At 42.6% G+C, this 131,017-nt stretch overlaps 2 protein-coding genes across 2 annotated transcripts; both read right to left on the bottom strand.

Annotated features, from left to right (window-relative positions):
* Positions 1 to 6,711: 6,711 nt before the first annotated feature.
* On the bottom strand, positions 6,712 to 18,766 carry LOC120573829 (cysteine protease ATG4D-like). The gene is made up of 11 exons (XM_039823688.1): positions 18,614 to 18,766; positions 14,656 to 14,895; positions 13,458 to 13,541; positions 12,587 to 12,760; positions 11,359 to 11,689; positions 11,201 to 11,265; positions 10,152 to 10,279; positions 9,988 to 10,066; positions 9,800 to 9,876; positions 8,124 to 8,243; positions 6,712 to 7,034 (listed from the first exon to the last, which is right to left on the bottom strand). Exons 2-11 carry the CDS (start codon positions 14,846 to 14,848, stop codon positions 6,849 to 6,851), a joined length of 1,437 nt encoding a protein of 478 aa, XP_039679622.1. The 5' UTR covers positions 14,849 to 14,895; positions 18,614 to 18,766; the 3' UTR covers positions 6,712 to 6,848.
* Positions 18,767 to 26,978: 8,212 nt separating this feature from the next.
* On the bottom strand, positions 26,979 to 118,645 carry LOC120574496 (microtubule-associated serine/threonine-protein kinase 1-like). The gene is given in 28 exon segments (XM_039824835.1): positions 26,979 to 28,417; positions 28,419 to 29,869; positions 31,457 to 31,647; positions 31,740 to 31,873; positions 34,250 to 34,372; positions 35,710 to 35,939; positions 36,886 to 37,095; positions 37,615 to 37,874; positions 38,690 to 38,850; positions 39,454 to 39,563; positions 41,527 to 41,649; positions 43,172 to 43,273; positions 43,398 to 43,563; positions 45,781 to 45,913; positions 46,063 to 46,201; positions 49,746 to 49,954; positions 51,535 to 51,611; positions 52,673 to 52,740; positions 52,834 to 52,966; positions 55,522 to 55,623; positions 57,060 to 57,269; positions 61,373 to 61,448; positions 63,330 to 63,490; positions 71,641 to 71,713; positions 74,457 to 74,532; positions 76,590 to 76,678; positions 105,077 to 105,105; positions 117,650 to 118,645. Coding segments are annotated over 28 exon segments (5,025 nt in total). The 5' UTR covers positions 117,689 to 118,645; the 3' UTR covers positions 26,979 to 28,267.
* Positions 118,646 to 131,017: the final 12,372 nt, after the last annotated feature.

The following is a 131,017-nucleotide window of genomic DNA, read 5'->3' as shown; positions in this document are numbered from 1 at the left end:
CCACATCATCACATACCCTTCACAATACCCCCACATCATCACATACCCTTCACCATACCCCCCACATCATCACATACCCTTCACCATACCCCCCCACATCATCACATACCCTTCACCATACCCCCACATCATCACATACCCTTCACCATACCCCCACATCATCACATACCCTTCACCATACCCCCACATCATCACATACCCTTCACCATACCCCCACATCATCACATACCCTTCACCATACCCCCACATCATCACATACCCTTCACCATACCTACAGATTGGTATGAGGTACTTTCCATAAAATCATCTCTCAATGCAAATCATACCTGCTATTAGGCTAACTGAAATAAAACCAACATAGGGGTGTACTTACTTATGCCCCCTGTATTTTAAAGGTGCCCTGCCACACGCATTTCATGACTTTGTGATAATGTCTGAAGGTCTACCATGGACTCTGTAACCTTGGTTACCTTGTTTCAAGCCATTCTAGCGTGGTATAGAAAGCCTGCAGGAAGACTCAGCTCAATTTCTGCCAGTTCTCTTTAATATTCAACAAGCTAAGCTGTTTGAATCTGATTGGCTAACAGCTAGCCAATGAGAGCCTGGCTGTCAGAATTCTTTACCCAGCCCAACTGGACGCACTCATGAATAGTAATGAGCTCAGGCAACATGATGTCAGACTGACCAGCTTTTGTGATTGGTCTGATTTCTCTGCTTATTTCTTTTCAATGTCTAGAGCTGACAGAGGAGGTAGCAGTTCATTTTCACATTCACCACATAACACAAACACATATGGACCTAACATATTTTAAAAAATGCAAGTAAAAACGGTTTTGTATGGCAGGGCACCTTTAAGGAAGAACATTTATTTATTTGCGATACATTATTCATTCACAAAGAAAATTGGTGTCCTTAAAGGTTGGATTTTTCCATTTTGTTTTTAATTAAGGCATTAAGATCAATTTCCAAAAAAATATTTTTTATTCCTCTTTTTAGTCAACTTTAGCATGGGTGTATTCACTTATGTATGAGGCTGCATTTTAAAGCTAAATACTTGTTTCTGAGAATGAGTTTGTTTAGCATATGTAATTAAATCACAACCCACAACATCAAACATGGTTCAAAATGGTTCATGGTCTATAATAATTCATATTCCAAAAACGATAACTATGACATGCGTTATGCCACCGCTGTAAAACACCAGACACACCTTCTACATGCTGTCAACAACATCTAAAGTTTTTGATATCTAGGCATAAAGGGCATCACTTTCTGTTGCTCTTCATGTACACACACAGAGATAAACATACGGCTAAAAACAAGGACAACAAAGCTGAACGAGGTAAACATAAACCTGTTGTTACTATATACAGCATAACTTTGTACATAAAATAGTGCATATATACATATATGCATACGTTCGTATACACACACACACACACACACACACACACACACACACACACACACACACACGTAAACACTCAGCTCTGTGAGGATTGTAAACAGTAGATTCATCTGATGAACACTAGTTTGATCTAAAATATGGCTTACATTTATTGTAAAATGCCCTTCATGTTCCCAAAAGCCAAGCTGACTTCTTCAAAATGCTTTTGTCCATAACAGTTCCATTCAGTTTACATTTCCTTTACAGTTTTTTGCAACATAAGAAAGCTTTTTTTGCACACCTCTTTTGTCAGGCAGGTGCGTAGGATGTGATCAAAAGTAGCAGATCAGAATTTTAGAAGAAGTCCCGCACACTGACCATTACGCAAGCAATAATTTATTTAGAAAAATACAACGTTTCGGTCTTAGACCTTCATCAGGTAAATTACAGTTTTTTTACAATCACTTTGCTACTAATTTCAGAACCTTGATGTCACTTGTAACACAGGCTGTCCAATGTTCAAAACATGGCATTGTGCATTCATATCTTTAAAGAAATCTTGCACAATCATTGGTTCAAAAAACTAATTTATGGTGAAATCCCATTGAAACGTTACTTTAGATAACCCACACACAAGCTACCCATAGTTTCACTGTGGCATCATTCGTACAATCATTAAATATTGCAGTACAAAATAGGTGATACATGTTTCATTATGGTACTGTAAATACATCCCTGTAAAAGTATTGCAGTAGTAGAGAGAATAGTACAGACACAGTGGAATCATTGTACAAAATCTGAAATTTATTGATGAAAAACAATACAGTACAATCACAACATAGGTTTATTTGAATCAAAGCTAAAATAATTAGCTATGAAATAGAAAAGAAACAGTAAATATGCATAGTGCAACAGTACTGTAAACAGGGGTGTAGCACAAAATCCTGGGCCCTGTAGAAAGGCATTCTCTATGGGCCCCTCCCCGCATCCACAGCTATTCATTCTAGCATCTTTTTAGGCCCTCCTCACATGAGGGCCCTGGGTACTCAGTCCCCTTTCCACCCCCAGTCCGACGCCCCTGACTGTAAAACATCAAATGCAGTGTTCCTCAACTTGCTTGTACTGTAAAAAGCTAAACAAAGGAGTGATTACTGCACTTCTACATCTTCATCATCATCTACGTCTTGTGGATTTGGCCACAGGTTCTCATCTACGTCACAATGGATGTTTTCATTAGCCAAACATCTTGGAAAAAACCTTCGGGCATGGTGAATCCAGGCCTGACACTGGTCTGATGTGATGTCATTGCATGCGTCATCCATGGCCTGGAGAAGGGTGACTTGTTCATGAGGGCGCCTATCATAAACTTTCCATCTCAATGTGGAGAAAAATTCCTCAATCGGGTTGAGGAAAGGAGAGTATGGAGGTAAATACAGGGTGGTGACCTGGATCACCTGCCGGCTCCATGTTACGTATCGCTATGTCGTTGTATGTGGATCCCAATCAATTCTTTATATACTCGTACCACAATGTGAACTCAATCATCAGTAACGAGTTGGTAGAACTGGACAAGCAATTCCAAGGGCCTGCATGCATACAGTGCAGTGCTGTCAACACTGTAAATAGTCTAAAAAGGTAGTACATAGGACCATAGAAACAGTGTCTGATAAACAGTAGTACATTCCAGTAAAGAACATTATTTGAATGATTAGGCTAATTGATTATCAAAATTGTAGTGAATTCACTTTCTGTCAATCAGTTCATTAAATGATTAACTTATTGTTTAAACAATATTCAATACTTTAGATTATCCCCAACAAAGAGGCCACTTTCATGTTGCTTTTGATGGAACGTTGAGTGTTATACTAACATTAGGGGCTCAGCCCAAACGAATGGGGGCGGGGGGCTCAGCTCCTTTCTCCATGTACAGCATTCTTTGATAAAAGAATGCCTAAAAATCACGTAGCCTACATTTGAGAGAAACACGATAGTTGTCAAGGAAAAGAATCATCCTGTAGAGCCCACATCCTTGTTTTATATCGAACTGTTCTCCAACTGTCAAAATAATATTAAGGATGACCAGATCCTGTCTACGGAGAGCCTGTTCACTCCCTATTCAGCCCCATTGTACCAAATTTGGTTGCAGTTCCACCAGAGTTCCACTGGGGGGCGATCGCAGGCGAGTGCAAAATGAATGGGACTCTATGGAGCTAGACGGCTAAATGTGTCTCTTTCGCCTGATTGTCGTTGAGAAATCTCAGATTTGATTGGAGTTTTTGTAAGTTCAACATGGGTTATAGGTCGAAAGTTGAATGAACGAGTACCTATGGCCTTTTGATTTCTTACAGGGTGAGTCGTTGTTGCCCATTACACGCTAGCATTCTGCTAATGGATGCTGATTGGTCAGTGAAGGAGTGATTACGACCAGATATCCTGCTTGACGGCATCCGAAGCAGAGCCTGAATATCAGAGTGAATATTTCGGCGAGGTCTTTAAAACATCAGCAAACCTCTTTCTAGCACGTGTATAGACAGGGAGAGACTAACCTGTTAGCTGTGTTGTATTGACAGGGAGAGCCATAGACAGATAGACAGACAGACAGACAGATAGACTTTTATTGATCCCAAAAAAATGGGAAATTGCAGCAGCAAAAATATCAGACACACATCACACATACAGAATATACATGAAGTAAAAGAATACAATATACATTAAATAATAATAGGATAGAATATAAGAACAAATAGTTTAAAGTATCTATAAGTTGGGAATGAAAACTGTACAATTGTTTAAATAGTATTCATAAAGCTGTGGGGGGGGCAGTGCCGCCCAACTACGCGCTGCGCTACCCCTGGCATCCCGCACCGCTCGGACTTACCGCCTAGCGCTGCCCTCAAAGTTGAAATAATTTCAACTTTAACTCAGATGCCGCTGACCTTTCGAAAGGGAAATAGCTTCCTCGCCACCCGTGAAGACGAATACCTGCGCTGCGCTCTGCGCTGCGCTCTGCGCTGCGCTCTGCGCTGCGCTCTGCGCTGCGCTTGCGCTGCGCTCTGCGCTGCGCCCTGCTTAGCGGTGAGCAGAGAGAAAATCGCGTATTATGTGTAGGCGGCTTCAGTTTCACTCCTGCCACCTAAAAAGAGACAAGAATTGTCTAAGGTTTCTACTTTTTTAGTTACATAACGTAGGTAGGGTAGGGATTTGGTGTAACTACTCTTGAATTGCACTATTCATATTTATTTATTACTCTGTCCCCTCCAACTGTGCAATATGTCATTTCTATTCATCCGCACCTTACTCATCTGTATATCTGTGTTCATGTACGGTCTGTTTATATAAAAAGGTGTTTGTGTAAATACAGTTGTTTTATTACTACCATAACCAATTGTTTTTTTCTATTTCTTATACTTTATGTATAGTTTTCTCCTATGTCTGCTTAATGTGTATTTGTGTTATTCTGATGTGTGTGAATTCTTTCTCTTTTGAGCTGCTGTAGCACAGGAATTTCCCCAGCATGGGATTAATAAAGTCTATCTTATCTGAAATCTATTTTTAGTACGGTTCACAAGATAAACTGCGAGATTTCCCCAGTAACCACACCGGTCCAGTCAGAGAGACTGAGGGGAAACCTAAAACATTCGGGGCACTGGAGCCCCAGAAGATGCCCACCTGCTCCGCTCCTGCCTACATTTACCTACAAACCATCACCTTAAAGCTGTAGTAGGCACTTTATTTTTGGCATCATTGAGCCAATAATCCCATAATACTTCAGTCTTTCAGCATATTGTACACTTTACCGCATTAAATATATTTTCACGACGGTGTACAGAAAAACAAATGACTGTCTCTTCTTCATAAAGTGTTTATTCAGATAAAAAAAAACAGCAATAATCCAGCTCATGAGAACATTTTCAGTAAGTTAGGCTCCCTTTTTCCTGAAAGGAGCGCACAATGACAACATCAGACCTCTCGAGTGACGCCGTACTCGGTTTCTCATGTGTGAGTCACATGTTCGCAGGAAGCCAATTTTCCAGCACATTTAAAAAGGCAGCCCATCCTGTCACATGACATCAAACAGCGGGAGATTGAGCATCTCCTAGTAACGTTTCTTGTTACTATTCTTTTTAGATTATCTTGAATAGATAAAGTAAAAAAATTAAAATGAGCATGACCTCGTATATTTGGGCTGAGATGGCAAAATAGAAAAAAAGTCTTTAAGACCTTCAATTGACCGATAAACGTTCTTCTCTTAAAAACAATAAATACAAATACAGATGAGAACAAAATAGCAATTAAAAAATATCGTAGTGTCATGAACAATAACTGGCCGCTTCAGTTTCCCCTTGAGGTCTTTCTTCCTCGTGGACGCGGTTTGTTTTTGCACTCAGTAGTTAAAGCAACACCAAAGATTATTGTGTACCTTAAAATAACGTTTCCAAAATCATTTCAGCAACTCATCAACTCCCAACAGGGTGAACGGCACTGCTGCATTCGCTTCGCGGCCCTCTATCGGCAAGTTTGCCAGGTCGGGTAGCGGATCTGTAGTTCCAGTGAGACATAAGAAACTACAATGGACAATTCCGCTTCCAACCTGTAGGGGGGGCCGAAGAGGAAAAGTTCTCTAGTGTTTCTTTAAAGGACAATTCAGGCGCAAAATGAACCCAGGGGTTAATAACACCCAGTGTGTACCCAGTCGACTGTTCTCTGGCATCTGTTTTCATGCTAACGGAATGGGTTTGTAGCTTAAAACAAGCTGGTGCGGACCACTGATTAGCTTACAACGCTAGTATTCAGGGCACAGGGAAAGTAAAAAGTCCGCCTGTATAAGTGAACGCTACGGTCTTTATAAACTATGTTTTTAATAAACTGTGTAGGGTGTAGGGCTGTGCTCGAGTGAAGAAATTCTTAGTGGACTAACACTCATTCGATTGTATCGACTAATCGATTAGTTGATTTAACTGACAGATCTGTAAATCTGAGTTTCTCCCCAAAGAGTCATGCAAAAGCACCACTTTAATTCTTGTGTTTACCAAAGATGTGCATGAAAAAAAAATAAAAAATAAAAAAATAAATAAAAAAAGCATAAAACGTGACTAATCTACTAAAGAAATCTAAGTTGACTAAGACCAAAACGACTAAGAGGGAGCAGCCCTACTTCAGTTTACATGTAGGGACCCTCATTATGCTACCGTGAAAGTGTGGTGATATTTTGAGCCTTGTTAGTGGTGTAGAAATAGAGATTTATTTTTACTTTCCCTGTGCCCTGAATACTAGCGTTGTAAGCTAATCAGCGGTCTGCGCTAGCTTGTTTCAAGCTACAAACACATTCGATTAGCATGAAAACATGTCCCAGAGAACGGTCGACTGGGTACACATCTGTTATTAACCCCTAGGTTCGTTGTGCACCAGAATTGTCCTTTAAGATGAATCCCTGCAGACTGCAGATCAGATGGTCTTCTGTTCATAACAGAACAAACTCATCCATGCTGCTGCAAGTGTCGACTCTTCTCCGCTGCGTCTTCCTCTGGATGTAGGCCATGTTGTTGGCGGCTGCGTTGGTTCGCTCCTCCTCCTCCTCTTCCTCCTCCTGACTTTTTCCTTTGGCGAATATAAACATGGGGTACATCTCCGCCGATGTGGACAGAGCCTGTCGGAGAAAGAGACAGAACAATCACTCGACCAGTTCTACAGATAACATTTGATTCATAATTTGGTAAATGGACATCAGCTTTGAACCCTCTCTAAAAAAAAAAAAAAAAAAAACACACAACTAAAAAACAATATATTTATTTATTTATTTATTTATTTATTTATTTATTTATTATGGTTGGGCTAGCCTGACAAACCAGACCCACATCCAGATGTTGGGTCTGGGAGTTCACCATTGGCTGGGCTCAATCCGAGGGGCGGGATCAACGGTTGTCTTTCAAATTCTCTCTGCACGTAATAGGATAGCGCTACAACCAACCAGAGCAACGAAGAAGGTAGCGGAGCTAGAGTTTGGTTTTTCCAGCTCGCAAGCCAACGGAGAGTTGCTAGACTGACCTTGGCTGCAGATTACATTTGCTGCCGCTAGGGCGGTCTAGATTTCTAGGCTAGGGTTGGGCATCGTTTTGATAGCGAGAATTCAGATTCTTCCTTTTGATTCTGGTTCTTATCGATTCTCGATTCCGATTCGTTGAGGGGTAGAGATGAAACTGGTCACACGTTTATTTCACAGATAAGAGGGACATTTTATTTTGAATCAATGGGGACTAACAGTTTTACTGGAAAAGGAGAACCAGGAAATGATACGGGGGCAAATGCAACGCTACCAAGCCGCGGCCGAGTGACGTGCGTCGCCGAAATGCGCAGTTACATTTTTCGAGAGGTGCACGTCAGGCTACGGCGTAGGGTCGGTATCTCCACGTGCCTCCGTACGCAGCCACGGCGTCGATTTTACTCCGAAGCACAAATCACGCTTTAGAAGTACACATTAATTCAGTAGTCGGCTACAGGGTTGAATATTAAGTTCTTTGAGGGCCTTCTGTAACTCATTTTGGGGTACAATGGTTCTGGAGAAAGCTACAAGCAGCAATACAGGAGACCCGAGGAATCGGGCACGTTGTGAACGGGCACTGTGCAAGTACAAAATAAATTCAGACAGATCTTTGGAAACAAACCAAAGCTACACAGCAGCATGTTTAACAAGGCAAGTGTTCCATGAACGGAGACCCAAAATAACCCAATCACATACCTCCTCAACAACTGTGCACAGTGACTCAAAGTCCTTCTGGCCTTTAGCATAGAATCCTATAGTACAGCTGGGGTCCATGCGAGAGAAAGCCATTTTCCTGGGATACTTACAGTGAAACGACTGCAAGCAGAAGAAAAAAAAAAGAAGGTCTCCTTAGATTCAGGGAAAATATATTCCTACAAGGTCTGATGTGGATGTTATGGATCAACATTTATACTGGAGTTTATATCAGTGTCTGTGAGGTTTTTAGTCACCAGCCAGGTCATAGTTATCCAGGGAAGGGTCAAACCTAAAGGCAACGAGACTTGGTTAAAAGGTTAACCCTTGTGTTGTCTTCCTGTTGACCGAGCAACTTTTAGTTTTTTTGGGTCAATATTTTTTTTTTCCACAATTGTCACTTTTTTGTCCAAGTTTTTTTGTCACCTTTGCGGTTGGTTTCTGTGCTTTTTTTGGAAGTTTTTTCTTACGCCAGGTTTTTGAAGCTTTTTCCCAAAAATGTAGCATTTTTTTCCAATGTTCTTTTATCAGTTTTTTTTCTTCAAATGCTATAAAATTGAATAAAACACCCAAATTCAAGGTAATTAGTGAACTGATCATTTATTTTACTTGTGAAGAGCGTTGTAGTGTTTTTGGACAATTAGGTTGAAAGAAACCCACCTTTTTTTTGTTTTGTTTTTTGATTTCTTGAGATGTGGGATGACACGCAGCAAAGGGCAGCAGGTCGGAATCGAACCCTGCGCCGCTGCAGGACTCAGCCAACATGGGGCGAACGCTCTCACTGGGTGAGCTAGAGGTCGCCCCCACATGTGGTTATATAGCCAAAAGATGTAATATAGAAACCTTTTGAAAATGGGTCAAATTTTACCCAAGGACAACAGGAGGGTTAAGATCTGAGAGACGTCTTCAGTTCTGAACTGAATCTGTCTCCAGAGTCCAGTAGCCCTTCAACTGAACCCTTCCCTGGATTTATATATCAGGGATTCCCAGAAGGTACTTCTGCAGTAGGTGGGGAAAACATGGAAAGATTGTATAGTAGCTCAATTAATACAAATAAAAAAAATCTGAGTTACAATTGAATTTTCTTTAGGTCTTGTGTTGTCCACAACTCAAAAGATATTCATTTTTAACCCTTGTGTTGTCTTCCTGTCCACTGTGCAACTTTGTGTTTTTCTGGGTCGAAATTTCAACATTATGTCGTTCTTTTTCTACACTTTGACGTTAGTGTCGATTATATTCAAAATTTCTTGGCCATTTTTTAAAATATGTTTTTGTCAATTTTTTAACAAGTTTTGTGTCGCTTTATTCAATGTTTTTGTCACCTTTGGCGATGTTTTTAATGTTTTTTTTGGTCACTTTTTCCAGCATTTTTGTAGCTTTTCCCAACATTTGTTACTTTTTTCAATGTTGTTTTGTCATAGAGGACAACAGAGGGGGTTAAGAAGCTGGAATTAGATCATTTTTACATTTCTATCTTAATGAATTACTCAAACGGATTATCAAAATAGTTGGCAATTACTTAATAGTTGACAACTAATCGATTCATCTTTGCAGCTCTAGTTCTTTGTGTGAAACCAGTCATGTAAAGCTCTAGACACCACCGGTTTATGTGACTGAGCACAGCTGTCCCAGGACCAAACAAATCCAGAAAGCAGAAGAGAAAAAGTCCATCCTCATACCTCCAAGGGAAAGTTCTCCTTTGTTGTATCCACTGCTGGCCGACAGTAGTGAGGGTCCAAGTACAGCAGATGGTCATCTTTTAGAGCACAGCAGGGCCAGAGGGAGAAAAAAAAAAAAAGACAAAGTGAAAGGGCTGGCATCAAACAGCTGCGCACAATGATTGTGACGTACACGGTCCTGCACGTACCCTGGAAGCCGACGAAGAACAGGGAGTGCTTCGGTTTGCCCCCAATGATTCCAATGCAGCATTGTAATGTCAAGAGTTTCTATGGGAGAGAAGGAGGGATGGGTTGTCACGCTCTGTTCTTACAACATGTACACACTGGAGTGACTGCATTACATGTGGTTTACTTTGACACAAGTGACGTAGGAGGGATTGAGATCTCGTCCTCCGAGTCGCACGGGAACCAGGATGATGACAGACTTCCAGGACTGAGGGTGGGGCCCCTCACACAGCCCCTTCACATCTTCCAAGTAGACTGGACACATAGGAAGGAAGAGAAGAGACACACAAAGACATGTCCACATGGGTCAAATATTCTTTTAAATACTTCTGTGTCCCATCACAATTAATTTTTTAATTAAAGTTCATTTAAATGTAAGTTCAAAAGAACACCAACAACAATAGAGAGTAGAAACACAAAACAGGGGGTGTGGGAGTCCTCTGCCAAAAACAGGTTTTCTATTTGAATCCCATTTCCTGCATTTTCAACATAAGTTTAGGGACTATGATGATAAAAAAAAAAAAATTCAGAAAATAATTAAGTTGATGGTAATGATACATTCTTCCAGAAAGAATAGTACTAAACTACGTATAAGAAAAAGATGTGTTACTTGCTTTATTGAATAATTGTGTTGACTTTGGGTCAAATTGACCAGTTTTTAATTTTTGTTTTATATCACAAAATATGGGATGTAGAAATAAGCGCTGAAAATGTGTAGAAGAAAAATTTAACAATTTAAAACATTGGAAAAAGCAAAAAAAAGAAAAAGTGAAAAAGTCAGAGAAGAGAGAAAAGATTCAAAAAACATCAAAAAAAAAAAAAGGTTTTTTTTCCAAGGTTTTTCATATTTTGAAAAGTGTGTGTGTGTGTGTGTGTGTGTGTGTGTGTGTGTGTGTGTGTGTGTGTGTGTGTGTGTGTGTGTGTCTACGCCCTAGCGTGCACCTACTGACCTTGGTTCACAAATTGCTCTCTACTTTCAAGCTCTCTAAATAAAAGACGATATAACAGGTGCTGTAAAAGGCCAGCTTTCCTCAGGAATACTGAAGAATGTCTAAATAAGCATAAAGCACTCGGACGTTGTTTGAACAGCTGTGGGGAAAGCGGTGCGTTTCTGAGCCCAGCTGCATTTGCTTCGCACTTCAGAGGATAGAAAACTGACCAATGAAAATGACTCACTGGTGCAATCCTGTGCAACATACACGACTAGATTGGGAAGGTCTGCCGATGCTGCCACAGCTTTCCTGAAACAAAACATAAATGGAGCGTAGGATGTGACATCTTGATGAACGTTGGTTGGGATGATTGCGTTGGCACGTCACGACTGTGGGACTCACCGGAGGATGTGCGCCGCCATGGAAGGTCCGTACCAGTCCCCGGCTTTCTTCCCCGAGCTTTTGCCCAACTCCACCAGCTGGTGTATCCCAAAAGGGGCTGTGGGGTGGTCTGCAAACCATGACACCACCCTCCTGTGTGTAGCCTCCATGGGTCTGTCCATGAGGGAACCCAGGCTCAGTTTTCGACTCAGGCTCAGTTTTCGACCGCTTTTTTTGGGCCCTTCCTTTACATCCGCTCCACGCTCTGCGCTGTCTGAGGGGCGAGTCAGCGGCAGGTCCATGTCGTCTTTGAACGCGTGGTGGTCATGGTGGCTCGCAGACCAAGTCCAACCTAAAAATGGATGTAAAGATAAAGCAATATGAGTATTATACAATACTGATACATTCTCGTTTCTGCTGCTTTCAATCAAACTACTGAATAATAAGAGATAAGGTAGGTGTAGGTGTGTGTAATTTATTTATTTGAACAAGGACAGTGCACAAAAAACAATAGATGTCTTGTGCCAGGTTGTAGCAAATTGCTAATTTCCACCTGTCGCCCCTGGACAGGTAGATGACCCAATAAAATACAAAGTATTTACAGTACAACATATACAATACAGATACATAAAGTCAGAAAAATCTACAGACATTATTGTCACCCTATCCCACCTCAAAAACACACAGTAATGTAGCAAATCAATTTACTGGTGGGAGCAAGTCTGCTTAGTTAACTACCAATGCTTTGCCAAGCGTGAAAATGAGTGCAAGTTAGTGCATGAAATTAGCTCTGTAGGAAGAGTATTCCATTGATTTATAGCCAGAAATGAGAATGATGTCCTCCCAAATGCAGTTTTGCGTCTGTGTGTCTGTGTGTGTGTCTGTGTGTGTGTCTGTGTGTGTGTGTGTGTGTGTCTGTGTGTGTGTGTGCTGCTTGAATGTGCTAAGTTTAAGCATAGGTAATATTTGTGGTAGTCACCGTTATGGTTGTAGGATGTGCAATATCTGGTAGGGCACTGGTGCACTATTTTTATTTTGTTATGGTATTGTGCAATTGTGCAATACATAATTTATTGACCACAGCAGGATTTAACGGGAAATGTGCAATCTGGGAAGAATTAACGCTACAGTGCGTAGTTTCTGTCGCCCTCTCGAGGACTTCTAAGTAATGACAACAACACTGTCGGTGCGTCCACATGATACAAGCCTTCGGCGATCAGACAGCAGTGTGCCGGTGTTGTGTGTTCACCTGGTGGCATCAGGTGCAGGAGCAGGCCTCGGGCCAGCAGCGTCTGCCCCGTGCGTAGAACACAACCCCAGCCGCTGTCGCTGGTCAGAGAGCAGCCGGCCAGCTGAGGGAAACCCCGTCTGTACGTCAACCACAGCAGAGACGCAAAGGAGCGCCGGAAATGCTCTCTCTCCTCTGAAACAACGGCAGAGCGTGAATTAAAATCTGGTCTGGTTGAAATAAACCCTTAATTCACCCATTTACATGTGGAGATATGCTGGCTCTATACACGCTAAAAGTCCTGATTATTTACATGGAGTCTGGTGGAGATATGCTGGCTCTATACACGCTAAAAGTCCTGATTATTTACATGGAGTCTGGTGGAGATATGCTGGCTCTATACACGCTAAAAGTCCTGATTATTTACATGGAGTCTGGTGGAGATATGCTGGCTCTATACATGCTAAAAGTCCTGATTATTTACATGGAGTCTGGTGGAGATATGCTGGCTCTATACACGCTAAAAGTCCTGATTATTTACATGGAGTCTGGTGGAGATATGCTGGCTCTATACACGTAAAAGTCCTGATTATTTACATGGAGTCTGGTGGAGATATGCTGGCTCTATACACGCTAAAAGTCCTGATTATTTACATGGAGTCTGGTGGAGTTTGGTGATGGGGATTTCGGGGCTGTTTCATGTTAAACTAAAAGGATCTTACTCTTTAACAAAAAGGTCTCTCTGTAGGGATCCATCCCATAATGTTGTCAGACACTTAGAATAATAATCTGAGTCTGTCAGCGGCAGAAACATTGGTCACTTAGACACCAGTGCATGGGAAAATAGGGTCCAGGTTGAAAAATGCAGAAGAGTACCCTTTTAAGGCCTCACCATGATCCTTGAGCTCGTAGGATTGTCCAAACATGATCACAGGAGAGCTCTTGCTGAACTTGGATTTCTGCTTTAAGGACAAGCCTGAAACAAAGGGGAAAGAGAAACCGTTTCAACTCACACACCAAAACAGAAGAAGCTGGTCTGTTCTCATTACACAGTAACAATATAGTCTGGATCACTTCCAGGATAAAGCCTGAACACAGGGAGGTTTTGGGACTGATTGGTGGGATTGCTGTGGACCAAGTACACATGGAGATACACTGGTAAGAGCCAATGAGGTTTAACCATGTATCAGCTCATTTAAATAGCTCACGTTACTGTATTGTGTCAACAGTTAACTTCATTTAATATGGATGTGGCGTTTTTGTTTGCGGGGAGCAAATGTTCCACCAGAACAAGTTCCTTCCTGAGACTATTTAGCAGAGCCACCGTCCCTGCTTAGCGCCGCCCAAGACGATTGTGATTGGTTTAAAGAAATGCAAACAAGCAAGAATGTTTTTTTTTAATCTCCTATCCCAGAATGCATCTGGGGTGTAGCCAGACCTTCCTCCACAGCGCTGAGGAGACAAATCTGACAATGCGAGACTAGCGAGAAATTACAATATAAAAACTATGTCAGAAATAAACCCATCAGTGTCTCGGTGTCCCAACCGGCAGCAGGAGATGGCCGTCCGCCAATAGCCAGGGTCTGTGCGAGGTTTTTTTCTCGCCACGGTCGCACCAAATGCATGCTCGTGGGAAATTAGAGTAGATTAAATTCAGCTTTATTGTAATTGTGCAGAGTACAAGTACAACGAAATGCAGTTTGCGTCCAACCAGAAGTGCAAAAAGAGTAGAAAATGCAAAGCGGGTTAGACAGGTGGTGCATAGACAGGACAAGAAATGCAGTGCAGTGTGGACAGTAGTATACTGTTGGTTTACAGATGGTGGATTAGAGTAATATAAATTAAACATAAATGTGTGCTGTATTAGCAGTTACCTTATAAGAGCAGAATAAATATGGCTATGTAAGATGAACATTGTATGGACAACATGTACAGATATGTGTAATCTGTATGTTCAATTCAATTGTTCAAAAATTGTTTGGTCTTTGTAAATTATAGAGCGTGGTCTTGACCTACTCTGTAAAGTGTCCTGAGATAACTCCTGTTGCGATTAGACACTGAATAAAATCAAACTGAACTGTGAAACCGACCATATTTGACACTGTTCCATGCTGAGAGGAACTTGGATTTGAGCTGGCCTCTCTCCTCCGTCTCCAGGTCCTGCCTGCTCACTCCCGGGCCCTGAGGCTCGGCCGAATCAGACGAGAGGAAGAGCCAGTCGTCCATCAGGTCATCTGTTGGGGACTGGCCCTCGCTGCGAGCTGAGGACGCGTTGGGATTCATGACAACAACTGAAGGCGACCGAGACCAGAGGAACTGCTCCTTATCTCCTACGGAGACATAGAAGGAACATTAAACAACATTTCCCCTGGAACTGATGCTTTATTGTTAAACCACAGTAAAGTCAAGAATTCTCCATGACGGTAAGTAGAAAGGGAAACCATGTGACTGCATCCTGTGACTAAAGGAATTTCAGAAATGTCAACTTAGTTGCAGCAAGGGCGGAGAGCTGGGAGCCTTTTATCACCCACGTTTGGCCGCTCTAAAATGTCACAATGGTAGATCCAGCAGTCACACATTCACAGCAGAGCCCGACCGATAAAGAGTTTTTAAGGCCGATATCGATACACATATTTGGGGATTAAAAAATCTGATAAAAATCGGGCGATATACAGTACTGTGTGAAAGTCTTAGGTAGGTGTGGAAAAATGCTGTAAACTAAGAATGCTTTCAAAAATATAAATAATGATTGTTTATTTTTTATCAATTTACAAAATGCAAAGTGAGCAACCAAAAAAAAACATCTAAATCACATCAATATTGAGTGTTACTACCCTTTGCCTTCAAACCAGCATCAGTTCTTATAGGTACACTTGCAACAAGTCAGGGAACATTGGGGTGGTCGGCCAAGAAACTTAGTGCAGCAGGTGAAAAACACATCAGGGCATATTTCCCTTCAAAAGTGGAAGATGTCCAGCAGTGCCATCAGCTCAGAACTGGCAGAAGCCAGTGGGACCCAGGTACACCCATCTACTGTCTGGAGAAGATGTCCAGCAGTGGTCTTCATGGAAGAGTTGCAGCCAAGAAGCCATACTGCCGACATAGAAACAAGGCCAAGCGGCCTAGGAGAATTGATGCTGTCTTGAAGGCAAAGGGTGGTCACACCAAATATTGATTTGATTTAGATTCCTCTTCTGTTCCTTCACTGCATTTTGTTAATTGATGAAAATAAACTATTAAACACTTCCATTTTTGAAAGCATTCTTAGTTCAAGATCCAGAAACGCATAACAAAATATAAACATATTTCCCTAAGATTAGTTATTTTTCCTCACTAAAATAATAATAATAATAATAATAATAATAATAATAATAATATGATAATGCAGTTTAAAAATAAACTTGTTTGTTTTATTTGTCTCAACAGAACAACAAAATATATTAAAGTTCTGATGAATAAAATGTTTAAAAATACAAACTTAAGATATGAAACTTAAAGGAGTGTTGCCAACAGGGACGTTGTAGAGCTGTGTGTGTGTGTGTGTGTGTGTGTGTGTGTGTGTGTGTGTGTGTGTGTGTGTGTGTGGTAGAGCGCCCTCTGGTGGACAAACTATGCAACACCAACACTCAGAACATGGTTGAAGGGGGTTTCGTTGGTTTTTATTTTATTTTTTAAATATTTATTTATCAGCCGTTATAAAGGCAGATACCAATAGTTTGAAAAATGCCTATTATCGGCCGGCCGATAATATCGTTCAGGCTCTAATTCACAGACAATACGAGCAGTTATAGTGTAATCAGTGGTTGAAAAAGCAGGGTTAAAGGACAATTCCGGTGCAAAATGAACCTAGGGGTTAATAACACATGTTCTCTGGGACATGTGTTCATGCTAATCAAATGTGTCTCTAGCTTGAAACAAGCTAGTGCGGACCACTGGTTAGCCGCTAACGCTAGCTTTCGGGGCAGAGGGTAAATCTCTATTTCTACACCACTAACAAGGCTCAAAATATCACCACACTTCCACAGTAGCATAATGAGGGTCCCTACATGTTAACCCAAGCATTGAGAACTTTGTAAGTGTGCAGACAGTTTATTAAAAAGATAATTCACAAAGACAGTACTGTTCATGTATACAAGCAGGCGCCATCTTGGGAAAACAGTCATGACCAGTCGTTCGACTGACCATGGCTCTTTTCCAAGATGGCGCCCGCATCTACGAAAGTTGCAAGGGTGGTTTTTCCGCTCACAGGCGCTAGGGAGGAGCGACGACCACCATTCAACTCGAAAAAAGTCATATAACCATTCCAATGACTCCGAAACTGTTCAGTTAAGGTAAATTAAGCTAAAAAACTGTATAATTCCCCTTTAAACAGCCTAAGTCCAAACTGCCTGCGAGCTTCTCCTGTACTATACGATAATTCCTCTATGTGACCCAATCGTTAGCTTTATAAAAGCGTGAGGTACAAGGTAATGGAGCCTTTTATACATTGTTGTGTTTCTTTAGAAATAAACAATGGACAAATAGAGTCTTTAAACGCTTCAGATGTAAAGTTATTCGCTGTCAAAGTGACGTCAAAATGAATGGGAGTCAATGGGATGCTAACGGGAGGAGATAGCTTTGTAGCATCAAAATGTCTCCATCGGCGGTACGCTTTCCGGAGGCTGGCTATTAAAAGGTGCCCTGCCACACGCATTTCATGACTTTGTGGTGATGTCTGAAGGTCTACCATGGACTCTGTAACCTTGGTTACCTTGTTTCAAGCCATTCTAGCGTGGTATAGAAAGCCTGCAGAAAGACTCAGCTCGATTTCCGCCAGTTCTCATTAATATTAAAACAAGCTAAGCCGTTTGAATCTGATTGGCTAACAGCTAGCCAATGAGAGCCTGGCTGTCAGCATCCTTTACCCAGCCCAACTGGACGAGCTAATGAATAGTAATGAGCTCAGGCAGCATGATGTCAGACTGACCAGCTTTTGTGATTGGTCCGATTTCTCTGCTTATTTCTGTTCAGTGTGTAGAGCTGAAAGAGGAGGTAGCAGTTCATTTTCACATTCACAACATAACACAAACATATGGACCTAACATATTTCAAAAAATACAAGTAAAAACAGTTTTGTATGGCAGGGCACCTTTAAGAGCTCCTGAGGCTTTTCTTTCCAACTCTCTCCTTCTCCCCCCTCCCGTTAGTGTACGACAGTGACAGCGTGTAAAAAACATAAATAGGTTACCTTTTAAAAAACACAAATATGGGATATAACGAATTAAATATAACTCTGTTTTACAAACGTTTTGGACCAAACTGTCATCCAACTGCAGGTTATGCTGCATTCACGTAGTGTAGGAAAAGAAATGGAAAAACGACTTGCCGACTGGGACAATTCAAGATTGAATGCCCAACAACTCGAAACGAAAGTTGTTTTCTACACACGACTTTGGCCCAGTTGGCGTCATGTTACGCAGCAACATTGAGGACGAAAGTATAGCTTAATGGTAACACTTTGTAAGACTATCAATTCACGTATTGCTTGAAAAACAAAAACAAACATTTGCTCACGTCATTTGTAACGTGGGTTTACAGGTTGTAAAAGTTACTTGCCGTTAACCTACAGTAAGCTAGATTAATTAGACAAGTTTTTAGCAGTTTTTAGCAGTAACCTGATGACAAGTCAGGTAACGTTAAAGCAATATTTTAAGTGGTTTTAGGGAATGTAACTGGTGCAGCAACAAGCCCGGGGGTTTAAAAATCACTAATAAAGCTTCAAATTGGAGCTAAATACAGGAAGCATGTTGTTTAAACTATGCAGTCAAATACAACACGTCTTGTTCGAAGCATCCATGTTTGTTTTTTTCCCTACATTACGACTTGAAGCTCATGAACACGCAGAAATCGGAAGAAGAAAGACTTTTCCAACTCGGGAAAAGATGCAGGACCATCCGAGGAGCACGTGAATGCAGCATTATCAGGTATCCAACTTCATACTCTGTCTACTCGTAACACAACTCCGAGAAGATATTATGACATTATCAATGAATGACATTCGTATTTTACCTTCATTCGGGCATCCTCAAAGTGGTTCCTTTAAGGAGAGCAAGCCATTTGATGAATTTAACTCTTCGGTTTTCGTTTTGTTTGGATCAAAACAACCTCCGCTCGCTCTCCGAGAACAAGAATCCGAACGAAACAAATGAGCTGCACTCACTTCCTATTTAGGCCTGTCACTCGTTGGTAGTGCTGTGATTGGTTAACAGCGGACCAATGATAAAGCGCCCCTCATCAATAGGGGCTTGGCGGGGCTTGGCGGCTTCAAAATATGAGCGTCTATCCCTGAAATGTGCATGGATGTATTAAGAGAACGGGAATGTGTGTGTTTCATTGTTGGGCAAGTTACTTCAAAAATGTAATCCATTTTGGATTACTAGTTACTGTCATCTGAGAGTAATTAGTTATATTACAATATTACTGTCTCTGTATTGTAATGTGTTACACTACTTTTGCGTTACTTGGACCAAAATATCCACGGAAGTATGACTTGGCATTCTAAAATGTTAAAATTGAGTTTACTGCTCGTCATTATATATCCAGTCGAGGACACTATGGTACAGCATAATGACTGTGTAGGCCTCTAAGGCTAATAACAACTTAATATAATAGACAGTGAAGGCTCATGACACAATACAAAAAGTAACAATCACTGTCAGAATTACAAAAGCAGGCAAAGAATCGAAATCATTCTGTTATTTAAAGCCTAGGCCTATGCATATCAATCACAATAAAGCTAGAGCCCCCTATTATGTAACCTATGGTCTAATGATGATAAGATGCACAATCTCTTATTCTTTTCGTTTTTTATTTTCTTTTAATTCAAGTTCACAGCACAAAGCTGGCACGCATTGGATGACATATAGCTTATGCTTTATAAAGAATCAAAAAGTGATCTTTGAGAATTAGGCCTCCTGGAAATACGACTCAGTAATTTCAGTCCAATTTCACAAAAAATAACATGTAGGCTAAACAAAGCCTATCATTGATTTAAAGTGCTCATATTATGCTTTTTGGCTTTTTCCCTTTCCTTAATTGTGTTATATATCTTTTTTGTGCATGTTATAGGTTTACAAAGGGAAAAAGCCCAAAGTTCCCCCCAAAGGGACTTACCATCTCCAACAGAAAACACTGTTCACCAACTGCTCCAAACAGCTCTATTGTAGTCCAGACTTTACTTCCGTGATGAATGTGTGTCACTTTGTAACACGTGATTTTTACGATTCCGATTCCTAAACCGATTCTTGAAAAACTGAAAAATGACATCAAAGAAAGGCTCTTTTATAGATGTGGTAGCCGTAATATGCTTTTACGTCCGTTTTGGTGAGCCCGGAGGGAAAATATGGCATTTTAAAAGTAGCCTACATTTACGGTAGCTCGACACATTAAGTGGAACCGAAATGAGGAACCGAAATTTGCATTTGATTCCTACCGGTTGCATAGGAACCGGGTTTCGGTACCCAACCCTACCTTATATTACTGCTTTACAGCAAAAAGGAATACATTACTGTAATTGTGTTACTTTTGTAACGCGTTACTCCCAACACTGGTGTGTTTGTGTGTGTACAGGGTGAAAGCGCTTTGACTGTCCATATGTGTGTGTGTGTATATATATATATATATATATATATATATATATATATATATATATATATATAAAAAAAAATATATATATATACATACATACATATATATATATATATACATACATATACATACATACATACATACATACATACATACACACACACACACACAGTACAGGCCAAAAGTTTGGACACACCTTCTCATTCAATGTGTTTCTTTATTTTCATGACTATTTACATTGTAGATTCTCACTGAAGGCATCAAAACTATGAATAAACACATATGGAATTATGTACTTAACAAAATAACTGAAAACATGTCTTATATTTTAGATTCTTCAAAGTAGCCACCCTTTGCTTTTTTGGTAACTCTGCAAACCCTTGGTGTTCTCTCAATGAGCTTCATGAGGTAGTCACCTGAAATGGTTTTACCTTCACAGGTGTGCTTTGTCAGGGTTCATTAGTGGAAGTTTTTTCCCTTATTAATAAAAAAGCAAAGGGTGGCTACTTTGAAGAATCTAAAATATAAGACATATTTTCAGTTATTTCACACTTTTGTTAAGTACATGATTCCATATGTGTTCATTCATAGTTTTGATGCCTTCAGTGAGAATCTACGATGTAAATAGTCATGAAAATAAAAAGGAAACGCATTGAATGAGAAGGTGTGTCCAAACTTTTGGCCTGTACTATACATACATACATACATACATACATACATACATACACACACACACACACACACACACACACACGTATAAAAACGAAGACAAAACGATCGGGTTCTCTGCATTTTATTACATTTCTGCACTATGGGCTTTTTTTTTGCATTGTTTTTCTTTTACAACAGTGGCTAGTAAATATGTAGCAATGTATGTAAAGGACAACAGTCAGAAAGTTGTTGCTGTAAAATAAGAAATCAAACACTTGGACAAAGATGGACATGACAGCAACATCACAACTTCAGACGTTAGGAATGAGCGTCAAAACGGCACACAACAGAGCAGCTACGCCGATTTTGGTCGATTTCTCAGTCTAAAATGTAAAATTTATAAATAACTAATTTCAGTAGTAAAACATAAATTCACTAACTGATGACGTGTAAAAAAAACACTTGAATAAATAAAAAAAAGTGTAATAAATAGAATAGAAAAGCAATCAAATAAATATACATGAGCAATAAGTAAAAAAAAATTAAAATATTTGACACAAAATAAAGTGCAATTTTCTCACATCACACAGAACCCCCCCCCCCCCAAAAAAACACAGATCCAACATTGGGATATTAGTCTAAAGAGCTCAGACTGGACAACTCGTGTGAAATTGATCTGAATGGGTTCGTCAACACAAGAATTATGCATCCGAATAATAATGTATGAAATGGAAAGATCCCCAGGCAAAATGTACACCCTCCTTTCTTTGCGCATCAGTACAGTTGGTGTAATGAGACATGTCGTCCACAAGGTGGCAGCCTAAGACAGATTAGTGCCCTATAGGGGTACTAGGTCTGATCCTGCATAGTGTCCAAAAACTATCGAGATCTTTTTTTCTATACTACACAAGAAACAAACACGACCTCACGCACTAAAATATTGTCTCAACACACTCTACTACTGTATCACTGACACTAAGAGTCCCCTGTTTTATAAAACTGGGCACTATTGGATTGCATATTATACATTTAAGTGTAAAGAAAAAGAAAAAGAAATCACATCATTCTTAAATAAAGACTGGCACTTTTCCTTCACACGTAACATTACACAATATACTGTACATCTGCATAAATAGAAAAGAGTTAAGGCTACATCTACGCTGCTACGTTTTCATTTTTAAGCGGCATTTTTGAGACAAAAAAAACGATCTCCGTCCACACAAGAGTTTCAGCTCCAGTAGCAGAACTAATCTCTGTCCGTATTAACACGTCTGACATCACATATCACATGACCAGGGCTTTAAATTGATTTGTCGGGTAACATTGTAAAGTCACTAGCCGATTTGGCCGGTGATGAATGAAGCAAATAACTCTGTATCTGTTTGAATCGGCCGGCTGCAGAAATGTCGCCAGATTGGTCGGTTTTCCGCCAAAAGATTTTGGGCGTTTTTGTGTGCGTTTGGCTTGGAAACATAATCTTTATCCGACAACGCTGCTTGTAGTACTGATCCGGGGTCAGCCCAATGGTCCCACAGCCCTATGTTCCCACGTTTCTAAGATTTTTCTTAAAATAAGGCCCTATGTTAGGGTTACAGTCCATCTGTAGTCCATTGCTACTGGATAATATGTTGGGTGTAATTGGTTACCAAATTGGGAGAAAGGGGGCTCAAATCTGATAAATGTGCGAACATAGGGCCTAATTTTGGAAAAAAAAAATCTTAGAAATGTGGTAACTGTGGGAACATAGAGCCTAATTTTCAGTGAAAAAAAAAAAAATCTTAGAAATGTAGGAACATAGGGCCTAATTTAGAAAAAAAATAGGCACGCATAGGCACGCTCCCCCTGATCGTACATTTTCCATGAGCAGTATGTCGTGACGTGTCGTACAACCGTTGGCTACGTTCAGAGCGTGAGGTATCGATTACGAGCTACACTGAAACAGAGAAGACGAACGGAAGGAAACAAACAAGAGGAGCTGAGATTAAAGTAAAGTTAGTTAGGGAAAAAACTAAAACAAACGTGAGGCTAGGGAAAAGTCTAATTGGCTGGTAACTTTAAAAATCTACTAGCCATGTTGGCTGGTGATCAAAGAAGTCCATTTAAAGCCCTGCACATGACCATTCACACACACTGGGCATGTGTGTGTCGGTGTAAACAGGAAGCAGATTGTCTGACGTTACTCTGTGGTTGATAATCATGGATGTAGAATTTGAAAACACAGAAAATACTTTGGAGACAGAACGGTGAGAAGTAATAGCAATTGATTCATTATCTTGGAGCGACGACGAGGTCCGTAAGCTGCCTAACCGATAAGACCGACTTACTAGCCTAGAAATCTAGACGCTAATTGGTTGTAGCGCTATCCTATAGCGTGAAGATGGAATTTAAAAGACAACCGTTTATCCCGCCCCTCGGATTGAGCCCTGCCAATGGCGAGTTCCCAGACCCAACATCTGGATGTGGGTCTGGCTTGTCAGGCTAAACACGAGGCGTAAACTTAGCAAAAAATATTCGTTTTTAAACCAAAACGTAGTAGTGTAGATGTAGCCTGAGTGAAAGAGCATTTCTAGCCTACACCCTCCTATTTCAGAATGGTTCTTTATGCACTTTGTCTCCTGACCAAACACACTAGTGTATTCACTTTACAGCCTAAAATATATAATTGCACATTTCACTACGATCAATGGAGACAACGTTTGGCTTATTGCAACCCTTGTTCCTTTGTCTTCTCTTCTTGTCTGGAGCACAGTGTAAACTTAGTAATTGGGGACACCAAAAATAAAAATGTGGCATTAATATTAGCACATTGCATAGTGTCCCTGTGCAAGTTCATCTTAAATCTAACTCTTAATTCCACTCAAATTCAGCCCTTAAACAGATCCCAAGCACACCGGCTGATTCACCAAACATGTTGGTGTCTTGGTCCAGTTTCCAGTATGAGTTTGATGTGTTCTCCACTACACAACACAAGCTGGAACTCTTTTACAATTTCCACTGAACTAAAGGATGGCCCTGGAGCGGATAATGTGAGTAATGCCCATTCATAACAGAATCCTGCTCGTAGGGATGTAACGATGCATCGTGAATCCGTCAGCCTGGCCGTGAAATGATCACGAACTGTTAACAGCGCATTACGTGGTGGTGGCACACAATGTGGGAAAATTTCCTAAGCCCACCCACGACCTTTTCATTAACTTAAAGGGGCCGTGTTTATTTAATGGAATTCTTCCGTGGGCCCATCACGGGAATGTTTTGCGATTCCATGAAACTGTTGTCACTGCCCGATGTGAGTCGAGCGCAAATTTGAGTCGCACATGCGTCACTTTTCGACGAGTGCAGATGTGAGTTGTGCATGCGTCACTTTGCGACAAGTAGCCTCCAAGATGCTAACTGCTTTTTGAGCTAACGCACAGTCGATGAGCTAACGTTAGCAATCAAACAATCATAGAGAGCTAAAACGTTTTTGAAATGACTGCTGCTGCTGGCTACAAGTTAGCAATCATACACAACAAAGGCCATCACTTGAATGGTGTTTTGAGCTAACGTTAGCAATCAAACAATCATAGATAGCTACAACGTTTTTGAAATGATTTCCATCTTCTGTTATTGTATGTAAAGAGAAACGTTTATTATTTTATGGATTTCACAAATTTCCGTATGACATGTTATGCAGTAAACCGTTGAAATCTGAGCATGCGCGACTCACATCTGCACTCGACTCACATCGGGCAGTGACAACTACCACAGATTTTCATGTTAATTTCACGAATTCTGTGAGATCAGGTTGGAATCCGTTAAAAATTGATATAAATGTGGGAAGATTACAACCGGCAGAAATAAAACAAAATGAATCCTGATGCGATTTTTAAAACGTCCTCCTAGGGCCTAATCTACTTTAGATTTCACTTGTTAGACTTCAGATGTCACTATGTGTTCTTACTTTATTTATTTGAAGAGATTTATTTCTATTTATCGAGTTATTTTTGATGTGGGATTTGTTTTAGAAAATCTAATAACAAAAAAATGAAATACAATTCCAGTGTCACTTTTGATAAGAGGCCACATCTGTTGTTTTGCGCAGTTTATAGAAATAAAAGGAATATTTTTCACTCGTTTGTCTGCAGCTCATTCGGTATGAGAAATCCTGAGAAAATCTTACAAACCGTGAATCAAATCATGCGTGAGGTGTATCGTTACATCCCTACCTGCTGGTTTTAAACATACATTACAGTTTGCCTGTTGAAAAGTTGTTCACAGTGTTCACCACCTTAAGGTCTGCTTTGTTTGTTTTTTCAGTTTTTCTTTCATTTTCCATGTACAGTGTCAGACATGCATTTTGTTTTTCATATATTCAACACACTGAACATACACGGGCCTACATTACAATACCATTTGTGCACATTTTCCAACATGGCTGATGCATCTTTGTTTCTTAATGAGTACGTTTACATGCACACTAATATTCCACTATTATTCCGAATATGACAATATTCTGGATTTGATACAGGTCATGCAAACTGCATATTCCGTTTGGCTATTCAGAATAAGGCCTTTTTTTTCTCAAAATTTAGCATTTTCTGATTAACCCTCATGTTGTCCTCCCGGGTCAAAACTGAAAATCAACACTTTTTCAAGTTTTTCGACACATTCTTCCGTGTGTTTTTCAAGATTTTTCACGTTTTTGACGCCGTTTCAAACATTGTTATCACCTTGTTTGACGCTTTTTTCTGCTTTCAACTAGAGAATGGATACCCGGCCCGGTTCGGACAGATATTTAGAAATGATGTCGGGGTTCGGGTCGGGCTCGGTCACATCAGCGCGATAAGGCATTGAACATTTTAAATTTAAAACTGCTTATTATGTAAGGTGTGCGCCTGTGTTAACATGCGCTTGTTGCCCCGTGTGCGCTGATGCCTCATCTGTTGACATCACCGGGGGCTCTACACATGAACTCCAGCATGAACTCTGGGTACACAAACAATGTTGTCAATGCTTTCGTTAAGGTGTAGAGCTCCTGGTGATACTTGGAGCAAAGTCTCATGTTGTGTCGAGCCTTCTTAGGGTTTTAAAAATAGCTATTTTGAGGCTAGCATAAAGGTGCCCCTAGCACTCCCATTCAAAAGGCCATTTGACCGAAAAACGAAAATACGGTAAATCTTAAAAGTGGCGCTTCTGTCCTAATTATGCTTTTAAACCAAAGTTTGACTTGGGTACATTCACAAAAAGACCCTAGGCTGTATTTTTTATTTTTTTTTATTTTAACTGTCGGGTTCGGTCGGGCTCGGTTACTGCTCTGTCGGACGCGGGTCGTGCTCAGACAGAAAAATGCGGCCCGATATGCACTCTACTTTCAATGGCTTTTGACAGTTTTGACGCTTTTTAAACATTTGAATTGTACTTGCGAAGAGCGTTCCATGGAACCATCCATGTTATTTTGGGGCAATTTTGTTGAAAGAAACCTAAATTTCTCATATAGAAAACTTTGAAAAGGGGTCAGACTTGACCCGAGGACAGCAGGAGGGTTAAGACATGTGGGGTATGTCGGTATTATTCGGGTTTTAGAAGAATTCTTTCGACATGTATACAGCGCATTCAGAATCTGCGTCGCAATTAGTGTTTTTACTGCAGTTTGGGACAGTTTACGGCTTCTTGCCTGTTTACGGCTTACGGTCAGCTCTGTGCGTTGCTATGGTTACTGTACACAAACCAACCAGCCAACCTTTTGCAGGGCTGTAGGTAGAGATGCACGCCCAAAAGAGAAGATCACATTTCTGGTCGGAAGGAGAAAAACAGCTACTTTTAAATCACCCTTTGTTATGTCTTCGGGTCAAATTTGACCCATTTTCAAAGTTTTTTATATCAGAAACATGAGTTTCTTTGAACCAAAATGGCCAAAAATAACTTGGATGCATGGCTGATCTTTGCACGTCAAATTAATGATTACTTTTATTACATTTTGGGTGTTTTATTAAATTTAATTAATAATCATGTTTAAATGGTTTTAAAACAGTATCCTGACTAAACTTTGACATAAGCCAGTCTGATTCACTCAACATCCTCTGATCTCAACTATTAGTCAAAATAATTCATATTTTTTTTTTTTTTTAACTCAAAAATTAGGTATAATGTCATATAAATTAGGTTTATTGACCATGAATTTAAAACAAAACGTTGAAAAAAGTGACAAAAACATTTTAAAAAGTGGTAAAAGCATAAAAAAGCAAAATTCCCTTTTGGCCTGGATGGACCAGTTCATGGCCGACGGGAAGACGACACAAGGGTTAAGCCTCTAAAGGCATTTTTACACATCTTTTTAAATTCTATTTTTAAAAAGGTAAATATAACCTGATCCCTGTGTGTTTCATATAAAAATGTTCAAAACAAACTCCGCTTTCTGTAAAGTGAGGCCCAAATTTGTTCCAGAGCAATGTGTAAAGAGATAATTAGGCCCTGAAGCTGAAAAGTTTGAAATTTCTCAAGTCTCTTGTGAAAACAATCCTAAAACCTACACTCAGTTTTGTTGCTTGAAATGAATTTACAAAAGTCTTCGGTTCACAAAAGTAGCGTAATGTATGAATAAAATAGTAAATAATTGTCTAAAATTAAATGTTTTAATACCGCTTTTTTGAATACGACTGCGTCTTTTGTCCTCAGAGGGTTAACCATTATGAAAGACTTGGATATGCACAAACATTGCTACGTGAAGTGGTTGAAGGAATGAAAGAGGGACAAGTCCACTACCACTGGAAAACTTTGAAAAAAATATTTTTTTTCATGGCTGCATTTAAATGATAGCCTATCGCCTGGAAATCCAGACCCAAAGCCGAAAGATTAAGGGTCTGGCTATGAGTAATGAAAATGGCCCAACTCGAGGGGCGGCACCAAGCATGCATTTGAAAATATCACTGCACGCATTTGGATTACACTACGACCAATGTCTACTGACTGATTCAGGACTTCGACGTCGCAGCGCTGTCGTCATCTGTTTAGCTCGCCTCTGGTCCGCCTATATCAGATACAGCGATGTGATTGGTGCAGCTCGGCTACCAGGGCATAGTTAATGAGTATCATTGCTGAATGCCAGAGTGACTCGTTAAGCAAATTCAAATTGTACTCTCGCGAGAACTCTGGATTTCCCGGGTATTTAAACGGGAGTATTAGTGGAATATTCACTTTCATTAGATCATGTAAAACAGCTTAGTCTGAATATTGTCTTTTTCGCAATAATGGCAAAAACTGGAATACTATGTGCATGTAAACGTAGTCACTGTTGCTACATGTCACACGTCATCTATTTGGTGTCATGTGGTCAGGCGTTTATGTCTCCTCTCCATTCTAAGTCCTGTTGATTGGCGATATGTCAGTGTGATGCTACAGTAAAAGGCATTACATGGGAGAGTCCGACTCTTTCCTGAAGCGCTCTTATCACGAGTGATGCTTGGAGCTCCGAACGTTTCCTTTATCGGACAGGACGGCGGCAGCGCTGGCTGCTGAGGGTGCTGTCGGAGCCCCCCGGCGGCCGCCCCCAGATGAAGCCTCGGGCTTTCCTGCTGCGTTCCCTCGCTTCTCCTCACTTCGACTTGGACGCGTCTTTTGCCTTGGGCCCCTCTTGTAGCCCCCCTTTCATAGGCCCGAGCACTGTTTTGGCTACGCTCGTGAGCTGGGTGACAAAGCTGGCTTTATCGCCCGGAGACATTGGGCGAGACTTGCTGGCGCACGGCGAGGCTGCGTTAGACGAGGGCGACTTGGGATTCTCTTCCAGGACTTCTAGTTGTGCTCTCTCCTCCTTGGCCCCGCGGTAACTGCTTGACACCTTCTCCATTTTGGATCTGGCAGCAGCGGGTCCGTGAGCGTAGGGTTGAACCTCTGTGGGAATCGGCGGAGCAGGTCCTTTGACTTTGGGAGTCTCTGTCGCTTTATCGCTGCATCCTCTCTCTCCGGTCTCGGTGCCTTTACGCGGCTTGGGCTGCTCTGCAGGTGATGCTCTCTGCACGTTTCCTTTCTCTGTAGCGCCTTTCACTTTCTCCTCAGTCTTCTCCTGAGCTTTAGTTGCAGGTCCACCCTCTGTCTGTACACTCTGCTGCTTACCGTCTTCTTGTCGCGGGCCCTTTAATGTAGAGGTTTTCTCACTATTCTTGGAGACGGTTGTTAGCTCCGAACTTGAATCGCTTACTTTTTGAGGCTTGTCCCCTGGGCTGGGCTTGGCCTCTGTAGCGGATGAAACCAGCGCCGGACTCGACTTCACTTCAGCGGTGGGTTTAGTTTTGCTCGCGTCAACAGCGTTGCTCTTGGACTCAGCTTTAGCAGCCGTGCTGGCAGTTTGCGCTCCGGTGAGCTCGGACGCTGCCGTCTGGGTGTCTCTCTCTCTTGGCGGGAGCAGAGTGTCCCGGCTGAGCGGCGACTCCTGCCTTCCCATCCTCCTGGCAGGCTTCAGGCTTCCGATCTCCCCTCCCATGGGAGGAGAGGGGGAGGAAGAGGACGAAGGAGAGGGAGGAGCGGGTCCGTTCTCTCCTTCCATCTCTAGCAGACTCTGCAGACTGTGCTCGCAGTGGAAGGAATCTCTCCGGTAGTCGCCGTGCGCCACCTCCAGGCTGTGCTTCCGCAGCGACACCCCGCCCGTCAGAGGAGAGGGCGACGACGAAGACGAAGAGGAGGAAGGCAGAACCGGCGTGCCGAGCTTCTCCGCAGACTGCACCCGCTGCAGCAGGGGAGACCGGGGCGGCTCGGCACTTTTGGGGCGTGGGCGCGCGACCGGAGGCGAGGAGTGCAGCTTGGCGGGGAACGTCTGCGTGGTGTTGGAGCTCCCCACCGTGTGGCCGCTGAGAGGCGGGGGAGAGGAGGTGGTCGGGGACGGGGTGTGGGCTAGGGGGGATAGAGGGATGTTGCCGGCAGACTTGCAGCGCGCAGAGCGGTACTGGCGGTGGAGTTTGGGAGAGAGGCCGTGCAGGGAGCTGGGCCTCATGTGGTGAGAGGCTGCCGGGGAGTTCGGGGTGCTGGATGCTGGGGAGCTAGTCTGGGAGGAGGCGCCTGAGGAGAGAAGAGGAGATAACGTTTGCTCACAAAAAGTCAACATTGAATTTCCAACCCAGTCTCACCGCAGTTCGTGAAATGGTCACATTATTTAATCCATTGATTCGTGAGCAGGACACGATTATGTCGTTTTTTTTCCATGTGGTGAATAGAGGCGTGAATCTTCACTGATCTCCCGATTCGATTACGATTATCATGTCAGCGATTCAATTCGATATCACGATGCATCAAATACATCTTTCTATTAAAGCCATGTAGGATATTTAATTCATAGCTTTTCAAGCTTCAAAAACCTGCACATTCTGCAGTGCTCTAATACTAAATAAATTGGATCCATAAAACTATACAGCACTGAGCACATGGCACCTCCTGAATGTGCAAAACATACCAGAAGAGAAAATAATGTTCGATCACAATAACCCCACAGTCACATTAGCTACAAAAGAGAGCGACATGCACTCGCTTGTGGGCGCTCCTGGTGCGTGCCTATAGCCTACTCCTGGTTGCTTGGCAACAGTAAACAGAAATTCTCCGGTGCTACCTTCAAGCCCGTCTTAAAAGTTACTTCAGAGGTATTGTTAAGTCACGAGAACGATGTTTTTGGATTTAAAAGTATTTATTTCTCGATAAAAGTAACAAAATATGAGATAAAATGCCATAACATATCCGATATATACATAAATATGATGTCCTGAAGCGTTTTCTGCCATCTTGAATTATTTTCTTCGACTCGAGCCACTGACCTACGTCACGCTGCCTTCACTCCGATTGGCTGTCGCTTTGTCGCATCGCTCAGCATTTGCATAAAATAGACTTCTTGTCTATTTTGGCCCCGCCTTGCTCGTGGCAGCAGCGAGCTCGTCGCTGGCAAACGGCCCCTCCCATTGAAAATGAATGGCAGCCTGTCGCTTTGTCTCTGTCTCTTGTAGCTAATGGGACTGTGGGGTAAGTACACATTGAATTTCCAACCTAGTCTCACCGCAGTTTGTGAAATGGTCACGTTATTGAATCTATTGATTCGTGAACAGGACACGATTATGTCGTTTTTTTTCGTGTGGTGAACACAAATTTTAATGTAATGTATTTCAATGGTAAGCATATGTCGTGATCACAGCATGACTACGGTAGCGAGTAGTATAAAAATCCGCGTAGGGAGGTTGGTCGGGGGGTTGGATGGGTCAAACACAGGACTTTCACCCCAGAGACCGGGGATGGCGTCCCGCGTGTGGCTTTTTATTTCCACGTTGTTGACGGCTCCTTTCCCAGTAAATAACAAATTAATAAAAAATTAAAATATACCACCCAGATACCCCTACTCATAAATATAATAAAACCTTGTACTACTAAAGTGCTCACTAAAGCAGATCAAGGGCACAAAGTGCAAGGTGCATTGAGCAGTTTGTCATGTTTTGACTCGGTACACATATGTTATTAACCCCTAGGTTCATTTTGCGCCGGATTTCTCCTTTAATACACCCCTTTTTAAAAATAGATCATCCGTACTGTAAGTGATTGTTTTCAGGCCTGTAGGAAAGTCAAATCAGATATGAACAGAGACTTGTATTCTCGCCGTTCCACACTAACCCAGGTAAGGTGATTCAGCGAGAGTGGAGCGGTACGTCTGGGTGGGCGAGCGGGCGGACAGGCTGTGGGTGGGCGAGCCTGGGAGACTGTCTCCAGATGAAAGAGAGCGATTTAAAGAGGAGAGGCTCCGGCTGGTGTGGAGCAGGTTGGACTGCTTGGTGATTTTCCTGAACAGGGAGCTGCGCTTCTTCCTGAAAAGACAAACAAATAATAATATGGCGAGGAGCATAAAAAGGCAAAAAAATAAAATTAAAAAAGATTCATCTATTTTGAAGTAACGTACTCTTGTCCCTCCTTGGCTCCTGTCCTCTTGCTGCGTCGCGCCATCTTGGATTTATAGCTGGACTTGCGGGCAGGACCCACTTTTATAGACGTGTTCTCAAATGGAGTAGTTGTAACTGTCACCTTGTTTCCACTCTGTAGAGTATACACATATATATATACACACACACAATATATTCATATCTATATGAATCACATTTAAGATGCAAAATTAATCTGAATCATCTCAATCAGAAATATTTAAGAGTAATTATGGTATTTGTAAACCTGGACCCTATTTTCCCATGCATTGGTGTCTAAGTTACTAATGGGAACAAAAATCTTTGACATTGGTCCAGTATTGAGAGAGAACGCTGTAACCGGCAGCCGTGAACCGAGCTGCAATGTAACCCTACAGGACAAATGTTCAGCATCAGTTAGAGTACACTAAAAGTTCTGTTGTTGCCGCTGACAGACTCAGATTATTATTCTAAGTGTCTGACAACATTATGGAAAGGATCCCTACAGAGATAGAGCTTTTAGTTAAAGAGTAAGATCCTTTTAGTTTAACATGAAACAGCCCCGAAATCACCATCACCAAACTCCACCAGACTCCATGTAAATAATCAGGACTTTTAGCGTGTATAGAGCCAGCATATCTCCACCAGACTCCATGTAAATAATCAGGACTTTTAGCGTGTATAGAGCCAGCATATCTCCACCAGACTCCATGTAAATAATCAGGACTTTTAGCGTGTATAGAGCCAGCATATCTCCACCAGACTCCATGTAAATAATCAGGACTTTTAGCGTGTATAGAGCCAGCATATCTCCACCAGACTCCATGTAAATAATCAGGACTTTTAGCGTGTATAGACCAGCATATCTCCACCAGACTCCATGTAAATAATCAGGACTTTTAGCGTGTATAGAGCCAGCATATCTCCACCAGACTCCATGTAAATAATCAGGACTTTTAGCGTGTATAGAGCCAGCATATCTCCACATGTAAATGGGTGAATTAAGGGTTTATTTCAGACAAACCAGAGTGGTGATTGTTGGAACAGTGGAAAGATGAACCAAGACGGCTTTGGATAGGATCTACATCCTCCCTCTTGGTCAGATACTCCGCCACTTCAACCTGGACTTCCATTGCTATGCCGATGACACCCAGCTCTACCTCAGCACCAAATCCCCCCACAATCCTCCCCTCTCCCACATCAACTCCTGTCTGTCAGCTATTAAAACCTGGATCCAACACAACTTCCTCAAACTCAACAGCGACAACACAGAATTCCTTCTCATCGGCTCCAAATCCACACTCAGCAAAACCAATAACCCCACTCTCACCATCGACGGCACCATTGTCTCCCCATCTCCCCAGGACCGCAACCTTGGCGTTCTCTTTGATTCCATCCTCTCCCTTCAGCCTCACAACCGTCACGTCATTAAAACCTCCTTCTCTCACCTCCGCAAAATCGCCAAAATCAGACCCTCTCTCACACCCCCCGCTGCTGAAAGACTCATTCACGCCTTCATCTCCTCCCGACTGGACTACTGCAACTCACTTCTCCTTAGCATCAGCTCTACCAACATCAACCGACTCCAACTGGTCCAGAACTGAGCCGCCCGCCTCATCACCCGCTCCAAATCCTGGCACCACATCACTCCAGTCCTAAAACAACTCCACTGGCTTCCCATCTCCCACCGGATCACCTACAAAATCCTGGTCCTCACCTACAAAGCCCTCCACCATCTGGCCCCCTCATACCTCACTGACCTCCTCTCCCCATACCAACCCTCACGGTCCCTCAGATCCACCTCAGCTGGTCTCCTCTCCATCCAAAAGTTCAAGCTCCGCAGTTTTGGGGACAGAGCCTTCTCCAGAGCAGCTCCCAGGCTCTGGAACTTCCTCCCCCAAGAGATCCGCACCTCTGAGTCCCTCACCATCTTCCAGTCTCGCCTCAAGACCCATCTCTTCACCTCTGCCTATCCCTAGCCCCCCTCCCTTTTCCTCTGTGCCTGAATCTTGTTTGTTTTGTTCGTTTTGTTTTTATAATCTACCCTGCCCTGTAAAGCGACTTTGAGTCTATGAAAAGCGCTATATAAATTCAATTTAATATTATTATTATTATTTTATTTAGTTTCTGTCGACTTTGAAAGATGTGTTGTTTATTTAAATGGAGTCTGGTGGAGTTTGGTGATGGTGATTTCGGGGCTGTTTCTGGTTAAACAAAAAGATCTTACTCTTTAACTAAAAGGTCTATCTCTGTAGGGATCCATCCCATAATGTTGTCACACACTTAAAGAATAATAATCTGAGTCTGTCAGCGGCAAAAACAGAAGGTGCGCAATTGCAGTAACGTTACATTGCAGCTTGTTGCAGCGTTCTTGCTCAACACTGGACCAATTTCACACAAAAAATTCTCATCAGACACAAAAAAACATGGTAAAATAGGGTCCAGGTTAAAAATAAAAAAGTAATATTTTAAAATGTTTATACAGTAAGTTTTGTAGGAAGGTAGTTGTCACCTTTAGGATCAGTTCCACCACCTCTGTATGGACCAGACCATGGACTGACTCCCCGTTTACATGAGTGATGAGGTCACCAGCACTAAGTCCAGCCTCCTGGGCGGGGCCTCCATCCTCCACATGCTGCAATAACAACAAAAGACATTTATTTGTACCTAAACTTGGCCTTGTATGTAGACATGCTTTTAGTATATTACTTACTATTCTAACCCGTTTTTGTTGGATTTTAAAGGTCCCATGGCATGAAAATTTCACTTTGAGGTTTTTTAACATTAATATGCGTTCCCCCAGCCTGCCTATGGTCCCCCAGTGGCTAGAAATGGTGATAGGTGTAAACCGAGCCCTGGGTATCCTGCTCTGCCTTTGAGAAAATGAAAGCTCAGATGGACCAATCAGGAATCTTCTCCTTATGAGGTCATAAGGGGAAAGGTTACCTCCCCTTTCTCTGCTTTGCCCGCCCAGAGAATTTGCCCCCCATGAGAGAGAGACATCATGACTTTCAAACGAGCAAAGTGGCAGTTGGTCAAGGCCCCCCCCCCCCTCCTCCTCAATAGCTACAGACACAGAAATGGCACATCCTAAGGAAAGCTCATTGTGGGACTGGCTCTAGTGGCTGGAATTCTGCACCAAGGCAGAATTTCGGGAAAGACTTCAGATACAGTATTAGGGGACCACTAAGGCCTATATAAAAGAGACTTCAGATACAGTATTAGGGGACCACTAAGGCCTACATAAAAGAGACTTCAGATACAGTATTAGGGGACCACTAAGGCCTACATAAAAGAGACTTCAGATACAGTATTAGGGGACCACTAAGGCCTACATAAAAGAGACTTCAGATACAGTATTAGGGGACCACTAAGACCTATATAAAAGAGACTTCAGATACAGTATTAGGGGACCACTAAGGCCTATATAAAAGAGACTTCAGACACAGTATTAGGGGACCACTAAGATCTATATAAAAGAGAATTCAGATACAGTATTAGGGGACCACTAAGGCCTATATAAAAGAGACTTCAGATACAGTATTAGGGGACCCTTTAAGGTCTATATAAAAGAGACTTCAGATACAGTATTAGGGGACCCTTTAAGGTCTATATAAAAGAGACTTCAGATACAGTATTAGGGGACCCTTTAAGGTCTATATAAAAGAGACTTCAGATACAGTATTAGGGGACCCTTTAAGGTCTATATAAAAGAGACTTCAGATACAGTATTAGGGGACCCTTTAAGGTCTATATAAAAGAGACTTCAGATACAGTATTAGGGGACCACTAAGACACACACACACACACACCAACATTTCATAAGGCCTTTTCATGTTGGCACCTTTTCGTTTGTTTATTACTCTCCATGTTTCAAATGTATTATACCATTTGATGTAAAGCACTTTGACTTTGGATTGTATGTATAATCTGCTATGGAAAGAAAGTGTATTATTCGCTCCGCTCTCTCACCCAGATAATGTGATGTACGCTGTAAACATCACTGTCTCCCATGTAGACTCTGATGGCTCGGAGAGTGAAGCCGTACTTCTTCCCCGAGCGGTGGATGGTGATTGGAGAATGCAGGACGTTGACCATGGGCGAGTAGTCTCTGCTGGGAGAAGAGTCCCGGGAGGAAGGGTTGGACGAGATGGAGCGAGGAGACATGGGGCTGGCTAGCGGGGAAGCAACATGTTGCTCCACTAAGGAGAGAGGGATGGAGTTCAGGTTACATTACAGGATTTATTAATAAGGCAGCCTTCACATTGGCAGAGTAGATATGGCTGCAAAACGACCGGAAGTCATTCATTTCCTATGGGGATTCTGAATTCTTAACTTTTAATAAAATAAATAATGCTTTCATAACGATATGTTGTCATGTAATCGATTCATTTTTGAGTATGAGAAAAGTTCTTCCGTTCACTTTAACAGAGAATAACTTTACATCTGAAGCGTTTAAAGACTATTTGCCCATTGTTTATTTCTAAAGAAACACGACAATGTATAAAAGGCTCCATTACCTTGTAGCTCACGTTATGGCTCCGTAGCAGACGCTTTTATAACAATAGGCTAACGATTGGGTCATAACCACGAGACTTACTGTCACACAGTAGAGGAATTACCGTATAGTACAGGAGAAGCTCACAGACAGTTTGGACTTCCATTATCTGTTTAGGTTTAATGACTAATGTTAACTAGCATGTTAGTGATCAGTAATTAGCCTGTGCCTATGTTATCTCCTTACATATACCTACGCTCTCCGTCTCTGTAAGATTGGGAATGATTGAGATTTCTCTCGGCACAGCTACCAGAAGACTTCACACTTTCAGACAGGTTGCTCACGTCACATCTACGTCTTCAAGCTCAGTTGGAGGCTGCTCAGTAACGCTCAGCCAGCACCGGGAAAGTGACTTCTAACATCCTTCACTGACCTCTGTCCAGAGACACGGGATCTGTTTGTCCAGTTTATATACTGTCTATGGTTAATACAGACAGATTAGTTCTGCTACTGCAGCTAAAACTCTTGTGTGGATGGAGATCGTTTTTGTCTCAAAACGCTGCTTCAAAATGAAAACGTAGTAGTGTAAATGTAGCTTAAATACGTTTAAGACAGTTTGTTTGCTTATGTCATATAACCAGTGCATTTACCTGCAGGAATGATGACAGACAAAGCTGTAGCAGATGCAGATTTGATAACTTTGGTTCCTGGCCGTGAGTTACGTTTCTCTCCTTCAGCTGAGAGCTGCTGGTGGCGAACCCTCCGCAGCACCAGGTCAGTGGTGGCCCCGCGGGGCCCCTGTGGACCAGCAGCACTGCCTGGTAGAGGCAGCGGCCCATCAGCAGGTCTCAAAAACTTGTCTGTGACATGAAACACAAACGGGACATGAATGCTCTCGTTATGAATTGTGATCAAAATACAGGTTTAGGGTCACAAAATGTTGATTCTTTTTAAAAAAGGAAAATTAAAAACCTACCTTTTTACACATACTAACCTCCCCCACCCCACACCCCTGCCCAGACATCACCAGAATGATCATTACAAAATGTATGAATAGTAATTAAGAACAAAAGATAGAAAACTAAAAATCAGATAACCAAAAAACAATTACACCAGAAAGCAATCAGGTTTTATGGAAAGCATTTACAACAATTGCTTGTTTGCAAATAAATGAACAAAGATGTCTTGAAGTAAGATGTGTGGGATTTCCCCTTTCTGGTCTATATATCCCTGCCTCTGCTCAACTATTTGTATCCAGGATGGGGACAAAATGTATCCCCCCCCCCCCAAAGTGATCAATAGGGTAATTCATAATAATGTCTGGTTGTTTGATTGATTGAATGTGTTCAGAGACGTCGTGCTGCCTCGTCCCTTCTCACCTCCAGCTGCGTGCCCGTTGCTATCTTTAAGGAGAGCTCTCAGGTCGCCTTGAGAGGTGATTGCCCCCATGGCTCCTTCCAGGGAAGTCCCTCTGGCCTTCACTGGAGGCTGCCTGCTGGGGACCGGCAGCTCCGAGTCCACTTCCAGCGGGGAGGCCAGACGGTGTGTATCCATGAGGGCGGAGAAGCGTCTTCGAGCCCCGGATGGCGGGCTGTAGTCGCTCTCGGTGAAGGAGGACTCCGAGCAGGAAAAGCGCTTCCTGAGAAAAGAAAAGCCGTTGTACTTTGGTATAAAGTTATTCTCGATGAAACTCTGTATCTCATATCGAACGCACGAAAACGATCTAACTAGATAGACAAGAGATCTATTTGGACAAGGGAAAAAAAGCATGTGTTTTATTTGGGTTGTTGGGTTTAAGGGTAACTTCGGCATTTTTCAACCTGGACCCTGTTTTCCCTATTTATATGTGTCCAAGTGACTGATGGGATCAACGATCTTTGAAATTGGTCCAGTATTAAAAAAAGACGGCTGCAGTTTTAGTTGTAACGTTAATGGGCACCTTCAATTTTGTCCACTAAAATGTCTGTTTTAGTAAGTAATATACTAAAAGCATGTCTACATACAAGGCCAAGTTTAGGTACAAATAAACGTCATGTGTCTGATGGGAATTTTTTGTATGAAATTGGTCCAGTGTTAAGCAAGAACGCTGCAACAAGCTGCAATGTAACGTTGCGGCAATTGCGCACCTTTTGTTTTTGCCACTGACAGACTCAGATTATTATTATAATGTCTGACAACATTATGGAAAGGATCCCTACAGAGATAGACCTTTTAGTTAAAGAGTGGCTTACAGCCTGCATCACGGCTGTCAGCTGCAGTGGTCTTGCTTAATACTGGACCAATTTATAACAATGTTGTTCCCATTAGTCACTTAGACACAGAAACATGGGAAAATAGGGTCCAGAATGACGAAAAATACCGAAGTTTACATTTAGCCATCTCTTAAACAAACCAGACCTATTGCAACTTTATCTGACAGTTAATTCTTCGCTGTAGTTTGCGGGCTGCACTCACATCTCGGGCGATCCAGTTCTCCAGCTCTTGTCCCTGAGGGTGACGCTACCCAGGCTTTCTCTCTTGGCCACTCGATCCTCCCTGGGGCCCTTGTGCTCCCGTAGAGTCACGCCAGGGGTTTTATGCTCCAGCTGGGACAGATGCTCCATACTGCTGTACACCTGCAGGGCCACACAACAAACAGTCAACATCGGCTGTGTTGGAAACCGTTCCCTATCTTGGAAATAATGCACTATGCAGTATAGCGCGGTCGCCATTTTGTAGTGGTGTTCAAATTCACTGCTGTTAATTTCATTCACTATATAGTCCACTATAAAATACCCACAATGCACAGCTAATGTGAGCGTACATACGATCAAAGATCCTAAACCGTCTGATATGATATAGCTACCCTACATTTTACTCCCGTATACCACAATGCAACGCAGATGTGTTTTCCCGGAGGAGGAGAAGCTGCACCCACAAAAACTGAAAAGGAAAAATGGAGCGGGCTTTCGTTTCTAAACAGTTGAAATGAAATAACGTGCAACATGCTGTATATACAACCTTTAACATCCTCCTGAGTGCTCGGTTTGTTTCAGGGACGTATTAGAAGTATTTTAGTTAATATAAAGGGAATAGTAAGTGAGTGAAAGAGGTTTCAAACACAGCTTCAGTATTGTTGTGTTATGTTGACTGATTGCCATTTTAAACGCTTCAAACTTTCTCTACGTAGACCGAAAGAGAAGCAGGAGGCGAGTTTGAATGCGAGCGTCCGGTCTGACCTTGCTGAAGCGAGGGGAGCAGGATGAGAAGCGATGTATCTCCACAGGCTCGTCGTCGTTGGTGTCCTCCTCATCGTACGACTGCACGTGATGGTAGCGCTCCGATCGGGCTGTTGAGGAAAGGTAACACGGTATCATAGCTTTACAACGGGCAAATATTCAGTGAATCTGTGCTGCCATCTACTGATCTCACTTATCGTAGTTAAACCAATCTTTGGCTTCTGACATCGGCTCATATGAGACAAAAGCAACCACTGTATACTGACAGGTTTACCTATATGAACAGCTGTGAACTCTTCTACATTTATCAGTAGTTATCGTGGTAACATGGAAGACTTAATGAGGGTCATTTCGTGTTTTTTCGTTCCCCATGTATTGGTGTCTAAGTGAAATTGGTCCAGTAACGAGCGAGAACGCTGTAACTGTCAGCCAAGAACCGAGCTGCAATGTAACCCTACAGGACGTCTGTTCACCGTCAATTTCTGTTTAACCAGAAACAGCTCAGAAATCACCATTGCCAAACTAACTATTTCCACATGTAAATGGGTGAATTAAGGTTTTATTTCAACCACACCAGAGTGGTGATTGCTGGAACAGTAGAAATACAAACCAAGACGGCTTCTGATTTGATGTTTTCGGGGCTGTTTGACCTATTTCACAAAAAGTTTCTATATCAGAAATTTGGGTTTCTTTCGAAAAAATTGTAAAAAAAATAAAAATAAAATAACGTGGATGGTTCCCTACAACCATTACTCTTCACAAGTAAAATAAATGATCGGTTCAGTACTTTCATTGATTATTTGTATTCAATTTTATAGCATTTGAATAAATTTTTTTTATAAAAGAACGTTGAAAAAAGGGGAAAGAATGTCGAAAAAACCCAACAAAAACGTCAAATGCGCAGAAAGAAATCGACAAAAAAAATAATCGGAAAAAGTGACAAAATCATCAACCTAAACATTGACATTTTTTTATTTTATTTAAAATTTGGACCCAGAAAAACTAAAAGTTGCAGGTCGACAGAAAGATAACACGAATGTTAACCAGAAACCGCTCAGAAATCACCATTGCCAAACTAACTATTTCCACATGTAAATGGGTGAATTAAGGTTTTATTTCAACCACACCATAGTGGTGAAACCGTTACTGGAACAGTACAAATATGAACCAAGACGGCTTCTGATAGTCTGGTGAGTTTGGCGGTGGTGATTTTGGGGCTGTTTCTGGTTAAACAAAAATGATCTTACTCTTTAACAAAAAGGTCCATCTCTGTAGGGATTTTATAATGTTGTCAGATACTAATTATGGCAATAATCTTAGCCTGTCAAGTCAGCCAGTGGTAAAAACAGCACTTTTAGTGGACAGAAATTGAAGGTGTGCAACGCTTGATGGGGTTTTAAGCCCCCACCGTCGACTTTAAGGCAGAACTGCACACTAATGCTTTCCATGTGCATGTTTTCATAACTCTATACATATTTTATTTTATTTATTTTGTAAGGTCTCCAGGAGAGAGGCCAGGGCAGGTGTAGAGGTGACCTTTTATTTAAAGTTTTATTCTCCCGCTGTCCGTCCTGTCCAGTGGTTCTTTCAACCTGCCTTTAATATCTGGCCTTCTTTTAAACAGATTTTTTTATATAACAAACTTGGCTTTTTAAGGAGGTTTTAAAGTGTTCTAATCACACCAGTGGCTCCCTTGTGCCCTTGCCCCTCACAGCACCCATCCCGGCTTTGCGTTTTAACCCTAACCTAACCCTTGCCTAACCCTAGTGCCTTCCATGCAGCACTGCCTGGAAGATGACATTGGGGGCTTAAAACACCGTGCGCAACTGCCCATTCACGTTACATTGCAGCTTATTTTTCGTGGTCTTGCTGATTTTTGTTCCCATCAGTCAGTTAGACACAAAAAGATGGGAAAACAGGGTTCAAGCTATAAAAAATAATAATAACGAAGTTACCCTGTGTTGAGGGGGTTGTGGCAGAGACGGTGATGATTCAGAAAACCCTGCGGTTGGTTTAATGAATAAGATATTTCCCGAAGCTCAAAGGGATCTGCGGTCCGTGCAGTAGACTTACTGTCAAAATAACTGGTGTCTTCCTCGGACTCTAGGTGAGGAATGAACTCGGCCTTCTGTCTGAGCAGGCTGTTCCAGTTCACCTCTGTGAAGAATGAGTGCTGCCTCACTTCAAAAGCCCCACCTGGAGGGCAGAGGATGAAGGATGGGATGAGAGGGGGAGAGACCGGGAGGCAAAGATCAGACTAAAGCAACTGCAGCCCTAAAGCGAGCAGAGGCGCTTTGACCCAGACAGAAGTTGATGTATTTGGGTAAATCTGTGAGCCTACAGGCAGGACGACAGTTGGTGTTCTAGGTCAGTGATTCCCAACCAGAGGTTCACGTAGAGTGAGCTAAAACTAGTTAGCAAGCGAGCAGAGAGGTCTAAACAGTTGGCTAAAATTTAAAGACAAATGGTTAACATAGTTAGCTAAACTTCAAAGACAAATTTTCATTGATTCAAACCTTTATTTAACCAGGATAAAAAAAAAACTCCTTAAGATTACAAATCTCTTTTACAAGAGTGTCCTGGCAAGTGGCAGCAGCGTGGTTTCAAATAAATACAAAGACAATAACAAGTAAAAACATAGACACACTTTCACTCATCATATTCAAACAACAATGTCATCATAAAAAAATCTGGGTCCTAAATCAATTTAAAAACAATGACAGACAGACTGCCTTTCTGCAAGGTCCTTTAAAAGAATAAAGTGAGACCAACTCCTTCAACTGTAGCTCATTCTGAAGCCGATTCCATGCAGATGGTGCTGCAAAATTAAAAGCCTTTTTGCCAAAGTCAGTGCGGGCTTTAGGGACCGACAATAAATGATTGTCACAAATGGTTAACTTAGTCAGCTGGGAGCGTGCCTATGTTCCCACAGCCCTATGTTCCCACATTTCTAAAAAAACACTTTCAAAATTAGGCCCTATGTTCTCACAGTTCCCACATTTAGAACCCTAACCCTAATTTTAAGAAAAATCTTAGAAATGTGGGAACATAGGGCTGTGGGACCATTGGGCTGACCCCAGTTAGCTAAAATTCAAAGATAAATGGTTAACATAGCTTAAATTCAAAGATAAATGGTTAACATAGTTAGATTAAATTCAAAGATAAATGGTTAACTTAGCTAAGATTCAAAGATGAATGGTTAACTTAGCTAAGATTCAAAGATGAATGGTTAACTTAGCTAAGATTCAAAGATGAATGGTTAACTTAGCTAAGATTCAAAGATGAATGGGACAGCAGAGAGAAACCACGGGGAAAATACAGTGTGTGGAGCCGGCATTTTTTCACATCTTACTCTGAATTAATAATGTATTTTGACAAAAACCAAGTTGTTTTCTGTCCCGTTTGAATGAAGTGTTTTTATGATGAAGGTGTACGGTTGTGTTTTCCTTTCTTGACATTTTGTAAGTTTATTTTGCTCACTATAAAGATAGGGGTGCTTAGGGAAGTCGCCGCTCACATGCAATGCATCCTGGTACATGTAGGCACAGCTGCCGCGGCTCTGTGAACCAAAGAACTTGCTTCCTGAGTCAATATAGCACACCCTGGGGAATTTATTTCTTCAATGGATTACATATACCATCAATACTAATTGGAAAACTATAGTAAAGGTATTGGATTTTCCCCTTAAGGTTGGGAACCAGTGATGTAGTTGACTGACCTGTGCCCAGTCGAACCAGCGGATTGGTCTGCAGAAGGGAGGAGATCAGGTGCTGGGAGTCGAGAGGAAGAGCCTCGTCCCCTTCTGGCCACACTATGTCATCTACCGGAAGGAGGGAGGGAGGGAGAGAGAGACGGTATGAGGAGACATATTTTTGGTAAAGAGGTGAGGAAGATGTGTCCAATAAAACTCGTCCAACTCAGACCTTTAATTTTTGATCGCTCACCTGTAATGACCTGGCCGAACAGCTCCTCTGTCGTGTCTCCAAAGAAAGGCACACAGCCCACCAGGAACTCATACAGGATGATGCCCATAGCCCACCAGTCCACTGGCTTCCCATAACCCTGGCGAAGAATAACCTCCGGGGCGATGTACTCTGGAGTTCCACACACCTGAAGGAAAAACAGCAACACTTGATTTCTGTAAGTCCTTTGAATTACACGCAAATCCGAATCCTTTAAGAGAAGGTCTGCCAACTTTATGGCTTTTTATTTATTTAATTTTATTAGATAGTGATCGCAGATAGACAGGACAGGGGGAGAGAGAGGGGTTGACACGCAGCAAAGGACCACAGGCCGGATTTTTGACATAACTCCGGTATAAAATACACAAATGCCTTCTCAACTGCCCTTTTCTCTAGTTTCTATGTATCTTTCAACAAACATGCAAAAAACATCAGTGGCCTTAAATACTAATTTAAATTTTAAACCACTGCAAGCATGTAAATGCACATGTGCACGGGACATATTTCTCCTTGGCTAAGTAAAGCACTTTAGAGATGCCAAGACAAGATAAAAGCCCCACTGAGGGGTTTTCATGTGCAAATGAATATGCTCTGAATGCTAACAGATTTCTGGCCGCCATAAAGCATACAAAAGAAATAATGAAGCTTAGATTCAAAAGCAGTGAGCCCCGAAGGAAAGGGTTGAGAAAATAAAACCCCACCTAAGAGAGAAATGATTATAACAACTGAGGAAATACTGGCCTATTGTTCTGCCAACTGTTCTTTCATGCTTCAGATATGCCTGGCACACAATGACTCAGAATATCTTAGCATAGAGATGAAGACATCAAAGGACGTTTCATATCGCACTTTACTTGGATCATTCGGTTGTTAAAGAGTCTGCACTGCAATACAGATAAAAAGACACATTTGCAGTTACACTGCATATGTGAGTATTTCAATCATTTGAATTTAATTAGGGTGGATCAGTCAAACAAACACAGGACTTTCACCCAGTTTTGTGTCCCGAACCACAATCTTTCTTTATACTTAACTAATGCCGACCTTACACCCAATGGCTTTTCAAGCGATTCCACCGTCGCAGACAGGTTTAGAATATCTGAATGAAATCCTGAGAGTCTTGCTAGAGTTGTTGTCTCAATCGTTTGGTGTGAGCTGGTCATCAAACTCAGTCCCAGCTTTCTTAAGTCAGTCTTTCTCCCGTCTGGACATTCAGACAAAATCAAATGTCTTTAATATTATCGTAAGTTTTAAGTCTTGGTAGCGACTAACCCTAGGGACTGAGAAGTTGTCGATGGTCAAATTCTTTGGCTAAGTCCTGAATCTTCACAATCCTACCTACAGCACCTTTAAATCATGTGAACATTGTCAACAACCAATGGGTGCGCTCCCTCCAGCACAAAACAGGAAGCTGCAAGCGGCTAGAGCCGGTGGTGTTTATGGTTGCTATCGCGCCACGCTAAGCTAAACGCTAAAGAGGGAAAGTTGCATATTTTCAACCCTTCTGTAGCGAGTCATCCAATAGAGATTTACCAGCGGATAAACACGGACCTCCGGGTACTGGAGACATTCATCTGCAGTACGGCAGAACAGAACATCTGCAGACTTCCCTTTAAGTTACCAGCTAATGCTAGCGGTAGCTAGCTAGCTTGGTTACATTTTTCCACAACGAATCTAGTTGTAGTCTTGCAACGTGTGACCCTGCAAGATCCCCAGTCTTTACAGGTTATGACAGTCTTTAAAGTTAGGTGTGAGACGACTGTCTTCAGATGTTACGTGGGGTCAGACTTTAGTCTTTTTAAAGTCCTCTAGTGTATGGTAGGAATACCTAGTTTTGGTGCCTAAACATAACCAAACTGACTGTTTCACAAGGCGTTTAAAACCGCGATCGTTGCGTTCTCTGGTTGTCATATAACCAGTCAGGTTTGGAGGACTTGTTGTGTAGGAGTTATTAGGACAAATGGATTGGGATTTAATTTAATTTATACTTTTTATTGACCCTCATTCAGGAAATTACATTTTTTTTTTACTCTGTCGCTAGAACACACTACACACAGGCCTGAAATATACACACATATGCTCTGGTCCTTTACATGCACAAATGGAGAGATGTCAGAGTGAGGGGGCTGTGACTGCTGGAGAGGCGCCCCAACAGCTGGGGGTTTGGTGTCTTGCTCAAGAGCACCTTGGCAGTGCCCAGGAGGTGAACTGGCACCTCTCCAGCTACAAGTCCACACTCCGTACTTTGGTCTGAAAGGGGACTTGAACCAGTGAGCCTCCTCCCAACCCAGCTCCCTATGGACTCTAGCTACTACCACCCAAAATTTGAGTGTACAGCTACATTTGTGTGTTGCTTTTGTCATACCTGTTTATCCAAGAACTCCCGAGTATCCTTCTCTATGTGTCCTTCATACAAGTTGGTGGTCAGACTCATCAGACCCATCTTTGAGAGGCCAAAGTCTGTGAGCTTGATGTGGCCCATCGAGGTAATCAGAAGGCTGAGAATAGAAACAGCAGAGGTAAGTTCAAAGTCATACAAGCTTTATTAATACTCTTTTGAAACAGCAATGAAATAGCAAAGGTCTAGTGAAGTATAGTGAAGTTTGCATCATCTCTTTGCAAGAGTTTGATGAAAACTAACTCTTACTTGTCAGGTTTGAGGTCTCGATGTACAATGCCATAGTTGTGTAAGTACTCCAGTGCGAGGACCGTCTCTGCAAAGTACATGCGAGCCATCTCCACAGGCAGAGCCCCGATGTTCTTCAGCAGAGTCGCACAGTCTCCACCTGCAAGCAAAAGATTTTGATTAGTCTCGCTGCTGAGCAATTATTATGTACCGTATGTCTCCTGGTACCTCATGTCCGAAATCATTTTTGCTTAGTGGTTTACACATTTAATTTAATATACACAATCAATAAAAGATGTGATGGAGAGATGAAAAAACCCTAAGAGGGGCTTAATCCGGCCACTCACCAATGCATAATCCAATAAAATAGAAATAAACTGGTGCCTCCCCAATCCATTGGGCTAGAGTGCCATCAATCTGACAAATGTGATTTCCATTGGATCAGAGTCCTGTCACTTTGCTGCCTGTTCTGCCAATCGCTGCCGTTCCATTTGGTAAATTGATTTATAACACGCATTGTATGACAACTGTGTACTTTGTTGAAATGTTAAGGCCAGTTTAGAAGTAGAAACATATTCAACTCACTGTGGGGACTCGTTGCCATAGGAAATAAATTGTCTATTGCACTTTATTTCTGTTCTGTTTCCTTTTATCTGAAAACTGTGTCTTCCCAGCCCTTGTCACATGACCAATTAATGTTTCCACGAGGACTATCCAATTTTTTTGCCTTTTTTGCCACTTCCTGGAATCACTCCTGGTGACATGGAACATCATTTTACATAATAATAATAATAATAATAATAATAATAATAATAATAATAATAAATTTTATTTATCTAGCGCTCTACATGGTACTCAAAGACACTTTACAGGAAAACCAGCACATACAGCGCATTAAAAACAGATAAGCAATAAAACCAACACATGAATCAAGCATATTAAAAACAAAACCAGTAACTATCAGGTGAGAAATGTGAGACTATTGTATGTGGAAAGCTAATCTGAAGAGGTGTGTTTTGATTAGGATTTTGAATGTGTCCAGGTCATGGACAGAGCATGTGTGACGTCAGCCATTGGTTTGTGGAGATCTGCTATGAGTCGTTGAGTTTGCCGTTACAGGCGCAGCCATCCTGGTTGTGGATGGGAGGGTTTTAGACAAGAGGGAGGAGTGAGGGAGGAGCCCTTACACTCTACGTTACGTTACACACTTTCACTGGCAATCACATCATAGCCACGCCCTAAAACACCCCCTGCTTTATCGTCAATTTTAAAATCAACGAGACCATAATTTAAAAAAAAGAACATCGTTCTGTGTTGCAGAAGACTTAAAACTAGCGATTGAGACCATAAACTCACTATGAAAATGTTTACTGAGGTAATAAATCAAGTGAGAAGTGGGCCACTTTCTCATAGACTTCTACAGAAACAGACCTCCTTTTGTAACCGCACGTGTCGCCCCCTGCTGGAATTCAGATAGAATGCAGGTTTAAGGCACTTCCACATTTGCAGCACTTCACCGAACCGGATGAGTTGTCCATTAATATTAAAAGTCAATGGTCCAGGTCAGTACAGTCACGGATGTGTATGGGTAGGGAGCTCCAGAGGGAGGGGCCTGCAATGGCTGAAAGCTCCGTCACCCCAGGTCATGGATGTATTAAGAGATACAGTGTTCAGCGGGAAGCCCCGTACGTTCCAATGAGAGTGCTCAAAAGCGCATTAAGACAACATGGAGCTCGGCTATTCCGCATTCTTGGCCCATGACGTCACGGTGGACACGCGCCTGACACGCGCACTAGCAACAATTTGTTTGTGTTGTCGTAGCAACCGGTAGCAACATGCTCGTTCATGAGCTTATCTCTCGTGGCTCTTACAAGTGGCGAACTCATGAACTCGCCGTTTTCATTGTCTAAAATATTCACTAACGTTAAACATTGTGTTTTCGTTGTTCCCGATCGTTTACATGCTAAACTAAATAAACGATTGATGTATTTAGCTAGACAACCAAGGAGATTTAATCATTATGTCGTGCTACTAGCTAGCGCTAGCAGTTAGCCTGCAGTTTCGTGAACAGAGCTCATCCATGGCTTCATCTCTCATCCACGTTACAAGCTTTACAGCATACAGCCCTCGGATGTATCATAAGAGAGAACCAAGGCCATGTAATCACTATGTCTGTAGTAATGTTATGTAGGCATGATGTTAATACAGCCACACTAGCTAACCCTGATGTTAGCAACTAGCTAGCTAGCCGATAGCCCCGCCAGTTTGGGAAACGCTAATGACGTTACATCCACGTAACAGTCTTTACAACATACATACATCCCTCGGATGTATCATAACTTCATAAGATAATACCATGGACGTATTAATAGAACACATGGTGAATTACAACCATTAGCTATATCCGTTGTTATTACAGCTAGCTACATGAGCTCGGGAGAACAGTCATGAGAGCGGACGTGCGCAGTCCCGTGGGTCTGCTCGCGTCCATTATGCGCGTTCATCATTTCAAATTTAATAATTCTGTATTCGCTTCTAGTGAATGTTAAAAATGTTAAAAACGTAACGTTTTAAACAAGGACCCTTTCAGTGTTCGGGCTGGTAGGTTGATATACCCCGAAACTAATTAGCCGCTGAAATATAGACGTTTCTTTCGCCATGTAATGTCTCTGTGAAAAGTCTTTCTGGGCCATGGGGTGCAGTACCACCGTTATCCGCTAAGCCCATGTTGGCATTTAGACTTAGCGCTCCTCCTGGGGGCTTGCCCCAGGTACTGTGGTTGGTTCTGACCATAGACCGTATATAAACTGGACCACCAGACCCCGTGTCTCTGGACAGAGACCAGTGAAGGATATCAGAAGTCTCTTTCCCGGTGCTGGCTGAGCGTTACTGAGCAGCCTCCAACTGAGCTTGAAGACGTAGATGTGACGTGAGCAACCTGTCTGAAAGTGTGAAGTCTTCTGGTAGCTGTGCCGAGAGAAATCTCAATCATTCCCAATCTTACAGAGACGGAGAGCGTAGGTATATGTAAGGAGATAACATAGGCACAGGCTAATTACTGATCACTAACATGCTAGTTAACATTAGTAATTAAACTTAAAGAGCTAATGTAAGTCCAAACTGCCTGTGAGCTTCTCCTGTACTATACGGTAATTCCTCTATTGTGTGACAGTAAGTCTCGTGGTTATGACCCAATCGTTAGCCTATTGTTATAAAAGCGTCTGCTACGGAGCCATAACGTGAGGTACAAGGTAATGGAGCCTTTTATACATTGTCGTGTTTCTTTAGAAATAAACAACGGATAAATAAAGTCTTTAAATGCTTCAGATGTAAAGTTATTCTCTGTCAAAGTGACGTCAAAATGAATGGGAGTCAATGGGATGCTAACGGGAGGTGAGGGCTTGGTAGCATCAAAATGGCGGCATTGGAGGTTCAAGTTCTGAAGCGAGGCTTACCCCCCTTGGTTCTGAGTGGTGGGGAGAGGAGGTTTGCATCAGAGGAGCAGAGGTTATGGGGGGGGATTGTGGCAGTGGAGCAGGTCTGTGAGGTAGGAAGGAGCCTGGTTATGGAGGGCTTTTTTTTGGTGAGGAGGAGGACTTTAAACTGGATGCGTTGGGAAACAGGGATCCAGTGGAGAATAGTAGAATAACTAGTAGACGTGGGTAACATTCTTCCCACGAGTCAGCACACACACACACCCTCACCTTCTACGTACTCCATGACCATGCAGAGGTGCCGACGGGTTTCGAAGGAACAGAACATGGAGACGACGAAGGGATTCTCTGCGAAGGTGAGGATGTCTCTTTCCACAAAGGCCTGCTGGATCTGGTTCCTCAGGATCAGGTTCTGCTTATTGATCTTCTTCATGGCAAACCGCTGCCGTGTCTCCAGATGACGCACCAGGTACACGGCGCTAGTGCGCACACACACACACACACACACACACACACACACACACACACACACACACACACACACACACACACACACACACACACACACACACACACACACACACACACACACACACACACACACACACACGTTTTACTTTGTTTAACCATTCTGTTGTCTTCTTGTTGACCATGAACTTGTTGTCCTTCTGGTCAGACTGATCTCATGAAGTGGCGTATGTATGACACGCCAATTCGTATGCCATTATTGGCGCGTTATCAAGATGCATATTTGCTTTTTAGCGTGTTGGCCTCCATTGACTTACATTACCTAGCGATTGCGTGTGAATTTACGCCGTAGAGAGTAGTATGAAAGGCCGAAAATCCGTGTAGGGAGGTTAGTTGGGGTGGTGGATGGGTCAAACAACACAGGACTTTCATGAAAATGGGCGTGTATGTTTACGTGAAGTCATGATGCCATGTTCTTCTAGGTAAAAATTGAAAAATAACTTTTTTTAGACACTTTTTCCGATGTTTTTGTCACTTTTTTCAATGCTTTCTTTTTTCAATTTTTATTATATTCATGGTCAATAAGCTTAGTTGATATGACATTATACCTAATGTTTGAGGTCAAAAAAGGACAAATTATGAATTATTTTGACTAATAGTTCAGATCTGAGGATGTTGAGTGGATCACAGACTTTATGGGTTTATGTCAAAGTTTAGTCAGGATATAATGTTTTGAAACAATTTCAACATTGTTTTCAGATGCTATAAAATTGAAATCAATTATTTTACCTGCAAAGAACGTTGTATGGGTATGTACAACATACATTCATGTTATTTTTGGGCATTATGGTTGAAAGAAACCCATATTTATGATACAAAATGTTTTGAAAACGGGTCAAATTTGACCAGAGGACAACACAAACGTTAACTTGTGTCCATGCCTGACTTCCAGATGTAATGTGCTGATGTCATGAGTGAGTTTAGACCCATTTTTTTTTTTTTTTTTTTTTAAATCAAATTTAGTGCTTCAAGTTAGAGTTGCAAACTTGTCTGTTAGTGACAGAGGTCAACCAATTACAGGTTCAAAGGGCTTGAAACAGGTTTAATATCCTGTGTGGCTGTCGCCGATGCTATGCACCTGGAACCCCGTCAAGGAAAGGGTTAACAGAAACGTAGTGTTGGCCAATCAGAGGAGGTTGTGGGAGACTCCCGCCTTTGGCTGAGTCTATCTGATCTGTCAGAGGGAGCGCAGGAGACGGTTGGGAAGTTTAACATTGGTATTCCCCAGAGAAGAAGTTGGTAATTTTATAGCGCAGATTAGAACCCAAATTGAAACGCAAGCAACAAAAATTGCTGAATGTTAGAACATTGTGTCAAATTGGTCGGTTATTTCCGTGACTTATAAAGTGTCAGTCCGTCGTAGGGTTAATAGTGTCAAAAAACATTAGCTGATGTTGTTGTTCTGTAGTTAGCTCAGAGATTAGCTTCTTTTGCATGCACTGTATCCGTGTCCCATTCTCATTAGGGGCTGAGCCCCCCTAAAGGTCTGATCTAGAATCGGCCCTGGCTGACGTCGTAATGCTCTACTCACCCGTACGCTCCATTACTGATCAGCTTGATGGTCTGGAAGTCCGCTTCCTCTGGGGGTTTCATTGCTCTAATCTTACCCTGTGGATCAAAGATCACAATGGCGCAATTACATATAATCTAATATAAAATCGAACCAACCATCATGACAAATATTAATATGGCAACTATATTTTTCTCTCCTTACAAATGTCAAGAAAGTGTTTTCATTCTTTTGCCACTGTAACTTTCGGTATATCATCCGATATGCCGACTTAGTTACCAATCCTGCATTTAAGCCATTTCCAATATACACTTGGACAAAACTTTCATATATTGTTTGAAATTTTCTTGACACCCTGACAGCAATAAACAACTTATGCGCTCTGAAAAAGGAGTAAAAAAAGATCCGTCATCTGTAGTTTGCATTTGTACGGCATGAAGGTGCCTCCTCGTCAAAATGTTGCTTGCTTTTCCACATAACCAACCCAGGCTTTAATTTTGACAGTTCGAGGCGTTCCTATGTTAGAGGGATGGCCTAGAGATTCAAAACAGGGGGGTATTCTGTAAATCAGCTAAATTAGATGCATGTATGCCAAGTTATTAGCAGATGAAGCAGACGTTTTCAGTGAGAGCAATAAGGACTAGAGCTGAAGATCTTTGCCCAAACCTGACGGCAAAGATAAAGGACTCATTCTTGATAAAAGGCAAAAAAGCTGTGAGCGTGTGCACATTTGAATAATGTCGGGCTGTTAACGGGTTCGGGCTTTTAGAAAACTGTCAATCAAAATGTACTTGTCGGGCTCAGGCCAAATTATGTTGGGCTCGGGCCTTGTCGGCCGAACTTTTAAGGCCCGATTACAGCTCTAATAAGGACCTTGGCTTGATAAGATAAGCCTTTATTGTGTCCTATAGGAGAAATATGTCTCGGGCAGTCGAGAGAACAAAAAATGCTGACACATCGCACAAAAACACACAATACACATACAGTAAAACATGCATGAAACATAAGCATACATTATCTCATCCTATGCGTTCGATAAAAATTAGATAAACCTCACACAAGGACCCAACCTTCCCCCACTCTAAAAAAAAATAAAATAGGGTGGACGAATGTGGGGATGGACAAATGACAACATCGAGGGTTAATCTGGGGATCCCACCTCTGTCGAGTCATCTGTTTCGGGTGTCAGCGGCCCCTCGCTGTCGTAACTATCGAGGTTCACCATCTCTGAGGACAGAAATAGGTTTAAATCAGCTGTCGGTTCATTTAGTTTCTGCTACGTTAGATCTGTGTGTTGCACACAGTTTGTGTCTCTCTCACCTTCAATAGGGTCTCTGGTCAGCCCCAGCTGGCTGATGATGTAACGAGGAATGTCTGTTTTCATCAGGTGACCCTCCTTGGCGTGGTCCTCCGCTGCCTCCAGCAGATGGTAGAACTCCTCTGGATTAAACTCCTGAAGAGCATTAGAGCGTTAAAGGGTAACTTTGGCATTTTTTGAACCCTATTTCCCAATGTTTTTGTGTCTACACTGACAGATCTAAACAACAAACATTTGAATTGGTCCAGTATTAGAAAAGACTGCTGCAGTCGGCAGTTGCGAAAAAAGCTGCAATGTAACGTTAATGGGCAATTGTGCACCTTCCACTGTCCACTAAAAGTTCTGCTTTTGTTGTCAGATTATTATTCTAAGGTCTCTTGCACACTGGCTGCGTGGTGCGAGCGTGGCATTTCTGTTACGTGGCGGTTGCGTGGCGTTTTCTATGTCTTTACACACCAGAAAGGTGTCTGACGCGGCGCTGCTGCTGCTGCTGCTAGCCTCGTCTGGATGTTTCCCATATGAGGAGAGAGTTGTGGAAATTTACTGCACTCAAGCAGTAGTATAAGTCATGTTAAACATAAATATATACTGATTTGATTGCAGCAATACAACATCAGCAGTATTGACGGCAAAATAGGCTACAGAAGACAGGTGCAATATTTGAAAATCGATAATTAGTTATTTTTTTTAAATTACATTTATATCTGCATTTATAAACCACGAAAGGACATTTGTTTTGAAGAACTGTTCATTCTGAAAACACAAAATGGAGACTTACATTGTACTATGTTGTACTGTTTGAACACTGTACCTAATAAAATATGTGAAAAAAAAAAAATCTGCATTTATGTCAAAACCTCGAGACTTTCAAAACATCAAAATGTCATTTATTAAATGTATGTGTGTCAAAATGACATATAAACATCTTTTCGTATTCTATTTTGCCTGGAAACGCTTCCAACACGCTTACGTGTCGCGTGAAAATCCTCGTCGGTCCTATTTCTAGCATGCAGGTAGTGTGTAAGCTCTAACCTATTAGCCGAAATAAAAACGCTCACGCCACGCAGCCAGTGTGCAGGAGGCCTGAGTGTCTGACAACATCATGGAAAGGATCCCTACAGAGATAGACCTTTTTGTTAAAGAGTAAGATCCTTTTTGTTTAACCAGAAACATTGCCGAATAATGGACGGAACTTGACACGTTTTGCAGAGGAGAGTTTTCATTGTACCACTACTTTAACTCCTGGCTGCTGATCCAAACCTGGTTACTTACAATGTCAAAAGAACTTCAGTGCATCACACACACGCTGTAATCCAACTGCAGAGATATGCAGAAAACGAGAGTGGAATTACATCAGCCAATCAATTCTTCACGTCTTTATTTATGCCCTTTATTAAAGTGCTCATTTTATGCTTTTTGGCTTTTTCCCCATTCCTTTATTGTGTTATATATCTTTTTTTGTGCATGTTATAGGTTTACAAAGTGAAAAAGTCCAAAGTCCCCCCCAAAGGGACTTACCATCTCCAACAGAAAACACTGTTCACCAACTGCTCCAAACAGCTCTATTGTAGTCCAGCCTTTACTTCAGAGACAAACGTGGTCACTTTGGAACACACACCCTCATACTCTGCTTCTGACTGGCTAGTAGTCCTTACCTAGGTACTGTCAGGGCACGCCCTCATACTCTGCTTCTGACTGGCTAGTAATCCTTACCTAGGTACTGTCAGGGCACGCCCTCATACTCTGCTTCTGACTGGCTAGTAGTCCTTACCTAGGTACTGTCAGGACACGCCCTCATACTCTGCTTCTGACTGGCTAGTAATCCTTACCTAGGTACTGTCAGGGCACGCCCTCATACTCTGCTTCTGACTGGCTAGTAGTCCTTACCTAGCTACTGTCAGGGCACGCCCTCATACTCTGCTTCTGACTGGCTAGTAGTCCTTACCTAGGTACTGAGCATGTGCGACTCCCAACAAAGATGGAACAGAAGTGAGATGTCTCACTCTGTAGCTAAAACAGAGAGCTCAACACACAGGGTGAAAAGAGGAGCTGCAGCAATGTGCAGTACAACAAAAATATGGTGTTTCTTGAAAATTGAAAATAAACTACGTAAACCTATTCTGATATAGCCTCTAAATACAGTTATGAATTTGAAAATGAGCATAATATGAGCACTTTAAAAAAAAAAAAAAACGTGTGGAAAAACTGTGGCGTGACTCATCGAGTGGGACACAAGACGGTTATAAAAACAGAGTCACACACATTTACCTGGAAAAACATCCAGCTAAGACAGACAAACACACACAAAGACATCCTCCAACTTGAAATGACACCATGGTCGCGGTCTGTCTGAGTCAGACACGAAGGCGGCCAAGCAGCAGGGGGGCCGCCGACTGGTATTAGTCGTACTGTGGCAGGGCAAATTTTAATCTAAATGCAAATGTATTCGCCATCCAAACAGACTGCACCGGGGCTCTTTTACTTCAGTGTTTTGCTGGTTTTGATTTTCTGCCCCCGGCTGTGTAATAGATCAGGGTGCTTAAATTCTTTACAGGGGCTAATAAATGAGAATCTGTGTCCATGTTTATTTAAAGAAAATCAATTTGTCTTAAGTCATGAGAGGGTCGTGATCTGTGAAATGGGCTGGATGGAGACTCTGAACATCACAGTAGGATAGGGTGTTATCTTACCAGACACTCCAGAAGCCTGGCAGTCCGGGAGATGATGATGAGAAGCTTCTTCGCCAACTCTGTGACGAAGGCTACCTCGGAGCTCTCCGAACGCTCAAAGGCCTGACAGACAGACAGACAGACAGACAGACAGACAGACAGGATTATGTCTGACACAGTAAAATTCCTAACACAACACTAATATACAGACACGGCACTGCAGTCAGTTAAAAGAGAAAGGGACAAAGGCTTCAAAAAGCTGTGACATTTGAGAATATCTCATCCTGAAAAACACAGACGATACAATCAAACCGAACCCAGGCAACAAAGCGTAATCACAGCGATCTAATCAAGCCGTCAAAATGAGGTTGGTGATGAAATTGCTTGATAGCGGTTATCTTCTGAGCTTAATTAGCCTCCAATTACCGCAGCCATTTCAATCTCGTCTCTCACCAAAGGAACCGCAAGTTTGGATGAAATTAAAAGACCAACGCTGAATCTGCCCACTAACCTTCCACAGCATCCCAATCAGCAGAGGATATATGTGTATTTGTTTCTGTGTCTGTTTTGCTTTAATCCTCTGAGGTCTAAGGGCATTTTCAAACATCTTCTTAAATTGACCTTTTTAAGGTATTTTCATATAACTGTTTCCATGTGTTTCATATCAAAATGTTCAGAACAAACTCAGCTTTCTGTGTCGCGAGACCTAAATCTGTCCCAGAGCAATGTGTAAAGAGATAATTTGGCGCTAAAGCTGAAACGTTGATGTTTGCTTTTTTGAAATCCCTCAAATCTCTTTTGAAAACAAACCTTAACTTATTGTTGTATGAATTATTTCAGTGCTTGAAATGAGTTTACTAAAGTATTTCAATTTTATTTATAGTATCAAATCAAAATAAAGAGTTATCTCAAGACACATTACAGATAGAGTAGGTCTAGACCACACTATAATTTACAAAGACCCAACAATTCCCACAAGAGCAAGCATTTAGTGGTGAGGAAAAACTCTTTAGGGAGAAACCTGGGACAGACCCAGGCTCTTGGTAGGTGGTGTCTGACGGTGCCAGTTGGGGGTGTGATGAACAGTGGCAATAATAGTCATAATAAAAGATTAAGATAAATAAAAGAGGAAGTATGACTAGAAATAGTAGTTGTAGTAGTTAATGGTGTAGCAGGGCACTGCAGGGTGTAGCAGGGAGTAGCAGGGTGCTACAGGGTGTAGCAGGGTGTTACAGGGTGTAGCAGGGCACTGCAGGGTGTAGCAGGGTGTTACAGGGTGTAGCAGGGCACTGCAGGGCATTACAGGGTGTAGCAGGGCACTGCAGGACATAGCAGGGCATAGCAGGACGTAGCAGGGCACTGCCGCTGCAACTTTTCTCTGCGACGTTCTAAAACGGTTTTGTCTTGTCGCAAATCTTTGGTCTGAACTGGGCTTTAGTTTAAACTCAGATTAGTTCTTCTACTGGAGCTAAAAACACTTGTGAGCACAGAGATCGCTTTTGGCTCAAAACTCCACTTACAAACCAAAACGTAGCGATTTAAATGTAGCCTTAACTCACGTCCTGAAGAAGCTTCTCCAGGTTCTCCTGCAGCTCAAAGAAGTAGACGGAGGTGATGAGGCCCTCCTGGGATTTGGTCAGGCAGTCTCTGGAGAGCTCAGCTATCTGGTGGTGAATGAAGCTGAGGACCCCGTCGGCCAGCGGGAGAACGTTTTCAGGAGAGAAACACTGGATGAACTCGGCGAGCCTGCCCTCCATCTGTGCGGTGGCCTGACGGAGGATGAGAGGGGGGGGGCATGAGAGGACAGGTGAAAGATGTACATCTTCTGTTTAGTTTGTTTATTCATGTGTCATCATCATATCAGTAGACACAATGTCAGAAGGTACAATAATTGGTTCATAATGATCCCAAATTCACAAATATGTTGGATATTACTACAGACATTCCTGTAATCGTACATTGCAACATCTGTTGTCTATGTATTATTATCAGCTGGAGCGTGCAGTGCGTGCTTGATGTCGCTGTTTGCAGAATGTTATAGTTCAGCAGTGTGGATGCTCACATCATTATAGATTAAGCATTGCAGTTAGTTCATGTAGGAAAGTATAAGTCATATGACACGGAAGTCATAGGCCCACTAATTGAATTATCATTCCAGCCAGTCACAACCAATCACAGCCATGTTCACATCAGGCGGTCCATTTAAACGTCTCCCTATTCCTCTCTGCTTCCTGCTACTCCAATGCTGCCTCACAGCTCTGCTGCCGGCACAGCTTGCCTCCACCTTCCCGGTTTTGGGTGTCATCATAACTATGTCTGAAATTGTTTTGATGTCTTGGATTAGGCCTACTCTTGTGTACAGGGGGGTCTCGGCAGCGTGCATCCTGTGTCATCTTAGCATGCAGCTCGGCTGATCCAGGGAGCATCATCAGAACAGAGCCTTCATCGCCAAGTATAACTGTATTTCCATTTGTTGCAATAAATGGTTAAATCTATGACGAGAGGGTTCCTGACTGAATTATAGTTATGGTTTTAGTAGTCTCGCTTTGCCAGACTCTCCTCCAAAGCACGCTGAAGGAGAGTCTGGGAGGAAAACGTGCTCTGGTTTAATGGCATTTCTTTAAACCAATCACAATCATTATGGGCGGTGCTAAGCTCCGCACAGAGCCGCAGCAAAATGGTCGTGTGAGAGAAAACAGATGGTCTAGCTAGATGTCTGGATTTACCCTGCAGAGATCTGAGGAGCAGTTAACCATAGTCCTCACAAATCCACAAAATTTTAAGTTCCAACACAAAGAAAGCGGAAGGAAAAGCAAAATACTGTACATGCATCCGGCGGAATTTCCTGCAGCACCGGATCAGTCCCAGAAGTGGAACGTCAAGGATATAAACTATGGTTATAGTTATCATTTTTGGTGTGGACGGCCCTTTAGACTCGAGCACTTCAGCCTTCGTATCATGCAGGCATTATGAATCTTGGTGTGAGCTACATACAGTAGTCACCTTAAAGGACAAATCCGGCGAAAAATGAACCTAGGGGTTAATAAGTGTACCGTGTCGACCGTTCTCTGGGATCCGTTTTCATGCTAATCGAATGTGACCAGTTTTAGCGCAAACTGCTAATTAGCTTATAACGCTAGTCGTCGGGGCAGAGGGTAAAGTAAAAAGAAATCTCTATTTCTACACCACTAACAAGGCTCAAAGTAGCACCACACTTCCACGGTAGCATAATGAGGGGCCCTACATGTAAACCCCAGCATGGAGAACAACAATCACCGTGCTTGAGCCTTACTTACTGGTTACTGGTTGCCTGGCGTTTGTCGTTCGACTGGTCACGTTTTCCCAAGATGGCGCCCACTTGTATACGTGAACGGTACGGTCTTTCTAAACTTTTTTAATAAACTGTCTGTACACTTACAAAGTTCTCAATGCTTTTCACACACATATTTGCGTCACCATATGCATGCAGATTCCCCCCGCCAAAATGCTCGTCTAAATGCGGAATAAAAAGTGAGAACGCAACGCCACTTTTGCGTTTTGTCTTCAGATCGTTTCCATCTAAACATAGCCTCAGTCAGTTATTCGGTTCATGCAATCAGTAGCTTTTCTTCTTATCTCATCTCCTCCACTCTGCCCTCAGGATACATCCTGTGCTCTTTGCGAGGTCACTCAGCTTTCATGATTAACACATGAAAAACAGAAATAATAAAACAGCAGTTTGGATGCAAATGGTTTAACAAAGAAACTGAAGCTAAAACGTTTCTAACTTTTTCTAACAACTGCCTTTTTAAAAAGAGATTCTGAATCTCAATGGTAATAAAAGTTAAATAAAAGGGGCAGAGAGGAAGAGATGGCGAGAATGGGGAGTGGAAGTACAAGCGACGGAAATGAAGTGTAGAAAAAGGTTGAATTTCTTGAGGCGACCCAGACGTATGTGACCGTAAGCAATTAATTTGTGGCTCTGCTGCTTTGCACTGACTTCAATGCAACGCCTTTAACTTGTGTGAAACAAGCCCAAAGAGCTTTTACCTCGAATGAACTCCAAACTATAATGCCCAATTTCCTAAGGCTCGATCTTTATCTCTGTGGAAGCTGTCAGCCCATTTCCTTTTGACACCAAACTCAGCCCGCAAAGAGAGGAAGGGAGAAAAATGAGGCAAAAGAGAAAGTCTCTTTCATGTAACTCTCCATAGCTGTGGCAGTATTTCTAAGTGCAGTGACTAAACTTCATATTTTCTCTGACAGGGTGAACGTATTCCGACTTGGCAGTGGCACATAATCTTGTTTGCTATGGTTTAGCAGCCCCTAAGGCTCCTTTCCTTTTTTAATGTGTTTGTGTTTTGGTTATTAAAGTGTTTACTGTGTATTGGTTATGCACAAATCTCTGAACATGCTCAATCATAAATTACATCCCCTTTTTATTTATCTAAAATATGAGCTCTAAATAGGATTAAAACGTTACCGTAGCTTGAAAGATTGGTTTAATGCTCTGGAGGCTTCTGGATTCGCTCGCTGTTATGTGGATTTTTATGGAATAGGATGTTTATCATAAAGCAGCGTGTGTATGTATGTGTGTGTGTGTGTGTGTGTGTGTGTGTGTGTGTGTGTGTGTGTATATGTATATATATATATATATATATATATATATATATATATATATATATATATTACTGTATTTCAATAACAATGTGTCTGATTTTGTAGTTCATTTGCTATACTTCTGTTGGCTAAAGCGGACTGCAAATATACTGATAAACTGATAACCAGACAAACTCTAGGGTAGGGCTGGGTGATAGGAAGAAAATCAGATATCACGATATTCTTGACCAAATACCTCGCTATCGATATTGTGGCGATATTCTAGGGTTGACAATTGGTGCTTTCACAAAATATCTTCACACTTAGATTTTAGATAAATAATCATCAGTAATGTGGACGTAATGTCTAAATGGGGAAAAGGCAAATGATAGAACAGCTAGAACAGTCTGGTAAGTTCAGAAAAGTACATCACTTTAGAGTAATGCAGCCTTTAAAACCAGGAAAAGACAACACTTATGTCATATCACAATATTACGATTTCCAAAATCTAAGACGATATCTAGTCTCATATCACGATATCGATATAATATCGATATATTGCCCAGCGCTACTCTAGGCACCTATCCTGCACCTGGCGCAGCGCAAAGCCCGACCCAAGTGTCTTTGGTAGTTTAAGACCGACCCAGTTGTCAGTTTCCCGTCCAGCGCCCACGTTGTTTAAATAGCAAAGGCACCTGCACCCATCTGTGCGCCCATGGGCGTGCTGGTCTTACAGGGAGCTGTGTTCAGGTGCATTCTGGGAGTGCTGGTCTTACAGTGAGGTATGTTCAGGTGCATTCTGGGCGTGATAGTCTTACAGGGAGGTGTGTTCAGGTGCATTCTGGGTGTGCTGGTCTTACAGGGAGGTGTGTTCAGGTGCATTCTGGGTGTGCTGGTCTTACAGGGAGGTGTGTTCAGGTGCATTCTGGGCGTGCTGGTCTTACAGGGAGGTGTGTCCAGGTGCATTCTGGGCGTATTGCTATCTTGAGGCAGCGGGAAGTGATCGCGCCATTGAGCAACAAAACCTGTCGCTGTTATGTGGATTTTTTTTAATATGATGTTTATCATAAAGCAGCTTTGTGTGTGTGTGTGTGTGTGTGTGTGTGTGTGTGTGTGTGTATGTGTGCTGTATGTCTGTGTGTGTGTGTGTGCGTTGCGTGTGTGAGGGGGGTAATGTTAAGTTACTGTAAGTATCGCATTGACCACCTTCAAAGTCAATGCAATCATTAACCGATTTTGTTGAGTGAGCGTTTGTGTGTGTGTGTGTGTGTGTGTGTGTGTGTGTCTGTCTCACCTTTGGAAAGCGCTCTTTGTACACATGGTTCATCATGACTATCTCGTTGTCATAGCAGGACGAAGAACGTCCTGGGCTGCGTGGGATAACAGAACAACATGGATCACAGTCAAAAACATTTGGCTTTTTTAAAGTCTGTCAGTTTGTGTTCGGTGTAACAAAGAAAATGTCTGAAAAATGTTTAAGATTCACACTTAGAACGATCCAATAAAAAGAGAGTAATCACCAGTAAAAGTTAGTTTATTTTATCACAACTACTTAGGCCGGTTACACACTGGCTGCGTGGCGTGTCAGCTGCGTGGATTTTTCTACCTCTTTACACACCAGAAACATGTCTGACACGGCACTGCTGCTGCTGCTAGCCTTGTCTGGACACATGGATGTATCCCCATTAACATAAACATATACACTGATCTGATTACAGCAAAGACAACGTCGGCAGTATTGACGGCAATATAGGCTCCAGAATATTTCCTTCTGGATTGACGGGTGCAATATTAGAAAATCGATTTTCTTTTTAAATTACATTTATATATCTGCATTTATATCAAAACCTCGAGACTTTCAAACATCAACATGTCATTTATTAATATGTATTCGTGTCTAAACAACATATAAACATCTTTTCCTATTCCATTTTGCCTGGAAACACTTCCAACACGCTGGTGTGTCGCGTGAAAAATAGGTGTCTGTTCTATTTCTAGCAGGCATGCGTTTTCGGCGAGGCTCGAGCTGCGCCTGAGACGGGCGTGTGACGCAGGCAGTGTGCACGCTCTAACCTGTTACCATGGGAGCCCAAATAAAAACGGACACGCCACGCAGCTGATATTGCAATATTCTGCGATATATTGCAATGTGTTACCTTTTTTCCAACTTCAATTTCAAATGATGTCCCCAAAGGAAAATTTGTTCGAAACATCGGTTTTATCTAAAAAGATAAATTTCTCTGTCTGTTCATCTCACTTCAATTTTATTGCTGCAAAATGCAGACAAACTGACCAAAACATATATCATAAAAGAACGATACTTGGCGTCTGTGTATCGATACAGTATTGCCACGAAAAATATTGCGATACTATGCTGTATCGATTTTTTCCACCACCCCTAATATTTAGGAGCGATTCTTTCGCTCTGTAGTCACCAAAAGTAAATATTGGACGTACTTGAGCCAAGCCACGCATCTTCTGAACATTCTGACGCTAAATTGAAATTTTTCAGACGGACACATCAGGAGAAAAGGATTTGTTCCAGACCTGTTTCTGTCTCAGCAACAAACTCTCAGAGGGTTGTCGAGACACAGCTAAGCTAAGGCTCAAAAGCGCCACAGATAATTAATCTCTGTGGTGCTAAATATGGCGTATAGGTGTGTAAATATCTATATATAATATAAATAAATCACGCAAATATAACTTCATCCATCCAAACAACATTCACCACACTTTCAATCAAAGCCGTGTCCATTTAGGAGACAGGAAGTGAGAATCTTTGGCAAAAAAAATCTACAAAGTTTGCTAACATTAGCTAACATTATTAGCTACTGGTTTTAATGATAAATGCAACTTTTTTTGTAAGAGGAATGGGTTATTTCTTCTTTAAAAAGTAAAAATAAAAAAATAAATAAAAAAATCACTGTAATGTTAGGCTTGTCTTGATTTGTCAGTTACAAAACAACATCCAGCTTAAGTTTGCTAACATTAGCTAATGTTAGCCACCATAAGTTACTGTTCATACCAAACTAAGTGACATAGTCTGACTTTAATGATGACCATGTCTTGATATAAAGTGCTAACATTCAATGTATTGCTTAACTTTAGTTGCTGATCAAATGAAAAGGAAAATTCAGCAGGTTTTATAAAAGCAATAACAAGATCAAGCGTTTTTCTTTTTTAAAAGAGGATATGTGCATTTTTTGGGCAGCCCGAAGCTGCGGTTTAATCTCATGGGTGATGCTGCTGACCTGAGACTGCGGGAGCGTGGGCGCATGTGGGGGGAGCAGCGGCCCCCGTCGTCATCCGGGATGCTCTCGGTGCTGCCAAAGTGCTTGGATAAGAAGTGGAGCTCGTCCATGGTGGGCTGGAAGGGCAGCTGGTGCAGCCGTTCCTGAGAGGAGCTGGAGGACTGGAGCGAGGCGAGAGGAAGAGACAGAGGAGGGGAGGCAGGGGCAAAGGGTGGAGGAGGAAGAGGAAGGGCGGAGGGAGGGTTAGGAGGGTGAGGGGAAGCAGAGGGAGAAGTTGGCAGAGGAGGAAGGGAAACAAGAACATTAGAGCGGGAGGAGTCGGACGTATCGGAAAAAAAAAAGTGGCAGAAAATTCATGACAACAAGCCTAAAACAAAACTCCAGCGACAGCAACAGTCACCTTAATTTATCGATCTCTAACCGAAACGACTGATAGATCAATAATGGGCTGAGCCAGAATGTAAACATTCTGTGCTTAGCCCAAACTTAAAGGTCCCATGAAATGGTGCTCTTTGGATACTTTTATAGACCTTAGTGGTTCCCTAATACTGTATCTGAAGTCTCTTTTATATAGACCTTAGTGGTCCCCTAATACTGTATCTGAAGTCTCTTTTATATAGACCTTAGTGGTCCCCTAATACTGTATCTGAAGTCTCTTTTATATAGACCTTAGTGGTCCCCTAATACTGTATCTGAAGTCTCTTTTATATAGGACCTTTAAGGGGTTTTGGGCAGGCTCCTCAGGAGATTTATTTTCTCCAAATTGTGCTCATTGAATCCACAACAGTCTCAGCTTTTATTTTAATATATTTATTTTTTTATATTTTAGGCCGCCTTTATCGCCACAGGGCAGATGAAGACATGAAAGGGGAGTTAGAGGGGGAATGACATGCAAATGAAAAGGAAAATTCAGCAGGTTTTATAAAAGCAATAACAAGATCAAGCGTTTTTCTTTTTTAAAAGAGGATATGTGCATTTTTTGGGCAAAGGACCGCAGGTCGGAGTCGAACCCGCGGCTGCTGCGTCGAGGAGCAAACCTCTACATATGTGCGCCTGCTTTACCAACCGAGCTAACCCGGCCACCAGAGTCTCAGCTTTTAAGTCCGACCTAATTAATGCAATTCCAAGACTGTTTATGAGCCCCAGTATGTAGAAATGTTAGCCTAAAATACACCATTTTAGAAGAGGCAAAATAACACATTTAAAACTGCATGGGATTCTCATAAAGTGGGCATGTCTGTTAAGGGGAGACTCGTGGGTAACCATAGCACCCGTTTTCATTCAGATATCTTGAGGTCAGAGGTCAAGAGACCCCTTTGACCATGGCTATGCTAGTTTTTCACTCGCCAAAACTGAACATAGGTTTGGAGCTTTATTTAGCTCCCTTCCCAAATATTTAGCATAGATTCCAGACACCAATATATTACTCTAGCTTTAAAACAGAATCCGCTTCAGCGTCTTAAAGACCGTAATCTTGTATGAAATGATTCAGGGCTGGAGCCCCAGAAGCCAAGCCCCTCACGCCGAACCCTTAGATCAATAGACCTTTTTCACGGCAGACATGTTGACATGTCATAGTAGGAAAAGCACAGGTGTATTCAAATTCATTACTGATGGCTGCATTCCACTTAGGAGAGGTCCTGGTATTAAACCATTACTGATGGCTGCATTCCACTTAGGAGAGGTCCTGGTATTAAACCATTACTGATGGCTGCATTCCACTTAGGAGAGGTCCTGGTATTAAACCATTACTGATGGCTGCATTCCACTTAGGAGAGGTCCTGGTATTAAACCATTACTGATGGCTGCATTCCACTTAGGAGAGGTCCTGGTATTAAACCATTACTGATGGCTGCATTCCACTTAGGAGAGGTCCTGGTATTAAACCATTACTGATGGCTGCATTCCACGTAGGAGAGGTCCTGGTATTAAACCATTACTGATGGCTGCATTCCACTTAGGAGAGGTCCTGGTATTAAACCATTACTGATGGCTGCATTCCACTTAGGAGAGGTCCTGGTATTAAACCATTACTGATGGCTGCATTCCACTTAGGAGAGACCCTGGTATTAAACCATTACTGATGGCTGCATTCCACGTAGGAGAGGTCCTGGTATTAAACCATTAATGATGGCTGCATTCCACTTAGGAGAGGTCCTGGTATTGTGCATGCTGACTCACTGAAATATCTTACTGGGACACTTGATGGAATTGAGCCATCGTTAAGGTTATCAGTCTCAGCTGTGTTTTTCTTACTATGACAAGTCAACATGTCTGCTGTGACAAAGGTCCATTATGACAGTATTTGTAGACCTTGTGGACACCACCATAGGCGTCGCTAGACCCCTTTTACTGGGGCATGTCCCCCAGTGTTGATCTGCTGTGCCCCAGTAAAGTCTCGTTGTGTAAAGCCGGCATATTTTTCACATCCAACGCTGTGAATGATTTATTTCGACCAAAAACCAGAGGTGAGCTAGTAAACTTTATCTGCTGTGAGGCAGCACAGTGGTGCTTGTCTAGCTAGCTAATTAATGGTACTAACAGCTAACGTTAGCAGAGGTAACATGGAGATGCGTTCATGGTCTATTCCATAAAAATGACTATTGGGCGAAGTTAAATTATAACATGATGTGTTCAAATGTTATTGTTACGTGCTCCCTGCCCTGCTTTTCCTTTTCTCTTTGTTCCTGATTCTCTGATCTCTGATTCTCTGATCTCTGTGGGTGGCTCCGCCCCTGGGTATAAAAGGCTGGGAGGCTGGAACGCCAGGAGGGCAGTGACTGCAGCAGCTTGAACGCGTTGTTTCTTTTTGTTATCTTTTGTTATCTTTTCTTTTGTGCTTTTCTTGTTTTGAGGATGGAGGTCTGGTAGTCTAGCTTTCGCGGCTTTGTTTCCGTTAGTTAGTTATCACTTCCTAAGTTAGGGGAAGAAGTTCTGGATCCGACGGCCCTTGATGGGTTGGCTCAGGCTTCTTCCCTTCTTTTGTTCTTTTTGGCCAGACCTCCAGACTCCCATAGTTTGGGTTTAATTAATTGTAGTTAATTTGTGAATAAACTTTGATTTGCTTTTACTACCCTCGGGTTTGGTGTTAAAATATGTTGATGGTCACATTTTCCATAGTGTTTAGGTGCTGTGGCCCTAACAGTTATCTTGTAAAATGTAGTTCTGGGTGAGAAAATTAAATAGTTATTTAAGGAGACAAGGAGGTGTTTTTCTATAAGCTTGAAACAAATAGAGGGAATTATGATCATTAGAAAAGCTGCATTCGTTGTCAATTTCTGAAAATGTATTGAAATATGAATTTGTTGGAGATAGAGATATATATATATATATATATATATATATATATATATATATATATATATATATATATATATATATATATATATATATATATATATATATATATATATATAAATAATGTGTATTTTGTCATGTACTGCTTTAATCTTGTTCGTAGTACACAATAACCTGGTCCTCTGTCAGCTGGTGTCTGTAAAGAGGTCCGAAATGGCTTTCCCTCTTGGAGATAGTTTCCTTGCATCATAGAGTGCATTTCGTATATGTTTGTTATTGCATTTTGGGTTCATTATTATTGTAGAGTAAGCCCAGTTGTTTCAATTTCAGCAGCAGAATAGAAATGGTAGTAATAGTGGGCCAAGCAAGGGCAGTATGTATAGCACATTTCATACACCAAGCAGGCATTCAGAATTTTTTTTTTTTGGGGGGGCAGGGGCTGTGCCCCAGTAGGGCTTTATGTCTAGCAACGGCCCTGGAAACCACCGATAGCAAACGGAGAATTTAAATGTTAATGAAAGAGTCCAGTGAGCCTCGGGCCAGACCCATCAATCTGTCTCCCAGACAAACCTCGCCCTCGTCTCCTCATTCTTCATCAGAGCAACGACACCTGGCCCCCCTCCACTTCATTTGTTAACCCGAAAGATCGATGAGTGATTAATCTCAGGTGGCAGACGAATTGACAACAGTCAGACTTAAAAGGCTCGGATGGAACGAGAGCGGAGACTCAACTTGTCTTTGTAGAAAAACCCAGACATGCTTGAAACAGATAGATTGTATGTATGCGTTTGCTCTACCTATCCATTTCTCTAACCACTGTCTTGCTAAGTGATATAGTGTTCTGTGTGAAAATGTTTGGGATTATTACGTTAACCCTCCGGTTGTCATCAGAACAAAATTTTAACCATTTTTGACAAGTTTCTGTATCAGAAATGTGGGTTTCTTTCAACCGACTGGTCAACAAAAATAACGTGGATGGTTCCATGCAACGCTCTTCACAAGTAAAATAAATGATCAGTTAACTATTTTCATTGAATTTGGGTGTTTTATTCAATTTTATAGCATTTAAAAAAAAAAAAAAAAAAAAAAAAAAAAAAAAAATTTTTTTTGAAAAAAGCTTCAAAAACGTGAAAAAAAAAAAAAAAAAAACGTCAAAAAAGTGCAGAAATCAAATGGACAAAAACATCGGAAAAAAGTGACGAAAGTGTCAACAAAAAGACAACCCAAATGTAAATTTTGGCCAATGGTGCATAGTCGACGGGAAGACAACACAAGGGTTAAAGAGGAGGAGGGAACTGAGGAGCAGAGCTGGAGGAAGCACCGCGCACCACAGCTTAGTCTCATTAATCAAAGTCAGGGCATTCATTTCAACCACATCTCTTTATGTTTCTAATGATAGAATCCAGCTATATTTAGCTGGTGGTAAAATTACACTGGAGCAGAATGTGATCTCTCTCTCCCTCTCATTCTACCGGCCTCGCACTCATCCCTTTCTATCCTCCTCCCTCTATCCATTTAACCCTCCATCCATCCAACACTCCATCCATCCATCCATCCATCCCTCCATCCATCTAAGCCTCCATCCATCCAACCCACATCCATCCATCCATCCAACTAACCTCCATCCATCCAACCCTCCATCCATCTAACCCTCCATCCAACTAACCCTCCATCCATCTAACCCTCCATCCATCCATTCATCTAAGCCTCCATCCATCCATCTAACCCTCCATCCATCTAAGCCTCCATCCATCTAAGCCTCCATCCATCCCTCCATCCAACCCTCCATCCATCTAAGCCTCCATCCAACCCTCCATTCATCTAAGCCTCCATCCAACCCTCCATTCATCTAACCCTCCATCCATCCATTCATCTAAGCCTCCATCCATCCATCTAACCCTCCATCCATCTAAGCCTCCATCCATCTAAGCCTCCATCCATCCATCCATCCCTCCATCCAACCCTCCATTCATCTAAGCCTCCATCCAACCCTCCATTCATCTAAGCCTCCATCCATCCATCTAACCCTCCATCCATCCAAGCCTCCATCCAAGCCTCCATCCATCCAAGCCTCCATCCATCCATCCATCTAACCCTCCATCCATCCATCCATCCAAGCCTCCATCCATCCATCCATCCATCCCTCCCTCCCTCCCTCTAACCCTCCATCCATCCCTCTAACCCCCCTCCATCCATCCATCCATCCATCCATCTAACCCTCCAGATAGAGATGGAGAGCAAGATCCAGGCCTCTGACGCTGCTGTGACACAAGTGACAACATGCAGGAGATGGATCCAGTTTAAATGTGTGTGAGTGTTTTTAAGTGAAAGATTTAAAGGCTGATGAAGAAGCCGGCTTTTAACAACCATGAGATAATGCCAGTGGAGTGAAATTAAGTCTGGGCAGTGTTGGTGAGAATCTAACAAAGGATGCAAAAGGAGGCTAGAGATTCCATCTGTGCTAATTACAGTAAATGATGTCAGTGGTTCCCAGCCTTTTATGCTAGGACGTGCCCCCAGAGTCAACCCCACCAGACATACAATACAACTTTACTGTCAGCCAGGGCTGGAATTCTTTTTGCATCCATGGGTAGCTCATATAAAAAAAGAGGACATAGACATACATACATAAGATGAATAACACAAAAAGACATGAAACATTACCACAAATGAACACCCAAATAAGGAGACAAAACATACATGTATAACATAAAATGACGTGAACACACACACACAGACAAGGTCTTGGAGACTTGTAACCCTGAATAAACATTGCACTGGATTTAATGTAGCTGGTTTAACAATAGGATAGAGTGATGTATGAAAGAGTTTAAGTCTGATGCGATTGAAAGAATGAACTCTAAAGCGTCTGTTTGAAGGCACAATCTGATATTCTCTGTGCAAAACATGCGAGGAGTCATTTGAAATATTCCTGGCCAGTCTGAGCATACTATTATTGTGAGCTTCCTGAAAGGAGTGTGCTACAGGTAGCCCTATAATCTTTGAACAAATTTTAATTCGACTTTCACACCCAGAAACTTGAGTGAAGATAACGACCTGTTCTGAAGAGTCCATCATGTGTTTTTAATCCTCCTTGGCTACTAGCAACTGTGTTGGGGAGGGGTGGAAGGCTTGTATCATATGGACGCACTGACAGAATTGCTGTCATTACTTAGAATTCCTCATGGGGGCGACAGAAACTACGCACTATAGCTTTAAAGCTGCAGGAAGTAGAATAAATACAAAAACACCAGAATTTGAAGTAGAGTGAGACCTCATTTCCACAGCATGCGTAACGGCTGCGGACCGGCTCCGCTGCGTGTCTGCTGCAAGTTCCATGTCAACACACACCAGGTCCGGATTTGTTGCGGCACGGCTGCGGCCATGACTGACAGCTGTAGTCACGAGGACCTACGAGATCTCGCGAATTCACGTAGAATAGAACCACAAAACCAACAACAGTTAGTTTCCATCCAGAGGAGTAGAGGGGAAACGACTCTGTGCTGTGTTTTCAAGGTGTAGTGCAGGGAAATATGATCTGCCGTGAGCACGGTGGATTTTATTTTGAAAATTTCCTGTTCCACACTATTCGTGTGCTGAATTGCTGCGGAGCTCTCCGGCAAAACTAGAAGCTCTGCGTATCTGCTGCGGACTGCCGGAGCTGTGCCGGAGTCGGAATTCAGCAGTTATGCAACCGGTGGAAACGCACACACACACTGACTTTAATGGAAACCTAATGACTCCGCCGCCGTTTTGGAGCCGTTCCGCATCGGGTGGAAATCCCCACTCAGGCCTCTTCCTGCAGCTCTCCCTCTGCCCTCTCTGTTTAGCCCCTCCCATCTGGCAAGCACGGACATGCACCAGCTTCTCCTCGTTCAGATGTGAGAGGAAACATAAACGCGGTAGGCGAGCCGGTGTTCGTGCTAGGCTAAAGGCTAACCCTAGCAGACCTGCTCTCCCGACTGTTTTCACAGGAAATGTTCCCTGGACATTAAACTGGACAACTTTTTTTTTTTAACACAACTTTGTTCCTCTATATACTGTTTATTGATAGACTACAACTACAATATGCTGAAAGATTATTATGAATGTTTGCCCAACGATGCCAAAGATAAACTGCCTCCCCCCCCAACTTTAAAATGACTAATTAGCTTTGTAAAAGTGGATATTGTTCCAAAAACTGAGTTTTCAAGGTTTAAAGTGCTCATATTATGCTTTTGGGTGTTTTCCCTTTCCTTTATTGTGTTATAAAAAATTTTGTGTGCATGTTATAGGTTTACAAAGTGAAAAAGCCCAAAGTCCCCCCCAAAGGGACTTACCATCTCCAACAGAAACCACTGTTCACAAACTGCTCCAAACAGCTCTATTGTAGTCCAGCCTTTACTTCAGAGACAAACGTGGTCACTTTGGAACACACGTTATAATGCTCGCCTAGCTGCTAGCGTAGCACGCCCTCATACTCTGCTTCTGACTGGCTAGTAGTCCTTACCTAGGTGCTGTCAGGGCACGCCCTCATACTCTGCTTCTGACTGGCTAGTAGTCCTTACCTAGCTACTGAGCATGTGTGACTCCCAACAAAGATGGAACAGAAGTGAAATGTCTCACTCTGTAGCTAAAACAGAGAGCTCAACACACAGGGTGAAAAGAGGAGCTGCAGCAATGTGCAGTACAACAAAAATATGGTGTTTCTTGAAAATTAAACCATATAAATCTATTCTGACATAACTTCTAAATACAATTATGAACCTGAAAATGAGCATAATATGAGCCCTTTAAGTTCAAGGTCAAGTTTGTATTCGTACTACGAAGCTAGAAGTTTCAGCCGTTTATCTGGTACGTTACGGTTTAACTGTGTATGTAACTGTGTATTCTCCTCCTTAACATATAATGTGGGTATTTACTTTTTTAATGAAATCATAATTTCTATTTCTCTATTGAGTATGTCTATTGATTTGTCTGTTGAGCTATTTCCCTGGTTGGGAATCTCTTATTTATGTGGTGAGCAGGTATTTACCGTTGAGCTGGGAGTGTTGGTGCCGTATCCAGAAGAGGGCAAAGACGCCAAAGACCACCGTCGTCCGTCCGCTCTGCAGAGAACACAAATGTTAACATCACTTAAAAAGGTTCAGTATGTAAGCCTTATAAAACTACCTTTCTGTCATATCTGCTGAAACTGACCCTATGTTCCAGTAGAACTACATGAAGCAGGTCATTAAAATAAATCCAGCTCCTCTGGCTCCACCTACAGCCTGGAGTGCGATCTGCAAAAATCCACAGCTCCCTGTTCAGACGCACCAATCAGGGCTGGGGGTCTAACTGTTCAGATGCACCAATCAGGGCCGGGGGGGGGGGGTGTCTAACTGCGTGTCAATCACTGCTCAGGCACACGCATTAATTCTCCCTTGTGGGGGGAGGGGCTTAGGAGACGGTTTAGGCTTTAGCAGAAAGGGGGGAGGGACTGAGAAGTTGTCGATGTTCAAATTTTTTGGCTAAGTCTTCCCAAGATCTTCCCAATCCTACCTACAGCAGCTTTAAAAACCAGATGCATAAATGTTGTCATAAAACCCCAGATCATACTAGCTTGCCTGTCTCGTGTCTTTAATATTCCAAAACCTGAAAAACAACCCTGACAACCTATTTTTCACATACTATGTGGACACGTTTCAATTTCAGCTGCATGAAAGACATGTCATTCAGCAGACCGATGACTTATAACACATCTGGTTCGTCCCAGGGGCCTTTCTCAGGGAAGAGAGCGCAGAAGACTTAATCATTTTGCTTCTGTGTGCCTCGATCGCACAGCGACAGGCAGGCAGATGGATTTGATAAATGATGAGAGGATTTACACTCCCAACACTGGGTGTCTGACTGTCTGAGGAGAGACAGAGGAACATAACAGCCCTCTTCACATACATCTCTGCCTATAGAACACATGAGAGGGAAGGCTGATCCTTCTTTATTTATCCAAACTACAGCCTGACGCGAAGCGTAAACGTAGCAAGAGATATTCGTAGATATTCGACAAAGTGTAGTCACAGTGTCACCACAGCAGCTTGAATAAACACAGACACACTGAATGTAATGACTTGGCCCTGTCATATATGAGTTGTGAGGACTATGGTTAACTGCTCCTCAGATCTCTGCAGGGTAAATCCAGACAGCTAGCTAGACTATCTGTCCAATCTGAGTTTTCTGTTGCACGATTAAAAACAACCTTTGAACGTATACGTTCCACCAAAACAAGTTCCTTCCTGAGACTATTTAGCAGAGGCACCGTGGCTCCGTTCGGCACTTGGCGCCGCCCAAGACGATTGTGATTGGTTTAAAGAAATGTCAATAAACCAGAGCATGTTTTTCTCCCATCCCGGAATGCTGTGTGGACTAGCCAGACCTTCCTCCGCAGCGCTGTGGAGAAGGTCTGGCAATGTGAGACTATACATGAGTCAGCCTGTTACTCTGCGAGACCCTGCGAGTGCAGTGGGAGGGTGTGTGAGACCTCACACAACAGCAGATCCACACCTCTTCTGTTCTTGGATGCTCACTTGTTCTCTCCGCTCCCCTCCCTTTGTCTCACGCTGACTTGACTTCTGTCTGTCTCACTTTCTGTCCCTCTTTCTGCACATTGCTGGCACTAGCCAACATGGCTAGTAGTTTATTTAAAGTTACCAGCCAATCAGAGTGTCCACCAGCCACATTTCTTTTTTCCTAACTAGGCTACTTCATTTCAGCTCCTCTGGTTTGTTTCGCACCGTTCAGTTTGTCTGTTTCAGCGTAGCTAGTAATTAATACCACGCACGCTTGACACGTAGCCAACGGTTGTATGGCACGTCACGACATAGTGTTCATGGGAAATGTAGGATTAGTACTACAAGCTGACAACTGACTTGTCGCATCGTTTTTGCAGCCGGCCGATTCAAACAGACGCAGTGTTGATTGCTTCACTCATCAGCCAAATTGGCTAGTAACTTTACAATGTTATATTCAATTTAAAGCCCAGGTAGTAATATTTTAGCCTGGCTCCTGCCTCCTACGTACTTCCACTCAATTTTAATTTTTCTTCAGTACTAAGTCTGGGTTTGCGGTATAGTCTTGGGCTTTCTCTGGCCAAATTTTTTATTAAATTTTTTTTTTTTTATTTAAAAAAAAAAAAATTTATGGCTAGTAAAAAAAAAAAAAAAAAAAAAAAAAAAAAAAAAAGTGTAAATTAAAATAAAATAAGAAAAAGAGTGGAAAAAAAAGAAGAAAAAAAAGTGAATGGATTTTTTTAAAATAAAAAAAAAAAAAAAAAAAAAAAAAAAAAAGAGGAAGACAAAAATTTAATAAGATGGAGGAAAGGTGTAGGATAAAAAGGTTTTGGGATTTGGGGGAGGGGGAAATTTGTTTTTTTTAGGGGGGGGGTTAATGAGGGGGGGGGATTTTTTAGGATAAAAGAGGAGAAAAGGGCAAAGAAGAAAGAAAGGGAAAAGGAAAACATATCGGTAGTTAAGAGAGGGGGGGGGGGGGAAAAGAATATTAAATTATTTAAAGGGTGAGAGGGTTTAAGGAAATTAAAAATAAAAAAAAGAAAAGAAGAGAGGGGGGACAAAAAAAAAAAAAAAAAAAAAAAAAGGGAAAGGAAAGGAGGGGGAAAAGAAAAAAAAAGAAGAGGGGAAGAGGGGGGAGGAAAAAGAGATGAGAGGAAGGAGGGAAGGGGAAGGGGGAAGGGGGGGGGGGGGGGAGGGAGAGGGGAGGAGAGACTGGAGACAGGCTAGTGTACCAGAGTCTGGTAGGACCAGGCTAATGGACCAGAGTCTGGCAGGACCAGGTTAATAATATTTATAAAGCAGTGACCTTCTGGAGGAGGCGAAGGAGAAGTGTGCAGGGTTGCTGGGAGAGAAGTTCCGCGGGCTGTCCAGAGGGCTGCTTCCTGTTGGGACAAGACATGCACAGAGGATGAGACACTAATGCTGCTTCTGAATCTATGGTTCCATACAACAGTGGGACTATTCAAGCGACATTGAGTCTATGAAAAGCGCTATATAAATTCAATTTATTATTATTATTATTATTAATAATCATTGGGTAGGGTTTAACGGGTAAAAGGGTGTGAAATGAATTTAGATTTTTTTTTCCCGTTAATTTTTAGATTGATGACTGCTTTGTAGCCCGAAGCTTTTAATTTATTCTGTATTGTTCTGTGAAGAGTAATGTGGGTGTTTTGATTAATGGACTGAGAGATTTGATTGGGGGCTTTTTGCATAGATGAATGAATCAAGCCAGCTAATTATATAATTATATAGGGAGTATGATGTTTTATCTGCACAACCCTTTAGGTATCAGTGCTGGGGATGAGAGAGCATGCGACAGTGACACCCAAACCAACAACATATACGCATATTCCCCAAAATGTCAAACATTACAAGGCATTACTGGGATTATGATTCTTTAGTCAATTTCTGTTCAAACACCCAAATAAATCCTTTAAACTGGTTGTTATTCTGGGGGAAATATGTCTTTCTTAATTACATATTTTGGAATCAAACAGGTTGTCACTCTGAACTCGTCAAATACGGATGCTTGGGCAGTGGCCGTCTGCGCCAGATACGACGCAAAAAGTGCTCTTCAGCGTTTATGTGTAGAACGCAGCGGGCGCTTGAAGATGACGTAGTATTCAGAGAGACACCGGTAGAGAGTAGTATGAAAGTCCAAAATTCCACGTAGGGGGGTTGGTTGGGTCAAACAACACAGGACTTTCACCCAGGAGACCGGGGTTCATGTCCTGCATGTCACGTTTCCTAAACCCAACTGTCCCGTTCTTCTTTTCCTAAACCCAACTGTCCCGTTCTTCTTTTCCTAAACCCAACTGTCCCGTTCTTCTTTTCCTAAACCCAACTGTCCCGTTCTTCTTTTCCTAAACCCAACCGTCCCGTTCTTCTTTACCTAAACCCAACTGTCCCGTTCTTCTTTTCCTAAACCCAACTGTCCCGTTCTTCTTTTCCTAAACCCAACCGTCCCGTTCTTCTTTACCTAAACCCAACTGCCCCGTTCTTCTTTACCTAAACCCAACTGTCCCGTTCTTCTTTTCCTAAACCCAACTGTCCCGTTCTTCTTTTCCTAAACCCAACCGTCCCGTTCTTCTTTACCTAAACCCAACCCGTCCCGTTCTTCTTTTAAACAACCGTCCGTTCCTTCTTTAAACCCCGTCCGTTCTTTCCTAACCCAACTGTCCCGTTCTTCTTTACCTAAACCCAACTGTCCCGTTCTTCTTTTCCTAAACCCAACTGTCCCGTTCTTCTTTTCCTAAACCCAACTGTCCCGTTCTTCTTTACCTAAACCCAACTGTCCCGTTCTTCTTTTCCTAAACCCAGCTGTCCCGTTCTTCTTTACCTAAACCCAACTGTCCCGTTCTTCTTTTCCTAAACCCAACTGTCCCGTTCTTCTTTACCTAAACCCAACTGCCCCGTTCTTCTTTACCTAAACCCAACTGCCCCGTTCTTCTTTACCTAAACCCAACCGTCCCGTTCTTCTTTACCTAAACCCAACTGTCCCGTTCTTCTTTACCTAAACCCAACTGCCCCGTTCTTCTTTACCTAAACCCAACCGTCCCGTTCTTCTTTACCTAAACCCAACTGTCCCGTTCTTCTTTACCTAAACCCAACTGCCCCGTTCTTCTTTTCCTAAACCCAACAGTCCCGTTCTTCTTTATCTAAACCCAACTGTCCCGTTCTTCTTTATCTAAACCCAACTGTCCCGTTCTTGTCCGACATTTCACGGAAATGTACCCTTTATTAGCCCACCCGTGATCTTTTCCTTAACTTAACCTTAACCTAATAGTCCTGACCCAGCGCTTTAAGATAAAGCGTGTTTAGATATGACACTAAAAGAGACTTTTAGCATCAATAACAAACGCCAAAAGCACCTTGACCAAGCATCCGTATTTTAAGCGATGGGAGTGAGAATGTGTTGGTCGGTTACTATACGTACCGATGTGTCCGGGGAGGGGGGAGTGTGGGCGAGGCAGCGTGGGAGAAGTGGTGGTCAGGATTAGACTTTTCCTGTTGCTCGTACGGCAACTGTAAAGAAAAAGAGAGAGAGAGATTTAAGCATGTAAACTTGAGAGGATCCTGCAATCACAGTGTTGAGGTCAGCACAGCATTTTATAAGACCGTTGTTGGAAAACTATCACATTACCTTTCTGAACTGCTTTGTCACCTAATCAGACACTTTCTGCTTTTGGCCTTTACTTTATGTTACACAAGCTTGGTCTTGTAGGGAATTTAAATTCTTAAATAAGGTCCTATGGCCTGTCAAATCTGATTCCAATTTATTAATTCCCGCACCTTCTTTTATCGGACTTAAGTTTACCAGAACCCAAAGATCAATCTGAGACGAAGAGTTCAGTTAAGCAAGTTTACTGAAGTCCAGCATTTAAGTCTGCAGAACACAATTGTGGGTTCACAAAACTACACCAAGTTTCCCTAAACGCAGACAAAAGTATACGGGGTCAGCAAAGTCTATGTCAGATTATGAACCCTGTCTCACTCTCGTCTTAATCTTTTATCATCTTTCTTGAAGGACGGAGGGACGGACGCACACACAGGAATAGAAAGGTGTCTATATTTATAGACTTTAATACTGAGAGTAACACATGTAGATTATAGAAATGTGTCTACAGTCTGAACTTTAAATTTAGTGCACCTGACTCCTGGAACAAAATACAGCCCCTCCTTTAAAAAAATAAATAAAAATAAACTCACTTATACCTTTTAAACATTTCCGAAATCTGGATTTTAAAACATCCAAACTTCCACTTGTAATTGCTCAACATGGTTGCATTTTCTTTTACACCCTAATTAATTTATCAAATTATTTTTCCAATTCAGAAAGTTGTAGTAGCTTTCTATTGATGGGGTTGCTTCTTTTCTTACTAAAATCTCCCTCAGGATGAATAAAGTATCTATCCATCCATCTACTTTGCCTTTGTAATTGACTGGATGTCATTGTAAATGACGGCCGCCCCTCCATCATCGAGCATAAATAAATTAAAAGCTTGAATGAAAAAAAAATGAAATCTGTCTATGCATGGATATGTGCATACTGTAGCTGCACGCAAAGGTGCAGCAGACAGTTAACTGCATGGTGCACAACAGCGATAAGGAGAAATCAATTTCCTCAGTCATCCATCCCTGTCTGCCTCCTCTCAGCCAAGATAAAAAAAAAAATAAAAAAAATGAGAGAAGAGAGGAACAAAATGAGGCAAAGTTAGACAGAAAAGTGGCAACAAGCGGGGGGAGAAAAGACAGGATAGATTAGAATGGTACAAAAAGGAAAACCTCTACCTTTCCGTGACCTCTGCTAATTAGGTTTTAGCTGCTTAAAAGCAATCACCATCACACTGAGTCACCTCAAATCTGCCTGTGGACTCCACTTCACACTGCGCACCATATTACTGTATCCAGCTGACACACCATTATGGAGTAAATTGAGCAAAGCTTTTTGTATTCCTTTTGCTTTTTTGTGTGCAAGGTTCTTTATTTTGTCAGAACACTCACACTGGGGCAACAGAGCAGTTTAATCATTCAATTCCATTTAAAGTATCAAATCATAACAAGAGTTACACTTTACAGATAGAGTAGGCCTAGACCACACTAATTTACAAAGACCCATGTCATGACCTGGCTCAGGTGGTCATAACAAAGAGAGACAACACCATGTTGAATGTTTAAACAATACTTTATTAAACTGCTCCAATAGGATAAGCTCACAAAAGAACTCCCTTTGTTGCAGAACACCAATGGTTGTTTTTTTTTACCCAGTTTCTGAACTTCTGACAATAAGCTTCAGGAACCAACTCTTAGGACTTCAAGACAGCTGCTTTCACAGTCTTACAATCTAAGCCATCCTCAGCACATATAGCCGAATAGGCCTCCTGGGCCCGACCAGTGATGAGGCACTGAAACATCAGCACCCTGTCTGAATCAGGCAAATTTTTTGCCTGTGCAACATGTTCGAAGGGAGTAAAAAAAAAAAAAAAAAAGCATTAGGGTCACGTTCATTAATCCTCAGCACCAAACAAGTTTGCAACCACATCCAAATCACCCAGTGCAGAGCCAATGGCGACATCACCCTGACTCCCAGGACCAAGCTTGCCCTCTCTTATTAACTCCAACCGAGACTGCACCAAGTCCAACTTCTGCCTCTCCGCATTTTCTCCAACTCAAGCATTGCCGCCTGTCAAAATGTCTCCAACTGCAACCTCTCCGCTCTCTCAAAATGCCTGCGATGATTCTCCTGCTCAAACTCCGAAGCCAACAGCTCCTTCCGCTGTTCAAAAGTCAAACTCGCTGCCTGCACAACGGTTGCTACAGAGGACATGGGCACAGGCTCAGCCACATTCAAATAAAGACAACAAAACCCTCCCTTTTAATCTCATCCTTATGACATGTCCCTGCAACAGCAATGTCATAATGATCAGCTATCACCAACAACCGATCCTTTTTACAACCATTTACAAAATCTACTGTGGGTGCCTCAAAACAATTTCACATGGAAGCAATCACAAAAAGGTCATTACAGAATTACTATATGTCAACAGTCAGTTGCACATTAGTAATTGTCAGCCCTTTGACAGAACTTCCCCCTAACTGCCTAGCCAAAAAGCTAGCTAAAGCTCAACCCTAGGCTTCCTGTGGTACTTGCGGTGGGAAGTTATGCACGGCATTGACTGCAATAACAATAATATGCATTCAATGACATTAGCCCGACAAAGCAACCAAAAATTGGCAACCCTCCAGCAGCAGCGGATGTGGCCCCGAGACAATCGCTCTAGCCAAGAAATCTCGGTCCACAGAGCAACAGATAGTAACAATCATTCTCTGAATTAACCACAGACAAATCACCTCACAAACAAAAGCGTCCAACAAAACACATGGTGCATCTCCCGACAAAGAAAAACAAACCCTGCGAAGCACAGATAAAAATCAGCCATTAGCTGGACCAACCAATTAACACTAAACACACAACACTACTAATATAACTTCATTTAACGAGCCCCCACTTATCATGACCTGGTACAGGTGGTCATAACATAGAGGGAGACAACACCATGTTGAATGTTTAAACAATACTTTATTAAACCAAATGGAACCAAATTAGACCAAATTAACTATATACAGAATAATATGTAGAAGTCAGTGGAAGCAGTGGTGTAGGATGTGCATGAATGAGTGGGTGTTGGTGTTAAGTGTGAACTCAGCAAAAGGTAAAACCTAGGAGACCGTAACCTAACCAAGCCAAACCTTAGTGTGCCTGTGGAGACAGCAGGGAGGGGGGGAGAGACAGCGGATACTGCAGCTTAAAAGGCCTCAGCACACCTGACCCAGGTGAGCTGAGTTACTCTAATTAGTAACCTGCAAACAGGAGACACAAGTCAAAACACACCTCCTTAATGTAGACAGCAAACACACTCAAATGACACCGAAGGGCGTCACACCCAACAATTCCAGTAATTCCCCCAAGAGCAAGCATGTAGTACAACAGGGGTGAGGGAAAACTTCCTTTTAGGGAGAAACCTTTTGTGAAGGTAAATACAAGCGGCACAATTGTCCTATTAACTTACATTGTAGCTTGTTTCCCTTAAGCTGCCAACACACTGACCAGACGGCCGACCCTCAGCAGAAAAGCCAGTCGGACTGATCAGTAGTGTTAATTTTGTCACCTATTTTTAATTTAGTCTTAGTCTTGTGCCAAATGTCCTTGTAAGTTTTAGTCATATTTAGTCATTCACATATCTTTTATTGTTAGTTTTAGTCGACTAAAAGTCTCGTCATTTTAGTCTAGTTTTAGTCAAAAGAGAACTCAATATATCTATATATATATATATATATATAGATTATTTCTGATAACCATTTCAGTCAGTTATATAAAAATAAATTATATAAAGTTATATAAATATCGAGCCTCTTCCTTATTTCACCAGTAAATTCCTGTTAAACGACAAAAACAACCACTGCATGGGAAAAGGATATTTTACAATAACTTTGAATGCAGCACGAAGTTGGCGAGGCGTATTTCAAGTGAATGCAACATATGTGTTGTTTTTCATACAGACAACAGCAGCTGCAGACTGTCGTACGTCTCGGTGTTGGAATCCTACACAGTGAAATACAGACACACCTTTACACCGTTTAGCTGTCAGCATTTTAACCGTGTTTACTCCAGCTGCTAGCTAATGCTAGGCTAACGTTACCAACTGCTGCCAACTGTAGTGTTAACTAGCGTCCCCTGCAGTGATGTTTCGGTTGACTCTAACGTCCGTTTAGGAATATCAAAGAGAAGCGCAGACATTTAAGTGGCACCGAAATCCCCGTTGCTATTTGGTCCCGTAGATAACGGTCGTTAAGGCACTGGTCGGTGCGTATTAGCACCGGGTCTCGGTACCCAACCCTAGTAACAGCTGAATATTCTCTCTCATGATGGAAAAGTAGAGACGATTGTAGACGAAAATGAAGAGATATTTTATCTTAGTTTTTATTTTATGCAAAACATTTTAGTCTCGTCTTTTTTCGTCAACAATAATAATAATTATAACAATAATAATAAAAAAAAGGTCGTTGACGAACATATTTAGTCTCAACTCGTCTGACGAAATTAACACTACTGATCAGTCTCCCCGAGTTGGTCCAAAAAGTGCCTCAGAACACACCAAAGCGACAGCAGGCGGCGCTAATCTGTATTGTCGCCCAAAAGATGAAAACCGGCAGCTGATTGGATGAAAGCGTCATGTGGGGTTTGGTTCCTACGGAAATTCAAAGCCAGACTGTCATGGCGGCTCGTTCAGAATACGATATTGTTCACCGAGACATGTTTCTGAAAACATTTTAACCCTTGTGTTGTCTTCCTGTCAAAATTGAAAATCAACACTTTTGTTGGCGCTTTTTATCAATGTTTTTAACTTTTTCTTAAGTTTTTGTCCTTTTTCTCAACACTTTTGTCACTTATTAACTTTAGTTTTACACTTATTTTTGGAATTTATGGTCAATAAACCTCATTTATAGAAAATAATACCTAATTTTTGAGTTAGAAAAGCAGAAATTAGGAATTATTTAGACTAAAATTAAAGGAATGTATGTTGATGGATAATCACAGACTGGAATATGTCAACTAATACTATTTTGAAACTACTTTTTTTTTTCAAATGCTATGAAATTGAATAAAACCTAATGAAAAAAATTTATGAAAGTAGAGATTTGTACTTCCCAAAGAGCGTTGTGTGGAATCATCCATGTTATTTGGGGTAATTAAAATTGGGTAGTTAAAAAGAAAATTGATTTTGGAAAATGGGTCAAATTTAACCCAAGGTTCTGTTGTCCTCGGGTCAAATCTGACCCATTTTCAAAGAGTTTCTATTTCAGAAATTTTGGTTTCTTTCAACAAAATTGTCAAAAGGAAATTAACGTGGATGGTTCCATACAACGCTCTTCACAAGTAAATTAAATGATCAGTTCACTACTTTCATTGAATATTATAGCATTTGAAAAAATAAATCATAAAAGAACGTTGAAAAAAGTGACAAAGATTTCAGAAAAGGCTTTAAAAAAACGTATAGGAAACAACAAAAAATCTAAAAAGCGCTGAAGAAATCGACAAAAAAGAAGTGACAATAAACTAGAAAAATTTCAGCCGTTTTGTTTGCCGTTGTTTTGTTTTTGTTTTTTGTTTTTTTCCAGACATTTTTAATACTGGACCAATGTCAAAGATTGTTGTTCCCATCAGTCACAAAAAACGGTAAAAAATGGACAATTAGGCATTTATGTAATAATTGTTACAGGTCTAAGCACGGGGCCAGGATTTTTTCTCTTGTGGAGCTAGTGCTGCGTTCTATTATTAATCCGTGTCGCCCCCTTTACTCGGACGGCGAACTTTCCCGCTCGGTCGAACTCAGAGGACACCGACCGCTGTGTTTTAATGTGCTGGTTAATGTCATTTCCCCCGCCGTGCGCTACATTGAAAGCAATGCGACCTTACAAAAAGCGTGGAGGTTGTCGATATGACTACGTAAGATGCATGTCAATTGTTGCGCCCAACATGGTTGAAATTTACAGCTATAGTTCGCCTTCACCTGCTATTTTTATCAGCTTGATGTCGGGTCTGAACTTCCCGTGAAGCTTGCGCAGAGATCAACTGTGCAACTGGGTTATACGTTGCCAGGTTGAGGGTTATAGGTTGCCAGGTTGAGGGTTATAGGTTGCCAGGTTGAGGGTTATACGTTGCCAGGTTGAGGGTTATACGTTGCCAGGTTGAGGGTTATAGGTTGCCAGGTTGAGGGTTATAGGTTGCCAGGTTGAGGGTTATACGTTGCCAGGTTGAGGGTTATACGTTGCCAGGTTGAGGTTTATAGGTTGCCAGGTTGAGGGTTATACGTTGCCAGGTTGAGGGTTATACGTTGCCAGATTGAGGGTTATAGGTTGCCAGGTTGAGGGTTATAGGTTGCCAGGTTGAGGGTTATACGTTGCCAGCTTGAGGGTTATACGTTGCCAGGTTGAGGTTTACAGGTTGCCAGGTTGAGGGTTATACGTTGCCAGGTTGAGGGTTATACGTTGCCAGGTTGAGGGTTATACCGTTGCCAGGTTGAGGGTTACACGTCCAGGCTGGTTGAGGGTTACAGGTTGCCAGGCTGAGGGTTATAGGTTGCCAGGTTGAGGTTTACAGGTTGCCAGGTTGAGGGTTATACGTTGCCAGGTTGAGGGTTATACGTTGCCAGGTTGAGGTTTACAGGTTGCCAGGTTGAGGGTTATACGTTGCCAGGTTGAGGGTTATACGTTGCCAGGTTGAGGGTTATACGTTGCCAGGTTGAGGGTTATACGTTGCCAGGTTGAGGGTTATACGTTGCCAGGTTGAGGGTTACAGGTTGCCAGGCTGAGGGTTACAGGTTGCCAGGCTGAGGGTTACAGGTTGCCAGGTTGAGGTTTACAGGTTGCCAGGTTGAGGGTTATACGTTGCCAGGTTGAGGGTTATACGTTGCCAGGTTGAGGGTTACAGGTTGCCAGGTTGAGGGTTATACGTTGCCAGGTTGAGGGTTACAGGTTGCCAGGTTGAGGGTTACAGGTTGCCAGGTTGAGGTTTACAGGTTGCCAAGTTGAGGGTTATACGTTGCCAGGTTGAGGGTTATACGTTGCCAGGTTGAGGGTTATAGGTTGCCAGGTTGAGGGTTATACGTTGCCAGGTTGAGGGTTATACGTTGCCAGATTGAGGATTATAGGTTGCCAGGTTGAGGGTTATAGGTTGCCAGGTTGAGGGTTATACGTTGCCAGCTTGAGGGTTATACGTTGCCAGGTTGAGGTTTACAGGTTGCCAGGTTGAGGGTTATACGTTGCCAGGTTGAGGGTTATACGTTGCCAGGTTGAGGGTTACAGGTTGCCAGGTTGAGGGTTACAGGTTGCCAGGCTGAGGGTTACAGGTTGCCAGGCTGAGGGTTACAGGTTGCCAGGCTGAGGGTTACAGGTTGCCAGGTTGAGGTTTACAGGTTGCCAGGTTGAGGGTTATACGTTGCCAGGTTGAGGGTTATACGTTGCCAGGTTGAGGGTTACAGGTTGCCAGGTTGAGGGTTATACGTTGCCAGGTTGAGGGTTACAGGTTGCCAGGTTGAGGGTTACAGGTTGCCAGGTTGAGGGTTACAGGTTGCCAGGTTGCTAGGTTGAGGGTTATAGGTTGCCAGGTTGAGGTGACAAACGGGTTGAAAATTGTATATGGTGTGTGTATTGTGTGAATAGGATGCGTTTCATACAAGATCTGGCAACTGGTCAACTTTAGACAAACATATTGGTCTGATTATTTATAAAGGAGATTGGGCCGTGCTGCAAATTACGGGAGTTTCCCGGGAGAAAAAACAAACCGGGAGGATATGGCTAAAAAACGGGAGAAACCCGGGAGAAACGGGAGTGGTGGCAGGTATTCAGGAGTCTGCAGGTTTTCACGTCACCTTTTGGTATCGCCTCAGCTCGCTTGGAACCTCGACGGAGGTGTTACTAAATAAAGTACCTGTTGGCAGGTACCAGGGACTTTTTATCAGAATGGAAAACCTCAAAAGGCGAGGACAGTCGACTTTGTCACCTTACTTCCTGCTTTGCTCCCGTCATAACTATTACAGCAAGTAGAGGGCGCCGCCACAATAATCGTATATATGAGTCGTACTTGCTGCTTGAACAAATGACCTATGGAAGCTTTTTTCAGTGGAGGACAATCTCACTTTTAACACGGTCCCTAACTTCACCTCTGGTGCTAGAACACAAAGTAAAGATTGTCTTTACACCTGTGCAACATCAGCCAAGATTTATCCTGAACTGAGCATACAAATGTGGTGAAAACTGAAAAAAAAAAAAAAAAACTTGACAGCTGATTGGCTGTTGGGGTATAACCAGCAGCCAATCACATCTGGCTTTATCTTCTGCTTCTCATCAGCTACCCAATAAAGGATAACCCTAACTTCATATTCCCACCTAAAATATTACAATAAGTTCACAAAACAGAGTGAGCACCACCACATCTACCTGTTTTCATCATTCTTACCACACACAGGATGTCCTGATCGATCAGATCTATAACTAGCCTTAGGGATATTGATCACATAAGCCAATAGGTTGAGTTTAGCATGCAGGTCGGATAACTGCTGTTGTGCCATTTCACACTGTCTAAGCTGGATCAATTAAATCCTGACGTTGTTCTATAACCTAAAAGCTTTCTTTTTGTCTAAAGCTGCAATGATCTCCCTGTAACACACTCCCTGCCCCCCAGCTCATCCCAGTCACATCAATAAGTGCATGTGTGTGTCTCAGTGTGTAAGATCCAACAGAGCGTCACTGACTTTCATTACTTCAGGAGTAAGCAACCTTTAAACAATCTGTCTGGAGCCACAAAAACATATTTGAGCCTTATAATGTAGGTCTTTCATTGCCAGACCTGAGTAGTCTTGTTCCCATCTCCAGCCCCCAGCATACATACCAAATGAGAATCAAACCACTTATATCAGGAAAATGTCGCCACCATGTGCGTGCCAGTATGAGTGTTGTCTGTAGGGGGCCGCAGATCTGGAACAGGACTGATGATGGCCTCAAGGTGTTGCCCTCTATCTCCAACTTCAAAAGACAACTAAAAAATAATTTCCTATTAACCTATATCTAATATAAAACTGTTCTCTCATGGACTACTGGGATGTATGTGTAGGATTGTATGTGCATGTAATGTTATGTATGTACTGGTGCGCTCTTTGCGTGCATTTACTCATATTACTATCATCATCTGGTTACAGGTGGTAACTGTGTATACCATCGTCTGTACCACTACCCTTTCATGAATCATGGGCCCCCACCTATAAGCTTTTCTAGCTTCCTTGGGGGACCCATTCACTCTACCCAATTGATCTTGTACCCCAACCGTATTATTGTAATGTTTGAAGTGGTATTGTGAATAAATTCAAACTCAACTCAAACTCAAACCTATCGTCACACCGCTGTGCAGTAAAGACCGGCTACACCACAGATACATTCTGGGATAGCAGAAAAAAAACTAGGGATCGACCGATTATTGTCTCTGCCTGATTATCGGGCCGTTTTTTGGCAGTTTGTAGATTATCTGTCTCAGCGTTTTATTTGCCTGATAACCGATAAAGTTAATGAATTAAAAAGTGGTCTACTTTGGCTCGGCTCCAGCTCTGTGTCTGTCCCTCTGCTTCGGATTCACAACTGGCATGTTAGCTAACTGGGAGCTCTGGATGTAGCTGCAGCAACTCCAGTTTGCTAGCACCGATTTTGCTCGTTTTTTCTCCTATCGACAGTACTCGGTGACATCTAGCGATCAAGATTCAGGAAAAAATTGTCCGTAATTCTCCTTTAATGTCCCGCCCACAACATTATCTGACTACCTCTTACTGGGTATTATGTTGAAAGTTTCTAATTTATTAAATAATTGCTTAAAGCATTTAAACAGAGTTTGTAACTTTCCAAAATCTTAGATTTAGATTTTCACTGTAAATGCTTATAGGTTCCAAATATCGGTTATCGTTTTCATTAACTACTAATAATCAGTCGATCCATCAAAAAAACACTCTGGGTTGTTTTGCATTTCTTTAAACCAATCACAATCGCCTTGTGCAGCGCTAATCTCCGGCTGCAGTAACCGTGGCTCTGCAAAATAGTCTAAGCAAATACATTCAGACACATCTGGCCAATGATGTCTGAATGTTGTCATGTGACTTGCGTTGCTGCATTTTGGTTCTTTTCACCAACTCATCCACTGATTGGGACCAGGGCAAACAATGTGATTTGAAAAGGAACCGAAATGCTACAATGTATAGTTTTTTTGCCCTTGGTCCGGACCAAATGAACCGAACTACAGCTGTGAAAGCGCTAGGCCTACAAAAATAATAAATGAAATATAAAATGTTAACAAAAATAACCATTATTCAGTTACATATAACTTATTGTCAAAGCCACAAGGGAGCCACAGCGGCTCTGGAGCCGCAGGTTGCCTGCCCCTGCTTCACAGAGACAGAGAGAGGCGAAAACAAAGTGAAACCGAGCAGCAGGACTGTTTAATGGATTCTCAGTGCTGCAGGAAATCAATGGAGGCTGGCTGTAAACACTCACATACTCGCAGCGCTTGGCCTTGAATTTCTCCTGTAGCACTGTCACTTTCCCTGCTATGTATGAACATGTAGGCTGGGCTCAACTGGAGTGTATTTACTTTTACGCATCCAGCAAGTATGCTGCTGGGGATGCAGAGTCCAAATTTCAGAGCGATGCCCGGCGGGTGTTTCTTGCTCGATGGTCATTCGAGATCAAGAAGAGAGGAGGGAGGGGAGAGGAAAGGGGAGGGAGAGATGCACTCCACTGCACTCAGTAATTCAGGATTGTACGTGCTGTTGCCGAGGGATGCTGGAGGACGAGGGAGGAGATGAGCAGAGAGATATAGGGGTGTTAGCTGGTGCAATCGAGACGAAAGCGAGATGAGGGAAGGTAAAGGTAAATGTTTAGGGGAACGGGGTGACTGCAAATTCAGTTGGGAAAAAAAAGAGAGGGAAAATCAAGGATTAGAGATGCAGGTTAAATGCGCTCTCATTGGTGCTCGTCACACATACAGGCGCAAGGTAAACATGACCCAGTTTCTTTCCATTGTCACACACACACACACACACACACACACACACACACACACACACACACACACACACACACACACACGTCAGACGCATTTAGGGTCTTCTGCAACAACATACAGTAGGTTTCGACCCATGCATGTACAGTACATTTGTGTGTCACTGTGCATTGTTCAGGCAAATCCCAGTATCTTCTTTTAATGTGTCTTATTTTCATTCTCAGTTGTTGACATGCAGCCGCTCAGAGTTTCTGCACACCCGCCATTATTATCACCTTCACTCGCTTAGGTGTCCACTTCCAATGTTGCTGTTGCTCAGGTGTCACCCCCAGCTAACACACACACACACACACACACACACACACACACACACACACACACACACACACACACACACACACACACTACAGAAGCCATTAACACGGGGGAATATTGTTCACTTTGAGTGTAACACATGCCTCTTGCAATGTTACATTAATTAATTGTATCTATATTCGGTAGTTGTAAGGTTTACATATTGGTGCTCTTTTCTTATTTTTATGCTGTCATTTTAAATTTCATAAGGTTACTAGGTTACAGTATTCAAGGTAACATTACAGCTATAAAGCCCATCAGGAGTGCGGCTCTAACAAAGCCAGACAAACAGGCGCCTTCATCCTCTGCATGTTCACACTCCTCCCTCTACTTACTGTAACAGCAGGGGCACCGTTAACATTGATCCAACCAAAACCGCCCATTCACATGAAACCTCACAAATGTAGCCATGATGCACAAAGTCAAAGAGAAAGTAGATCTGAGGCAGAGAGGAGGAGGGATTGTTGCAAACACAGAGACAGATAAGAAAGAGAAAGTGAGGCGTGAAGCAAGAGCACTTCAGAGAGAAGAGGTGGAGAGGGAGGAGGGCTCTGCTGGTGAGGAGTCAGGGAAGTGTTTACCTCGCAGCGTGAGGAGAGCATTGAATCAGTGGGAGTTAGAAATGATAGCGGTGAGTACATCAGGGAAGATGTTGGTGGAAAAAATGAAAGGGACTTTTCAGGGAAGAAACGAAGGAGGAGAAAGGCATTAGGAATCAAACAAGTAGCACACATTCAGAGGCAGAGCTTTTGATTTCATTTTCATGACGCGTGCATCTGCTTTTTTTTCTTTTAGCGTATGTATCTCTGTGGTGAAGTTTTATAGCAGCATTTAGGATCACTTTAAACTGGAGGGCATTTTTGTTTGGGGTCTACAACCTTGGAGGGGATGGGAGAGGAGGGAGCCGCGGTCATGTGACGGCTTGTTGCTATGCAGCGCGAGTAACCGCTACAGAGCTCGGGATGCAAATTTACTAATCCCACTATGGCCATGCCAAGACCCGCCCTTCAATAGCATATATTGGCAAGGCGTCCATGCTTAAGCAAGGTAACTTAACCCCATTTGTACAGGTCCTATCCCCTGACCAATCAGCTATCCTAACTTTAACCACTCAAGGTCAACGCCTAACCCCAACCAATCGAGCTGCTTCATAGGGCGGGTCTTGGCATGGCCATAGTAGGATTCGTAAAATTGCAGAGCTCCGGGACGCCGGCTCCCAGCGGCAGCTGTTTAGCCCCCAACAGGTGACTGGGAGCCGGCTACAGGCACCGCCAGATGACGCTCCTTTCAGAGACCGAAAAAGTGAGCTCCATGGGGCCCGTGACAGTTAAAACGACTAATTAAGTTTAGGAACAAGATCATGGTTTGGATTAAAACACTCCCGAGGAACGAATGAGCGTTTCCTGGGTGAAAGTATTTTGTTTTCATCGTGAAGTGAAATCCGCTCTCTGGCTTGAAAGCGCTGTGTTTTCCATTGGCCATTTAAGTGCTTTGCATGCCTGGCCAAGTGGCTCTATATACATGGTGGTATTGCAAGGGGGAATTTCATTCTTGCATGTTTTGTTAGCAGTAAAAGGCCTGGACAGAAGCCAAAGTGGTTATGGTTTAGGGCCTGAGGCACAACACTGTCCTCCGCTTCATCACATTTACAATCGACTGCAATAAGCATTGTGTTAAATGTCAAAATCATTGCCTGGCCTAAAACACAATGGCAGGGAGATAAGTCCAACACACTTTTAAAAGCCTTTCACCAAAAGAAGTCTGTTTCTATAGAAGTCACTGAGAAAATGAGCCGACTCCTCACTTGATTTATTACCTCAGTAAACATTTTCATAATGAGTTGATGGTCTCAATCGTTAGTTTCAAGTCTTCTTCAACACAGCATGATGTTCATTTAGTTAATTATTTTCCGTTTATTTTTAAACAAAAGATAAAGCAGGGGAGGCTTTAGGACCTGTCAATCAGGAAAGAGGCTTAGCGATGCTAACCATGCTAACACTGCGGACATTAAACTAGACCTCAACTTGCTTTTGGGTGTTGTCAATGTTTTCATCTTAAACTTTGATCCTCTCACTGTGTTTTTACATCAGCAAAGTTAACAAAGGAAGATTTTGGTCGCCTAAAAATGTCCTGTTCAGCGTTCTGCCAAACAAGCTAGCTAGCTACCGCTAGTGTTAGCTAGTAACTTAAGGGAAAGTTTGCAGATTTTCTGTTCTGCCGTACATGCAGATAAAAGGGCGCTACTACCTGGAAGTCTGCGTTTACCTGTCGCTAAATCTTCGCCTGATGTCTCTCTTCAGAAGGGTTGAAAATCAGCAATTTTCCCTCTTTAGCGTTTAGCTTAGCGCAGCGCCATAGCAACCATACTTTATGCCATTTTGATGCTAAAAAGCCATCACTCCCCATTAGCATCCCATTGACTCCCATTCATTTTGGCATCACTTTGACAGAGAATAACTTTACATCTGAAGCGTTTAAAGACTCTATTTGTCCATGGTTTATTTCTAAAGAAACACGACAATGTATAAAAGGCTCCATTACCTTGTACCTCACGTTATGGCTCCGTAGCAGACGCTTTTATAAAAATAGGCTAACGATTGGGTCACATAGTAGAGGAATTACCGTATAGTACACGAGAAGCTCACAGGCAGTTTGGACTTCCATTAGCTGTTTAGGTTTAATTACTAATGTTAACTAGCATGTTAGTGATCAGTAATTAGCCTGTGCCTATGTTATCTCCTTACATATACCTACGCTCTCCGTCTCTGTAAGATTGGGAATGATTGAGATTTCTCTCGGCACAGCTACCAGAAGACTTCCAACATCTACGTCTTCAAGCTCAGTTGGAGGCTGCTCAGTAACGCTCAACCAGCACCGGGAAAGAGACTTCTGATATCCTTCACTGGTCTCCGTCCAGAGATAGTGTCTATGTGTGTGACGTCACTGATGCTACGTTCATTATCTTTACAGTCTATGTTCCTTCCCAGGTTCCTCAGCTCTTCGTGGTCCCAAACATCCCCGGACAGCATTTCAGTCGGGATTTGAAAAGCTCAAATCTTCTGTCTCAGTCAGCTGACAGTAGCAATCTCTGTCAAGCACGGGTAAATGTAGTGCTGCTGAGAAGCCTGTGTCCTCAAAAGTGTTTTTCCTGTAAGACGTAGACGGTGGAGGATCAAACGGAATAAGAGTCCCATAACTCTAAGAGGAGAGGGAAGACAAGGCCCTTAACTGAAAGCTAATGGGATGGGCATGTAGCACCTACTACAGTATAAGCTACCCAGCGCTCCTGCGGGGGAAAACTGCAGCACTTAGAAGAAAAGTCTATTCTCCAGTCTGACTCAGATGGCTTGGCCTCACACTGACCTCCTTTTGGTTTGCACATTATTGGCTACGTGAAGTGTAATGGCTTATTTAGTTACAGAGGAGGAGTGTTTATTAGCAGAAGACGTGGACACTGTGTCTCACACACACTGCACACTGCACCTGAGCCTAAGCACCTGAGGGACACACACACTCACTCACACACACACACACACACACACACACACACACACACACACACACACACACACACACACACACACACACACACACACACACACACACACACACACACACACACACACACATAAATTTCCTTTAGCATCCAACCAATTCATCCTTAGTCCCCTAACCCTTCCAAGCTTTTCCTTCTCGCCCCATGCATGGGATTTCCCCCTTTCTGGTCTAGAAGTATTTTAAACCAAGTAAAGCGCTGTAACATGAACAGTATAATCTGAGATACGATAAAATCCGAGTGGCAAGTTGCTGGTTGTATTTAGCCTCTACAGAGCTCCGGGACGTGTTGAGTTTAAAAAAAAGTTAAAAACAATGCTGATGTTTGATAGCAATGTACTTCTGGTTTAAAATGTATTCTATGTACCCTGCAGCTGGGCGGAAAGAATTGTATCACTGATGATTAGACCTAATCAACATTTGACTGCCTCACACTTTCCCAGGCTTCTAAAAATAATTAGGTCATGTCTGGCATTTTAACATAATAGAAAGAAACCTCTGGCTAACACAGCAGGAAGAAACCTTCTGTCTCCACCCCCCTGCTGTGTTGGGACTAGATTAGAACAATAGAAATGTCTGTCTCTGTGAGATTGAATGGAATTGACCCTCAATAGATGGTCTTTGATCCATGTCCGACACTGACCAGACGGCCGACCGTCGGCAGAAAAGGCTGTTGGGCTGATCAGTCTCCCCGAGTTGGTCCAAAAAGTGCCTCGGAGCCATAGACAGTATATAAACTGGACCGACAGACCCCGTGTCTCTGGACAGAGACCAGTGAAGGATGTCAGAAGTCTCTTTCCCGGTGCTGGCTGAGCGTTACTGAGCAGCCTCCAACTGAGCTTGAAGACGTAGATGTGACGTGAGCAACCTGTCTGAAAGTGTGAAGTCTTCTGGTAGCTGTGCCGAGAGAAATCTCAATCATTCCCAATCTTACAGAGACGGAGAGCGTAGGTATATGTAAGGAGATAACATAGGCACAGGCTAATTACTGATCACTAACATGCTAGTTACATTAGTAATTAAACTTAAAAAGCTATACGGTAATTCCTCTACTGTGTGACAGTAAGTCTCGCGGTTATGACCCAATCGTTAGCCTATTTTTATAAAAGCGTCTGCTACGGAGCCATAACGTGAGGTACAAGGTAATGGAGCCTTTTATACATTGTCGTGTTTCTTTAGAAATAAACAACGGACAAATAGAGTATTTAAACTCTTCAGATGTAAAGTTATTCGCTGTCAAAGTGACGCCAAAATGAATGGGAGTCAATGGGCTGCTAACGGGAGGTAATCGTTTTGTAGCATCAAAATGGCGCCATAGGAGGTTCGAGTTCTGAAGCGAAGCTTACCCCCCTTGCTCGGAACACACCAAAGCAACGGGACGTAATACGTCTCCGTAACAGCAGGCAGCGCTAATCTGTATTGTCGCCCAAAAATGAAAACCGGCAGCTGATTGGACGAACGCGTCACGTGGGTCTGGCTTCTCCGGAAATTCAAAGCCAGACTGTCATGGCGTCTCATTCAGAATACGATCTCATATCGTACTAAAATAATTCACCGAAACGTGTTTCTGAAAACATTTGAAGAGAGAAATAGGCTGTGCAGCTCCTGAATCTGTCTTCACTTCAGATCAACAAAGGTCAGTTTAAAAGATTTTCCTCAGATTTTGAGAGACTGTCACTACCCAAAGTGAGTAGAGTGCAGATTTGAGTTGCGCATGCGTTACTTTGCGACGAGTAACCTACAAGATGCTAACGGCGGTTTGAGCTAACGTTAGCAATCAAGTAGCCTACTAGTTGCTAACGGCTTTTTGAGCTAACGTTAGCAATCAAGTAGCCTACTAGATGCTAATGGCGTTTTTAGCTAACGTTAGCAATCTAACAATCATAGAGAGCTAAAACGTTTTTGAAATGACTGCTAGCTACAAGTTAGCAATCAGACACAACAAAGGCTGTCACTTGAATGGCGTTTTGAGCTAACGTTAGCAACCAAACAATCATAGATAGCTAAAACGTTTTAGAAATGATTTCCATCTTCTGTTATTGTTTGTAAAGAGAAAAGTTTATTATTTTACAGATTTCACAAATTTCAGTAAGACACGTTATGCCGTAAACCGTTTAAATCTGAGCATGCGCAACTCACATTTGCACTCGACCAGAGCCAATCTGACTCGGCTAACATAGGGTGTGACACGTTATGCCATAAACCGTTTAAATCTGAGCATGCGCTACTCAAATCTGCACTCTACTCACTTTGGGTAGTGACAGAGACTCTAGTCACGCTCATCCCGCTCCTCGTTTCCTGGTTATCTCTCCACCAATCAGATGGGTCATTTGAGGCCGAATGCGGGCAGTGCCCGCCCCGCCGATTATACATGTCAAATAGGCCAAAATGTAGGCCGAACTGACTCGAGTCACCGACCTCGCCAGACTGTCCCACGGCCGATTGTCGGCTTGGTGTGTCAGCGCCTTTAGAGGTATGGCCTTCTCACCCGAGGCAATGAAGAAAGCCAATGAGATGCAACCAACACGTCGCCATGCCAACGACGGACCAATGGAAATGGGTCTAATACACGTGGGGAAAAGAAATGCCCCCCCATGTGTGAACGAGGTGATTTCGGGGCTGTAAAACAAGGGGAAACATCTTTCCAGTCCGCTGGTGCAGTGTTTTCATCATTCTGTTTAATTAAATCTTTTGTTTAATCGTCATCAGACCCAGGCCTCTCTTTCGTCAGAGATTCAGAAACACGAATTACATTTTTTAACAGACGCCGGCTACCAGCGGCAGTTGTTTAGCCGCCAACAGGTGACTTTGAGCCGGCTACACGCACCGCCAGATGACGCTCCTTTCAGGGGCCGTGGTGGTGGAGTTTAGCCCGAAAAAATTGAGCGTCATGCGGCGATGACAGTTAAGTTCAGGGTTTGGATTAAGACATCCCCGAGGAACGAACAAGCGATTTCTGGGTGAAAGTATTTTCTTTTCACCTCGAAGTGAACTCTGCTCTGCGGCTTGAAAGCGCTGTGTTTTATGTTGACACTAAGTTGTGCCATTTCATTTTGATATTATTTTCCATTGAATATTGAAGTACATAAATAAGTGCATGTCTGGCCGAGAGGCTCTATATCCATGATATTATTGAAAGGGGGGTTTAAATCTTGCATGTTTTGTTTTGTTGTGCATGATCAAGAAACATTAGGGTGTGATTGGTTAAGAAAGCAGGGGGGGGGGGACTCTGCTTTCTTCACCAATCACATCCTGATTGAATGAATGGTTAAGCCCGGCAAAACATAGAAAGAAAGAATGAAAGAACGGGGAAGGAAAAACAGAAAGAAGGTGAAAAGAGAGAGACCAAAGAAAGAGAACCAGTCAAAGCTAGTAGGCTGTGTGTGTGTGTGTGTCTTGTTGCTCACGTAACCGTAGTGAGCTGGTCCCTAATGGAAGAGCAAACACAAATCTCACCCCAGGGCCCTGCGCTCTATCTCAGCCTCTCTTCCTCTCACCTCTCGCACGAGCTCCCTCTTTTCCCACCTCCTTCGCTTCCATTATCTTATTCGCACATTCGTTTGTTCTCTTTCCCAGCTGTGACTTCGGCTGCTAATTGTTAAGCTTCTAGTAGGAAATGTGTCTTAAAAATTACACATTACACAGGCAAGGGAAAGCAGCTTTTTTGGTATAGCATATAACAGCAGCAAGGCAATTTAAAGTGCTTTAAAGAGCAGTTAAAAACTTCTGTTAAAAACAGAATATAAAACGGCTTTCATGGACTCTCTATGGGCTTCTCCCTTGACTGTATGATGCCTCCACGTCCCCCCGATAGCCTGCGAGCTTCTCCTGGTTATGACCCAATTGTTAGCCTATTTTTATAAAAGCGTCTGCTACGGAGCCATAACGTGAGGTAAGGTAATGGAGCCTTTTATACATTGTCGTGTTTCTTTAGAAATAAACAACGGACAAATAGAGTCTTTAAACGCTTCAGATGTAAAGTTATTCGCTGTCAAAGTTACGTCAAAATGAATGGGAGTCAATGGGATGCTAACGGGAGGTGATGGCTTGTTGGCCTCAGAATCTCCCCATAGGAGGGACGCTTTCCAGATGCTTGCTTACCCCCTTGGGACTACACCAAGATTTCTGGCTTTGTTTGTTGTTTTTAACGTTGCCGATTGAAGTTGAAGCTTTCCTTCATGGCTCCAAAAACAACTACCTCAGTTTTTCCATCATTTTAAGCATTTAGCTCTCTCTCTACATACACTGAACACAGTCTGCATTTGAGACACATTTTCAAAACGATTCCTCTTACGTTTGAACACTGCTGTAGGAGTGTGTCCGGCTGGCATTTTAAGAGTGTGAGACTTCCACGTTATTTCCATCTGTCTGCCTGCGTGTGTGTGTGTGTGTGAGAGCTCAGGTGTGCCATATAGCGACAGTCTCTGCAGTAACAGAAGCCGGTTGAATCCCTGATCAGCAGGAGAGGATGAAGTCATTCTGAGAGACTCAGCACGACATCCACTACTGCCGTCACCGGAGAGAAAACCCCCAACGCTCAAATGTCAGCTCACATTTTCAGTGTGATCAGTGTGAAGTATCAATTATAAGCACAAAGGAAAATAGAGGTCAAATTATTTATAATATCCTCCTGAGACCCAGCCCATTGACTTATGTCCACTGTAGTGGACATTTGAGTTTCATTCCTCTCCTTGGAATCTTTTGTGCAAGTCTCTTAATTCCTGCTGTACTGTGCAGAGGACATCCTGGGCTTTTCAGTGATGTGTTATTTAATTGGCTGGGAGGCCGGGAACCGCCTCTATCTTTCAATCCAAAATGGACAGCATAGGAACATAAGCACATTTTATGGAAAGATAAGAGATGAGTCAAATATTGTTTGTCTATGGTTTTGTTACTATGATAATCATATATTTTCTTGTTCATTAAGGTGTTAGGAATCATATATTGAGTTCTGATAGCAACTACATTATGTATCTTTTGAAAAATTTGCCATTTTATGAAAGTCAATTATAGTGGACATCAGGACTATCTTCATGTAAATAATGACTCCACAACACAACTACCAAATTTGTCTGTTTTCGTAATCAAATGATCCTGTTGTCCACTACAGTGGACATCCTGTAAATAAATAAAAATTTAAAAAATTAAATTGTAAGATGTTTTTTTTAACCTTAAACAGGTATGGAATCACAAAAAATATGATTAGGAAAAACAAAATTTTCCTCGGTTCTCAGGAGGATATAATGTGATATTTTATCGATCGCTGCAGGAAAATTCTGTCCGTACTTCACGGTAAAATCAAATGTTCTTATGAACCATTCATACATATAGCTACGAAAGAGTTTCGCGCTGTAATTCCTTTGTATTCCACATATTTATTGCTGTATGCACCACATTGACTGCTGCTGTATGAGACCGTAAAGGTCCACATAGGGAGGAGGCCAGGGTGGATGGATGTGTCCTAAAACACAGGGCTTTCAAGCGGGGGAGCAGAGTTTGTGTCTTAAGCCCCTGACACACCAACCAACTGATCAGTCGGCTTCCCGAGATCCAAAAAGTGCCTCAAAACACATCAAAGCGATGCCGACTTGAGCGTGTAATACGTCTCCATAACAGCAGGCGGCGCTAATCTGTGTTGTCGGCCAAAAAACTGACTGTCATGGCGTCTCGTTCAGAATCTGATCTCATATTGGACTAAAATAGTTTGCCAGACTGTCCAACGGCCGATTACCGGCCCTGTGTGTCACTGGCTTTAGAAGAGTTTAAGGGAAAAACACCGGCTGGCAGTCACCGTAATTTCATAGGGTAATATATAAATGCAATATTGGGCATACGTTTTGGTACGATAAAATACTATCCCGTTCATGAGAAAGCAATGGCTAGTGCCGGGTATTGTTCAAAGATTTTCAATACCGGTACTGATACCGATACCATGACTTCGATACCGGTTCCTAAACTTTTAATCCGATACCAATTTTTTAAACAAAAATAAATGACAACATTACACATTACAGCACAAATCGTATTTATTTTTAAGCTCCTACTACGTGAGCCCTGTCTCGTCTCGCGTAACGTAGAGTTTTTCCTGTGTGTTCTTTACGATGTGTAACGTTAGACAGCCAATTACAAACATCATTAGATCTCGGTAGAAGTATGCTGCGTGCTTATTGGCTCACCAACGCTGAAGAGATTTGCTCCTTAGGTATTGAAATTGTGTATTCAATGACGAGGCATTTTTCGATACTAGATTTAGAGGGAATTCGGTCATGGCCTAAAGAGTATTGAAGTCGTTACCCAGCCCTAGCTGTGGCTGGTAAAGATTCGAGAAGAGAACGTCCGCTGGGTAAAAACGTCTCCTAATAACCCACAAGATCATCCAACTACAGAAAAAAAACTAGGGCTGTCAGCATTAACGCATGGCATAAAAAAAATGTTAAATCGCATTAAACGAATGCCGCCCTTTATTAATTTATTTTCACTTCACTAGGCTTCGCATCGTGCCTAACAGGCTACTATTTTGACCCTTTGCCATACTTCCTCGTAACACATTCTACTGCTGCAGGCAGCAGGCATGATGGAGAACGACAGCAGCAACACAATTCTGAATGGCTTTTTATTTTCCAAAACTCCCGGACGGGTCAAAAGCCACATACACATTGTGTAAAGCCGAATTAAAATATCACAGAAGCAGGTCAAGTTTGAGCTACCAGCTACGAGCTAAGCATAGTCCAGTTAACGTGACTCAGGTTGATGCTAGTGGGCTCAGGCAAAGCACTATTTTGGAGAGTGCTACTTGCCGACCTGCGGATGAAACCAAATCCCCCAAAATTACTACTGCTCTTGCAAAATGGGTGGCAGCTAACTCCAGACCTGTCAGCATCGTAGAAGAATCGGGTCTTAAAGAAGTACTACGGTTGGCGTGTTCTGACCCGTCTTATACATTGCCGTTGAGGGGGACAGTAGCTTCACGCACACACAGCCTCGACGACACGGAGAAGCCAAACTGGAACTGCTGCAGTGATGCAAGGTGATCACTGGACGTCAGTAAGTAATCAAAATTATTTAGGAGTTACTGCACACTATATTGGCTCTAGATTCAAATGTGTGACTAGATTCACACATTTTTCTTTTGTTTACAGTAAATAAATAATTAATAAACAAATACAAATCTTAAAATCAAGTTCATAAAGTCACTTTTTTTGCATTAATTTGATTCCCAATCAAGATACACTGGTAAAAATTGCTTTCCATTGTTAATATGTACTTCAAAACAGTTTTGAAATGCTAAATAATAGAATTTTAATCATGTGATAAAACATGCGATTAAGAAAAATTAATCGTTTGACAGCCCAAAAAAAAAAAACATCTCTGACTATCAGTGAACCACACTGCAGGAAATCCATCTAAAGCTAGTTCAGCCTGACTCGTCTGTGGCTCATGCATTCATTGATTGACTTCTTCAGGCGGTGAATCACTCTACCTGCGGGTCTGCTGGAAATGTCACTACGATTAGTCACCTTTTCAATAATTTCATGTTACATTCAAATCAGGGTCAACAAAACCACAACGAGAAAGAAACACCAAATATATAGCGGCAAATAAATCTCAATCTCAGGGTTGTGACTGACCTTCATATCTTGCTCCGTTCCTTCCTGGACATACAGTACTTACAGATCTTTTTCTTTTTTTTTATCATTTGGGTATTCAAATCTAATGTATGTCTGATAGTTTCTGAAAAATTGATACACAGTATCTGAATTTAAAGAGGAATCTTTAATCTGGATTTGTACATTTTCTTTTCCAAATTTCACAAAATTGTCATATATCAAGACTAAAGGCCTTTAAATAGGTTGAAAGGAGTAATATTGTTTGTCAGACATGTTTCCATCAAATTCTACTAAATAAACACACAAAACGCACGGTGGCTCAGTGGTTAGCACTGCTGCCTCACAGCAAGTTGGCACTGCAGAGTTCGATCCCCAGTCCATGCAGCGGTATTAGGAATCCCATTATGGCCACACCAAGACCTGCCTTTCAATAGCGTTTATTAGCCAGGCGTCCATGAGAACGTAAGGTAATGAAACCCCATTTGTTTAGGTCTCCTGACCAATCGGCTATCCTAACCTTAACCACTCGAGGTCAAATGCCTAACCCCAACCAATTGAGCTGCTTCGTAGGGCGTGGCCATAGTGGGATTTGTAATTTCACGTCCGGGCAGGGCCTTTCTGTGTGGAGTTTGCATGTTCTCCGTGTGCTCCGGTTTCCTCCAACCATAAAGACATGTATGCTAGGTTACTAGGACTACAGTTGAAAATTAGCCGTCTGGCTAACACTGGCGCATTTACAGAAATGTTGAAGCTTTAGTGCGTAACTTTTTGATATTAATGAACATCTGTTACATTCAAGCCGTTGCCAAATGAGTTGCTACAAAGCTAATTAAGACTATCAGCTCCACACAACTCTCTCTGGATTTCTCAGTATGACTATGTTCAGAAGATTGTGACTTCCGCACGCAGAAACTCGCGTGGAGATAATGACCTCTTCTGAAGAGTCCAGCATGTTTTTTTAATCCTCTGTGTCTCAGGGGCGTGATCCCAGAAGGCTTGTATCATGTGGATGCGCTGACAGTGTTGTTGTCATTACTTAGTATTCCTCATGGGGACGCACTATAGCTTTAATGCAGTTCATTGTCCAAAAGATTTCTAAATGTAAAAACATGAACAAAATATTCCAACACTCCATAAGTTATTTTAATGTAAATTTTTTAGTTTTTGAGATATGCTTTTTATGAGCCGAGTGTAAAGACGTTTTGATAGTTTCATCTGCAATAGAAGTGGTGTCACGTGCTTTTTGGACCGCACGTCCCGTCTGCAGAATGATGTCATCCCAGGCGTACGACGTGACGATGCGCAAGACAGAAGTGTTAAGCGTGATTTATGCTTCTGCATGAAATCTATGCCGTGGCTACGTATGTGGAGACACGGACCTACCGCGACCCTACGCCGTAGCCTGACCTGCACCTCTCGAAAAATGTAACTACACGCCACAGCGACGCACGTCGCTCGGTCGTCGCTCACCCGTGGCTTGGTAGCGACTCATTTCCTGGTTCTCCTTCTCCATCAACAACATGAGATCAAGGAGAGGGTTAACTTCTCCTGCTCCAGATCTCCCACCGTGGTCAGAAAGAACAGGGGGGACACTTTGGTTCTCTCACTAGGACTCAGATAATCACCATCACTCTCTCACTCACTCTATCACACACACACACACACGCTGGCCTTGTTATTCTCTTAAAGAGATTGACGCACACACCAATGCACAAGTGTAAACTTCAGGCCACTTACATAGACTACGGCAAGAGCTCTGCGTGGAGCCTCAGCACAACAAATAAATAAATACATTTTTACAAAAACAAATTACAACATTTTACATTACGCTCCTTCACAACTAGGCTATGTGACACAGACTGTATTCAAGCCTCTCAAAATACAACAATACCTCCTCGACGTGTAACATTAGACAGTCACAGCCAATCAGCAGCTTTAGAAGATCTTGGTATAAGCATGCTGCGTGCTTATTGATCCGATCACTGACCCTGATCGGATTTACTCCTTAGGTATTGAAATTGGGTACTGAATGACGAGGCATTTTTTTGATACTCGATACTTTGCAGGCATTTCGGTCGGTGCCTAAAAAGTACCAAAGTTCGGTACCCAGCCCTACCAACAATTTCCCCCCCGGACGCCTGCGGGAAGTCCGTTCTCTAAAGGTTAAAAACAGAAAGTTTTCACACGGCATCCTTTCCTGGGACTTTAAACAGATACGCTGGCAGACCTTAAGTCTTACAGTGACAGCATTCTGTAATATACTAACAATCAATAAGACTCAACATGCACAATCAGCAGAGCAGTCAGACTTTGAATCCAAGTTAGTCCCACTGTCAATAAGAGCCTCTTTGTAACGTCTACTGCGGAAACTGTCGACTCACACAGACAGAGAGAGGACTGAGGGAAAGAAATAGAGAGAAGGAATACATGAATATGAACAGAAAGCCAGATACTACTGCACCTCCCATCAAAGAAACCAAACCATCACTACTCCGTCTCGTGCTGTACCTTTTAGTGCGTCGGAACATGCTGCTCGCTGGGTATCTAGGCGTAGCTCGGAGCAACGGGAGCAGCAGCAGCAACAGCTGATCGGTGACGGAGAGGAGTCAGAAAGCCTGTGTCATCGCAATGCAACGCATACTGGAGCTCACACAAGCTTTACAGAGAGAGAGAGAGAGAGAGAGGGAGGGATGGAGGAGGGGTGGAGGGTGGGTCTATCTTTTAGAGAGGAACAACAAAAGACGATGGTTTTCTTAAGGCTAAGTTGGTACAGAGTGTATTTTGTGACTTATTTGTGGAGCTTTTCTGTGCTTTCAATGTCTGTGCACTGAAAGAACCTGACGGGATGGGAGTTAAAAGCTTTTTACTGCAGGCAAAGAACAACATGAATGAATGAATGAGGCAGAGAATCCAGGACTGGATCCGAATATTCAAATATTTTAGTTTTTCCTTCAATACTGTGTGGCAGTAGCTCAGTCAGTGGGCAGTTGGGTTGGGAACCGGAGGGTTGCTGGTTCAAGTCCCCATGTGGACCAAAGTATGGTGGTGGACTGGTAGTTGGAGAGGTGCCAGTTCACCTCCTGGGCACTGCCAAGGTGCTCTTGAGCAAGGCACTGAACCCCAAACTTTATTATTATTAAAGTTGAGACAGATGTGACCAGCTATCAGACATGTCAGAGACTGTTTTGAGGCGGTGGGAGAGTCCTGATCAGCTCCTCCCCCCCAAAGTCTCATGTCTCAGTGACGACATGACTTAGGGACAATGTCTTGTGGACTGTTATAACTGTAAAACAGATATTGAATTGAGTCACACATCAAAAAAGCCAATCTGATAACGATGCACCACACACACACACACACACACACACACACACACACACACACACACACACACACACACACACACACACACACACACACACACACACACACACACACACACACACACACACACACACACACACACACATACTCTGAATAGCTGTTTGCCCATGAATGGATGCAGTAAGCAGATTGAATGTGGACCTAACTCCACTGAGCTCATCTATAATTCTTGGATGGTGGAGCGAGACACAAACAGACCGAGGCTACATCAGCGCTCATTTTAAAGCGTTTATTTTAGACAAAAACCATCTACGTCCACACAAGAGTTTTAGCTGCAGTAGCAAAACTAATCTCCGTAATCAACACATATCACATGACCATTCTCACACACTGGGCATGTGCGTACTGGGCATTGTCTGACGTTACTCTGTGGTTGATAATCCTGGATGTAGAAGTTAAAAATACAGAAAATACTTTGGAGAAAGAACAACAAGTGAAAAGTAAGAGCAGGGTTACTGAAAGGTCTGTAAGCTGACAGACAGACAGACAGAACTGTTACTGACTGACGTGCTTCATGTTTCCAAATGTCTCCGCTTGTGTCCGTCCTGACTACAAAGCCTCTGACTGACTTTTCGGGGCATTTTTAGACCTTTGTTTTCACAGGACTACTGAAGATATGAAAGGGGAGAGAGAGAGAGAGAGGGGGGAATGACATGCAGCAAAGGGCCGCAGGTCGAAGTCGAACCTGCAGCCGCTGCATCAAGGAGTAAACCTCTATATATGTGCGCCCGCTCTACCAACTGAGCTAACCCGGCCACTGTCATTGCTTTTTTAACGTAACCACAGTTACATTAAAAAAGCAATGAAAGTGTATATATAATAATAATTGTAAGCGAGAAATAGGCCATACAGTTGCTGAATCGGTCTGTTTTTTTAAGGTCAGTTTAAAAGATTTTCGTCAGATTTTGAGAGGCGGCGAGCCGAGCCGGCCGCCCCTCATTTGCATAAAGTAGCCTGGATTGAACAGATTCAAAACTTGCAGACGTCCCTGGTCCCTCCCCTTCTGCTTTGTAGTCACGATGGCTCCTGTTTAGTGCGAGAGGGTCAATCGTTGCACAATGAACTTTCTGACCGTTTTTAGGGGGTCATCCGGGTACTTTCAGTGCTCTGACTTTTTGCGTTATCTCCACTAAATACTTAAAACTAAGTGTTTGAAGAGGGCAAGTGGGTGCTTTGAGACACAGCCCATGTCTGATTTTGTACTTCATTTTCTATACTTCTGTTGGCTAAAGCTGATTGCAAATATACTGATAAACTGACAACCAGACAAACTGCTCAGAGCCCTATCCTGCACCCGGCTCAGCGCAGCGCAAAGCCCGACCCAAGTGTCTTTGCTGGTTTAAGACCGACCCAGTTGTCAGTTTCCCGTCCAGCGCCCACGTCGTTAAAATAGCAAATGCACCTGAGCCCATCTGTGGCCCATGGGCGTGCTGGTCTTACAGGGAGGTGTGTTCAGGTGCATTCTGGGCGTGCTGGTCTTACAGGGAGGTGTGTTCAGGTGCATTCTGGGAGTATTGCTATCTTGAGGCAGCGGGACGTGATCGCCCCATTGACCAACAAAAACCTGGTCTGAAGTCAATAACGCAGCATTTCATTGTTATTTTAACAGAGCATTAGGAAAATGCTCCTAGGCTCGTGCACAGCGCGCACACACTATGCTTGTTACCCACACAGGGACGCACATGCAGAAGATTACGAATAAAAATATTACGGTGTAAATCCTCCATCATAACAGCAATGCACCAAGGTCCAAACGCGCCTGGCTTTTAAAGGGAATGGGAGATGACCTCTGATTGGTTGATTGCATGTTACACCCAAAAAACACCTATGAATTAATAAGTACAACCCTTTAGAACCAGGCGCCCGGCGCACGGACCCTTTTTATCCACCATCAAACTAGCAAAAGTGGATTTGGACACGCCCTGAACGCACCTGCGCCAGGCGCCAGGCGCTCCACGCCGTGTGCTCAGATCGTTAAAATATGGCCCAAGAGGGAGGGAGAAAGAAGAGCAACAGATATAGAAAATAGGGTTAGGTAGAGCTGAGTGGAAATGACAGCGGAATAGAAACAGATGAATAACCAAGCGACAGAAAGAGAAGAGTGAGAGATAAAGAGCGGGTAAGTGAACGACTGGAAAAGGCAGAATGGCTCTCAGCATCGTGGACAGCCTGCGGAGCTCCCAGCTGGCTTGAATCAGACGCCGACAGACTCCCAGCATCCCTCCATTCCTCCTCCTCCTCATTCACACAAGGACTACACACTTCACACCACGAGCACCACTGGTGCATCCTCAGAGCTTTCCAGACCACACTCTGCAGCTTCTCTCGATGCGATTGTTTTTCCTCGTGGAGGACACGGTCTCTCCCCCAGAGAAGAGGGGGGGAGACACAGAGGGAGGGATGAAAAGGGGTAACACTCACCTGTTCTTGCGAGGCAGTGGCAAATCCTTCTGGAAGTAAGACAAAGAGAGAGAGAAAAAAAACAGAGATCAGGCACATAAATAAAAAAAATAAAATAATCAAATACACACTTCACATGAGCAAAATAGGCTAACATGACATTAACACAACATGACTAGTAAAGTAAGCCTTTTGAGAGCCTCATCTGTCTGAAATTTGATGTTTTTACTGCACGCAATAGGATAGCGCTACAACCAACCAGCGCAACGCTTTGGTTTTTCCAGCTCGTAAGCCTAACGGAGAGTTGCTAGACTGACCCTGGCTGCAAATTACATTTGCTGCCGCTAGGGTGGTCTAGATTTCTAGGCTAGACTACAAATACATGTTTTCCAAGAATTAAACAAAGGTGTATTTTATGTATGAAATGTATTTTTACTTATGTACGAAAGATCCATGGATGGATTATGCTGGGCCTAGATTAACCCAGACTCTTTGTGCACTATGGACTGTATCCCTATGCTAAAATATTGCATGATTATCCTTATTGAGCTTGACAGACATAGCAACAGTAACTAAGTGGGGTGGGTAAACACAGGGCTTTTGGGGCCTGGTAATTAGTCTAACGAGGTTATAAATGCCACTTGAATTTAACTGAACTGTATGTCCATGACAGGGCTACATGATATAAGGACAATTTACAATATGCGATAACGTTTTTGAATATTGCGATACAGATATTACTCGCGGTAAATCATAATAATAAATTTGGTGTACTCCATTCTGCCTTTCTGCTGCTTTCAGTATTCAACAAACTAAAGGAAATCATCTCTCTCTCTCTCTCTCTCTCTCTCTCTCTCTCTCTCTCTCTCTCTCTCTCTCTCTCTCGTTCAGATGGACAGAGTACATTGGGCAGCAGCAGCAGCAGACACTCACTGCACCGAATGAAAACAATGTGAGCAGAGCCAGATCTTATGCCAGCACAGCCTGGCTCTTTACAAAAAAAACTGCAGGCTGAGATACAGAGGGAGGGAGGCAGGGAGGGAGGGAGGGAGGGAGGGAGGGAGGGAGGGAGGGAGGAAGGCAGAGGGTGTAAACAATGTTGGAGTAGAAGGGGGAAAAGACGGATCATGCCCACAGCCTCACCCTTGAGCCTGAGTATTCTGGCCTTCAGGGCCGTGTGTGTGTGTGTGTGTGTGTGTGTGTGTGTGTGTGTGTGTGTGTGTGTGTGTGTGTGTGTGTGTGTGTGTGTGTGTGTCTGTGTGTGTGTCTGTGTGTGCGTGCGTGCTCTGCATCAACGGAAGTACATTTCCAGGATAAATCCACTCTCAGTGTGTTATCGTTCTAAAACTCAGTTCTCTTCGGGAAACAACAAGAAACTTCAAAACCAGCGAGCTACACGCTGAAAATGTCACGTTTTGAAGAAACTTTGGATGGTGCAACAAGGCAGGTCTGCTTGGTTCTTTCGGGGAATGATTGTAATGATTTACAAAGAATATCTTTAGGGCATTTCCTCTCTAACTGGGAGGTTTTGGGACTGATTGGTGGGATTGCTGTGGACAAAGTACACACAGAGATACACTGGTAAGAGCCAATGAGCTCTATTTAAACCAGCTCATGTTACTGTATTGTATGAACAGTTAACTTCATTTAATATTGGATGTGGTGTTTTCTTTTGCACGGTGCAAATGTTCCACCAGAACAAGCTCCTTCCCACCCAAGACGATTGTGATTGGTTTTAAGAAATGCATCTGTGGTGTAGACATATCATACTCCACAGTGCTGTGGAGCAAAGTGACATTGTGTATTAGAAAAAAACGATAAATGCTGTTTTAATGTCTCAGATGTGAGCTGTCACATGGTATAAAGCAGCAGCTGCAATTAATGCATTAGCCTCGACACACCTTTCCCCGTCACACGCAGGGTAACGTTGTTAAGGTGCTGTTAGCGTCGCATCGACCGCCTTCTAACCACAGTCAATGCAATTATTAACCAATTTGGTGTGTGTGTGTGTGTGTGTGTGTGTGTGTGTGTGTGTGTGTGTGTGTGTGTGTGTGTGTGTGTGTGTGTGTGTGTGTGTGTGTGTGTGTGTGTGTGTGTGAATCAATGAGGAGTCCAGTGAGGTGTGCATTTTGGAGGTAGGCTGCGCCTTTCATTCCAGCATGGAGGAGGGTTTCTACACCAAGGTAGTTCAATACCAACCACTCCTAAACACCATCTCAGAGCTGGGCTATAGGTGCACACTACTCGCTTTCATATTTGGTAGCCTAGGACACACACAGGTTGGTAGTAAGAGGGCTGCAACAACTTGGGATGGCCAAAATGAAACAGCTAAACAGCTTGCAAAGTACCGTGCCATATCTGCTATTATTTGCCACATATGGCGGAGACGGTGCTGCTTATACCTTTAAGAGCTGAGTATTGTGCTTATTAAGTGATATTGTGAAGACCTGCTGCATGCCACTGGTCCATGAGTTTGTGTATGTATTGTACTACATCTGTAATATTTGTGTCCCTGTATCATTTTTCTTCATGTGGACATAAATAAATGGTTCAAATGTGTGTGTGTGTGTGTGTGTGTGTGTGTGTGTGTGTGTGTGTGTGTGTGTGTGTGTGTGTGTGTGTGTGTGTGTGTGTGTGTGTGTGGACCTGCTGCTACTGATCTCCACTGAAGCGTTGCATGTGTTTATAGTGCGACTGCCTGAAAGCTCTGTACTACAAGGACAAACCTGTTTTTATGCTGCCAGTCACCATCCATAGGGTTAGGTCTAAGCCACGGATAACATTAACCTTCGGAGGAGAAAGCTGAATATGGATCATAGACTGTATATTAATATTAACAGTCTATGATATGGATGCACCACAATATACCGAACAATAAGTATAAGTATATGCCTAATAACAAACCTGATAAGACAATTAAGACAATAAGACGAATAGGAAATAAGAACAGAAAATAATAATCTTGCCTTCTTTAAAAGCCAGTCATGAGGTACACAGCTTTTCCACTGCATGCCCCGAGGGTTTGCGTGTTAACAGACACAAATCCCCTCCTTACAAGGACAGCTGAATATTCGCCCTATTGATCCCTCTTCACTTGGTCCTTCATCGATCGAAGCTAATTGACCCTGAGCTGTCACAGCCAGGGAGAAGATGACTTACAAGAGCCAGAGAGAGAGAGGGGCATGAAGACAGGCTTCCCTCTGATCAGGAGGGTTGGCTGGACAAACAAGCCCTGACTAGACCCGACAGCCCAGGGAAAACCCAACCACATACAACCACCTCAACGTATTTCCATGTGTGTGTCATAATAAAATGTACAGTACATGAGGCCAGTGTCTGCCGAGTTTATCAGTCCAAAAGTTCCCCAACGCAGACAACAAAAATAAAGTCTCTACTATAAAAAAACAAAATGTATTATTAGGATTTTTTATATTTTATGAATACATCTACTAACTAATTGTGTTCAAGTTTAATTTATGTAAATTAAATCTACCATGATGAAGGTCTATTGTATATTTTAAAACCTGATCTTCACTGACAGAATCAAAACTCTGTATATTAATAAATGGGGAATTCTTGCCTCTTAAAAAAAGTCTCATTTAAATGCATTGAATCTAAAAAGATTGCAAATCACACCAGGTGTAATTTTTAGCAATGACATGAGGTTTTGAGTGAAAATTCAACAACTTTGGTTTGGATTGTGAAGTGAGGAAAATATATTTTAGGCTCGAGTTGATGAAAACTGACATATTTGAATACTCACACATAGGTCTAACACACTTTTAGGGATGTTGCTCTGACTTGGAGTGTACCTATGGGTCATGTAACTCTTACATGACTTCTCACATGACTTCCATACTCATGACAGTGGTTTCACAACTGAGGTCTCTCATCCTGTTGGGGTATTCTGTACTTTTCCGATGTCCCATGCTGATGTGGCCTGTCAATGCCAGCTCATCGTGTGTTGACAGTAGGGGTGATGGTCTAATCCAGTTTACACACATGTTGCACAGAGCATCATTGATTATCTGATCAGGAAATAACACATAGGGATGTGTACGTGTTTACGCCAAGTCACGAAGACAGTGGAGGAGATAAGAAAGACATGATAACAGGAGTTCCTGTTTCACTCTTACTGGAGTAAAGACCTTTCTGCTTTCCTGGGGTTCAAGGAGCAAACTGAACTGAACTGTTCAGCATTTGCGCATAACTGGGAGACACAAGGAGGTGCCAGTTGTGTAGCCTGCATGTAGGCCTGCATGTGTATTGTATATATTTGAAAATGTTACTAAAGAAGTGTTGACTTTATTTTATCGTCTAGTAATTTATTTCAGTCCACTGGTTAAGTGATCATCAAAACAAATACGCGGGATGGTTTAGAGTTTAGAGTGTAAGGCAAACGGAATCAGAATCTGGGGCCTAACTGTACGTACACACCGCCACCGACTTGAGCTGCAAAGAAGCTCTGGCCGCCCTGTCGAGGACGATTGTCCAAAAGTACGGGGAAGCTGTTTGACGCTTTGGCCGCTCTGACGTGGCAGCGTTCTTCGATCATGTTCAACACACGATTGAAGAAAAAGCACAATTACAGAATTTGTATTGTTTGTTGGTCGCAGTGGTTTCTGTTAGCAGTTAGCTCGCTTGTTAGCCGCTGAACCGCAGCAGAATGCAGGCAGAGTGAGCAGCCGCCAGCTGTTGATCCGTGCAGGACTTCACCGTGAGCGGACTGTTTAGAGACCATGTGACGGCAGGTAACGTTAACTGGTCCCTATACGCAAACAACGTCATAATATAAATGATAGGAGGACCCAGCAACGGCGATTATGAGCTTTTCCTCCATTTTCACGGAACTAATGTTTTGGTAGGAACTAAAGTTTACATCGTATGTTTCTCTGGGATCAGCCAGCGCGAAGGACGTCTATATTCCAATTGGTTGCTGCCGTTTGCCGCTGCTTGCCGCTGAACCACGCCATAGCTCATTACCATAAAGTTGACCAAAGTTCAACTTTCTGATTAACGCTCTGGACGCTCAAAACGCCCAAAACGCGGATTGCCGGATACTTCCGGTATCTTTAGAAGCTCAAGTCGGCGCCGGTGTGTACGTACAGTCAGTGCCTGGGGATTCCAGATCTTATTTTATCCCTCTTCCATAGAGCTCAACAGTCCCGCCCCTCTTCTGAGAGACCTTGGGTTCCGGAAGTAAATTTCCCATTCATTTCTCCCATTGACGTCTGGAAAAATCCGTACATAAAGAGTTTTAGACCATGCATTAGGCTAACCAGATGGTACGTGACTCATATGCATACAACGTACCATTTCGAGTGAAAAAACGAACAGAAAATCCAAAAAAAGTCAAAGGTACAAGACTGTTTACATATCGTCATTTCAGAGCAAAGGAACTACTCATCCCATAAACCACCGCGCACCACTGAATAAAGGAAGCTACGTTAGTTTAGCTAACGGCTAACTCTGCTAACCACAAGCTGAGACAGCATGTAATAACTTTAACAGACCCTCAAAATAAAACCTGAAAATAACCGTTAAAATATATAACGGCTGTTACATCAGCTGTAGCCTGCTTTCCCCAGTGTTTAGTTTGAGTTAACTGAATCAAGCTGTCAGCTAGCGGTTAGCCAAAATAGCTGTTAGCTAAACTAACGTTAGCTTCCCGGCGGAGGCTAACGGCAGAAGCGTGGAACAGATCGTGATTCGTGCAGTGTCGTAAATCCTCGTGACAGTTCGTGCAGGCAGCTCCCCCTACTCCCCTTCCTCACCAGCATGAGTTCCACCAATCAGAGGCTGCCAATGTGGGATTGTGGGATTGTTCAGGATTGTGGGTAATGAAGTACTTATCCAAGACATCGCGAATAAAAGACGTTTATCTCAAAACAAGGTTGGTGCCCCATAATTTTTGGGGTCTACATGATTATATAGAATCACTTAGTCACGTCGGCATGCTGGTTTTACCATCAACGGTTATCATTTTATGGCTTATACTCCAAATTGTCAATGGAGAAATTGTATTGTATTTTTACTTCCGGAACCCGCTGTGGGTGGGACTGTTGCGTTCTATTGCCATGACATTTAGTACAAACATTCATGCCCTCAATTAGGATGCAATGTAATCATTTTTAAAGGTCCCATGTTGTAAAAAGTGAGACGTCCATGTCTTTTTTGATTATAAAGCAGGTCGAGGTGCTTATTGTGAAAACGCTCAAACCACAGGGAAATACACACAGCGCGTATTCAGAAACCGTGCCTTTAAACGAGCCGTCAGGACTTTCGTACGGTTGTGATGTCACAACTATACTATATTATACAGTACATAGCTAGAAAGTGCCACTACAGTGCCGTTACAGTCATTCCCCGGCTACAATGACGGCACAGAGACGCACAGCAGAAAAGAAAATGCAGAATTGTAACGGAGATGAAACTGTGCAGTGAATCATGGCTGTAGATTATATCCATGTAGCTCAATTATTTAAGGCAGGGTTGGTAACTTTTTCCAAAATACACTTTTTATATATTGTTTGAAATGGTCTTTACACTCCGGCAGCAATAAATAACTTATGGGCTGGGAAAAAAGGAGCAAAAAAAATCTGTAGCTGTTGCAATCCTGTAAAAACACCCACCAATCACTGCCTCGCGCTCCGCTTGGGAAGAACCAATGAAATTCCTCCTCACCCCGATGAGCTCATAGGCGTTGTCTCACTTCATTATAATTCTCAGTAATCAGTGTCACATAGTATCTGCCTCAATTCACCCTCATAATCCTCAATTCCACTTTAATTTGTGAAAAAGTGAGAAAGAGACAACTCAATCCCCAATTCCAATCTAGACTTTGTCAGCGGCCATTGTGCCAGGAGACACCAGTCCGCTTCTAAAGTCTGCCGATGTGACTCACAGTCTCAGCGTTTCTGCAAAGAATAAGCACGCAATAGATCATTAAGGAAATATTATCCTCGCTATTCAGCTCCTAGTCCACATCTTCTGAAGCCTGAAATCTCTGTGACTTAATTCTCCTGTGGTGTAATTAGTGTGTCAGATTGCCACGCGTTTTGCTCATTGCGTGGCTGCACGTCTGAGGCTGACGTGCAGCTGAAGTTTGGAGCTCTCCGAGTTCCCGTTAATGAAGTCTGGCGCTGACGAAGGGTGACTGACAACAGATGGGAGGCTCTGTCACAAACATGACATGCCCTACCGATCACAGATCAGAAAAAGCAACACAACTCCACGCTACATTCGCTCCGTTCTCTGACAGCGACGGCTGCTGTTCTTCACCCAGGCTTAGCTCCGTCCTCTGGGGGAGCGAGCTGAGGTTTGAGCCTCTAAACGATTGTCTGATCCGCTCTAGTCCCAGGCTATCACACCGACACGAGTGAACAGGTGTTAATGTGTTTGTGTAAAAGAAAGGGAGACTGTGCAAACTGTTCAAATGCTGGAGGGCAGGCTGGGCTTTATGTGTGAGCATTTTGTCCTAGGATTGCTTTGTGTTTGGACACCGATTCATGTTGGGCTTTTTAGTGTCTCACCTGCAGATGGCCTATTTCTGTCACAGCCTGTTCCCTTTGACAACAAATAACCTAGTTAATGGTTCAACTGTAGCACTCATCTAAAGTATTTCCTGTGCGTGTGTGTGTGTGTTCAGGCTGTTCTCATGAACCAATCCCTGCATATAGCTACGAAAAGTAATGCACTGATGTTCGTATGTATTCCACGTATTTATTGCTCTATGCACCACAGTGACTGCCGCTTTATAAGACCACAAAGACCCGTGCAGGGAGGATGGAGAGGGTCATTAAACGCGGGACTTTCACCCAGGAAACAAGTGTTTGTGTCCCAGGAGTACTACTCAAGGGGACCAGTGTTTTGACCCAAACCATCTTTTTTTCTAATCTTAACTAGACGTTTTGGTGCCTAAACTTAAAAGATGCACTATGAGTTCCTGCATGGTTTCAGCGCAATTTCATTTTTGTCTCCAATTGTAGGCATCTCTCCTTGATCCACTAGCTGCCTGCCCCCCTGAACACACTGTGAAAAAGCCCGGTCTCAGGAGACAACACAGGGATCATAAACGTCAAACAAACACTAGGGGCACAGGCTGTGCACCAAAATACAACAAAACACATTCCAGCCAATCACCGACAAGATGGTTGGGGGAGGGGGTGGGAGTTAGTGACAGTTAGTCAGTTAGTCATGACAGTTATGGAAACATGGGGGGGGGCGAGCTTGCTCTGTTTTTTTATTTATTTTTTTATTTACTTGGAACATCAACATAAGTGACCATGCAGGAACTCATAGTGCACCTTTAACTGTAGATTAAACGATGAATGGATTAGTTGTTACTGGCAACTATTTTGATGAGTCCAAATTCTCTGATTCCAGCTTCTTAAATGAAAATTTTATAGACCAGACAACTAATCAATTAATGGAGAAAATAATCTGCAGATTAATCAACAAAGAAAATAATTGTTAGTTGCAGCCCTGCTTAACTGTCGTCGCTGCAGGACGGTCACCTTCTGTCGGCTAAACTGAACTGTAAAGACTGCTAAACTTAACTGTCATGTGACCGTCCAGCGGCCACCGCTTTTTTACTATCTTTTTTTATATATTTTCTATTGTTTTTATCTGTTCTTTAAAGTGCTCATATTATGCTGTCACTTTGTAACACACACCCTCATACTCTGCTTCTGACTGGCTAGTAGTCCTTACCTAGGTACTGTCATGACACGCCCTCATACTCTGCTTCTGACTGGCTAGTAGTCCTTACCTAGCTACTGAGCATGTGTGACTCCCAACAAAGATGGTACAGAAGTGAGATGTCTCACTCTGTAGCTAAAACAGAGAGCTCAACACACAGGGTGAAAAGAGGAGCTGCAGCAATTTGCAGTACAAAAGAAATATGGCGTTTTTTTTTTTTTTTATTAAACCATGTAAACCTATTCTGATATAGCCTCTAAATACAATTATGAACCTGAAAAGGAGCATAATATGAGCACTTTAATGTTTTATGTAAAGCACTTTGAATTGCCCTGTTGCTGACATGTGCTATACAAATAAAGCTGCCTTGCCTCGTGCTACTCGTTCCCCTGCCGTATGACCAGCCTATAAAAGCTCCTTTGCTGTTGTGTCCTTCAAGTCATCTTGCCTGCACTAAAGGCATTTAAAAAAAAAAAAAAAGGCCCGGTAATAATGAAATGGCAGTAACTGAGCTGCATGCCCATAAAGCATTTTGTTGCTCTATCAGGATGAGCCAGCCAGTCCAATCATTTTGAGGACACGCTGAGAAAGAAGAATGGTTGGGAGTAGGCCCAAAGAGGAGAGTAGGCCCAATCAATGACTGTCCTCCTGCCAAGACACAGAGACCGGATCAGTCATCATCTACAGCAGACACTGACTAACTGGTTTGGGTTTAACAGATGGAAAAAACAAAAGAGGCTTATTGGTGTAATGCATACTAGATGGTCTGGTGCTCTTTGTTTTTGTGCAGCCATTTATCTGATTTCTAATGTGAAGGTCACGCCTGTGATAACAAAGACTGGTAAAGAAAACTCAAAGTTTAATAGCAGCATTTACATATTGCACACAATCATTTTAAATAAAGTAATAAAAATACATGAAAAATCCACTGAAAATAGGACATTTCTGTACATTGTTCCAGCATTTATCTTGTGAAAAAACAGTAAATATAATAATGAAAAGAAGTATAAAAAAGATTTGTTTGTCTGGTATGCACAATAGTAGCCTACGTGTATCTCAGCAGGTCAAATGCAGCGTCACAGAGAGTCAGCAGGCACGAAGATGTTCGTTTCGTGTTGGTCGTGTTGAAGCAATGCATCATGGGTGTGACCTTTGACCCCTAACTGCGGGGGAGTGGGGTGTGTCACCATATGGTGCTGAGAAAATGAACGAGTGTGTGTCAGAGACAGTGACGGTTGGGATGATGAGACCCAGGGGAGTGACAAGGCACTTGAATAGGGCATGCAGAGCCAATCACATGTCAACACACAATTGAATAGACACACACACACACACACACACACACACACACACACACACACACACACACACACACACACACACACACACACACACACACACACATCCCAATCCTTCAGTTGGCCTATATCTATAAACTGTCAGTGACTTTGTGAGTCTGACTGTTAGATGATAAATTCCCTTGCAGCTTCCTGTCGTACATCACAGCAGCAGAGCAGTGAGCTGAGTGGTGGAGATGATGAGACATGAAACCATCAGCACACCTCACTACTAATCCTCCCTTCATTCATTCACACCCTTTTCCCTCTCTCTCTCCCTCTCTCCCTCTCTCCCTCTCTATGTTCACAGTTATAGGTGCCAATTTACCTCAGCTCAGAGCCACATCTCTGCTGACGACCCTTCATTTTCACTAAGCTAACCACCGTATTAAAGAAAATAAATGCACATAGACTTGCACGCGTGTTTGCAGGAGGCTGCTCTCCACCCGGCCTGCAGGCTGCTCTCATCTCCGCTCAGTTCACTTCACTGAATCACCCAAAGATGGAGTGGGGAGGGGGTGGGGGGGTGTATGACCCATGGCTAAGCAGGCTGTTCCATAATGGATGAACGCAGTCATTTGAACACGTCATATAAGTATGCATGAGTGACGATTCATTACCAGCATTTGGTAAAAGAGACTGTATAGACTAAACCAGGGATCTTCAACAGGGGGTCCCCAGAGTCACTACAGGGGGGCCTCCAAATAATTGTTAATCTTTGAAAGTAAAAAAAAAATAAAAAAATAAGCTGACTGACCTATAGGTAAGGTAGTCACTGAGGTAGCCATCCACAGATACAGGTAATACTAAGGATTCACTTATAGAATCAGGCCGACAATTATTAATTTAATAGCTTAGTATTCTATGCACTAAAAAGGTATGTAAAGGCTTTAGGCTGCCCTACACTTTATTGTAGGCCCAGTTTAATATGCAATTTCATTTTATACAATATGTAGTAGGGGGTCCCTGCTCCGTCTCTCTCTCAGTTAAGGGGTCCTTGGCTTAAAAAACGCTGAAGACTCCTGGTCTAAACTAAACTGAGGATGATCCAAAATGAGCTTTATAGTGGTGATAGAACATCACAGCAAAGCTAAACCAGTCTGAATGAATGTGACATCATGTATTTATAAAAACAAAAATGGGGTCACTTTGATGCAATACACACTCACCACCTGAGACACACCGACACTGTCATGTAACCCGAAAAACGCTCCCATAGGTCTGTTTATTCAAGCAGCGATTATGACCTATATTCACGTTTCCAGTTTGTCTCGCATTGCCAGGCCTTCCTGAGGGTCTGGCTAGTCCACACAGCATTCCGGGATGGGGGGAAACATGCTCTGGTTTATTGGCATTTCTTTAAACCAATCACAATCGTCTCAGGGCGGGGCTAAGAGCTGTTTAAGTCGTGCAACAGAAAAGTCGTGCAACCAACACGCCCCCTTTACTCGGACGCCGAACTTTCCCGCTCGGTCGAACTCAGAGGACACCGAGCAAGAAATCCGATACTTGTAAGTATGAAGTTTTTTGGACCGCTTTGGTTGTTTAAATGACGATTTCAAATCACTCGTATTACTGCAATACCTTAGTGCGTCCGTATCACTGCCTGTGGGTATGGGAATCGCTCTTGTTGTGAGTGCAGTATTAAAGACCTGTTGCTAAACGTGGCTAGCGTTGCTAACAGAGCGCCTGATACGACGGTACTCGGCCAGTGCTACCGCAACAACGGCTTTCCGGGTGGCGTCCTTGTTTTTCTCCAACTCAGACGCGCAAAACATACCAGAACGCTTGAAGTGTGGAAGTGACGTCATAGCCGAGGGCCTCGAGTCGGTTCGTTGAGAATAATAGAACGCAGCAATAGTCTAGCTAGCTGTCTGGATTTACCCTGCAGAGATCTGAGGAGCAGTTAACCATAGTCCTCACGAATCCACCGGAGGTTAGAACGCCAACACAGAGACAGAGGAAGGGGACGCACATCGGCGAAAAGAAGGACATACGGCGGAATTTCCGGCGGCGTCGGAGCAATCACCGGTAGAGGAATGTCAGGGATATAGACTAGTCCTGGGCCTTAGTAGGCCATGTTTGACCCATCCACCACCCCAACCTGCCTGCTTTGCCCCCATCATAATTACTACAGGCACCGCTGCTAGAAACGTAAATAGGCTATAGGTCGTAATTGCTGCTTGAACAAAGAACCTATGGGAGCGTTTTTCAGGGGAGGACAGTCTCAAATTTGTCTTACAGTATAAGAGCATTAAATCCCATGATGTAAGCCATACTATAAGCTCAAATCATTTTAAGAGTCTCAGGACATTTTCTCATGATATAAACTGAGGCATGTAGGTACCTTGATAGGTTCCATTTGGCACATTAAGGATTGTTGAAACACATAAAATCCAATCTGAAAATCTCGGCTACCTTGTCATTAGGAAGGCATAAATAAGCCAGTGGACTATTGGTGTAATGGGATGCTGTCTGGCTGTGTGGCCTACATCTGGAAACAGAAGTAAAGTAGGCTGAGAGACACATCACAGGATGGGGATTTTCAGCAGCTCACCTGCAGCCTCCGGCGCCGGATTATCCCAGAGTCATCCATGGCCTTATGAAGAGCAGCAGGGCTCCTGGCGGGGGTTTCCTCTGACTGAAAACAACCTCTTGAACTCTCTTCAATCGGCGTTTTTGACCCGGGCAAGGCTGCGGCTTCCACCTGTGCTCCAGTTCACACCCGAACAGCAGCAGATCAGAAGCAGCGTCCTGGCGCACTCGGAGCCAAAGAGGCGCACAGACACAGTGTCACGTCGAAGGAGCCGAGGATAATACCCAATTGTCAAGCATTCCGTCCGGTTAAAAATGTCTCTAAAGCAGCGAAGACAAAGACTTCTCTCAGCTCCACTCGTGCCCAGTGTCCTCCCGTGTTTCAGGGCTGCCAGTCATGCTGCTGGCCCTGCGGTCTGCGCTCCCTCTCGGAGCATCCTTGACATTGTGCCAGAGGGGGGGTTTCTGCGCTTTCTAAAGCTTTTCCAGCCGAACCGAGCGACTGACTCAGGCCTGAACAATCACTGCAAACACAACGTATGACTCCAAGTTCTTCTGTTGTTTCACAAGAATCTCCCGAAGAAACGTGAGCTCCTTCACACATTTGGTCACAAAGGACAATGTGTTCACAAAAAAAGAAGGGAAAAAGCAACCAACCGAGCGATGACTTTACGCACTACTTCCCCGTACAGTCAGGCAGCGCTGCTCGGAGACTCTCCCCATCCTTGAGCCGTTCGCTGGGGCTGATGACGTGACATTGCCGCTGATTCTCCGCGGAGGAGCCTCGAGCCTGTCTGTCTGTCTGTCTGTCTGTCCGGTCCCGTAACCATCCCCGGCAGGGAGGAGAGCGCGTGCCTTCCTCTCGTCCCTCTTCAAAAACACATAAAGTTTAAACTCTTATTCATCCATCAATCCATCCATCCATCCGTCAGTCCGTCCGTCCGTTGGTTGCTCTTCAGCTTTCGCTTCCTATCAAACTGGAGACTGACTGGACGGGGCGACGGGCAGCAGCAACGCGATATTTGTAACCCCTTCCTGGGATTCCCTCTCGCCCCTCCTCCTCCTCCTCCTGCACGCGCGCGCACACAGCGTGTCCCTCTCTCTTCAGATGAATGAAGGAGCTAAATGTATTGTTTGGATTCACTCCGAACGATAGAAATGTATGAGCGCAAGAGTGTAACTTTGGTTTGGGGGTCTAGGGGTCTTCCGTCAAAAAAATAAATAAGTTGTCTATATTTGAATCCCATTTCCTGCATTTTCTACATAAATTTCGGGACTATAATCAGGATAATAATTAAGTCATAAAATCATAATAATAAATTCTTAGAATAGAAATAAAGAATAGTACTAAACTAGGCCTACGTATAAGAAAAAGATATCTTACTTTCTTTTTTTGTTTAAAAATAGGGGCTGATCACCGAGACCTATACTGTATGTAAAATAATATCAAACAAATTTGAGTGTGTGTGTGGTGTTTGTGGGGGCAAACTGGATTTTGGAAAGTGGGGGTCCCCCTGTCCCTAGTGGAAATTACACCCTAGAGTGTATATAATGTATGTATAATGTATAAGTTGTTATATGATAACTTTAGTCATTATTTTAACCAAATGGTATTTGCATAAGTCAAACATTTAAAAAAAAAGGAGCCGAACTGGTTGTCAATATTAAACAATACATTATTTCCCTATCTGAATGAACAAAATAAAAAGCTTTTCATCATATAACCTCTGTGAGTTTTACAAAATATGTATTTGAATCTTTTTTCCTTTGCTTTTTTGTTTTGGTTATTTTATTTTTATTTTTTGGTAACCCCTTGACCTCCCCGGCTTGTTTTGTAATTGTAGACTCACAGATGTACAGAATATGTTGTTTACCTGCTGCAAGTCCTTGTCTGTGAATAAGGATTGACTGGAGAAAAATCAACGAATGAAGGAGCATCCGAGCCGGGTCCAGCCTCCAGAGGAAACAGCACGCACTACGTGGGCTCAGTTATACCGAAGGCTTTTTAATTAAACACACCATGCAGAGATTACTGCTGCTTCATATCCTGAACATGCGTCAGATCGTTCAAGCTCACGTCCAAGCTTTTCAGACGATGGGTGTGAATGTGAAAGGAGGCCGGTTGGAGCCACGTTCAGCACCACAGACAGCGACACAGGATTCAAAGTGAAAAGTGTGGGAAATGTTGCCTTACGTGACTACCCTGGAAATCCAGAGTTCTTGCGAGAGCACAATTTGCTCAGCGAGTCACTCTGGCATTCAGTAATGATGCTCATTAACTATGCCCTTGTAGCCGAGCTGCACCAATCACATCGCTGTATCTGATATAGGCGGGTCAGAGGCGAGCTAAACACATGACAACAGTTTAAAGTGCTCATATTATGCTTTTTGGCTTTTTCCCGTTCCTTTATTGTGTTATAAATCTTTTTTGTGCATGTTATAGGTTTACAAAGTGAAAAAGCCCAAAGTCCCCCCCAAAGGGACTTACCATCTCCAACAGAAAACACTGTTAACAAACTGCTCCAAACAGCTCTATTGTAGTCCAGCCTTTACTTCAGAGACAGACGTGGTCACTTTGGAACACACGTTATAATGCTCGCCTAGCTGCTAGCGTGGCACACCCTCATACTCTGCTTCTGACTGGCTAGTAGTCCTTACCTAGGTACTGTCAGGGCACGCCCTCATACTCTGCTTCTGACTGGCTAGTAGTCCTTACCTAGGTACTGTCAGGGCACGCCCTCATACTCTGCTTCTGACTGGCTAGTAGTCCTTACCTAGGTACTAGGAATATAAGCCCATTCAGAGCCTGTATGAGCAAGCAGTCAGAAAACAAGCCGAAAGAATCACTGCAGACTCTCTACACCCTCTCTTCCCTGAATATGAACTTCTGCCATCAGGGAGAAGATTTCGTGTGCCAAGATGTAAAACAAACAGACTAAAGTTATCGTTTATTCCAACTTCCGTCAAGCTGCTGAACTCCAGTAGTAAATCTTAGCCCAGCAGAGTAGGGTGCAGTAAATATACCATCCCTTTTTGCACTTTGCACTTTAATTATTAGCCTGCCGTTAATTCTCAGGATGTTGTGCTGTCATGTGTGTCCTTCTTTTGTGTCCTTGTGTCTTAGGACGCTCTGCTGATCTCACTTTATGTTGATTTTATCCTATTGTATTTTATTTTTTAATTTTAGAATGTTTTTATGTTACATATTGTTTGTGTTGTGAAGCAACAGATGTGGCACTGTGTCCAAGACAAATTTCCCCTCGGGGACAATACAGTGTATTCTATTCTATTCTACTGTCAGGGCACGCCCTCATACTCTGCTTCTGACTGGCTAGTAGTCTTTACCTAGGTACTGTCAGGGCACGCCCTCATACTCTGCTTCTGACTGGCTAGTAGTCCTTACCTAGGTACTGTCAGGGTACGCCCTCATACTCTGCTTCTGACTGGCTAGTAGTCTTTACCTAGGTACTGTCAGGGTACGCCCTCATACGCTGCTTCTGACTGGCTAGTAGTCCTTACCTAGCTACTGAGCATGTGTGACTCCCAACAAAGATGAAACAGAAGTGAGAGATCTCACTCTGTAGCTAAAACAGAGAGCTCAACACACAGGGTGAAAAGAGGAGCTGCAGCAATGTGCAGTACAACAAAAATATGGTGTTTTCTGAAAATTAAACCACATAAACCTATTCTGGTACAACCTTTAAATACAGTTATGAACCTGAAAATGAGCATAATATAAGCACTTTAATCTACCAGTTAGCTCTGCTGGTAGCTAAGCGTATGAGGCTTAGCAAAAAGTATTGTTGTGATTGGTCGCAGTGAGATTTACAAATGGTGCCGCCGCTCGAGTCGGGCCATTTTCATTACTCAATGCCAGACCCTTAATCTTTCGGATTTGGGTCTGGATTTCCAGGCTATTACGTCACAGTAAAACAACTTAATTGTTTTCAGGCTGCAGACCTTTCAGCAACAGAAACTGGTCTTGTTGAGGGGTTCAAAAATAATTCTTACTAATTCTTACTAATTCCAAGGAGATGCAGAATCAGTGAACTCTTTTAAATCACTTTTCAAAACCCATTTTTATAGATTTGCCTTTTACATGGGATGTCATGTCTTTTTATTGTCTCTTTTCTTTTTTAATTCTCTTGATGTTTTATTTATTATATTTATTATTTGCTAATTTTGTCTTCTCACTACTATGTTTTGCGTCTTTTGTCTTTTTGTTTTTATTTACCCAATTTTGTCTTGCTAATGTTTGGCCCCACTGTTGACCTCTCTGTTGTTTTACTGACCTTTGGATATCCTGTTTTGTCTTTGATTTTGTCTGTCAAAGCACTTTGTAAACTCTGTTTTTAAAGATTCTATTTAAATAAAGTTATTATTATTATTATTATTATTATTATTACACCAGGGACAACCTAACAGGTAAATCTAGCCACAGTTAGACTTTTTGTGTCTTAAAACTACTTATTCCTTCATGTTTGCTATATTATGACTCGCCTCAGGTGATAAAACCAGACCCAGGTAACAGAGTGAGCCTTCACACGTACTTTACAAAGAATATGTTGAGGACATTTCCTCTCTAACTGGGAGGTTTTGGGACAGATTGGTGGGATTGCTGTGGACCAAGTACACACAGAGATACACTGGTAAGAGCCAATGGATCAGCTCATTTAAATAGCTCACGTTACTGTATTGTGTCAACAGTTGACTTCATTTAATATTGTATGTGACTTTTTCTTTTGCAGGGTGCAAATGTTCCACCAGAACCGTTTTTTTTTCTCCTATCCCAGAATGCATCTGGCAATGCGAGACTAGGCCAAATTAATCTATCATCCACATGTCATTTGTCACCCTGAACACAGGCATATTGTGTATGGAGAATAAATGTATCTACAGTTTGTCAGTATAATGTAGAGTAGACCTATACTGCCTAGATAAGAATGTATCACTGTATCTACAAACTGTGGACTTACTGTTTATCAATTTGTGGTAATATATATATATTATAGAGTTTGGCCTTTATGCAAAATCATTGCATAATGCCTCGCTGCCTCGGGATTAGGACTTTCACACTGTTGTAATGTAACATACGGTCCAAGCTGCCCACGCAGCCATGACTCAGTGCCAGACGCTGCAAGAGATCTGAAACAGAACGTCCAAACCCGGCCCATGCTGACCTATCCGAAAGAAAATGGGCAGGAATGCAGTTGGTCTGCGTTCAAATGGCTGACAAACAATTTAGTTTGTAAAAAAAAAAGCTGGCTGCAAAGAATTCATAGCTTGACTGACAAACAAAGAGGCCTTTTGACTTTCTTTTCATCAAAGCAAATGTCATTTTAGCCATGCCAGCAGTGGCCTGTCTGTCAGTCCACCACTTCGGTCCAGACTTAAATATCTCAACAACTATTGGACAGATTGCCATGGAGTTTTGTACAGACATTCATACAGACGTCTTCTAGTAATACCAAAGCAGCAGCAGAGCAGCAGAATCAAGGCACAAGCAGACACACATCAGGGTGAAACAAAGTTGCCATTCTTGTATTTACATATTTTATATTGGGTAGGGTGGTGATGGTGCAGTGGATATGATACATGCCTTTGGTGTGGGAAATCTGGGTTCAATTCCCACTGTGATACATTAACCAATGTGTCCCTGACAAAGACACTCAACCCATAGTTGCTCCAGAGGTGTGTGGCCTCTGATAGATATAGATATAGATATAGATATAGATATATATATATATAGCAGTTGAAAGTCGCTTTGGATAAAAGAGTCAGCTAAATGTAATGTATATTTATTCAATTTTCAATAAAAAAAAAAAACGTTAAGCAGTAACGGCAATGCCACAATAAGAGCCAGTAGATGGCAGAGTATACTTTGCATCAACAGTTTGAGTTTCTGAAGTTTACGAGGTGCAATTTAATGCACCATTAGGTTAATGAGGTGCACATGAAGGCACCATGGAGTCCAGTCAGTGTTTGTTTCCATAACTCACTCACGGGGAAGGCAAAATGGTGCCACACAGTGACTTCAGGGAAGCAGGAGGCTTTTAAATCAAAATTGTGACACCCCAAATAGATAGATAGATAGATAGATAGATAGATAGATAGATAGATAGATAGATAGATAGATAGATAGATAGATAGATAGATAGATAGATAGATAAAGGCTAACAAAACAAACAAGACTAGACTTCACAAATGTCTTAACAGTGAAACAGAAAACCTTTCCCTTGCTGTGGCATAATGTGTTCAGAGACGCACAAATCCAGTGAGAAAAAGGCCCCAGTAAGCAAGCTGTTATTTGTTAGATTAAATGGAGCTGTCAGTGCCGTCTGGCTGGCAGTCAGAGAGCCAGATCGTTTTGTCCATGTGTTTAGTGCTGGCGTAAACCCGCACACACACACACACACACACACACACACACACACACACACACACACACACACACACACACACACACACACACACACACACACACACACACACACACACACAACTCCCGCAGCACTGTCAACTCCCTTTCGTGCACGCAGAGCTTTGTTGCCTCGCCGTTCCTCTCCGCGGTCAGAGTCTGGAGCGTTTGCTTGTGCCACAGTGGAGTCGGAGGACACACGGCAGGCAGGAGAGGCTATTGATTTCGGCTCAGGCACCGGATAAACTGAGCTGACTGTAAAAAGCCCAGCGCAGGTGGAAGTCTGGGCCGGGGAGACACACTTCATCAAGTTTGATAATGTCGTCCTTACGGTCGCTAGAATGAACTGCTGGTGCTCAGCGGCTGCTGAACACAGCACTGATGCTGCTTTCATATCCTCTTACGTAATCATTTTGAAATCCCTTTGAGTTGGGAGACTAGCAGCTGCTCAGTTTTGTTTGGAACCAGAGTTGATCATCGCCGCAAAACTCAAGGACAAACCATCCCAACTACTCCTGTTGTTACATTACAAAGAAATGCTTGAATCAATCTTTAAAGTGTCTATAACCAATATTTTCATATTAACAATGGATCACATATATCGGTATGTGAAAGAGTGACTAGCGTACAGAGAATTATCTTCTGAATCTGCAGTTACTCTAACCTCTATGGGGCTTTACAGCCTTTTTTTAGCTCACTATTTTAGTTTCATGGGCCTCAACTTGATTGATTTGTTTCAGTCTTACAGCTCTCATCAGTGTTTTCAGTGAAAAAAACTCTGATAGACCCGCAGTACACTACCTGCTCACCACATTCTCATGAACAGGTGTACATGATATCATATGAGAAGTTATGCACAGCAATTCATATAATATCTTACAAAGTTTCGGCTAGTGACAGTTAAGTTTACCCACAAAAAGTTTGCTTTGGCACCAAAACGACTAGTTACGATTAGAAAAAATATAGGCCTAGTGATTTAGGTTTAAGCAGTACATCCAGGACGTGAAATTACGAATCCCACTTTGGCCACGCCAAGACCTGCCCTACGAAGCAGCTCGATTGGTTGGGGTTAGGCATGGACCTCGAGTGGTTAAGGTTAGGATAGCCGATTGGTCAGGGGATAGGACCTGTACCAATGGGGTTAAGTTACCTTGCGTAAGCATGGACGCCTGGCCAATAAATGCTATTGAAGGGCGGGTCTTGCGTGGCCATAGTGGGATTAGTAATATGGCATCCAGGACAAGGACACCCGTCTCTGGGTGAAAGTCTTAACTTCTTAGACTCTGTTCACTCTTGGCGTCTTTTTGACAAGAAAAAGTTTTGTAGTGAAAAAAAAGCTGGCAGCATTTTTATACCAAAAATCAGCCGAGAGCGTCTTTTGTTGCTATAACAACAGCTACTGCTACAGTATCGTAGCTAGAGCGCTATGTGGAGCGGCGCTAACGTTAGATAAAACAAAGTGGTGGAGCGAGCTAGAGAAAGAACAGAGAGAGAGAGAGAGAGAGAGAGAGAGAGAGAGAGGTGCTAACATAAGATAAAAAAGCGGTGGAGCGAGCTAGAGAAAGAACAGAGAGAGCGAGAGGGAGAGAGACAGAGAGACAGAGGTGCTAACATAAGATAAAACAAAGCGGTGGAGCAAGTTAGAGAAAGAACTGAGAGAGAGAGAGAGAGAGGTGCTAACGTTAGTTAAAACTAAGCGGTGGAGCGAGCTAGAGAAAGAACAGAGAGAGAGAGAGAGAGAGAGAGAGAGAGAGAGAGGTGCTAAGGTTAGTTAAAACAAAGTGAGAGAGAGAGAGAGAGAGAGAGAGAGAGAGAGAGAGAGAGAGAGAGAGAGAGAGAGGTGCTAACGTTAGATTAAACTAAGCGGTGGAGCGAGCTAGAGAAAGAACAGAGAGAGAGAGAGCAGTGCTGATAACATTACATAAAACAAAGTGAGGTCATATCCTATAACTCGCTGTGCTCAGACTCCATTTTTTCTTGTTATGGAAACTCCGCTTGTCATTGGTCGACTGTCAAAAAGCGCTTGACGTGGGGTTTTTTATTCAGAAAAGTTGAACTTTTTTCAACTTCAAAAAGACGCCCTGAGCTGCAAAAAAGAAGTCGGCAGTGGCGTTCAAAAAAAGCGCTCAGGACTTTTTTGAAAACACGGTTTACTCCGTATAGGCTTATAATGTAAAAAAACAGAAGCTGGCACCCTGAAAAAACACGGCAAGTGTGTGCATAGCCTTATGGGACACAAACTCTGTTTCCCCGCTTGAAATTCCTCTGTTTTGGGTTAGAAAAAAAAAAACGTAGGGTAATTTTCTGATAGACTTCTATACAATTGGACTTCTTTTTGGAGCCGGTGGAGTCGCCCCCTGCTGGAAATTAGAAATTAGAATGCAGGTTTAAGGCGCTTCCGCATTGGCATCACTTTTCAGATCTGGAGATTGCCACTTTGCTCTATTGCATCCCTAACCACACCCAACATCGATGTCATAAAGTCCTGTAGTTACTACAGTGTAGTACATATCACTGAAGCAAGGTGAGAAGTTAAACCACTAGGGGTCAGCAAAGACAAGATAATCCCAGGCTGTTTAATCAGAATCAGTTTTATTGGCCAAGTGTACTTACATACACAAGGCATTTGACTTCGGTAGACAAATAGTAATATAGACACATACTGTACAATAGAGACACAATATACATATAGGCACATAGAAACATAATATACAAAAATACAAATATACAAATGAGACATAATATCAAGACAAGTACATATGGAGTAGGATGTAAAGTGCAAAAAGTATTAGTGCAAAGTAGTGAGTTAATTAGTTAGTTACTCTTTTAAATGGGTCAAAGGTGTTCAGCATTATGAAGATATGGAATGGTAGATGTCCACTGTACTTTCTTCTACTCATTTTCAACAGGAACATGCCTCCTTAGTGTAAGGATTAGTACTCAGACACACATTACCATCCATTTCCAGCTGTGGCTCCGGTAGTAAGCACGGTCGCCTACCAACTAGAAGGTCGGTGGTTTGATCCCTGGCCTTGCAGTTCCATACCGAAGAGTCCTTGGGCAAGACACTGAACCCCGAATTTCTCCCGATGCTGCGCCATCGGAGTGTGAATGTGTGTGAATGTTTATCTGATGAGCAGGTGGCACCTTGTACGGCAGCCTCAGCCACAGTCTATGAATGTGTGTGAATGGTTCCTGTACTATGTTATTGAGTGTCATTCATGTATTATCTGCTCTAGGTTTTCTAACATTGTAGACACAGATGTAGTAATAATTGTGGTCCAAAAAGATGTCAAATTAAAATGTTTTCAATTGAAAAAAAGTCACATTTCTTAAAAAGGACCACTAAACCCCGCCTGCTAAATATGTGCATCTAATTCTTTGCACAGACCTAGGGAAAACACTGCAAGGTTTTCATTTAGAAATGATGATCATTTTGAGTTTGAGCTGACCCTGATGAATTAAATGGCACACATGGTACATGTAATACACACATACACACACACACACACACACACACACACACAGAAAGGGAGCAGATGGAAGCAGTGATGCTTTCCAAATCACTAAATAACAACTTTAAAGCTGCGGCAAAAAACGAACTGGGTTGTCTTATTTCACAGTTTGTAGGTTAGTAGGCACCCCAAACGTAAAAGGGAGTTTTTTTTAAATGATATTTCTCCTTTAAATCAGAGTTGAACACATGTATGGATGAACAGGATTTTGTGACATTACAACTACAGAGACCAATTAGGGTCCAGTATGCAATATACACAAGTGTGAGGAGGAAACCTGAGACCTCTAGACCAGTGTTACTCAAATGGGGGTATGTGTACCCCAAGGGGTACTTTGGAGGACTTCAGGGGGGTACGTGAGCGTACGTGAGAGTTTTTGTCGCTGTTTGTCAGTATTTTCGACCTGTTCTTACCTATCTTCCTTCCTTCCTTCCTTCCTTCCTTCCTTCCTTCCTTCCTTCCTTCCTTCCTTCCTTCCTTCCTTCTTTCTACTGTCTTCTTTTTTTCTCCAAGGTTGTCAAAGTTTTTGTCACTTTTTTCAAAAAACAATTCTGCCTTTTTCTTAAAGATTTTTTTTTTTTTTGGGGCATTTTTAGGCCTTTATTTCCACAGGACAGTTGAAGACATGAAAGGGGAGAGAGAGAGGGGGGGAATGACACGTAGCAAAGGGACACAGGTCGGAGTCGAACCCGCGGCCACTTCAAGGTTTTTGTCACTTTTTTCGAAGTTTTTGTCTCTGTTTTCTAAGTTTTTGATACTATCTTCTGCTTATGCTTACCTTACGTCCTTTCCTTCTACCAAGTTTTTAAAAGTTTTTGTTGCCTTTTCTCATCAGCATTTAAATGTTTTTCAGTTCCATGTTGCTGTTGTTTGGTAAATCTATCGCTGGCCAGGGGGTACATGGCTTAAAAACATAATTCAAATGGGAAACATTATTGAAAAAAGTTTGACAACCACTGCTGATAGCATGTACACGCTGAGAAATATTCAGTTACTATAATTGAACATTCAATCATCAGACACAAATTATTTTTCAAAGAGAGTATTTGTATAGTTAAAACATGTCTGGAGGGGACACATACATGTTTTAAACTTAGCAATTCATTCATTCATACCATCTTTCCACCTCCAAACATACAGTAGTCTTATCTACAAGCCATATGCTATTGACAATTACAATTTAAAAGCACTGTTACCGTTAACATAGACCGAATAGCAACACCATGTCAAGATGAATGTGCACTATTATAACCAGGTATGATCCTCCAACACCAAACTCAACATCAATTGATTTGCCTTTTCAAGCCTTGTCAGTTCATCGGGGCTCAATAATCACAGACAGTGAGAACGAGAAAACATCCAACGGTTCGTTAAAGCTTCTGTTTCCGTTATGTTACAGCGTCCACGACACCAACGGAGTCATCCACTCCACGCCAAACACACAGCACAAACAAACCTCTTGTCCTCATGTGAGCTTCCACATGTGTGTGTGTGTGTGTGTGTGTCCACTGGCAACCATGTAACCACGCAGAGAGAGACCTCTAGAGCAGGGGTCACCAACACGGTGCCTGTGGTAGCCCCCACCAGGTAGCCCCCAAGGACCACATGAGGAGCCCTCAGGCCTGTTCTAAAAATGAAAATTGAATATTGATATTATCTGTTTCCCACCTTGTTAAGTCATTGTTGATAATTATTGTGAGAAATCATTAACATGATCATTAATCATTAATAATCAAATATAATTAAAGGCAAACTGAGCACATTTGTTATTTCAGAAGAGTGTATCAAACTGGTAGCCCTTCATATGACTCAGTACCCAGGAAGTAGCTCTCAGTTTCAAAAAGGTTGGTGACCCCTGCTCTAGAGGATAACCATTACCAGAAAACTATGGGGTTCCGTTTGTGCCAAAATTAAGTCGACATCCTAATTGTCTGTCTATGTGTCGTCTTCCATGTCTATGTGTCTGCTTACTGTCTATGTCTGTCCTTCTATGTCAACTTTTGTCTGTGTCAACTCAACGGCTCCAAGTCAAATTACAAGGAGGGCAACAGACGACAGGAGTAAGACAGGCAAAAGTCGAGTCATGTGAGCAATCGACATAGACAGACAGACATAGACACAGACAGTAAGCAGACACATAGACATGGACGACGACACAGACAGACAGACAGTTAGCATGTCGACTTAATTTTGGCACAAACGGAACCCCATAGTAACAGACAGCGCAAGCAAACAGGGCACCTGATATCTTGCAAGGAATCAGGATTGTAAGAGCTTTTTATTTATTGTATTTTATTAGTAATGAGCAATGATGTCTCCTTTGTCACATTACATCCTACAGTCTGCTGCTGATTGTGTGTGTGTGTGTGTGTGTGTGTGTGTGTGTGTGTGCGTGTGTGTGTTTATTTTAGTTCAATTTATTATAAGCTTGTTTTTGTACCCCTTACACAGTTCGTATTTGGCTGCTGTTTGGTTTCCAGCTGTTTTACAATATAAAAACACATTAATGTAAAGCTCTATGATTTCCTGAAGGAAAGTTCTCCATTCACATCCCATACATCATAAAATCACCACTATGACTCCTTGTGGGGAAAGATGGCATTGCAACAGAGACATTGCACAGTATTGCATGTTGCTGTGTGTGCCTGTAAATGAAAGATGAATTCAAATACGTAATATTTATTTCATCCACAAATTCGACCATTTAATCATCCACCTGGCAGGAGGAAGTCAGTCTCCTAACATCTCTGTGGAAATGTACAAGACAATAATCTGGAATTATAAATCTATTTAGGGACATTTGTTCATGATTGATTCGGAGGGAAAATCTCCTCACTCGTTTAAAGCACACGTTGCTCGCTGTGTGAGATCAATTAGAGTGAGCCTCAGAAGTCATCTGTAAGACGATGACAGGATCGCACAAGTTCAGAGTTAAACACAGACTCTAATGCAAATTAAGTCAAGGTATCGACGTAGCAAATCAAGGTCTTGAATCAGGAGTGTTTAGTGGTTGTGTTGTCGTTCCTGTCTAGAGGAGAGAAAATGGATTTACATTGTTTTCATGATCCGCCTTTATATCTCTAACACAGGTCAAAGTGCTTCCATCTCATTCTTTTATTTCTTCTGTATCTTTCCATGCCTTTCTTCCTGTCTTTGTGGCCCGGTCTTTAATCACACTCACGGACTGACGTCACTAAATAGAAGGCTAGACGGTGGCAGAGGGCATTGTGGGTAATCCTGGTGGCCACCGTGTCTGATTCTGAATCAAGAGGCTCCTCCCCCTCCCAGCAGGACATCCCTAAACCCTCCTCAGCTCTGCCACCCACACACTGCAGCTCCTGGCAAATGAACACCATAAGAGGATTGCTCCATTCACTCAGACCACAACAAACACAAATTAACTAAATGCACATCAAAGTGCACACACACACACACACACACGCCACAATCGCCAAAC

The sequence above is a fragment of the Perca fluviatilis genome, chromosome 15, assembly GCF_010015445.1.
Source record: "Perca fluviatilis chromosome 15, GENO_Pfluv_1.0, whole genome shotgun sequence".
NCBI lineage: Eukaryota > Metazoa > Chordata > Actinopteri > Perciformes > Percidae > Perca > Perca fluviatilis.
This window is presented reverse-complemented; position numbering and strand designations above follow the sequence as displayed.

Excerpts from the sequence above, each read along its gene's own strand:
- LOC120573829 (XM_039823688.1), bottom strand. The coding sequence starts at position 14,848 with ATGAATCCCAACGCGTCCTCAGCTCGCAGCGAGGGCCAGTCCCCAACA. Across the intron at positions 12,761-13,457 it reads CTACGAGCTCAAGGATCATG|AGGAGAGAGAGCATTTCCGG; the intron begins GTGAGGCCTTAA and ends CCGTTGTTTCAG. Across the intron at positions 11,690-12,586 it reads CCTGCACCTGATGCCACCAG|GTTGGACTTGGTCTGCGAGC; the intron begins GTGAACACACAA and ends ATCCATTTTTAG.